This window comes from Adiantum capillus-veneris, chromosome 9, assembly GCF_014529385.1.
Source record: "Adiantum capillus-veneris isolate H3 chromosome 9, ASM1452938v2, whole genome shotgun sequence".
Taxonomy (NCBI): domain Eukaryota; kingdom Viridiplantae; phylum Streptophyta; class Polypodiopsida; order Polypodiales; family Pteridaceae; genus Adiantum; species Adiantum capillus-veneris.
In genome coordinates this window covers 138,637,715-138,781,893 of record NC_140939.1, presented here as the reverse complement: position 1 = coordinate 138,781,893, position 144,179 = coordinate 138,637,715, and the positions used below count along the sequence as shown (strand labels likewise).

The 144,179-nt window shown below is 41.3% G+C and overlaps 1 protein-coding gene across 3 annotated transcripts; it reads left to right on the top strand.

The window, feature by feature from the left end:
* Positions 1-5,647: 5,647 nt before the first annotated feature.
* LOC147451251 (uncharacterized) lies at positions 5,648-8,412 on the top strand. Of its 3 annotated transcripts, XM_086520891.1 has the most exons (3): positions 5,648-5,752; positions 7,565-7,755; positions 7,898-8,412. In XM_086520891.1, exons 1-3 carry the CDS (start codon positions 5,648-5,650, stop codon positions 7,929-7,931), a joined length of 330 nt encoding a protein of 109 aa, XP_086377017.1. In that variant the 3' UTR covers positions 7,932-8,412. The 3 variants fall into 3 exon arrangements, 1 of the variants encoding a protein (XP_086377017.1); XR_015189319.1 differs by lacking the exon at positions 5,648-5,752 and having other exon boundaries at positions 7,442-7,809; XR_015189320.1 differs by lacking the exon at positions 5,648-5,752 and having other exon boundaries at positions 7,442-7,817.
* Positions 8,413-144,179: the final 135,767 nt, after the last annotated feature.

Sequence of the window (144,179 nt, the reverse complement as noted above, 5' to 3'; positions counted from 1 at the left end):
AGGAAAAGAAAATTTTTATGTTATGTTGTGACTATGTGAGGCCTAGCGCCTTATTGGCACTTGGCAGGCGAGGGGAATCACCTTGGCTTGCTTGGTCAAGGCCTTAAACCAATGCCTTGGACTGAAAGGGATTAGCCATCACCTTGGTAGGCTAGTAGATTCTTGGAACGCCTCCTTGAGGGTTCAAAGGAGCCGAGAGTCGTAGCTAGACTTGGCCTAGGGTGGTAGCCTTGTGATGTGCTTTACTTTTTTCTATGAATGTTAAAAACCAAAATTCCATGAGCTTAAAAAGCTGTGACAATGTACTAATAGATTAGGATCTTTTTTATAGCCCGTAGACATGATAGGTTTGGATGCTTTATTAAGGTTGGTCACATAGTTTTTAAGCTAGTAGGTTATGAACTTGCATTAGCCTAGGGTCATAATTGATTGCTTTTGTTTCTTGCATAAAACTAAAATTTCAAGTAAATAGTGCTACAGGGAATAAAGTATGAATTGAAACTAGATTACTTGCAACTAGAGTAACATTGATAGAGCTTTAATGTATGTTTTTGAGTGTGTTGATTGTCCATAAATATAGGCTTGAGTGACAGCTTAAATATATTTAGACAGCCAGTAAGCCTTGAAGAATTCAACGAATGATGGCTTCCTCTCCATCAAGCAAGGTGAGCCTTTTCTTGAATAAAATGATGTTAGTATTCAAATGCAATCTCTTGGGAAACTTATGTTGTAGGAAGTGGATGATCTGTTGTACATTCCGGCTACAAACCTTGCTGAAACAAAGATGCAAGTTGGCTTGTTGAGGAGGGAAACAAGGAAACGTTGAGCTTGTACAATGCATGTGTGCCTGATCTATCAAACACTTTGCTACAAAGTGTGAAGATGCTTGCTTTTGTTGAAGGTAGATATCAAGGAGCTGGACCTTCTACAAAAAAAACTAGCTCTTCAGGCACAATAAGGCCAAGCACCAGTCCCACCTATATTTGCTAAAGAGATTGATGATGGAGTAGGAGGTACACCACTCTATCAACAATTGACAATGGAGGGACATAATATTTTAGTTTCGAGGAAGTGAAAACAGGCTGGGATAGTAAGCTATGAGGAGGAGAATGCATCACATTGACTTGCGTATCTCACACAGAACATCCCGCGAAATTGTGGAGGTGTACAATCAACTGCCTGAGTGGCCGGTCAAGTAGTCAAAGAGCACGACGGTGGGCTACTGGTTGAGGAAACAAACATTCATAAGACAATGTGGGCAATCCGCGGTATACCAAAGGGGAGCAGGGTTCAATGTCAAGGGTGATTGGGATCTAGAGTGGAAAAATGCAAGAACAAATCTAAATAACATAGGCATAGGTGTTGCTGCACCATCCTTTTGGGGTATCCGGACATGGGAAAGAGGGGATGATAGTGCACGTGGTACAGGTTCAAAGACACAAGTCATGTGGTTTTGTAGTGACAATGTGGATCACACCTAGTAGATCTGTAACACAATCACACAAAGCCCTACAAAAGTTCCCAGTATATGGCTAGTGGAAAAGGGAACAACCATGATTGCTATAGAGTTGTTGGCAATAGAGTCAGGAGGCTTCACACAATGAAGAAGACTACAATTACGAAAACAAGCAATGTGCATTATCGGCCAGGAGTATCAATTCAAGCATCCAAGAGAATTGAATAGGCAGTAACTATGGAAGCCCGGATTGTGCAGCACATTGTCGTGAAAACATGCATGCATGAAAAATTCATGGTGGAGACATCTTCTTCACAAGTCAGGGGGGAGAGGTATGAAGTTCATATTGCAAGTAGCCCGATGTGTATATATGGAGACTTTGCAGAACGAGTGGCACAAAGCAAACCATATATAACTTGCAAGCATATTTACTCCATCTTCCTTTGCTACTTTGGCCTAGATTTAAACCACAATATTGTTAGGTTTAATGGCCATGTGGCCGACCACCCATCACTAACTGCCACTATCCCTAAGTGTAGAACTATACACTTGTGTGAGCCACTAACACTAAGTACAATGTGTATTGTGCCTTAGTGCATAAGATAAGAGAAGAAAGAAAGGGGGCACACACTACGTTGGCTCTCCCCGTTCAACCTGTGTGTGTGTGTGTGTGTGTGTGTGTGTGTGTGTGTGTGTGTGTGTGTGTGTGTGTGTGTGTGTGTGGCTATGGTGGTGTGTGTGTGAGTGTGTGCATGCGTATTCTTCTTTCGTTGTGCTCCCAGCTCCTCCCCTTCATCTGGTATCAGAGCGGTTTTATTCCCGAAATCGTTTTCGCGCACGCGCCCTTTCAAGAGTGCAAACAGGATTCCGATTTCGCCATTGGCAAGTTCAGCTTCCCGAGAGTGTTTCCAGCAAGTTTTACCCCCCTTTCGGAGCCATTCGAGCCATCAGAAACCCCATTCGAGTTACGGTTAAGGAGCTGAAATTTTTAGCCCCCTTCTGGTAGTTTGTGCTACAGTGCTTCCATAGCCAGTTGTAGCCTCTTCCATCTACGAGAGCCCAAGGCTCATTCGGGAGTGTATAGCCTCTTTCGGAGTGGCCTCATACACACACATAGAGTGGGAGCTTGACAGCATTGTCTTCTTCGACTACAAGTACAAATATAGGTACATGTACATAGAGCGGCTTGGTTAGCTTTCTTTGTGCTTCTCGACCTCATTTTCGGCTTTGGGCTTACGACATTGGCATCGACTCACAGGCTACAGGTTTCAGTGCTTGCGATATTATGGTTCCAGTGGGAGAAGTTTTTTATGCGTACATGCATATGTTGACACTTTTGATAGTGTTTGAGCTCTTTTGAGAGCGGATTGACTCCCCGCAGGGATGTTTAGTTGCAGGCACATGCTTTTGATGCCTGTTTGAGCGTCTTGATAGACTTGTACGTCTTTGTGGATACTGCCATTGTACGCTTTTGTGGAGCCATCTTTTGGCTAGTACAGCAGTGCCGGCCATTTCTGAGACTTGGTCCGGAAGATAGCCATTTCTGAGGCTTGGCTATACGTTTTTGCTGCATAACCTAACAAATATGTTTATCCATCAGAGCAAGGTGGCAAATGAAGATTTTCTTCGTATCGTCGTAAGACATAAAAAAAATGTACTCAAATTGTTTCGATCACATCTCCTAGTGCAAAAATGTAATTGTAATTGCATATTTAATGGAGAAATTCTTTTTGAGGGAATTCATGATTGGCAAAGGTGGCTTATGCAAAGCATATTTTCTAGTTATTGCATGTGAGCTACTGAATTGATATTGTAATTCTATTTGGAGAATTTTATGATATAATACGGTGCCTTCTTCTCCTTCCACCGTGTTCAAAAAATTATTTTTGTTGGTGTACATGTTAGTTTCAAGGTTCAATTGGAATGGGAAATAACAGAAATGGATCCCTCCAAAAAGCTCTCTCCATACAAGGCGTGGAAAGCTTTATCCATGCAAACACTTGCAAATTAAAAAACTTAGAAGAAGCTCCCTTGAAATCTCCCTCCAAAAGCTCTCTCATTTCCCATCCCCGATCAAAGAGATCAATGGTAAAAGTATTTATGCGTACAATAACACTATCCATACTTCTACAAGGGAAACTGATTGAAGGAAGCTCCAGCCTCCTATTGATTGCGAGTAATGAGTATATTAGAGACCTTGAATAATTTTTTGACAAGATTAAGGAAACTATATCCATCAAGCAACAAAATCAAAAAGCAGTTGCTGATAAGCATAGAAGAACCTTGACCTTCAAAGAGAATGATTGGGTATTGCTTAAGTTTTCCAAAGCATGCATAAGCCATACAATGGGCAAGGGGACACAAGGACAATCAACAAGTCATAAAAAATATTATGCTAAGAGAACAAAGAGATATTATGGCCCATTTCAAATCCTTAAGCCCATCAATGAATTAGCTTAGAAGTTAAGGTTACCAAGTACTTGGCTCATAAATAATGACTTTCATGTGAGCATTTTGAAACCTTATAAGGGAGAGCCACCCAAAGAACTGGTAACTGAAGAACCGTCCGAGTTTGAAGGTGAAGAAGAGATCCTGTAGTAGCTGGAGAGCATTCTACAACATAAAGACAAGGTTTTAAGAAGTGGTAAGACTATCTGACAATATCTTATCAAATTTAAGAACTATCCTCGAGTTAATTGTATAAAGTAACTATGTCCACCCTCGTGTGACATGCAAGCTGCGCAAACAACACTTTTTGGGATTGTCTAGGTGCTTGCGTGTGACAGGGGCCTAACTACTGTTAGCGCACATGCAGAGCTAACAATCAATGAACATTCCAAAGTGCTTATTATTGTTGACCTCTGAGTTGAGAAAAGCTACAAAAAGGTTTTTGCAACCTCTATCAACGCACGACACTAAAGGGCACGAGGTCTTTAATGAAGCCCCCATGATGGGATTGACGATGGAGAAGCGAGCGCACAATTTTCAAGGAGAGTGTGACAAAAAAAAAAATTGATGTGGTTGGTCTCTCAAGGAACTCGAACCCAGAACCTGTGTTGTGGCAGCCAAATGCTCTAACCACCCACATGTATGCCTTTTTATTTCTATTTTTAATAGAGAGTCAAGAACTTTGAAACACACACACACACACCCTATGTACAACGGCCTCACAAGTAGGGAGAGAGGCATCCCATCACACACACACACACACACACACACACACACACACACACACACACACACACACACACACACACACCCGCATATGCCTCTCTTCCTACCTGTGAGGCCGTTGTACATAGGGTGTGTGCGTGTGTTTCAAAGTTCTTGCATCCCAACACACACACACACACACACACACACACACACACACACACACACACACACACACACACACACACACACACACACACACACACACACACACACACACCCACAATGCACACCATGGACATGAAGCTTTTTGTCACCTATGAAGTGGGTCCAGTAGCCAGTCCATTTGTTCGTACTTGGCATGGTCAGAACTGGTCGAGGCTTACGAAAAACTAAGCCTCGCGTGACCATGCCCGGTGTTGGCTGCTTTGCGTGGGCAAAGCGGATGTGGTCACTGAGCCCCGTGATTAATTGACACCCCCTCTGTCAGGTGGGATCTACGGTCCCTATTGATTGGAGACAACGTGATTGATTTTGCGCCATCCATTGGTGGATTAATCCCCAAGTGATTACTATGTAATCACAATTAAAGTGAACTCCATGTAAACTTGATGTGAACATCAAGTGATCGCAAGTGAACCCCGTGTGAATCCCAATCAGGATGTGATCACCCTGTGAACCCACTTATTTCAAAGTGATCATGGTGTGACCTCGAGCATCTCAAAGTGATCGCCGAGTGAACACCATGTGATTCTCACCCAATCATTTTTAATATATGACCGAACTTTCTCACCTCCATTTCAAGTAGCGCGTGATAGCTTAATGGTAGAGCCTTAGGTGGTAGGTTTAAGTCGCGGAGGTTCAACCAATTGAAATCTTTTTATTCCTAAGAATAAATGAACAGTGAGGATCGTCTGAAGATCTGGATCGTTGATCCCACCTGACAAAGGGGGTGTCAGAGAGTCCCGAGGGTCACTGAGGTGGTTAAAATGAGGGATTGTAGCCACGTCATGTACTGGTGCAACAGCAACAGTAGATATGGCGAACACTCGTCAAGGAGACACAGCTCAAAGAGCTCAAAGGCCGTGGCCCTGTGTGTCTTTAAGCTCCAGCCTGAAAGCTAAGATTGGTGGTGGAAAGAGCGTAAGCCTCCTCTTCCTAAATCTCCCCTCTCTCCACATCGTTTTAGTGCTCCTCAATTGCATGTACTGTCAGTGCATGCTTCCCTTGCCCCTTCAGTCTGCAAAATAATGTATACCCTCCGCTCCCACATGACATCGCAAAGTATTGGAGAAGCCCTCGCTCGAAGTGTTGTTAATGTTCTTTTGTATTGTGGTGGGATGATTCATTATATGATCACCAGTATCACAAGGGTGAAGATTGATTGTTCTAGGATTCTTTTTTTTATAAAATTTGTGTCATGGTGGGATGATTTCTTACTTCATGCAAGTTCGACGAGGATGTCGTCACTTGGGAGTGTCTACATTATTTCTAGTGACTACAACTTTTGTCATGTATTCAGATTTCTGTCTTTCAGCATAAGTATGGTTTTCTGTGGCATTAGTCACTTAAACAATTGCATCAAAACTACTAGCTACAAGGTTTGGACCTATCATGCTTGCACACTCAGAGTATCTTTTTAAATGGGTTCATGTTGAGTATCTTCAAATGGAGTCTCGTGTTGCTAGGACAAAATGATCCTCGCCTTTACTGCAAAAGAGAACTACCCTTATTTTTCAAACAGAACTGAAGCAGTTGAGATATATATTCAATCAACGGAAGGATAACTTTTATGATAATGCATATATTAGCAACCACTATTGGGCACTGGTGACACTAGTGGAGATGTTGTAGTATTTAGTCAATACTATGGATGATGGAGCTGATGGTTAGTTATATTGTCTTGTGGATGACTACCATGAGTCTATACCTTGCACTTGCCTTTAAAGGTGAATTTAAGCTTATCTTGGTATTTATATTTATGATAATGCATAGACTTACCTTTAAAAGGTACTAGTACGGCCGGCCGCCTTCGGCGGCCTCTCTCTCCTCCTCCTCCTCTCTCTCTCTCTCTCTCTCTCTCTTTATCGCGTGCAAAGGGGCTTGTTTTTGTTTTGGACTTTAGCCTTCAGTCGCAGATTGCGACCCGTGTAAAGGGCTCCCCCTTCCGCCATATTATGTTAGTAGATTATGTTTAAAGTAAGACAAATTGGATTTGTATTTTCAATTGGTCCATTTCAACATTAAAACTTAGCCTACACTTAGGCTCACTATGTCACCTTTAAAACTTACTTTCCCTTATAGTTTGCAACAAGGTAGTCTCCATTTTCAACCGGCTCAAGGCTAAGCTGAGGCAATCCTTTCCTGAACACCGATTCTACTTAAACTCAACCTAATGATTTTATCACAGTTTAATTATTTTAGAAAGCCACCGTGATTCTTTCAATTGTTTAAAGAGAGTACAAGAACTTTGAAACACACGCACACACCCTATGTACAATGGTCTCACAGGTAGGGAGAGAGGCATATGTGTGTGTGTGTGTGTGTGAGTCACACACACACACACACACACACACACACACACACACACCCGATATGCCTCTCTCTCTATCTGTGAAGCCGTTGTACATAGCTTGCATCCCATCACACACACACACCCACCCACAATGCCTGAGTGCACACCATGGACATGCCGAGTGAACACCATGTGATCCTCCTCACCCAATCATTTTTAATATATGACCGAACGTTCTCACCTCCATTTCAAGTAGCACGCGATAGCTTAATGATAGAGCCTTAGGTGGTAAATTTAAGTCACGGGTGTTCAACCAATCGGAATCTTTTCATTCCTAAGAATAAACAGACGGCCAGAATCGTTGGAAGATCCTGGACCGTTGATCCCACCTGACAAAGGGATCTTAACATAAGGTTTTCTTAAGTTCGTTGATCTGACAGTCTTCTTGCAAAGTTCAAAGGTATCTATCACTTCGAGAGTCACCTAGCGAAAGTCTCAAGGACTATGCCTGGATCTGGAGCTCAAATGAGACGAAGGGAGAAGGTCCTCATACTACAAGTCATCAGCTAGACAAAGGGAGAAGGCCGCTACGGTTCTATTACAAGTCATCAGCTTACATGGCTTACTGCAGGTCAGCGTTGCAGAGTTTCACTGGCTTTTATTACAGGTCATCGGCTATGTGGAGGTGATGGAGTAACGTTTTCCCTCGACTTGTGCAAGACTGTCTGTTGTTGTTTTGTTTCTCGTGATTATCAATGCACATGTTTTTGCAGCTTGGAGGAATTCGGTGAGGAGAATGATTCTTGAGACAAAGTGACATTTGCAGTGGTCTTCGTTAAAACAAAGCAAGGTAGCAGAGTGTATATGCTGAGGCTGGTGTCCGAATCAACATTTTGAGTTTCATGGAGTCCTGAATTCACTTTGTAATTCCATCTACCTGTTTAGGGGCATGCTTTCACACACGAGAGGAGTGCTAGTTCCAAGGGGGTTTATGTAGAGAGGTTGCATAATCTTACTGTAGGTCTGTTTTTGCTCTCGAAAAAATGGGTTTATGCCGACATTCATGTGCTCTTTATCCTCATTTTTGCTGGTGTCCAGCACTAAAGAGAAGAAGGAAGCCGCCAAAGGGAGATTTAGCAAGAGTCATGGAATGATGTTAAAGAGCAACAACTCAGCTTTGTTGAATGATGGCCAATCTTATACAAAATCCCTGTAAACAGTGGAAGCTGTGGCTGCATTTGTACAAATTTCCATCGTCCACAAGTTAATGTTTACAATGCATTAGTGGCCTTAGTTGCAGCTTCTTCTTGTTTGTACTTATGGTATGTTGTACATTTTCTCTTAGCTTTAATCTTGCTTTTTCTGCCAAGGCACGTGTGAAGTGTTAAATCTGGGTAGACATTCTGGTCTCTCTCTCTCTCTCTCTCTCTCTCTCTCTCTTTAAGTCTCAGGTAGGTATACTTCCTGGCGCACTTCATCATTTGACCGGCTTTACAGCTTCCTTACTACTTCCTTCAATAATGGTGCAGCAAGAAACCTTTTTAGGGACTTGCAACACCTTCACGCTATGCCACCCTTTACAAGCTTGGCCCATGAACACAGTGAGTTGCGTATCGCATACATAGACCAATAAAACTGAGAGCTCGAGAAAGTACAGGTCCTCTTTCAGAATCAACCAACTTATGGGCATGGTTGCATTTACACTCGGCCCCAAATCCGTGTCCATGCCCTAAGTGCGTTTCTTTAGCCTTTTAAGGCTTGAGGGTTTCTTTAATAATGATATTCTCGGCCCAGTACAAATTTATGCAGGGCATGTTCTTTGGAGTGGCCATGTGCGTTCCAGGCTGTAGGCTTGGAGTTTCGCTCGCCCCTGCAACTGTACGGCTTTTGCCCCAGAAAATTCCTCAACTCATTGGTCGTTGGATCACGTATCCAGTAAGACTCCTGCCTTTCTTTGTATAAATCACCTATCGTCTCTAGGTTTGATTTTTTGCACAGGAGGCATGGCTTGGGTCCCTTTGAATCTACTGAGTGCTTGGCAGGTACAAATCATCCTTTTAGGGCTCCGTTGATGTCAATCTCGTGTTTCCCTTGACGAGACAATCAATGGGTTAGCAAACGCAATGGGATTTTAAGATGGTCTGAAAATGTGAGGTTGAGGGTTTAGCAATGTCATCCTGGCCTTGCCTGGAATTTATGCCATGTTTATGAGTGACAAGTCTGACATTTGAGTATAAGATATAGCCCATCATGCCATTCTCCATAGTTTCTTGTTGATGCCATGCTTCTCGGCACTTAATTTTTCGCCTGTATAATGGAAAGCATTATATCGGACGCACGGTGAACGTGGCCGCACATTTGGTTGGCACATCAAATCTTAGCATGACATCGGACGAAGCAAGTTGAGAAAGTGGTGGTGTAATTGGTTGGCACCACTCCCATAGTGAGAGGCACAGGTGGTTGTCTTTCTACAGAGAGTTTGGAGACTTGCTGCTGCATTGCAAGAAGAGGTAACTCGTGCCCATTTGGTTGTGGATGCCCATTTTGACCGTTTACATGTCATTTGCATATGATATGTACCGTAGTGCGTACGGGACTTAGTGGGAATGCCCAGGTGGGCTTACTTTCTGATGATTACAACGTAAAAGTTTGGATCGCAATAGCTTAAATGGTACCGTGCAGAATACACCTTTGAGCACCTAAAATTTAGTGCTTGCTATGACTCCCATCAGACTATTGTCGTCATTGTCAGGGTGTCAACTGCAACTAAATGGCTGAGGTGGTCTACATGATGCGTAACTCTCCTCTCAAACCGAGTGAGTGTAACGAGAAAAAGGCCAGAGCACATACTGGTTATTATGCGATCTTGAGGGGGTTAGATGAGACTCAGCTGATCAATCGCTACTCAAACCATGTGGTAGAGCAGCAAGCAGGGGCAGTCTTTTGGAAATAGAGGTCGGTTAGTAAACTGAGACAATTTTGCGAAATTGCAAAGTAGTGGTGCTGGTGCTATGGCTTGGTTGTTGTGAAGCTCCCATGGCTCTTTTTTCTTTTCTTGCAGAGGCTTGGTTAATGTGGAAGAAAGGTCTCAGAACAGACGATCTAACTCTGTAAAGTTTAAATTCTCCCTCTCGTTTTGCGTGGATGGGCCTGTCAATGTCTAAGACGGGAAGGTGGGAGAGAGCGAAGTTTTTCTACAATGCCAAATATGTTGGATCTGTGCAATGGGGAAATAGGATGTGACACATAGGTTTAAAGTGTTTTTGACCTTGCGTATGAGTGGAGATTCAATGGTCAAACTCAAGGTGTTTTTCTTTGTTTGCCTTCTTGAATAAGTAGTATTTGTGATTGAATAAGCCATGAGCTCTAACGGCTAGAGGAATGACGCCTTCCTAGCCATATCACGAGCATGTAGGTGAAATTCTTGGCATAGCCGAGTTTGAGTTCCATGAGAAAATTAGAAATATCATAAGAAGGAAGAGGTGAATTCTTGTACGAAAGAGAACCTTGCCTATAGGTTTCAATCTAATATCGAAGTTGCCACAAATATGAAGAAGGTTGCCATACCCAGAGAAACAAAGGTCTTAGATGATGGTTTTGCTCACGTGATTGGAAAGGGAGCTATCCAGTTCTTGTGTGCGTGCTTATGGCTCCGGAGGCAGCCATGGCAACCCCACACTTGCTCTCTCTTGCTTGCTAGCTCTCTCCTACTTGAAGCCAGCCAGGCAGCGACAGCCACCATCAGATAGACATTGTTAGACTCTAATCAAGTACCTTGTAAAGTTTCATAGACCACCAGTGGAGTAGACATTGAACACATCATATCGTATAATTCAGATTTAATCTCGCTAGCATAACAAATCATATGCTTATTTATGTATTTAATCTCAACCCTGATGCCAGAGTTATTTGAAAAACATATCTTGAAGATATATTGGTATGCAAGATAACCAAGCACAACTTAGGAAGATGGCAAGGATATCAATCGATTGTAGTAATGATAAGATTGCCTTTGGCTAGCAAGTCTACAGTCAAGGCAAAAGGACATCTAATGAGAGATGTTAGTCATTGATAACAACTGCAAGACAATAAAGTGCCCGTCTTCCCACACAAAAATATAGAATGTTCTACCTGTCGTGTTTTGGATGGTGAAAAGTACCCTCTCTGTTGCATTCAATAACTCTGCGTGTAACCTCTAAATTGTTTTTGTAATGAAGGTACTGAACGTATTTGTTTTTCTGTAAAGAGTGTGTTCTTAAGTCTCTGATTTCAGTTATCAAATTCGTATTTGTAATATGTTTCTAATTTGGTTTCTATTAGAATGGTAGCTACGAAGGATATTCCAGTAGCATATTCTAGTTGTATAAAAGCTCTCTTTTTCATTCGAAAAGTTTTTAGGTCTTGAACCTTATTCTTTTTCCCTGAGGTTAGCAATTATTTGATCTTGTGACAAGGAAAATGGATCCCTTCCCTGGTTTAACGAGAATCTTTTAGCTTTAATAACATTGTGTGTGTTGTCATGTTTTGAAGGTGGCGACATTCATTAGAGAAGCCTCTACCAACAATCCAATTTTTTTTGTTTTTAACACCACCTCAGTCAATGATTGGATCTCTCTACTAGTCGAAGCTCCCAGATCTCAACTCACTTTATTGGCACTGCCGTTAAGGCAGGGTCTAAGGGGAGGAAATTTGTCCCCATAGCCCGTAGGGGCTTTGACCAATGAAAAATTGACGTGTGAGGGTGTTTTTTTTTTTTGTGCGGCTTGCATGCAAGGAATTAAGTAATTCTAGGGTCAACGAGGTAGAATTTGGGTGTGTGAAGTATAATCGACCAGCAACGGTGACTTCTCGCGTTCTGTAGCTCTTCTCCTTCGTCAGACCGTCTTGTCACCAAGCTCCTCAGTCTTGCGCAGGATTTTAATTTTAATTTTGCCACTATGGGCAGTGCCCTCGTCTACTTTAGACGACCTTGTTTGATTGGTCGCCAAGGTAAGTTTGACCTCGATTTTACTTCTCTTCACCACCTACTATTGTTAGCGAACTATTTTGAATTACCTCACTATTATTCCTCTGAAATTGAAGTAGCTCAGTAAGCTCATTAATCCCATTTTGGATCTTTGGATTAGTTACCTCACTATTCTTCCTCTAGAATTTAAGCAGCCTGGAAAGATCATTAATCCTTTTTTGGATTAATTACGTCAGTATTTAAGCAGCTTGGTAAGGTCATTGATCCCTCTTTGGATTTTGATATACTTGATCAATAGAAAAGAGATGCCTTAGCTTCTTTGATGGGTGTGACTCTTATAGGAAAGCATAGAAATTTAATTTGAAGATTTTTTCGGACTCATCCTTCCTTACCACCTAGACAAATAGAACTGAATTCTATCCGACTGTAAAATAGGCTTTGCGATTTTGAGTTAGTATAACCATTTTGCTTGCTGGCCGACAGAAGGAGTTGCCTCTGAATTTGTATGTAATTTGGGAATCATTAAACTTTTTGACATTGATCATAATAGGGCACTCTATAATGATATGATAGTAAGGACCAAAGTCTTCTTGTTGATTGAAAAGTTAAGGACCCCAAGCAGTTCCTTAAAAATCGATGGAATATGTCAGTAAGTGCCAATGCATAGTCTTCAGCTTCTAGCTAGCGGCCATGCCAATTTTGAGGATATGAGGACTTCAAAGATACAACCAAAATTCTTCGGGCCAAAGAAAAAGCCTTTCATTCACTTACTAATTGGTCTATAGATTGTATGAACACGACCAGTTTCCTGCTTGACTTATCTAAACACGACCAACTTTTCTATGACTTATTAGCACATTTTAATATTATAAAAACTTTGAATGCATTAAATATAGGGTATGGATGGAAATAAGAAAAGGGTCTTAACAATATCCTATATAAATCTTACGTAGTTTCTGAGAATGACATTGACAGGGAATGCATATGTTCTCAATCAAATAGATTTGCATCTTTCTTGGCCAATCATAAACAATTTGGCCTACATATGTAGGCATCCACTCCTTCAAGAGTTGGTATAGAGCTAACCAAAAGACTCATTTAAGGACGTAGACCTTATCAACGAGATACAATACTTACTTGACTACTCGTTCATCTATGGACTAGTCGAGATAGTTTCTAACAGATAAGTAGAGGGGTTAAAAACTATCTGTCAACAAGGGAAAGAATTCTCTCACCAGAACTTAAACAATGTTCCCAAGCCATAGAAGACATAGAATCATCAAGCATTGGGTTCATGCATAACAATGGGATGGATACTCCTTGCAAACTAACCTACCTTACCTTATGGGCAACTATTATTAAATCCACAAAAATGAGTTTAGGTGGATACAAAAGGCAGATATTGCAGTTTCCCCTTATAACTTTGGCAATTATGAAAATATTAAAAGCCACACGTGTAGAATTTCATTAATTGATGGAAGGGTGTCACATAAAGTTGGTAAATTTTGTGCTATATATGAATCCACCACTGCATATTGGAGGAAACAATATGACTTATTGGTGAACCTCCCTCATGATGTCGACGGCAATTCAAGCATATGACATCAAGGCTTGTCTTGAAGTCATCCCACACAGTAGCACTCATAATTTGATGGATTGTATTGAAAATATTATAAGAGCTATTATAAAATTAGGTCTCCCCAATCTCAAAAGAATAATTTTTTTTTCAAAACATATTAAGTGCATAAGTGAAGGGTGAGTTTAGGAAATGAAAAGACAGATGAAGGTGGAAAGTCAAAAGACATATGAAAGATGGAGAGTCAAAGGACCTTTTGTGTCCATATAACGAGGTGTTTCTTTTCTCCTTTATTGTTTCTTAAGCGTTTTCTTCTCTTTAAAGGGTCCTCTCTCTCTCTCTCTCTCTCTCTCAATGTTGTATCCGTCCTTCCTAGCTAATGCTATTGCCATTTTTGTGCTTCGTCATTGCCCGTAGCTATGTGCTATAGACTAGCGCATCTTTTTTGTTGTTGTTAAGAGAATCTTTGAATTACGAATCCCTTTAATTTTTTTTGAAGCCATTAGGATCACCTTTCAATATATTTTTACAAGTAGGTTTACAAGGCTTTCAACCCTCGAAAAACAAGATGACTTCGGTTAATAACCTAAATATGTCGCTACTTCATAGTTTTCTTGCATTCATATAGATACATGGATGACCTGCTTTGTATCCCTTTTTAATAAATATTATGCTTTTGGAAAAATGCTTACTTCATAACACACCAATGTCCTATGAGGACCCCTTCTCCGTATATCTCCTTGACATATTACACATGAAAAAGGCCTCACAACCTCACTCCATAGTGGTTTTTATTATGCGCATTTAGTTCAATAGACCTTTCATTGGTGGGTACCATACATCCATTGCATGGAAAAAGGAAATCTCACAATCTCACTGAAATGTGCTTTTTATTATGCACATTCAATTTGATAGACCTTTCATTGGTTGGTGCCATACATCTATTGCATGTAAAAAGAAAAACTCCCATGTAATAATGTAACATTTAATGGTCTAGTAACTTGTGTGTAGCGGAAAAAAGCATGAACATAGTGAGAATTTCATTAGAATAGCTTCCTAATGTGAATAACAAGAGTGCTTGGGTGGAGAGAGCACCAAAAAGCATAACACCTAGTTAGATAGCATGAACAATACTTCAAAAGAGAGAGAAATTAAGCAATTGACAACAGTGAGGACCGGATTTGCATGGAGCCAGTCCCCCCTCCAAAAGGCTTTGTATTATGGTTTCTCCCATCAAGAGAGACATTTTACAATACAATTCTTTGTGTTCCTTCAATACTAGCTAGTGCAATGAAGATGGAAAATTCATGCACTAAGCAAAACACTTATCAAACACAACATTAATTCCCTCACGATCTCAGACCCAAGACCTCACACACCTTTGAAGATGGTGAGAGCTAGCGGGGTATGAGAGTAGATTGAGAGGAAGAAGGAGTATTCTTACGAGAAAGATGTACATCTCCTCACATTATCACTCATATTAGCATAGCTTAGCTTAGTCATTAGCATGGTAGAGGAGATGAGCATGCATTAAAGCTTGGCTCTTGGTTAGATTTGCATCACAAAGCCAAGAGTTGTTGTAGGCATCCCTTCTCACAAGCTTGGAGTAGGTGGTAAGCTTTCCATTAAAGCTTGAGAAGGAGAGAGAGTCTTCTTTGCTTCACACATGAGATTGTGTGAATGTGTGTGTGATAATGCCTTGCAAAAATCCACCCCCTCTCTCTCTTGGTTGACCCCCCTTGCTAATTACTCATGCTACAGCCCTATTGGACCTCCCCAGGCCTAGCCAATGGAAAATAAGCAGCATAAGTGATAGCCTTCTGACATGTGTCCCCCTTTCCCCTTTTGTGAGAGCTTTAGGTAATTAATAAATGCAACTAAACTCTCATTGGACCCCTTTGCCTCCTGGCCAATAGGAATCAGGCAAGCCATTGGGCTGCTGAATGCTCATTGGTCCCCTTGGGAGACTGTCCAATAGTCTTATAGAGAAATTAATTCTTATTGGTTCTTTTATTAAGTGTTTTTAAATTAATTAAACTAGATTTACTCTAGCCTGATTCTCATTGGTCCACCTCCATGGCCATCCAATAGGATTTGAGTACACCTTGTGGGCATCCAATAGGATTTGAGTACACCTTGTGGGCATCTGGCCTAGGGAGCTGACATGTGTCCCTCTTTCTCCTTGTGTACAAATGAAGCTTGTGAGTGTGTGTGGGTGTTTCTCTCTCATCCCCTACTTCTTAGGCTCTCTCCCTCCTATGTAGGGCTTGACAAAGACTTTTTGGAACACACACAAAATATCCAATTCCCCTAATGTTTGACCTTTGGACACAACCTTTGAATTTTAAAACCTTATCATTTTGGAAGTCTTAATGGGCTGAACCTTAGGGTCTTTTGAGCCCATTGTTGCACATAGCTCTTTTGCAAATGGCCCCCCCTTTGGATCCCTATTTTCCCTCCTTTGGATCCCTATGGTGCCGGTCTCCTAGTTTAACCAATATTCTAGCCTTTTCTCCCCTGGCACTTCCACATATTAAATGATCAGTTTAACATGAGAAAATTGTTTAGGAGAATTAGATATTGATTATTATGACATTACTCTTGAAATCATAGTCGTCCTCGACTATGGGGTAGAGAAGATAAAGCATATTCATTAGTCCTTTTTCCTAGCGGGTAGAGGATCCGTATTACGACATCAGTCCAGAATGGATGACTAGTCCATCTGGCGCTTGAGAGCCTAAGTTGCCGCAAGCATGTCTGCACATTAGTCCTATCAGGCATCCATAGTAGAGTGACATGCTCTACTTGGTGTTTGGGAGACATTATCTCCGCAAACTTGATCTAAGCATGCATACTACTTCATTTTTGTGCACAATAAAGAAAAAGAGTCTTATAAGACAAAAACTTTGTTCATTTTAAATATTTTTACATTTGCTTACTCTAGGGAAGCATTGTAAGCATTGACAAGGTTTAGGTTATCCTTTAATTGTATGCCTTGCATCCATCTAGCATCTTCAAAAGGATAATTCTTAAATTTAATAAGATATCGTTGGATAGTCTTACCGCCTCTTAGTACCTTGTCTTCATGTCGGAGAATGGACTTTGGCTGCAGCACCTCTTCTTGGTCCTCGATCTCGGGTGGGTCTTCAATAGTTGGTTCTTGAGGTGGCTCTCTTTTGTAAGGCTTCAATAGGCTCACGTGGAAAGCATTGTGTATGAGCCAATGGCTGGGCAACTTGAGTTGATAGGCCATTTCATTGATTGGCCTAAGAATCTGGAAGGGACCATAGTACCTTTTTGCTAACATAGCATAGTACTTTTGGTGTCCCGTAGGATTCTTGCCCGTCGTGTGTCTTAATCGAGCCTTGGGAAATTTGAGTAAGACCCAATCATTTTCTTTAAAGGCTTGGGCTCTTCTGTGCTTGTTAGGAGTAGCCTTTTGCCTTTGCTTTGAGATAGAGATAGCATCCTTAATCTTTTGGAAATATTCTCGTAGGTCTCGGCTATACTCATCTGCAGCGAAGATCTTCCCGTGTACCTTAAGTAGCAAGGGAATTTTTCATCTTCCCTCAATTACCTCAAAAGGTGCTTTTCCTGTGGAAGTATGTACAATGTTATTGTAGGCATACCCCACTAAGGGTAAGTACTTCTCCCATTGGGATCTTTGATCTGCTTCCGTTACATAGGCTTTTAGTAGATCGAGGATTGTTAGGTTAACTATTTCACTTTGGCCATCTGTTGCGGGTGATAGGCCGAAGAGAAGTTTAGCCTTGTTCCTAAATTCTCAAAGAGACCCTTCGAGAAATTACTGGTCATTCTAGGATCTCTATCCGACACTATGGACATTGGCAAGCCATGGTACTCAAAGATTTGTGAAATGAAGAGGGTTGCCATTTGATTGGCTTTGATTACTGAACCTGTCTACTATCATCCATATTTTCGTATTCCCATGAGACTTAGGCAATCCAAAGATAAAATCCATGGATATGCTCTCCCATGGTGAATTAGGGATTGGCAAAGTTTGAAGCAATCCAAGTTGCTTCCCTCTATCAAACTTTGTCTTTTGGCATACCACACATTTAGAACCATACTCTTGTATGTTTGCTTTCATGGTAGGCCAATAGAAATATATTTCAATCCCCTTTAGGGTAGACTGAATCCCTCTATGCCCTGCGTAAGGAGGAGCATGAGATTCATACATTACTTTCTCGCGTAGTGACCTAGTAACACATAGTCTATTGCCGTAGAGAAGATAACCATCTTGTAAAGTAAATGGTTCCTCTTTCTTCCCTAGTGCAAGGGCTGGAATCACATCTCTAAAATCGGGATCAATAGCATACGCATCTATCATAGAAGATAGATCATTGTGAGTTGCTATGGAAACCGCATTCACTCTCGGCCATCTTGAGAGTGCATCGGCTACTTGATTATGATGGCCAACAATGTGAACAATATGAAAATGAAATTGCAAAAGAGAGTTTACCCACCTCATTTGTTTGTCGGAGAGCTTGGTCTACGTCATGAAGTACTTAAGACTTTGGTGATCCGTTCGCAGAATGGAAGGAGTCCCCAATAAATAGTGCTTCCATGAGTCTAAGGCATGTAGAACTGCGAGGAGTTCCTTTTCATATATGCCTAGAGCTTGCTCAACAGAGTCGAGCCTTTGACTTTCATAGCCTATGGCGTGCCCTTCTTGGAGAAAAAAAGCTCCAAGACAATCACCACAAGCATCACATTGGACCTCAAATGACTTTGAGAGATCTGGTAATGTAAGCATAGGTTGAGAGATAAGCTTTTCGAAAGTATTGTTCTCCTTTGCAAACCATGTGTACCTAACATTTTTCTTTGTTAGGTTATGTAATGGTTCTGCTATTAGTGAGAACTTTTCTATGAAGCATCTAGAGTATGCACACACACCTATAAAGCTTCTTAACTCATGAAGATTCCTTGGTTTAGGCCATCCTTTTACTACCTCTAACTTTGATGGATCCATTTGGATGCCATCTTGAGAGATAATGTGACCTAAATACTGAATCTCTTGCAAGAAAAAATCACTTTTCTTTCGATTAACATAAAGTTTATTCTCTCTTATAACTTGAAATATTACCTGGAGGTGTTGCTTGTGTTCCTCTAATGAATTAGATTAGATGATGATATCATCAAAGAACACTCCAATAAAAATTCGGTGAGGCTTGAATAGCTTCTCCATCAAGCGGTTGAGTGTGGCTGGTGCATTGGTCAAGCCAAAAGGCATGACAATGTATTCGTAAAGACCAAACGTAGTGCAAAATGCGGTCTTTACAGTGTCTTGATCAACTATCCTTATTTGATGATAGCCACTTTTTAGGTCAATCCTACTGAAGTAGGTGGACCCTTGTAGCTTATCAAATAGGTCTTCTACCCGTGGAACGGGAAACCTATTTTTGATAGTGATCCTATTTAGTGCTCTATAGTCGACACACATACAATATGTGCCGTCTTTCTTTTACACTAGTAGCACAGGAGAACAAAATGGAGATGAGCTAGGCCTAACCATGCACTTCTCAACTAACTCATGCACTTGCCACATAATCTCCTCTTGTGTTGAGCTTGCGAAATTCTATAAGGAGGTTTGTTAGGCGGTGAACTTCCTGGAAGAAGTTCAATTGCATGGTCATCATTACCTCGTTTAGGAGGTAGCTCACAAGGGATGTCGTTAATAAAGACATCCTGAAACCCCTTGAGAAAATTGGATAACTCTAATTCCTTTTGATTGTGTATATTTTGTTTTGCTAAAACATTAGGTTCATTTTAAGATTCTTTAACAAAAATCATGTACACGGAAATAGAGCTCTTTATTGACTTGTTGAAAGCTTGTGTATGTACAATGGGTATAGTGTTACCCATTTCCTTAGCATCTATATACATATCTTTTTCCTTGAACTTAAAAGAGATTCTCCTTTCAGGGAATTTAACATTGGTAGCCATGCGATCAAACCATGGTGCCCCTAGGATTACATCCTCATGCTTGAGAGGAGAGATAAAGAAGTCCTCTTTGACCACATAGCTTTGGACACGGAGCTTCAATTTCCCGATTAAAGGAGTGACTGAAGCTTCTTGCCCCTTGAAAGCACCATCTGGGGGGGTAGGAAATCTCCCATCTCGTAGGCTTGTATGCCTACTTGGTGGCCAACTCTATAGATATCAAATTGTGAGTAGAACCAGGGTAAAAGAGAATAAAAGCATCATGTTCTCTTACCTTTCCCCAAGCATGGCATAGAGGAGATCCTTTGTGGTGAATTTCCTCCTCTTGGATTTTGACCAAGGTAGCTCTAGGAGGTTCATGGCGGGTGTTCTTTTGGGGACAAGTGGGGTACGCATACCCTTGCTGGCCACACTTGAAACAACGGTTATCATTGCGATAACGCTCAAGCTCTTAAGGAGAGAGTCTATTTTTGCCTTTATAAACTCCCTTCTCTTTAGCTTTGTTGGAGTTGCCCTTAGGAAACTTTTGGACATTGTCCTTCCCCTTAGGCTCATTGGAACCCTTGTTTTTTGTGGGCTTAGAATTTCTTTTAGCCCCTTTTTGGAAATTGATTCAAGAGGCCACCATAGTATGGTGCATAACCGCCGATATGGTGCGTGGCCTTTGGGAGTTAACATACTCCGCCATTTCTTCAGTTAAGCCCGCACAAAATTGTTGCTTTTGCTCTCCAAAATCCAACTTCTTGAAGACAGTGGATTTGAGTTATAAATCCCAAAACTTGTCTACATATTTGTGAATGGATTCATAGGGAGAGAGCTTCAAGCTTCGCCATTCAGTGAGTACTTTGTCTTTGGCATTAGTGGCCAAAAACTGCTTCATAATGGAAGCTCTTAAAGGTTTCCATGTTCGTGGAGCTTCACCGTTGGCCCGTAGGCTAGACCACCATTGTCTGGCAGAATTTTGAAAGTGCATAGCTACATGGCGTAGCTTAGAGGACTTCTTGAAGCCCTCATATCCAAACACCGCATCCAACTGTTGGATAAAGGCCAAGACTTTGTCCATAGCACCAAAAGTGCCATTGTAGGTAAGTAAAGAGATACTCTTCCCTCTCTCTTTGAATTTCTTGAGCTTGGACGACCTCTTCCACGCGGCATAGGATTTCCTATGGCCTCTTATTTTTGATGGTTCAAAGGTTGCACCATCACTTTCTTCAAAAGATGAAGAATTTGAGGAAGATGGAGAAGAGGGTGACCTCTTTCTTGCCTTTTTCTTGCCTTGATCTTCATTGTCTTCACCATCACCTTCAAAAGAGGAAGAGGATGAAGAAGGCAGAGAAGAGGGTGTCCTCTTTCTCGACTTTTTCTTCTCTTGCTTTTTGTCATCTCTCTTTGAAGTATGGTGTGGAGAAGTATGCGACGGTCTTCTCCATTTTGGAGGTGATGGCGTTTAGCCCGCCGTCTTCGTGGAGCCATCTCCGTTGAGGTGGCAGGAGAGTCACTTCTTTCTCGTTCCTTCAGTGGAGATGATGGTGTTTAGCCCGCCGTCTTCGTGGAACCATCTCCGTTGAGGTGGCGGGAGACTCACTTCTTTCTCGTTCCTTCGGTGGAGGCTCTTGTATTCTCCTATGAGAAGGAGATGCGTCATTAAGGAGAAAATTTTTGAGCCTTTCATATGGATCCTCTTCTTCTTCCCGAATCAGAGAGAGACCTCTTTTGGAAGTCTCACGAGGAGGCTTCCTAGGTGTTCTCTTGTCATGGTGGGGAGCTTGGAGAATCCCATGAGCACCAAGCTGTCGTTGCACTTCACTTTGGAGGGATGGATTGCCCATAGCTTGTTGAAGCCTAGAAACAAGATAGTTAACAAGCATCGGGGCATCATTAGTAGCTTGCTCATTAGCAAAATCAAATTTATCAACATTAATTTCACTCTCTTTACTATTGTCAGCCATTTTAACAACTTTTAGGTGTAAACTTTTTAGGTGTGCTTTGGCACTTCAAGCCCTAGTTGCTACTCCTCTTTACCCCAAGCACTCAAGCTACTGTACCCGTGGTTCAAATACCATTAATTGCAAGGAATAGAAGGGAGGGTCGTTCAACACCAAAACAACATTGGGTCCTGTCAAGCTTCTAATAGCTCGATAGTGGTTAAGCCGTAGGCAAGCCACGTAGGACTCCACTATTAAGACCATAGCTCTCGACGGTGATGCCCCGTTAACTGCACAAAGGCAGGCGCACTGCAAGGCTGAAAAATCCCTATTCTACTTAGTCACATGCAGTTAATAGTACCAACCATTTATAGCTAGCTTGAGGACCTCCCTTCTTGACCACGAAAAGAGAAACCTTGTGCTCTAATACCAATGTAACATTCAATGGTCTAGTGACTTGTGTGTAGCGAAAAATAGCATGAACATAGTGAGCATTTCATTAGAATAGCTTCCTAATGAGAATAACAAGAGTGCTTGGGTGGAGAGATCAACAAAAAGCATAACACCTAGTTAGATAGCATAAACAATACTTCAAAACAGAGAGGAATTAAGCAATGGACAACAGTGAGGACCGGATTTTCATGGAGCCAGTCCCCCCTCGAAAAGGCTTTGTATTATGGTTTCTCCCATCAAGAGAGACATTTCACAATACAATTATTTGTGTTCCTTCAATACTAGCTAGTGCAATGAATATGGAAACTTCATGCACTAAGCAAAACACTTATCAAACACAACATTAATTCCCTCACGGTCTCAGACCCAAGACCTCACACACCTTCGAAGATGGTGAGAGCTAGCGGGGTATGAGAGTAGATTGAGAGGAAGAAGGAGTATTCTTACGAGAAAGATGTACATCTCCTCACATTATCACTCATATTAGCATAGCTTAGCTTAGTCATTAGCATGGTAGAGGAGATGAGCATGCATTAAAGCTTGGCTCTTGGTTAGATTTGCATCACAAAGCCAAGAGTTGTTGTAGGCATCCCTTCTCACAAGCTTGGAGTAGGTGGTAAGCTTTCCATTAAAGCTTGAGAAGGAGAGAGAGTCTTCTTTGCTTCACACATGAGATTGTGTGAGTGTGTGTGTGATAATGCCTTGCAAAAATCCACCCCCTCTCTCTCTTGGTTGACCCCCCTTGCTAATTACTCATGCTACAGCCCTATTGGACCTCCCCAGGCCTAGCCAATGGAAAATAAGCAGCATAAGTGATAGCCTTCTGACATGTGTCTCCCTTTCCCCTTTTGTGAGAGATTTAGGTAATTAATAAATGCAACTAAACTCTCATTGGACCCCTTTGCCTCCTGGCCAATAGGAATCAGGCAAGCCATTAGGCTGCTGAATGCTCATTGGTCCCTTTGGGAGACTGTCCAATAGTCTTATAGAGAGATTAATTCTTATTGGTTCTTTTATTAAGTGTTTTTAAATTAATTAAACTAGATTTACTCGAGCCTCATTCTCATCGGTCCACCTCCATGGCCATCCAATATGATTTGAGTACACCTTGTGGGCATCTGGCCCAGGGAGCTGACATGTGTCCCTCTTTGCCCTTGTGTACAAATGAAGCTTGTGAGTGTGTGTGGGTGTTTCTCTCTCATCCCCTACTTCTTGGGCTCGCCCCCTCCTATGTAGGGCTTGACAAAGACTTTTTGGGACACACACAAAGCATCCAATTCCCCTAATGTTTGGCCTTTGGACACAACCTTTGAATTTTGGAACCTTAGCATTTTGGAAATTCTTAATGGGCTGAACCTTAGGGTCTTTTGAGCCCATTTTTGCACATATCTCTTTTGCAGATGGCCCCCTCTTTGGATCCCTACTATGGCCGGTCTACTAGTTTAACCAATATTCTAGCTTTTTCTCCCCTGGCACTTCCCCATATTAAATGATCAGTTTAACATGAAAAAATCATTTAGGAGAATTAGATATTGATTATTATGACAAATAACGCAAGTCTTATCCAAGTCCATAGCAATAGAGCTTTGAAAATGGCTACAAAAGTATGCAGTATGGGAAAGAGTAAGAGGCACAAACAATGAAAGCATGGATGGGATAGGGTAAGAGGCACAAAAGTATGCACTATGGGAAAGGGTAAGAGGCACAAGCAATGAAGGCATGGATAAGCAATGAAAAGATCTACTTAGATCAACTTCCTTTGGAGGTAGACGTGCAATCTTTATATGGGGATTGAGGAACGGAACCGTCAGATATATCCAAAGAAAATATTTTTGAGAACCCTACCCTCATATTTAGGAGAGTATGAAGGAAATTAATGGTCTGCAAGACTACAAGACTACACACACTAAAAAACACCTTGGATGTAAACAACGTTTCATTCTATTTTGTCCACACCCATTAAATGTATGATAAAAATGGAGCAATCGCTTAGGTTTAATCCACATCTATGGATTGATCTAGAGAACAAATGGGAGTAAAAGGGCTTACCAATGAACATGTTTAACAATTATAATAAAAAGACCCAAGAAAAATAGTCTAAATTGTACCTCTAAAACAAAGTGGGGGATTATTGCCAAGGTGAATAAGGTAATACTAAATTGCCTTTCAAGTATGTTGGAGTCAAATCTCTTGCCATATTGGACAGTGGAGCGGGGATTGTCATTGCGACTAAATAGATTTGAGAATCCTCGGGAAAATCGGCAATAAAAAAGACTAGAATAAAACTACAACTTGTAAATCGGCAGAAGGAAAGACCTCTGGGATAGCTAGAAGGAGTGATAGTCACATCTTGTGGTATTGACTACAAACGCGTTTTTCCATCATGGATTTTGGAAAACTATGAAATCAAATTGGGAAGACCATTCATGAAAAAACTCTACATAATTCACGATTTGGGTTATAATGCTATATATCTCAGGCAATTTGTGATTAAAGGGGAGGATATTGCTAGCCTAGTGTAAGAGCATTGTCACACAGCTCACTTACATCCAAGTTGAAGTACCAGAAGATGACAAAGTGGCTATACTTTTAAGTGCACTTCCACCTTCGTATGACCACTTAGTCACAATTCTTGAAGAAAAAGAACCAGCACCACCATTTCAAGATGTAATCAACTCAGTCCAAGCAGAAGAAAGAAAGCAAAGAGGTTCACTTACCCCATCAGGAGGAGTTTTCATCGCAACATCTTCAAGGGGAAGATATTCTCCATCAACATCGACAAACGGACGAAAGTGTTATGAATGTGGAAGAATGGGACATGTAGTGAAAGATTTCTACACAAACAAACCTTGCAACAAATGTGGTACGAAGGGACACCCTCCTTCTTGGTGCTACTCACGTGGAGGCAATAGCAGTGGAGAAAGCAGCAGTAGTAGAAGCAACAACAGAAGGAACGAAGGCAAGAGACCTGACAGAGGATCAACTCACATAGTAGAAGACAAAAAGGACGAAGACGAAGGTAGCGTTTGGGAAGACCCATTTTGAAGATGCACTCTCTACTTGTAGGGGAGGATTTTTTCCTGTGTGGATACCAGCTTATCATCCTTTGTGGATCTTTCTTGTGTGGATTTTACCATCCTGTGTGGATATCACTATCCTTTGTGGACTTTATTTTCCTGTGTGGATACCACCATCCTATGTGGATTTTGTTAGCATGTTGTGGATCATGCATCTTCAGTATCTTGTCTTAGTCCAAACCTCAAGGGGAGGATTGTAAAGTGTGAGCTTTGTCCTAAGGTGTGAGTCAAGGAGAGGAGAGTGGATTTATCCCACATACTGTGGAGCAAGGCTACAGAGCTACTTAAAGCTCATTTCTTGAATCAATAAACAACAACTTCATTTTGCACTACATGCTTGTCTATGGTGAGCTTGTGCTAAGCTAAGTCAATACTCAAGATTGTGTTTATGAGTCCAAGCTAATCCTATCTTGGAACCTAATTCACTTGAGTGATAACCTTGCTTGCACACACTCACACACTTGCACCATGTTTCTCTTTCATCCACCATAGCTAGCAGGATCCAATTCCTAACAAAGAGATGGAAGAATTAGGGGAACTTCTCACAAAGTTATCAGATGCCTGTAAAAGCAAGGACCAACAGCTGATTGAAGTGATAAATGAACTTATGAGCACTAATCAGTCAATACAAAAGCTCCAAGTACAATTGAATGTAGAAAATGCTTCTTTGCAATACTCAGAGCAGAGAAAAAATGGCCAAGCGGCATATTTGAAGCAAATAAGGGAAAACAATAGTAGATTCACTCAAGGGGACTAATGAACTTTACAAAACTTTAGAAAATAAAAATAAAGAATTGGAACTTGATTTGAAGCTGGAACAAGAACAAAGAAGGGACCTAGCCGTAATGCACATGCAAAGGGAAGAGCAGTTGCTTAAAGAGAGAGAAGAATTGAAAAAAGCCAATCATCTGCTAAGAGAAGGGAATGTGGAAACTCAGGAAGAGATCGAATCTAGAGATGCCATCAATCTCCTTTGTAGAAAAGACACACAACCAACTGAAGGGTAGACATAAAGTTTTCAATTCCAGGTACCAATCACATACGAGGAACAAGTGCCAATGGTCCAACTCTGTAAAGCTGAAGAAGATGCACTTAAAGAGAATATTGTTCAAGAAGTGGATGCTGAATGGAAAGCGGCTATGGATTGGGAGTTGAGAGTCCTTCACTTTGTCAATGTAACTCAACTCACTCCCAATCAAATCAATTCTTAGGGGCATCAATAGTCGTTGTCTTATCCTTTGATAAAGGTGGAGCTATTGCAAGTGAAAGAAAGACTCCACAAGGATATGCAAGAATAGGAGTCAGATTCTCCCCACCCCACATGGAGGAAAAATTGGCTCAACAAAAACTCAAGGTATCTCATATTGTTTACAAGGGCACCTGTATCCATTCAGAAGGACCCAACATTCTGTCCTGTACGAAGGGTAAAGACATGGCAAGCACATGATGCAGTAAGAAAGAAAAGGCCGACTTGGATTAACTACCCAAAACTGCCAACACCAAATCAAGGAAAGGCAACCAAAGAAGACATGGTAAAAACCCTAACGGGCGCCATGAACATCTTCAAGAGCCTCCCTGACCTCTCATGTGCAATGCTATTTAAAATCTGCAAAATGCTGCTCACATGTATCCAAGTTTTTCATGAGCCTGAAAAGCAGGAGACCCATGGATGTCCTTTTTAGAAGTTAACCAAGGTTTATGCTATGATTTAAGTGGGAAAACTTCAGAAGAAGTCCTTTACGGCTTCTATGCTAGATGCATGTTCTTGCCATCGAGCAATATGTTGGCATTCAAAGAAGCTTTTTACACTGGGTTCTTCACATGGCGTACAAAGATTACGGACAAATGATCAACAATTTAACTGCAAGGTTCATCAAATATTCAACCATAGAACTAAAGAATGAAGTTACTATTTAGTTTTTGCAAGTCCTTGAGAAAGAACGGCACATCCGATATCAAAAAGCACTTCAAGCACTTAAAGACTGCCTCGCCAGCTGTCAACCCAAAGACTACTTCAATCCATGAAACTGTGTCAAGGGACGACAAAGTCAAGGAAGAGGGGAATGTTAGCAGCAAGCTAACCCATGCAGCATTTTTGGGAGCTTCATTGTAAAAACACTTATTCTTTTGATAAATCGGGAATATTGTAACTCCTATTTGACGAGTGAATATTGTAATCTATGAGCCGGAGCTATAAGCTTCCAAATTGTATCAGTTAATCCTTGGTTAGAGCTTCCAGATGATTAGTTTTTACCTAAGAAACCTTGGCTAATGTATAAAAACCAATTTTGTAAAGTTATTATTAAGTTTTTGGATTAAAAATACATAGCATGAGCTTACGACACTCACTTCTCTCCTTCTCCTGCTTCTATCTCCCTTGTCGATTGTCACATCGCAGTGCCGTCTGTTGCGATGCAACCACAGGTAAGAGCTCTATGCACTGATGTAAACATATCATGATAAATCGTAGCATCTGACGTCGCCGACCCGCGGCCTAATTTTATCATAACTAGGAATTTAAGTTAGGAAATCACAAAGTAAGTATAGGTGGGGTATTGGGGCATCATTGCTAAGCATTTAGATGCATTCGGGGTAAAAAATGACTAGTCAAGATCTTACTACTGTTAATAATCACATTTTTTGCAACTCATTGAAAGTGAGATTTGAGACCCTAAGCATGTGTGCTTAGGTCTTATATACTTCTACACCGGGTTCATCACATGGCGTACAAAGATTTTCGGAACTGCAAGGTTTGTCAAATATTCAGCCATAGAACTAAAGAATAAAGTTACTATTCAATTTTTGCAAGTCCTTGAGAAAGAACGGTGCATCCGATATCAAAAAGCACTTCAAGCACTTAAAGACCGCCTTGCCAGCCGTCAACCTGAAGACTACTTCAGTCCATGAAACTGTGTCAAGGGAGAACACAGTCGAGGAGGGGGAGAATGTTAGCAACAAGCTAACCTATGTAAAATTTTTGGAAGCTTCTTTTAAAAAACACTTATTCTTTTGATATATCAAGAATATGGTAACTCCTGTTTGAAGAGTGAATATTGTAATCTATGAGCCGGAGCTATAAGTTTTGAGATTGTATCAGTTAATTCTGGGTTAGAGCTCCCAGATAATTAGTTTTTGACCTAAGAAACCTTGCATAAGGTATAAAATCCAGCTTTGTAAAGTTATTATTAAATTTTTGAATAAGAAATACATAGCGTGAGCTTATGGTGCTCACTTCTCTCCTTTTGCTGCTTTTACCTCCCTTGTCGATTGTCACATTGCAGTACCGTTTGTTGCGTTGCAACCACAGGTAAGAGCTCTACGCATGAACATAAACATATCCTGATAAATTAAAGCATTTGACTTTGCTGACCCACGGCCTAATTTTATCTTAAGTAGGAATTTAAGCTAGGAAATCACAAAGTAAGTATAGGCGTGGTATTGGGGCATCATTGCTAAGCATTTAGATGCATTGGGGTCAAAAATTACTAGGTCAAAGTCTTACTACTGTTAATAATCCCATTTTTTGCAACTCATTGAAAATGAGATTTGAGACCCTAAGCATGTGTGCTTAGGTCTTATATACTTGTCCTAGACATTTCATAGCATTCAGATGTCATTTGATGCCGAAACGATCATGGTTTTCTTGCCAATTAGCGACTAGCTTTTGAGGACTTAGGTCATTTGAGTATAACTTGAGCTAGATGCGAGTTGTCTGTTGTTTTCCAAGAGATTCACACCCTCTTGTAGCCTCCATGCACTAGTCGAGTCAGCTTTGTCCCATGGGTTGACAATTATGTTCGTGGTTCTCGCTATGTCTGCAATAAGATAAGAGTGAGGTTAGGAAACCCATCCACGAGCGCCATGAATTTCTTCAAGAGCCTCCTTGACTTCTCGTGTGCAATGCTATTTAAAATCTGTAGAATGTTGCTCACATCTATCCAAGTTTTTCATGAGCCTGAAAAAGCAGGAGCCCCATGGATGTCCTTTTTAGAAGGTAACCAAGGCTTATGCTATGATTTAAGTGGACAACCTTCAGAAGAAGTCCTTTATGGCTTATATGCTAGATGCATGTTCTTGCCATTGAGCAATATGTTGGCATTCAAAGAATCTTTTTACACTGGGTTCTTCACATGGTGTACAACGAAATTTGGACCAGTGATCAACAATTTAACTGCAAGGTTCATCAAATATTCAGCCATAGAAAACTAAAGAATAAAGTTACTATTCAGTTTTTGCAAGTCCCTGAGAAGGAACGGTGCATCCGATATCAAAAATCACTTCAAGCACTTAAAGAACGCCTCGCCAGCCATCAACCCGAAGACTACTTCAGTCCATGAAACTGTGTCAAGGGACAACACAGTCAAGGAGGGGAGGAATGTTAGCAGCAAGCTAACCCATGTAGAATTTTTGAGAGCTTCATTTTAAAAACACATATTGTAACTCCTGTTTGAAGAGTGAATATTGTAATCTATGAGCCAGAGCTATAAGCTTTGAGATTGTACAGTTAATCCTTGGTTAAAGCTCCCAGATGATTAATTTTTGACCTAAGAAACCTTGGCTAAGGTATAAAAACCAATTTTATAAAGTTATTATTAAGTTTCTTGGATAAGAAATACACAGCATGAGCTTACGGTGCTCACATCTCTCCTTCTCCTGCTTTTCTCTCCCTTGTCGGTTGTCACATTGCAGTGTCGTCCATTGCATTGCAACCATAGGTAAGAGCTCTACGAATTGATGTAAACATATCATGATAAATCGCAGCATTTGACGTCGCCAATCTGCAGCCTAATCTGCAGCCTAATTTCATCATAAGTAAGCATTTAAGCTAAGAAATCACAAAGTAAGTATAGGTGGGGTATTGGGGCATCATTGCTAAGCATTTAGATGCATTCAAGGTAAAAAATGACTATGTCAAAATCTCACTACTAATGTTAATAATCACATGTTTTGCAACTCATTGAAAGTGAGATTCGAGACCCTAAACATGTGTGCTTAGATATTATATCCTTGTCCTAGAAGTTTCATAGCATTCGGATGTCGTTTGATGGTGAAAGGATCATGGTTTGCTTGCCGATTAGCAACTAGTTTTTGATGACTTAGGTCATTTGAGTGTAACTTGAGTTAGATGTGAGTTCTCTATTGTTTTCCAAGAGATTGACACCCTCTTGTAGCCTCCATGTACTAGTCGAGTCAGCTTTGTCCCATGGATTGACAACTATGTTCGTGCTTCTTGCTATGTCTGCAATAAGATAAGAGTGAGGTTAGGAAACCCATCCACAATGCCTCATTGTTTTGCAATTTTTCCAATTTCATTTGAGATGCTCCCTTTAATCCCATCTTTTCCATGGTAGTTTGAAAATTTCTCCCCATAGGTGTGGTCTTAACTTTAGTAGCTCACCCAATGTGATTGTGCACTGAATTGGACATAATGGATTGCAAATTAGCCACATCCTGGATTTGTTTTGGCCGTAGTTGGCCGTAGACCATCAATTTATCTTCCTTCTCTCCTAGGTGCGAAGCTAGTGTCCACAACATTCTAGCTTCTATAGAGCCTGACTGCTCAGATCCCCGATCTCCATACAAGGACTGTTTGTTTTGGCTGCACACTATGGATTTCTCTTCATTCTCTCCTAGGTACAAAGGTAGTGTCCGAAACGTTTTAGCTCTTGTAGATCATGACTGCTCCGATCTCCAATCTCCATACAATGACTGTTCATCTGATTCCATGGGTGGTCTATCTAGCCATACTTATTTAATTGGAGTCGATTTTAGAGTCAAACTCCCATCTTTTGTTTCCCTAATTCGTTCCTATAGGTGGTTTGACCAATCTTCTTTGACTATTGGCACTGCGTTCCATCCCTCCTCACTATCAAGAACTATCAGTTTAGGTGTTTGTGTGTCATTGTTATTTGAAATTTCCAACCCTCCCAATTCTTGAGCCTTCTCTCTCATGGTCTTGGTCTCGAGTTCTGTTGGTTTCCCTATGATTTTCAACAGAGGTTTCTATTTTTCCAGCATGTTTTGTGCGATTTGCACTAAGTTTTTGTATGCTTTTAATTTAGTTGCTTCCATATCAGGTGATGGATAGTTTTTCCATTTGGTTTCCAATGTTTGATCGTCTTTTAATCCAACTTGGAAAGCTTCCAAGGCAGTGTTGATTGGTTCGTAAATTTTATCGACGAGTACCAATCCAACCGATTTTGGTTTAGGTTCCTTAAAGTATGTTAAAAGAGTGGGAATCTTTTCCTCTACCTCCTTCCATATCTTCCCTTCAACCTACTTCTATAGTTTTTGTCTCTTGAGTTTGTATTGTTTGCGTCTTTCTTTTCTGGAGTTTTTGGAGGAATTGCTGGATTTGTTTGAACCACTTGTATTTTTTTGTTTATTCCCTTGGCTTATGCTCTAGTCACTACTCGAACAAGAATTGTAGGTTCCCCTTATGACGAACTACTTGGCATGACCTAAACTACATTTATGGCGGTCTTCCCTTTGTTCACTGGATTCCTATGATAGTCTTCAGGAAAGTGTCCACCCTTGCATCTACGCGCACAATATGCCTCTATAAGTCTCGCGTTCTTATCTGGTTCAGTACGGTCGTTTTTCCAATGTCATCCACTCCACAATGATGGCAATTTCTGGTTTTTGGTTTGGGCATTGGTTTGATCATATGTAGTCTAGCTCCCTGGTTTACAATGAAGTAAACCAATACTGTATCCACACGTGCTTGATACATTGGTTCTATAGGGACTCGAGTTGGTTGATTATACCACTCTTCTTCTATCCCCATTGTTACTGAACTCGTTTGAGTAACGAGTACTAGCTCCCTGGTTTGCAATGAAGTAAACCGATGCTGTATCCGCAGGTGCTTGATACATTGGTTCTATAGGGACTGGAGTCTATTGCTTATACCACTCTTATTTTATCCCCATTGTTACCGAGCTCGTTTCAGGGTATGGAGTAACGAGTACTAGAGCATGTTCATCAACTTGTCCCTCAAGAAACATATACTTGACTGGTATAGCATTATTCCCTAGGAGTGATGACTGTTGGCCTAATACTGGTTATGGTCTCTCCATATTCATGGGTGATCTTTGCATTGCTGCCACATTTGACGGGTATCTATACATGGTTTGTTCTTGTGGCCTCATTGGTACATACTAGACATTTACATCATATTTGGGCTTGTAGTAGCACTAATTTGTCTCATGATTTGTCCATTTTTCTTCAATGATACACCATTTAAATTGTCTTTGTTGTCCCATAGGTTGTCCCTGATTTGGTCCCTATCCCAGGCCTCTCATATGCATCTTTTGCATGTTGGTGATCATATTTTTCATGAGTTTAAGCATGTCTATAGCATTGGTAGGAACTGCAACATCTGGTTCTACTTGTGTTGGCATAGTGGTGGATGTAGTTCACTCACTCTAAGTATATTTAGCAATGCTCACTCAAGTCAATCAAGTCAACACTATATGCTTCCCAAATCATCTGTTTTTTGCTGTACAAAATAGCATGCAAATCTTTGTTTAATAGTCCCCCTAAAAATAGTGAGACAAGTCTTTCCTCGATTGGAATCTCCAACTCCAGACATCTGTCTATAAATTGTCTCATTCAACTCACACTATCTCTGAAAATTTTTCCTTGTTCTCTCCTTATCCTAGTCTCACCCATTCTTTCCCTGTTGTAGGTGGTTTCTACATTTCTACCCCTGGTTCCATCATTGAGGTGGTTGCCCCTGGCCATGCTTCCTCTTTGATTGAACATGCTATCATAGGCTCTATCATTTGGGCCTACATTCTGTTCAGTTTCATGTACTATTTCCATTATCACTTCTTGGATCGGATGTCCCTGGTATTTAGTTTGGTCAATCTCTTCAGAGTCATCATAACAAAATCTTTGTTATAACAAGCCCTAAAGAGATGGACCAGTAGTTTGGCTAAGCCCTTCTCCTTGATCTTTAAAATATATACTATCTTCAAGGGTGTCAATTGTCCTAGTTTGGCATGGGTAGTTCTGATAAGATCCGTGACATTGTTGGCTTCCCAACAATAGACTCCAAGCCTAGGGTTTTTCGTGGGTATGCATTTCTAAGGTTTGGTATCTATTGATTCATATCCTTCTAATTCAAGCACATGAGACCCTTCTTTCACAATGTTATTAGGAATTAGGGTATCAACCTCCAATCCCTATTTGTCTAAAGAGATGGACCGATAGTTCGGCTAAGCCCTTCTCCTTGATCTTGAAAATATAGACTATCTTCAAGGGTGCCAATTGTCCTGGTTTGGCATGGGTAGTCCATATCAGATCCATGACATTGTTGGTTTCCCAACAATAGACTCCAAGCCTAGGGTTGTTTATGGGTATGCATTTCAAAGGTTTGGTATCTATCAAGTCATATCCTTCTAGTTCAAGCAAAGGAGGTCCTTCTTTTGCAACCTTATTAGGAATTAGGGCATCAACCTCCAATCCCCATTTTTCTACCGAATCAGGATCCTGTATCTTGAGATAATGCACCCCATTTTGGTCTATATAGAAGTTGTCTTGTTTGTTTGCCCTAATCTCCTCTTCAAACTCGACGGTATGGTCATCTATCCTCTATACAACCTCCTCGTTGGGATCCAATTAAATCTGGGCTCCGTACTGGTTGGTTTTGAAGAAGGTCAGGATATGCTTGAACTTGAGAGAGGTTTGACCTCCTGATTGAGTTGGAAAAGAAAACATCTTGGAGCTTGAGTAGGAATAAGTGTCTAGCACTTCTTCCGCAATAGTTTCTAATGGTCTCCCTTGGTTTACACTCTCTTCTGTGGACGCTCTACTCCTTGTTAACCTTCACAGACACCCTATCACCTTCGACGAACGGATATTATTTATTTGATTGAGTCATGGACTGGGCTTGTTGGTCCAATAGGTGTGTAGGTGATCGCCAATGAGAGGCGCACCACTTATCTTATTTTTACGGTAGTTTTGCAATGATCGGCCACTTTGGGTGCCCATGTTTGAATGGGCCAAACTCTTATAAAAGGTCCATTTGACCTAAAAATCCTCATTCTATGAGGTGTAAGTTAAGAAGTGCTCTTGCTCTATCTCTGTCTCCCTTCTCCTTCGTGTATGTGTGTGTGTATGCTAAAGAGAGAGAGAGAGACAGAGAGAGAGAGAGAGAGAGAGAGAGAGAGAGAGAGAGAGAGAGAGAGAGAGAGAGAGAGAGAGAGAGAGAGAGAGCATTTTGGCAACATCGGCAGTGGTGAGATGGTAGAGTGAGGCATTGGCGACATCTCCTTCTTCTTCGCAACGCATGATCCTTCACGAGGAAGAATTGAGAGTTGAGTGACACACATTGTTCTTTGAGCTTGCTAGGACTCTCTAGATGTGTGTTTACAGCCTTTAGAGGCTCGCAAACAGTGCACATGCAAGTTCCCAACCTTCAACACGTAGGACAAAGTGTACATTTTTGGCACCGTTGCCGGGGACAACGTTGCATTAAGCTTGAGGAGCACTCAGTGCTACCTCTGGAAGCCTTTCTTCCATATGTTTTTATGCTTTTTGTTGAGTTTTGTGAGAACTGTTAAGTGGCTGTAATGGGCAGATGAGCAGGTTTTCTGTTAACTACTGTTAAGTGACTGTAATGTGTAGTTTAAGTAGGTGTTTGTCATATTCTGTTAGTGGTGGCTGTAAGCTCTGTTAGTGCTGCATTGTACTTGTTTTTGTTAGTTTTGCATGATTTGTATTGTGCAGGTGCTAGTAGAGCTGTTAGTGAGCATAGATAGTGAGAAGTAGAGTAGACAGTGAGCATCAGAGTTGACTGTGTGTGAGTGTGCAATTCTGTGTTAGACAGCTAATTAGTTGCAAGGAGGTTAGATCGAGCTCCTAGGAGCTACTGTGTGCGCGTGGAAGCTCGACATCCACACGACCACATTATCCTCAAGAAAAACTTTTTTTTGAAAAAAAAAGTAAAAAAATATAAATATCTTTTAAATAAATTAAAGTTTTTTTTTTGAAAAAAAACACTCGTTAATATTGAGACCAAAAAGAATTTCAAAAATTAAATTAACAAAACCTTATCCTAAAAGAAAGGAATCGGGATCATTCCCCCAATTTCTGAGCCCTGGCCCAGGTCTCAGTCCTCAGTCGTATAATATACGACTCACACTACTTATATATAAAGACCAGGATCTCAAGTGAAGGGAGGGCATGTGGGAAAAGTTCCTCAAGTCCTCCACCATCCCCTTCACACTCACCCTTTGGACTTACTAATTCTAGCCCTCCTCACCTAGGAAAAAACTAGTTTTAGGATTCCGAGGGCTGTATGTAACCAAAATGGGGGCTATAAAGCAAAACACTTCTCCCTAGCCAAGACGCTTGTTTTGAGCTATCGCACGCCATATTTCGTGGCTCAGTTAAAAAAAGGGACCAAAAATACAATTTTTTTTTTGGGTTGTAAACACCTAAAAAACTAGGTGAGCGGCCTTTACAGGCACTCACCAACACTTCTAGTTGAGGTCACATGCACCTACGCTCTGGTCATGTGCTAGAGGATGAGCACATCAAGAGTGTCTCCATTTACACGGGCACTCATTATTCCTCTACCTTAGGCTCTAGGCCCTCAGCGGGAACCCAAGGCAGTACCACTCAGGACTCTCATATTGCGTCTAGTGACTCTTCCTCTGACTATGACATCATGGAGGGTTACCCAATGCCTAATCCCAATAGCTCAAGCCAAGACATGCATGCCATGGGCCCACGATTCGGGTGGAGCATGCTTAGCTGCTTGAAGGAAACCTTTAGTAGAGCCACTTGCTCCGAACATAGAGCTAATGATGTAAATGAGGGGGTGGGGAAGTAGCTTCGCCATTCATGACCAACGTAGACCCCATGCTCCTGGAGAATAAGCACGTGAATACTCTATTCCACTGCACCCCTTGACTCTTCAGAGCTATTTCCCTCAAAGGTTATATTACTTGATGGTAGAAGCCTTGCCAAAGTGCAAGAGTTTGAGCGGTATATCATTGCGGCTAGGAAAAAGGAAATTGAGAGCTTGCGTAGGGCAAAGCAAAGGAGAGGGTTAAAAGAGAAAGCCCCTATGTCAACATCCATGCCAGGCAAGCAATTGAGTGCTCCTAAATTAGCGACCACTAAGGGTCAACCCATAGAGAGCCACGTTGCATCTAGTTCAAAGAACACCCCTAGCACCTCAATCCTAGACGGAGCGTTCCTAAATGAGAATTGGGAGTACAAACTACAAACAGAAACTCTAGCCGACCTATACCCAAGTCACACCTATCACGTGGGTTGGTTAAATGTCCTACAATCCACAACGGGTGCTACTAGTGTAGAGGATCAACAAGAAAGAGTTTGTGAGGTCATCCATAGGATTATTGAGCGAAAAGTCCTTCCAAAATTTTAACAAGCCTTGACATCAACACCAATATTGAAGACTCCAGACTGGAACAAAGTTTTTCATGTACATGTTGATGCTTCACATTTTGCTATTGGTTGTATACTAGCTCAACTAGGAGAGGGACAATGGGTTTTCCTATCTCTTATGCTAGCGTACAACTACACCTAGAAGAAGAGAACTACACCACCACTGAAAGGAAAGGCCTTGGAATCGTGTATGCAGTTAAGAAATTAGCCACTAGTAAGTTTGTCTTTCTTTAGACCACCAAGCCTTACTCTACTTGGTGAGAAATCCATGCAACACGGGATGGATAGTAAAACCGCCCGCTATTTTGGAATTTAACATGGTTTTTATATTTCTTTTAAGAAAGATTAATGTGTTCAAGATAATTTGAAATGTGCTTAAGATAATTTTTTTGCTCTTATGTTTAAGGTGTACTTGTCTTTACCGGATGCTTTCCACTAATTATTGAATTCCATCTTTCACTGATTTTGGGGCAATGATTAGTTTGTCTTATGTATTAATCTTTTGTTCATTGAGATCCTTATATCATCTATATTTTTGTAGATATGAAAGATGGACAAGATGACGAATAGCATGAGTCAGCTAGAAAGGCGTACGAGAAACTACAAGCTCTTGCACAATGTTTGATTGCCCGCCAAGCAACTAGAATGTCCTGTAGATTGTCCAAATGGGTAGATCCCAATCATTCCCAATGGCATGATATAAATAGACAGGTCACAAAGGAAATGATCAAAGAAATATGTCCGTGCCCAGAAGGTGAGATTAAGAAGGAAAGATGGAAGGTATTGAGGTGCCAAAATAATGACATCAAACTTAACGCCAATAGAATCTTCCTGGAGATGTACGTCCATCCTATCCATAATGCAGATGCACCGGTCTACTTTGTTGAAGTTCTTTATATGCATTTTATCATGGTTAGGCCAGTGGACTTCGCGTCCAGAGATGTCACCGTCAACACCCATGATATACATGAGGAGACGGTGAAATTCACAGGACAAGAGCTTGCTCTTATGGTGGAAGGGGTTGTAATGGAGTTGAGCAAGGTCAAGGAAATCTTGGGGGCAAAGCTCATAGAGAAAGATCAAGAAGAAGTGAGACTATAGCAAGGATTGAAGTGAAACTTAACAAACTTAGTCAAGATGTGCAGGGCTTGTCTCAACGTTTAAACTCTATACGCCAAGGCAATCATGTATCCCAGTTGTGGGAGTCTCAAATGTGGCTAGCAGTTCCTCCACCAAACCAATGTCCCCTATGCTACAAAGTCTTTGATAGTTGGAGTGACCATCATATGTTGCCATGTGGAACACTATTACCATCTTATATGCTTGGTGAGACAAATGCAAAATATGTCAACATGCACATTGTGTGGTGTAGAATTTAATGAAGGCCTATATACCATGCTTGGCATGGCCAATGAATACAAACCATTGGGGTCGCAAGAGGAAACTCCTAGTGTACTTCAAAATCTATTCCAAGACAAAAACTAATTGTAATCTTTTACTAATATGACACTCTTTTACAAATTTAATCGGAAACAATTGCTTAATCTTCATTGTTATCATTTTTCAAGATTTTGTCATCTATGTCCACTTTGTTACATGCTTAATTGACCTCGCCATGAGTCAATATCAAGATTTTCCTCTAGCTAAAAGCTTGTGTACAACACAGGTCCAACGTCAAAGTTTTCATCTTCTATATCATCCCCAATCGTACATCCATATGGGCATATCTTCTTCATATTCTTCACTTTCAATGGGCCACATAATTTTTCATTGCAATACACATTAGGAAAAATCTGGACTCTCAAATGGGCCCTATAAGGACTTTGACTTTCTCCCTCTTGTCCAAAACGGGTACACAATAATTTTTTACATATGAGATCAAAACTTGTCAAACCTTTTGGATTTAGAATGTACTCATTGAGATCTATCCAACATGCCATCAGATTCCTTATATTCTAGAAGATTCTATTTTTTGATGTGACAACTCCATCTTATAAATGGAATCTCTCCCCACATTTCAGCTTCAGTGGGAAGACTATAACTTCTACAAATCAACTCCAAATTTGTCGGAGTTTGGGAGCCTACTTTCTAAGATATTTCCAATGATATGTTGGTTGATAGGGTTTTGACAAAGCGTTTATGTACTTCAGCGGGTTTCCCACTTTGGACAAGAGAGGCAAAGTCAAACCTCCTTATAGGGCCCCTCGAGAGTCCAAATTTTCCCTAATGTGTAAACAAGTTTATCTGCTTGCTCTACAAGAATTCGATTGCGAGTAGTGCTGTGAATATATTTGTACATGCTCCAATTTCTTTCTGAGCTTGAATTCAAAGAACGTCGGCTTAAAACCTTCACTGCAAGGTGACGCAACAAAGCATAGTGTTCTCCACCATTCACCATCCACCATTTCCATGTAGGCTTCTCTTTTGCCATTTTTTGAGCAAGGGAGTTTGAAAACAAACCTTCTTTCAATTGAAAGGAGGACATTTCTTTTATGCATCTTACACGATCATCAACATTGGCATAGAAAGTGTTTACACCACTGTGTAAAAATCATGAACCCCTTCAACATTGACATCAAATCCATATTCCACTATTCAGGATCTAGCATGTAAGTAGAACTGTGTAATGGTGTATGCACTCCAATCCATCTAGCATGAAAGTACTTCAAAAGAACTTTCCTTTGTCAACGAGAGAATGGAATACGCCAATGCTTTTCCACCACTAAATGCTCTAATTTTTCAAGACACTCCAAACTCCTTTGGGGGCCCGTTAGTCAAGATTGCATATGGCATATATAACATGCATCATTACATGATAAGCATGTATCACACTATTCCACCAAGTTTTTTTCGTAAGCGCTACCCTCAAGAATTTGATTTTCTCTCACTTTTGTGTTTTGTTCGCTCTCCCAGACATGAAATGCCATACATGTATATGTACTTATGAATGCATCTTTGTTTTGAAGAAGAGACTCAAAAGTATAGAAGTGAGTACAAAATCTAGTCTCTGCAGGTAGTTTTAACATAACTGACATGCGAGGTTGAAAATATCTAATACTTTTTGTCTTTTGAGAATAAATATCACAAGTTGGCGAGAAGTATTGACAATAGAGACAAACCACTTGGTATCGTCAGTTTTGTACCAATATTTTAATACAAGATTCAAACCATGTATATTGCACCCAAAGGAAAAACATGCGGGTATCGTCGCTTCAAGATTTTTACCGACATTCTTGCAATTCTTTGCATTGTCCATCACAATTTGGACTACATGTTTAGCACCCACTTCCTCTATCATAGAGACAATTACATCAGCAATATAGATCCCATACTTAATGAACCATGTGAATCCACGAATGAACAAATATTTTGCCTCTAGGTGAAACAATCATTAAATTAATTAGTGGTTTTCTTTGTACATTGGACCAGCCATCACTGATTATAGTACATCTAGAAAGCTCTTTATTGTTAAGAATTACCCTTCGCACACGTTCTTTTGCTTGAGCATAGCATTTCTCCATAGATCATTTTGCATAATATGGTACATGGGCGGTAAAAAACCTGATCCAAACTCATGAATTTTCTTTCATGTTCTCCTCCAATGCTAATTGTCCACCATCATCATAGCACTCCTTGAAACATTAGGAAATTTTGGAGGTCATTTGGAGGGCCTTATTGGAGAGAGAGAAAAGAAGGTGCAACCAATGAGTAGCAACCTTTGTAACGTAGAAATGCACAAAAAATATCACAAAAATGAAAGAAATCATTTTAAAATATTGAGATTTGTCCCATTTTCATAAGGTAACTTCCTCGTCTCACAAAGTAGGGCCTGCTGCCAGTAGCCGTCCAGTTACTGAGACCTGACTCTACTGATTGATAGCTAACTCTCTCCCTTTATGAAAAGATATTCACTCCCTTTATGAAAGGCTTTTAAAACTCATTCTCCATCCATTATAGTTATGGCTTCGTCTTCTTCCCGCCCAAGAAGTTCTAGAGGTTGCTCTACACTCTCCCCAACTAACCTCACCATTAGTGTGCCAAGAAGACCATGTAGTAGCATTAGCACTATCTCAATCTCAAACTCTCTCTCTACAGATAATAGGTGGTAAGAGCAAAGGATAAGCAAAGGTTCTTGGGTTCTTATGCAGCCAAGAAGGAGAAAAAGCTCGAAGGCAACAAATATGTTTCATTTTGCATGGAAAGCAAGAGTTCTGGATTTCAAAGTCAAGGTTGGTAAGAAGACTGTGAAAGAGGTCTTGGTTCAACATGTTTTCACTCACTCTAATGTGATTGCTAACGGCGGTGATGTCTCCATGGTGCATAATCCACGATCCAACTGTGAGTTAATTATTTAGCACTCCTCTATAAATGTTATCTTACATTTCAAATGTGAATATGTTTTTTTCTTCTCTTATTACAAATATTTAATTAGGTTATACAGATTTTTGTATTTATTTCTATTCTTTTACATTCACAGATGTTTATCCTTCCACATACGAGGAATGAGAGCCATTGGAGTGCATTATAGGTCTCATCTCTGTGACCCATGCTCATATTGGGGTCTTGCAGTATGCGGGCAGAACTAGCAAAAGCCTTGTAGGCGAGGGTAGTTTCTTCTATGATCATTTCTACCAACTCAATCAGAGGAATCAGAGAGGAGTGTTGGTGAAGGTTTCACTACCAACCAACTGGAACTCCATGGATTGGCCCGTTTCCGACACAACAATGAGGGAGAAGCATTTTTTGTGTGGAGATCTTTCTTGCCGTATTCAAATCGTTCCCATGTAATCTAGCCTGAATGGCTTCAACGAAATGTATCTTTTTTGACTAGTTCAATCTTAATATCAAGTGTTTGCTCACAACTCTCTCTCTCTCTCTCTCTCTCTCTCTCTCTCTCTCTCTCTCTCTCTCTCTCTCTCTCAAAACAGGTACATCAAATCATTATGAAGTGTATTTACAAATACAAATTGTGGGCTATGCAAGCGGCTTAAATACAGTTGCAGCAAATATGGGAGCCTACTATTAATTGTGTATTAAGAGCTCTCTCTCTCTCTCTCTCTCTCTAAGTATTTGAAACACATAGACAGGTAGACATTATTAATTTAATGTATAAATCATGAATTACTAAGTACATTTGTAAGTACAAATTTTGATGTTCTCAATGGGCTTTAGTACAATCCTTACAGGTATGGGACCAAAATGTCCTCTAGGTAAAAATCGTGAAGATGCCCTTCAAATGAAGGTGGGGAAATAGTAGTGCCAGGTGGATTAGGTAAACTCTTATGTGGTGTGCCATCAATCAACAAAGTATTGAGAGCATCATAAGGCACATTGATCTGTTCAAAGGGCTTGTAGAAAAGTTGTACATGAGGTGTAGTTGGGTGGAAATGTCCTGCAATGGTAATACAATTTCTTTGACTATACACAAAATAAAAATCCAATCTTTGAATTTCAGCGAAATTGTTCACTCTGTTCAGCTATAAACACATCAAGACTAAATGGAGCATTAAAAAATACAGGAGACCAAGTCAAACTTATCACCAGCCCCAAAAGAAACTGCAAAATTTAAAAGCCTTTCATCAATCACTGTAGAATCTTCATAAATAATTGCCTCTTTTGTTTTGGATTGTTGCAACACATTGGGCACTCTACAAAGTAGGTGCTGAAAAATCCACCTCTCTCTTAAGTGAGTTCAATAAAGTAAATTTTGGAGTAGAAGGGGTCTCCATTTCGACAGATGGATCACTATCAGGCTCCTCCAAACTCATGGCAGGCTCTGCACCAGATATATCAATGGGTTCTATGAAGTCTATATTCCTCTTCATAGAAGTTTTATATAGCTTTGAAAGTCTTCTCGGAGCGTTTCCTTGGCCAACGATGCGCTCGGGATCTTTATTCTTCCTCTTCCTCCTATGAGATCTTAATCCTGCCATTTATTTCATACTGAGAAATATAACTTTCTTCAAACATAAACGAAAAGAAGAGCACCACATGTTCATATAAGTGTTCAACAAACAATAGCTGGTATCTCACAATTATTTTCACTGATAATATAGACATAAAACATCATTTTAATGAACTTTAAGAGAAAAATTCTCCTCATCTTGTGTATGCAAGACAATAGCTGGATATCTTAAAACTAGATCCTACCTTAGCCTCAAGCCAATTTAAAGATTATGCAAATAGCCCTATAATGTATCACAAATTGTGGACGACGACGCGCGAATACACATATCTTATGAGAACTCCACGCGCACTATGATCTATATCCTCTAAACTCTAAGAAATATAATTATCTAGATCTTGAAAGGTGCCACCCTCCCCATCCTTCCTTTGGGATTTACCCCTCCGCTTGCATGGCAACACTATAACATGCAATTGGTTGTAAATACGTGGGGGGTGTGAGTAAGACATTAGCTCCATTACTGTTGAACTTATGAAGGCCACATTACTCTTCTAATACTAGTCTTGATAATGGAAAAAATTTCAACTATTATCTTAATGTCCATCACCTCTATATCCATCGACATTTGACAATGCATTCTTGCATAGCCATATACATGGCTTCTAATTGAGGTCGGATATGTTGAGGTGATCAGACTAGTTGGTCCTCTAGTTGGTCCTGTTGTAGGCTCTGTATTCCAAGTTTTTGATCTTTGAGAGTGTAGTCTTGGGGCAACATACAAAAATTCTCATAATTCATGCAAACAATAACACAAGATGATTAGCATATGTGCATCTTTTGATGATTTGTGTGAAGGGTCACTAAACTTCTGCCCTGTATAATGATTGATCAAATGCAAAATTACTCTATAGTTGTGAAGAGCAATAGCAAATCATTCCGGCAAGGTAAAGCCTCCTGCAATTTTCATGCATGATCTAGAAACGGCAATCGATGGAAAGCACCAAAAGCAAGCAGTAATTAATAATCATATACATATTTATAATACAATACCTGCTTTTTATACAGTAATTAATAATCATATACATATTTATAATACAATACCTGCTTTTTATACAGTAAAAGCTATCAAAACATCAAAGAATTATATACTCTATAAAAAAAACCTTGTACACTTTAAAAAGTGGATCACGGTGCATGGAGTACATAAACAAAACTCCACAAAACTACTGGCACACTGTGATCCACTTTCAATACTTTCTATGAATTTTGTTGGGTTCAATGTTAAATTGCCTTTCACATTTTGTAGCACAATTCCTAGACACAACTAAACTATTGACCAAATACGCGTGAAGAGATTTCCTTTACCTTTCCCAGGACTAGACATTGCTCTTGGAATAGAGATTCAGGGCTGGGAACGTTGCTCTTGGTCTTCACGCTTCTGATTCCTGCACCTTGTGTTAGGAAATAAGACATAGCTAAATAGATAATTGAGTAGATTACTTAATGGAGAGAGACAAATTTATATACACGAGATTATAGAGTAGAGAGAGAGAGAGAGAGAGTACACACGATATACGTGGTTCACCCAATGTGGGCTACGTCCACGGGAAAGCAGCCACTCAGTGGCTTTAGTACTTCAAAACAAGAAGTAGTTTACAAAGGGATTATACCCTTAATGGAGCTCCCGCCTTGCTTCACTCTCACCACCTCACACTCACCTTGTTGCATCAACTTCACACTATGAAATGTGTGTAGAAATGGCCTCCTTTTATAGCCCAACAGGGCTACCCTCTCTTATGAGAGACAGCCATGTGTAGCCGCCCTTGTGAGAATAAGTCCAAATCGGACCCTCCAATCCACCCATGTGTGGCCGCCCTTGAGAAGACAAGTCCGCTTTTGAATTCGGCCACCGGCCACCGGCCATTGACTTCCGACCACCGGCCACCGGCCAACCGACCGGTTGTTTTCCGACCACTTTTCGGCCGCCGTCCGGCCATAATATTCCGGCAAAAAAGAATATTCCCTGATTCTTGTCCGTGAAAATTTTGGTTTCCGGTGAGTGATTTTCCTTCACGCACGATGGCTTCTCCTCATAATGGGGGCCTTACAAATGTGCGCTTTTACCACAGAAAATTACAAGGGTAAATCAGGCTCCATACTTTTTATCTCCCACTTGGAGACTGATCTCCAAACCAAACCTGTGACTGCTTTCCATTTTGGCTTCTTATCCTTGAATGCCGATTGAAGATGAGCAAAAGCTCAACTTCTCCTTGTTGACTACCTTTGTAAACATGTCTACAGGATTTTCACTTGTATGCACCTTCCTAGCTTTAGTTGTCCCTCTTCCAAAAGAGTGCGTATGAAGTGATATCTCACCTCAATGTGATTTGTCCTTGAATGAAAGGCTGAGTTCTTCGCAAGATGGATAGCGCTTTGGCTATCACTATACAAGACACAATTGTCTTGTTTGAATCCAAGCTCTTCTAAGAATCTGTGAAGCCACAAAATTTCTTTGCTTGCCTCCGTCATTGCTACATACTCTGCTTCCGTGGTAGAAAGTGAAACCACTTTCTGCAGCTTTGAAGCCCAGCTTACTACTGTGCCTCCAACCGTGAACACATAGCCAGTAGTGCTCCTTCGAGTATCTTTGTCACCTGCCATATCTGCATCAGCATACCCTTCTAGAAAAATATCAGTTTCACCAAAATACAAAGCATTTGTTGTTGTCCCTTTTAGATACCTAAGTATCCACTTCACAGCTTGCCACACTACAAGAGGCTCTTCATATTAGCGACGCTCACACAGCGACGCTCAAAAAAAAAAAATCCCGGCGTCGCTATGAGCGTCGCTATAAGCGTTGCTATGAGCGTCGCAAATTTACAAAGAAATTTGCGACGCACATAGCGACGCTTATAGCGACGCTCATAGCGACGCCAGCTGGGGTAAAAAAAATAACCGAGCGCGCCCAAAAACTCAGATCTCAGATCTGAGTTTTTCGGCGCCCTCAAGCAAAGAGCAGGTAACGCTCTCCCTCACTCTCTCTCTCTCTCTCTCTCTCTTTTTCTTTTACACACACACACACACACACACACACACACACACACACACACACGAGGAGAGGAAGGAGAGCCAGGTATGCTCCTTCCCTCTCCTCATTCTCATGTTCCCTTCCCCTCTTTCTCTCTCCCTCTCTCTCTCTCTCACACACACACATACACACACACACATAGTGTTTTTGAGAGAGAGAGAGAGAGAGAGAGAGAGAGAGAGCGAGAGAGAGTGCAAAAACGCACACACATACATAAACAAAGAATGCACACACACATTGAGAGAGAAAAAGAGAGAGAGAGCATGCATAAACAAAAAACGCACGCATTGAGAGAGGAAAAGAGAGAGAGAACATGCATAAACAAAAAACGCACACATTGAGAGAGGAAAAGAGAAAGAAAACATGCATACGATCCAAAAAAACGCACACACATTGAGAGAGAAAGAAAGAGAAACTAAGGGAGCGTCGTAGGAAACTAATTAAAATTAAAAGACCTAAAGATCTAGCCGACGAGGAGTTGAACTGAAGACCTATTATTCAAGAGAGAAATGGCATAATCAATCTATCATACTTGGCATGGGTGATAGAAAGGTTATACCATTTATCTCTTTTTATTGGCACACACATCCACACACGCGCACACACACAGGAAGAAGAGAGTTATAACGTCGTAGGAAACTATCTTAAAAGACGTTAAAGATTAGGTTATATGTAGACTTACATTAAATTAGATTTAGGTTTATTTTTAACTAGATTTACGTTTATTTAAGCTAGATTTAGATTTACGTTATATTAGATTAGATGCGGGTGTCCATAGACTGCGATGCCTGCATGAAGCGGGTGAAGACAGCCCTCAATGGAATATAGGGTATTGCTGCCTTCACTCATGGTGGGCTCCGTCGATCCAAAAGTACTGGTGAAATGTCTTCAGAAGATAGGGAAGAAGGCGGATCATCAGGGCGGCAAGAGTCACTACATCCCCGACACAATGACCATCTAGACAACCTCTAGTCATTAGACTTACGTTAAATTAGATTTAGCTTTATTTTTAGTTAGATTTACGTTTATTTAGATTTACGCTTATTTACGTTAGATCGAGTCCACGCAAGAATTACTTACGGTTTAGGGTTTAGAGTTAGACGAACAGTGAAAAGATCTACTGTGAAAAGATGTTAAGATGAAGTGAAGTGCTACAGCTAGAGAAGAGGCAAAGGGATTTTGTCCACTACATGCAGTATCATGTAGACGTGGGTGTCTAGATTTCTTGTACCCACAAATATAGGTATTGACCAATAAAGACGAGATTATAACCCGGTGGTTCTGATCTCCGTGCACCTCTAGACCGAGGTGTGCGGGGATTGGACATGACTAGAGAATGTGAGGTAGAGAGAGAGAGAGAGAGAGAGAGAGAGAGAGAGAGAGAGAGAGAGAGAGAGAGAGAGAGAGAGAGAGAGAGAGAGAGAGAGAGAGATAGAGAGAGAGATAAGACGAAGAATGCCAATAGAATATTAAATTTGTTGTCCAGGTTATAAGTTTTTTATCCTCATTATGAGTAGCGACGAGGATGTGAGACCGTCCAACCGAAACACCTATCTCTCAACGAGGGTCTTATGTCCTTGTAATCAATGCAAGCATGCTGTGCGACGGACAAGACGTGTTTCTTTGCAGCACGTTCGCGAATTTGGCGAGTTCGATCCATCTATTATAGATCGAGTTGTTGCCAATTATAACTCGTCGGACTCTGACGCTGGCCAACAAGCAGCAATCTTGCAACCCAATAGACGTATTCGCAGGCGCTTTGGTCAAGCAGCATATGTGAGGCCACAAGATGTAGCCTCTGACAGCTCGGGGGATGATCATGCAGAGCACATTCCCAACGAGGCAATGTTTGAGCCCGAGATTGATGAAATGATCGAGACGATCATGGATTCAGAAAGGCTTATCTATGATGATATGAAAAGTGAAGCCGATACATCATTGTATAATGGAGCACGTATGTCTAGATTGAAAGCACTCCTGGTTCTTCTCAACATGCAGGCAAAGTTTGGATGGAGTGACACTAGCGTCACAACGCTTTTCAGGTGATCTATTACAATTAGTTTACTTTAATAGAACTCTAAATGTATAATGATCTGATAGATTTTTACACGGCTGTATCATATTTTTATGTTGTGTAGATTGCTGAAAGAGCACATTCTACCAGCTGACAATGTGATGCCAGATTCCCGAGATGAAGCAAGAAAGATTTTGCGAAACTTGGGGATGGATTACAATTCTATCCACGCTTGTCCTAATGACTGCATTCTTTTCAGAGGGGAATACACAGACATGGAGAAGTGTCCGAAATGTGATTCCGAAAGATATCGAGTAGATCTCCACGGGACAAAAATTCCACAAAAGGTTTTGCGACATTTTCCTTTGCTTCCTCGCATCAAGCATTTCTTCGAATGTAAGTCCATGGCCGCCCTAGCATCATGGCATGAGGAGAATAAATCTTCGGATGGTGTGCTACGAATTCCTGCAGATTGCGCAGCCTGGAAACATATAGATGGAACATGGTCGGATTTTGCCAGGGAAGCTCGAAATTTGCGCTTAGGCCTGGCTATGGATGGCGTAAATCCATTTGGTCAAAGATCAACATCTTACAGTGTATGGCCCGTTGTCATCGTCAACTACAACATTCCCCCGTGGTTGACTACAAAGAAGGGGCACCTATGGCTAAGCTTGATTGTGCCAGGGCGATATAAAGTGGGGAATATGGATGTGTATCTTCGTCCACTATTGGAAGAGCTACAACAATTGTGGATTGGCATAGAGGTGGTGGATATGAGCCGACACACAGGACGACGGAATGCTTTGATAAGAGGTATTCTAATGTGGACCATGCATGACTATCCCGGGCTAACAGAATGCTCAGGTGATCTATTGACACTCCTCTCTCAGACACTGTAAATCTTGTTTTTCCCCATAGTTGATCTATTATCATGTGTATACATGCAGGGCTTCAAACAAGCGGATACAGAGCATGTGTCACATGTGGACCTAGACTGAATGCACGTAGGGCACCCTCACTGAAGAAGCAAATCTACGAAGGTCATCAAGCGTATCTTCCGGAGAATCATGTGTTACGCGACGGCTTTTTGGGAAGAGAGCCACCAAGGATGTCTGCACAAGCATGGTTAGAGCAGGAGGAGATGTGCGATGACGGATTGCCTCCAGGGATGAAGAGACTATCTCTATGGTACGAGTTACCATACTGGCCCCGACTCGTGATCAATCACTTGCTCGATCCAATGCACATATTCAAGAATGTGGGTAATCTACTATGGGACCATTTGACCGGCAAGAAAGATACTTTGGGAGCCAGAGTTGACCTTAGAAATGTGGATCGTATGGAGCAATATTGGCCGCAAACAGCGTCTGATGGATTGATAAAACTTCCTAAAGCACCATGGATTTTCACAGGAGCCCAAGAACGCAAAGTAAAAGAGGCCATTCGATCTTTGCGGACCCCCACTGGCGTAATGCACTCGCTCCGAACGTGTTTTACTAAAGAAGGAAAGCTTACCGGTTTGAAGTCACACGATTGGCATAAAATGTGTCAGGTACGTTCATAGTGGACTTTAATATCATTGCATAAAATGTGGACTTTAATATCATTGCTGCACATACTTTACAGTTTATTTTACCGGTTGCCATTGAGGGATGTTTGTCTCTCGACATCCGTAACACAATCTACAAACTTGCAAAGCTGGTGCAATGGATCTCACAAAAGGAGATCAACGTAGACTCCATACCATTCGCCAAACTAAATGCTGCGGAGCTTGTGTGCATGTTTGAGAAACATTTTCCTACTACAATGCTAACCATTTAGGTGCATCTTCTTATTCACATAGTTGATGAGGTGGAAATAGCTGGCACAGTTCATTCCAGATGGATGTTCTTCTTAGAGCGTTTCATGAAAACGCTTAAGGGATATGTGCGTCAAAAGGCACGTCCGGAGGGTAGCATGGCAGAAGGTTGGTTGGTATCAGAGTCCCTAGTGTACATTGGAGAGTGGCTAGACGGATTTGATAAATCCCGGGATACGCTATGGCGAACCATAGATGATGAGCGCATATCTGGGATTGTCATGTGCAATCTCGGTGTTGAGAAGAAGATGACGGAAGATCTAGAGGCTAAAATCAACCGATTTTGCATGCTTCACAATCCAGTGATGCAAAAGTGGATTTCACAATATGAGGATGCAAAGCAAGAGCGACAAAGGGCACGAATCGAGTGGAGACGGGGAAGACGACCACCGATGCACTATCCAGCGGTTCTGGAGAGCCTACCAACCTTCATGAGCTTAAGATGGTTGCACAACCAATTGAAAAGCGCACAACAATGCGGTGACGAAGTGACTGAAGAAGAGTGGGAGTACTCTCGGGGTTGCGCGACCAAGGTAAGTTTGCAATGTACGACTAGCAAGTGACTTTATTTATAAACGTTTGAACGGCCACTCATAATCTTTGTTCGTTGTAGTATAAGTCATACACAGCAGCATGGTGTAAAGGTCGACATTTTAGGGTGGAACGAATCGACAAAAAGCGTTTTACTCAAGATTGTGGAATCATGGCAAAATTTGAACAGTCTAGTCGACGACGTTCCTCTGATGCAGATCCCGTGGTGGCAGAACTCACTTACTTCGGCACGCTGCAAGAGATTTTGAGGATCGATTACAGAGGATTTTTTGTCGACTTGTTCGACGTGCAATGGTTCAAGATAATCATGGAGGGTCGAAACGCTACTGTGCGTAGAGGAGAGTCTGGTTTTCTTGAGGTGGATTCTACTAAGAAATGGACTGACCTAAGAGACACTTTCGTACTACCCGAGCATTGTGAACAAGTAAGTATATAAATAGTTAACATCCCCCTTTTACAAGTTATGTGCTTGAAAGCTCTCATGTAAGTTATGTGGCTCTGGCAGGTAGTATTTCATCCTACAAAGTCTACATCAAACTGGTGGTACGTCATAGAGGTAGCCCCTCGTAGTGCAAGGACGTATGAAGGCTACCATGTGCCAATCACAACGACATCAATGGAGGAGATCAGAGAAGATGCTCAATCAGAAGCCGCTGCGGTGGTGCCAGACGAGCATCAAGATGCTACTACTCTATATGGGGTGCATGCAGAGGAGCTACAAAATGAAACAGAGGATATGTGTTTAAACGGAGAGCTCTATATAGATATAGGAAGTTATGCTGAGTTATGCAAGGATGAGAGAGAGATCTCTTAAAGCCACAAATATTGTATTTGAACAATTTTGCTCCGTGCTGTAAAAGCTCTAGCTCTCTAAGTAGCTTCCATGGTGTGTAACGCTCTTTTCTACTCGCGCTCACATCTTTTGATTGAAAATTCTGAGTTTTCGACTTGCCTCTTCTATCACTCGATTCATTGCGTCATTGTATTTATATGCGTCATTACGTCATTGTATTTAATGGTCTTTGCGTCATTGTCTACTCTATTCATTCAATATTAAGTTTAAATATTCGTGTGTTTAATGCAGGTATGGATGATGAGGAGTTTCTTTCTTCTTTGTCACCGCAGCAGAGACAGTGGTACGTGGAGCGTCATCGCTCTGGCGCATCATCGCGCGTTCCTACACCATCTGCATCTCCCTCTCTTTCGGAGCATTCGGCGCGCTCCGAAGCTTCGGCGTCGACGAGACGAGCGTCACAGTCGTCTAGACACCGGCGCTCTAGTGGTGGCGGTGGCGGTTGTTGTGGGGATTCCGCCACCGATGCCTCCACACCGCCTCGTGTTCGATGAGGCTCTTTACCCTCCCCTTCTTTGCCCGCCCCCACACCAGCCACAGCATCGCCGTCTACGCCAGGTTTTGCACGGCTGACTGTTCCTAGAAGCTACACACCTCTACCTACTCCGCCAAGAGCCACCCCACTCGACACTCCTCGCTTCGGCGCCCAGACGCCGATGGAGACACCTGACGTCCGTACCCCCATCGACACGCCGCTAGAGACCCCTGCCGGGACACCCAGGTTCACGCGTCACCGGCCAGAGGGCTTGCCTTACTCCGTCGACATCAGCGGCGGCATCATCATGGATGATGATGGCAAGAAGGTGATCTCGCGCATGCGTGGTCTTTGCTCTCAGCTGTTTAGACACTATATACTAAACAAATGGAGTGAAGTACCAAGTGATTTAAAAAACAGAGTCATCAGCATACTTCATGATGAGTTTCCCGTTCCAACACGGGATCAGCGCTTCAATGAAGACCTGATGAAGATTCGAATGCGCGAATACTGCAAACACAAGCGTTCCGAAGTGCAAAAAGCAATCAAGAATGGGTGGAATAGGCCAGATTGGCTGGCCAAAGAAGATTGGAAGAATGCGAAGAAAGCAGCGCGCGAGAATCCCGACAAGTGGAAGCAACAAAAGGATGCAGCCAGAGCGCGAGTAGAGGCAGGGAGCTCGCACCACTTGGGGAGCGGTGGATGGGCATCATTTGAGGCCGATTTTGTAAGTCTTTTCACATTGCTCTTTATGCATGTTCGATAGTTTAGGGTTTATGAGTTTTTTTTGACTAACATAATGAAATCTTTGTATGTTTTGACAGTGGTCGATGACAGGACGTGATCCCACACCGTACGAGCGCGAGTACGCAGGCAGGAAGGGCTTAAACGCCCCGATGGACATTCTCAGTTCTCGCGGCGGCATGGTTAGTATTAGGGTTTACTCTTTTTTATTTTTTGTATTGTTTTATAAATGTCGTTATATGTTTATATTTACTGAAAACTGTCTTATTGTCTTTTTTTGCAGAATCCGACAGATACGCCGCTTGGACGCGATGAGACGTCTGATTAGACGACGTCAGTTTAGCCGTAGCTAGATAGCATTAGTTTAGGGTTTCTCATAGCTTATGTATCATGAGACGGATTTTATACGTCTTTTTGAACCATGTATATTATTACATTTGTCACCGCAATTCCTTTTGCCAATCAATTCTTTATGCCTACGATGTTGTACAATTGTCATTATTACATTTGCCAATCAATTCAGTTTGTCTATGATGTGTACAATTGTCAATTTTGCAAACAATGCGTCTTGTGGGTGACTATTTTGGGTCTATTATTTACCTTTGCACTTTTTTTAAAAAGTGAATCAAGTACAATATGGTTGATGGGTGGCAGGGCATTCAATGCCCTGCCACCAAAAAAATATTCTCTCAGGCGTCGCTATAAGCGTTGCTATTTATGGCTCTGTAGCGTCGCTATGTGCGTCGCTATACTCTTCTGTGAGAGCGTCGCTATCTGCGTCGCTAAAGGCGTCGCTATGAGCGTCGCTATATAGCGACGCCTATAGCGACGGCTATAGCGACGCCTATAGCAACGCAGATAGCAACGCTCTCGTAGCGATGCTTTTAGCGACGGTTATAGCGACGCCGGGGGTTATAAAAACCCAGTGTATTTCCGTCGCTAAGAGCGTCACAAGAGCACACAACCTCTTGTAGTGCCAATGCTCTTTACTTGGGTTGTCCATGAACCTACTCACAACTCCCACTGCATGTGCAATGTCTGGCCTTGTCCAGACCATAGCATACATTAGAGAACCTACCACTGTAGCATATGGAACTTTAGACATATAGGCTATCTCCTCTTGTGTCTTTGGACACATATCCTTCGTAAGTTTAAAATGACCAGCCAAAGGTGTAGAAACTGGTTTTTTATTTTGCATTGCAAACCTTTCTAGTACCTTCTTGATGTAATCTTCTTGAGATAGATTTATTGTCTTCTTCGTCCTGTCCCTTGATATTTTCATACCAAGTATCCTCTTTGCAGCACCTAAATCTTTCATTGAAAAAGATTTGGACAGCTCCTCTTTTAGGTCTTTGATGTCCTGCATGTTAGCACTTGCAATCAACATGTCATCAACATACAACATTAGGATGATGAATTTCCCATCTCCCAAACTCTCCGTGTAGACGCAGTGATCCGAGTTGCATCTTGTGAATCCATGATCCAACATCCATCGATCAAACTTCAAGTACCATTGTCTTGATGCTTGCTTTAAACCATACAAGCTCTTCTTTAATCTGCAAACCATTTTCTCCTTACCTTTTACTTTATACCCCTTTGGTTGAAGCATGTAGATTTCCTCCTCTAAGTCACCGTGAGGGAATGTCGTATTTACATCCATTTGCTCGAGATTTAGATCATGAGCAGCCACAAGGCTTAAGACAACCCTAATTGAGTTCATTTTTACAACAGGAGAAAATATTTCATTGAAGTCAATACCTTTCTTTTGAGAAAAACCTTTTACCACAAGCCTAAACTTGTACCTTTTCTTCCCACCTTCTTCTTCCTTTAGCTTGTACACCCATTTGTTTTGAAGTGCCCGCTTACCTTTAGGCAACTCAACCAACTCCCATGTTTGGTTGCAATGTAGTGATTCCATCTCCATTGGCATGCTCTTCGTCCATTCTTCTTTGGATTCATGTTGCATAGCTTCTTCATATGATTCCGGCTCTCTAGAATCTGAGATCAAGAGATGGTTGAAGGAAGGAACAAACCTTTCTGGAGGTCTACTTGCTCCTGTAGATCTTCGGGGAATAGGTTGAGGCTCCTCATTTGGTTGACGTTGTTGCACATTGTCACTGTTTGCAGTCCTTGAGTCTTCACCGTCCTCAAGCTCCATGTACTCATCATTTGTTTCTTTTGTTTGTTTTCTTTCCAAGTAATCTTTGTACATATTTTGTTCGTTAAAAATTACATCCCTACTCCTTAAGATTTTACCATCTTCAGGATTCCATAGGCGATACCCAAAGTCTCCTTCTCCATAGCCAATGAAGAAACACTTTTTGGACTTTGCATCTAACTTTGATCTTAGGCTTCTATCTATGTGCATGAAAGCCTCACACCCAAACACTTTGAGAAATGCATAATTCACCGGTTTACCTGTCCATGCCTCTTCTGGAACTCCCCCATCCAATGCCGTTGAGGGTGACCGATTGATTAAGTACACAGACGTACTTACTGCTTCCGCCCAAAGCTCAAGCGGTAGGCCTGCATGTAGCCGCATGCTTCGTGCTCGTTCCATGATTTTCCTGTTCATCCTTTCCAAAATCCCATTTTGTTGAGGTGTCCTCGGGGTTTTCCTTTGCCTCCGAATGCCATTGCTAGCACAAAAGCTTTCAAAAGCTTGGCTGCAATATTCGCCTCCATTGTCGGATCTGAGGCATTTAACCTTGGTACCTGTTTCATTCTCCACAAAGGCTTTCCACCTTTGAAATATGGAAAATACATTGGATTTATTCTTCATGACATAAACCCATGTTTTTCTAGTCGCATCGTCTATGAATGTTACATAGTACAATGAGCCACCAAGTGATGGTGTACTTGCAGGACCCCAAACATCAGAGTGAACCAACTCAAGTTTTTTATTTTTTCTTTCATTTCCTGATTTTTGAAATTTTACCCTCTTTTGTTTACCATAAACACAATCTTCACAGAACTCTAAGTCCACTTCTTTCAAACCTGGTAGAAGCTTCTTTGTTTGAAGGATTTGCATTCCTTTGGCACTCATATGCCCAAGTCGGTAGTGCCACACCGCACTGTCAACTTCTGTAGTTGCTGCACAAGCTGAAGGTTGCGTGCTAACAGTACACAAGTAAAGTGTACCGACTTTTTCACCCTTGGCAACCACCAAAGATCCCTTTGAGATCTTCCACCTTTTGTTTCCGAATGCAATGTTGTGACCTTCATCGTCCAATTGTCCTGTAGAGATCAAATTTTTGCGAAGAGAAGGAACATGCCTAACATCTTTAAGCTTCCATTCATTTCTGTTAGCAGTTTTGACAGAAAGTGTACCTTTGCCGACAATCTCACAAGCTTCATCATCTCCCAAGTATACATATCCAAAATTACCTTTGGTGTAGTCTTGAAAATGTTGCTTGTGTGGTGTCGCATGGAATGAAGCCCCGGAATCTACTATCCAGGAATTAGACACATTGTCTAATGAGAGAATTAGAGCATCTTGCTCTACTTTACTTGCCACATTGGCCTCCGATGTTGGCTTGTTTTCTTGAGACTCTGTCTCCTTCTTCTTCTTGGACCAGCAATCCTACTTGACGTGGCCCTTCTTGCCGCAGTTCCAACATTCAAGAACTGACTTTGTGCGTGACTTGCTCCGCCTTGAGCGATCACGACCCTTTTGGTTTTTGAACCTCTCCTTAAGCCTTCCTCTTGTTTCCACTGATAGTGCAGCACTTGATGATTCTCCTGTGCTTCTCCTTCGCATTTCCTCGCTTAGGAGAACACCCACAACATCATCAAACATAAGAGTATTTGTGCCAGAGATAGAATTACTTACAGCCATCACAAGGCTGTCCCAACTATCCAGTAGAGATGATAGTATAAGGAGAGCTTGCACTTCGTCATCGAAATATTTTCACTGATCGAAGTTGACTTATGTTTGTGTTAAAGTCATTTAGGTGTTCTGCAACTGAACCATTCTCTGCCATCTTTAGATTGAACAAGCGCTTCATAAGAAATACCTTATTGGATGCCGATGGTTTCTCGTAGAAGTCGTCAAGTGACTTCATCAAGTCCTCCGTGGTCTTCATCTCCGAAACATTGAAGGCCACCGTTGACGCCAAGCTTAACCGGATTGTTCCCAGTGCCTTTCGATCAAGGACAATCCATGCTTCATCTGCCATTGTTGCGGGCTTCTTCGCAAGACCGCCTAGTGGCAAATAGAGGTCCTTCTGGTAGAGATAGTCTTCAATCTGCATCTTCCAATGTTGGTAGTTTTTGCCGTTGAACTTCTCAATCTTGAGCTTCCCTTCCTCCGCCATAACTCCCACTCAATTCAAGGAATCCTTTCCTTGAGATAATTTAGCTACGAGCAAACCTTGCTCTGATACCAGTTGTTAGGAAATAAGACGTAGCTAAATAGATAATTGAGTAGATTACTTAATGGAGAGAGACAAATTTATATACAAGAGATTATAGAGTAGAGAGAGAGAGAGAGAGTACACACGATATACGTGGTTCACCCAATGTGGGTTACGTCCACGGGAAAGCAGCCACTCAATGGATTTAGTACTTCAAAACAAGAAGTAGTTTACAAAGGGATTATACCCTTAATGGAGCTCCCGCCTTGCTTCACTCTCACCACCTCACACTCACCTTGTTGCATCAACTTCACACTATGAAATGTGTGTAGAAATGGCCTCCTTTTATAGGCCAAAAGGGCTACCCTCTCTTATGAGAGACAGCCATGTGTAGCCGCCCTTGTGCGAATAAGTCCAAATTGGACCCTCCAATCCGCCCATGTGTGGCCGCCCTTGAGAAGACAAGTCCGCTTTTGAATTCGGCCACCGGCCATCGGCCATTGACTTCCGACCACCGGCCACCGGCCATTGACTTCCGACCACCGGCCATCGGCCATTGACTACCGGCCAGTGGCCAACCGATCGGTTGTTTTCCGACCACTTTTCGGCCGCTGTCCGGCCATAATATTCCGGCGAAAAAGAATATTCCGCCGAAAAAAAAGTCTCGGGGGCCTCCGCCCCCGAGGCCTTTAAAGTTTCCCCTGATTCTTGTCCGTGAAAATTTTGGTTTCCGGTGAGTGATTTTCCTTTACGCACGATGGCTTCTCCTCATAATGGGGGCCTTACAAATGTGCGCTTTTACCATAGAAAATTACAAGGGTAAATCAGGCTCCATACTTAACACATACTACAGAGTTTTTTTGCTTTGAATCCATTTATGTCTAAGGTATTTCCATGCTATGGTTTGGACCAACTTGGTGCTATTATTAATTGAAGTATTTACCACAAGTTAACCTAATTTTGCAGAATGCTGTGGAAAATTATACCTTGTAATATTTTCAAAGGTACCGCGCATCAATTATTCAACATCTACTATCTATTTCAACTCCTAGAGTTTTAGATGCAGAAGACAGTTTTGTTGACGACCATATAATAACTTCAACAATGATCGATGATGAGGAAGTCATGCCAGTTTCCACCACTGGAAACCAAATCCCTAAAACTGACCCAATATTAGAGGAACAGACACCGGTTTGCTTTGCAATTGGAGCAAGTGAAACGGAAGTTGGAGTTGATCAACGTGAAGTAGAACGAGCTCTTGAAAATTCTGATGTAAAATGCTCTTCAGAGCCGAGGAATGCAACAGAGGGTCTAGGCCAAGTAGAGGAGGATAGGGGAGTGCCTATTATTGTGGCACAGGATGAGGCACATGATCAATATGAGGGAGTCCAAGCTCCAGTAATTGGTGATGTGAAGAGCTCCTCAGAGCTGAGAGAAGATACAGAATGTCACGCCATGTAGAGGAGGAGGCCAACGTTACAAATCAAAGCCAGGAATAGACAACATAACAATTTAACCATTCGACCATGGAAACACAAGAGTCCTGTGTACTGCACAACCACAAGAGGTGGATACCTTTGGCAATACAGAAGGGAACATTGACACTCAACAACAGAATGTCAACATTAGACATGACCAGTATGGACTTTTGTTTCAAGTAGATATGGTTGTTCCGGTAATATCCATTGTACTTAAACAATATACTCTTTTTTGCTTCTAACTACTTATATATATGCACACAATGATTGTAGAGTAATTATTTTGGATCTCAATGGATTGTTGCTGCTATGAGAGCCGTACAATGGACCTATAGAGATCTCCGGTTTACGTAGTTTTCGCTTGGGAAATCTCAGAGTAGTAATTCGACCTGGCACAAAGGAATTTTTGAATTTTTTGATTCCACGGTTTAGGGTTGCTATCTGATCTTGAGTGCAGCCCCAAAACTTGAATCCCCTTGATACCATAGTTTGCACTTGAAGCTGGAACGAGAGAATTTGAGCTTCATACTCAAAAGGGTAGGTTTAATGTTGGTGAAATGGTGGTAGTTCATTTAAAAGACTGTGATCCTAAAAGACAGTCCTACAAGAAGTACAATCATCTGCATCTTATGTACATACCCCATTGGTGCAGCTTACATGAATGGGAGTGCAAGCTGGTTCAACAATCCTTTGGATTTCTAATATTTTTAAATGGATTATTTACAAGTCTTATGAAATATCCTAAGGAGATCATGCAGGAACACGATATACCAGCAAATGAAAAAGAGAATAAGGATGAGAAAAACATTGAAGTGGCGGAGATAGAGGAGTCCATTGATCTTGAAGAAGAAGCAACAGAGGTGGAACAAAGAAAACTTCTTTGAGTGAAAACCTCAAAAATCAAGCTACTGAGGCGGTCCGGGGCGGGCAACAAGAAGAGCGGCCTCTAAACACCCTTCGAGGCTCCCATGCTGCTCAATTGGGACTGGGGCAAGCACAATCAGAGACAACAACAACCCACAGCCAGAAACCACACAAGAAAAGGGGCACCACCTAGTTGTAGATGCGAACTAGGACGCATGTGATATCTCCTTGTACTCAAACACACAAAGAGAGGGGAATGCAAGATAGACACACACACCAAACACAAACATTCACCACGCCAGAGAGAGGTAAAGCGCACCAATCAACTTGAGCAACTCAGTCTTAGCCTTAAAGACTAGATGCACACAAAGCTTGATGAGAAATAGAGAGACAACACAAAACTTGACCTTGTTGCCAATACAAAAATTGTCTTAGGGTCACGGGAGACCTCTCACCGAGCACCCTCTTACAATTGAAAGTTTTGGCAAACAATTCAACAAGCCCTCAAACCACCAAACATGAAATGGCACAACAAACTTCAAGGACAATATACCTTCAACCACCTGATGAGCCAACTTATCAAGTCAATTTGGAGAGAAGAGTCGTAGTTGCAACATACAATTACACCCAAAACTATGAATCTTATTTATGGACAAGAGTAGTCTACAAGTGTGATTGCAGAGTATAGTATCACTCCACTCCTCTAGATGGCATAACTAACTTCAAGCTTCTCCATGCACCTATGTGTAGTGATGGAATAGAGCACTCACGATGCACACACTCTACACAACTAGGCTTGAAGAGTGGTGTGTTATGTGTTGAGAATGGTGTGGTGTAGTGTGATCATGTGATGATTTACAAGGGAGATAAGGGCTCTATTTATAGGTTTTAGAATCCCCGATTAGGATTAGGCCTAATCGAGTTTATTTGAAGAAATAAAAGATTATGCATATATATATATATATATATTAATGAGGGTGGGTCTCTCTTGTCCTTTGAGTCACATGGATGTGGGCTCAAGGGACGAGAATTATTGAGGATGATAGGAGAGAGGATTGAGTGAATAATTTGGGAGTGCCTACTCTAGTAGAGGGTGCATTTTACAATAAGATTAGTGGTTAGAAGTTAGTAATTATCACTAAAAAATATTTACAAAATCATTCACCAAATGGTGAGATATATGATGAGAAAAGTTAGAGAAGGGATGAGCTTGTAAAGAGAGGTTGAAGCTTTGGAGAAGTTGACATTCACCTCTTTACAGCACCGGAAGAAGAAGCAGTCAGCATGGCGAAGCAGCGCGTGTCGATGAAGCTATGTTATTTCAAACCTTGGAAAATTCATGATAAAAGCCTTCATTTGCAGAGGTTATGCTTGGTTTTTTGCTGATTTTTTGAAGTTCTTTACAAAGCTGAAGAGAGTATGGTAATATGGACATATATGTAGAGAGAAAGGGGGACACATAGGGTGTAGAAATGGAGAATGAAGGCTATGGAGATGTGAGAGATGTGGCAATGGTGAAGAGGGTGAATTAGGACATGGGAGTTGCAGGTTTGGGAGTGGGAAGGAGAGGGAGGAGTGTGTGTGAAAGAGGAAAATGATAAAGTGGAAGAGGGAGTGTGGCTGCATAGCATAGGCAAACTGGGGTCCACCAATAAAATCATAGCTCACAGCTCATAGCTCAAAAAAATATGAAAACATTTGAGGTGAAAGTTCAGCTCACAAGCTACAACTTTTGTTTCTATCACCTTTTCAAATTCGGGGAGCATGTGATCTTTAAAAATTCAGCAAAACCGACTGTTTTTTCCACTGCACAAGGTCCTTGTGAGGTCCTTCTTTGGATGATTCTTTTGAATACCTCCAAGAGTGAGCTCCCCATGGTGCATGCATGCATGCCACATACCCTTGACCTTATTTGGTAGGTCTATAATTGAAGATATTGTTGAGATCATGATATAAGTGAATAGTACAACTAAGAAAATCAAATATTGAGGGGTCTAAAAAAATATGTACATGTCAAATATAAATAATATAGGTGGAAAAAATATAAAGGGGTCAAAATAAATCTCTCTCATTATAAGTCTACCATAAAAAGATGAATATTTTTGGTGTTTTAATTTATGAGAGTAAAAGAGAATAGATGTAGGAAGGAAAAATCACAATAGTGAAAAAATATACGCATAAATAAAAGTAGTTTTTTTGGATTTTTGTTGGGATGGAGTTACACCAAAAATAAGAGAAGCTTGCATGAAATTATTTTTATATGGAATAAAGAGTATGAAAAATGGTAAGAAAAAATATGGTAATGGTGAGTCAATGTACATAGCATAAATAGCACACCATAGGTAGAAATATTTAAATAAATACCAAAATAATTATGAAAAATCCTTTTATTTAGGCCCTATATACAATGAAATATTTACACACAAATGGGCCATAATATACTTATATTTTTTATATTTTTATATTTTTTTGGCTCAACTAGCCCAGTGACTAGCTAGCTGAGGGTTTTTAAGAAGATATGGGAAAAGTCCCCTAACTCACACACACCTATATACAGTGAAATGGTAGGGATAGCCACAGTGTTTGGATGATTTTGGTAGGGTGGGTTAACTCACTATGGCAATTACTGAGAGCCGAAAAACGGCTATCATTAGCCCTCCCCCAGGATGATGGTATATTCATGTACCATCATAGAGCATCTTTTCCAAAGAGAGTGCTTTAGAGTCCTTGACGAGGTCTTCATTGTTTGGCCCCTCAGAATTTTGGTTTGAGTTACACTCATGCTTCACGGAACAATACTTACATGAGACATTTGCCCTTTGACAGATCTTTGGTAGATCCTTTGGTAGAAGGCGACTCAAATAAGGCTTCAAGTGATACCCGTTTACCTTCCTAGAGTGCTCTTTCCCATTCAAGTCCATAAGTTGATAGTAATTTGAATTGAAAGCCTTCTTAACTATGTATGGCCCATGCCATCTAGTTTCAAATTTGGCATCAAAACGATTATCGAGTCGATTGTCATACCTTAGCACAAGATCTCCTTCATTGATGCCTTTGTCCTTTAGTTTCTTGTCAAGCTTCTCCTTCGCCTGCGTAGCTTTCCTCTTGTAGCACTCGTATGCTGCTTCTCTTTTCCACTCAAGCTCAGCTAAGGTAAGAAGTCGATCCATCCATGCTTCTTGATCATCTTGTGCTGCTTTGCCATGAAGTTGTATTGTTGGGATGTTGAGCTCAATTGGTTGTAAAGCCTCTTGACCATAGACCAATTGAAATGGTGTAAACTCCGTGGCTTCCCTATATGTGGTTCGATACGCCCACAAGGCACCATCCAAGAAGTCATCCCACAAATTTGTCTTGTTTCTCACCATCTTTCTAATGATGCTTGCAATGACACCATTAGCTTTTTCTACCAGACCATTGGATTGGGGATCGTAGGGTGTACTATGACGATGTAGAATGTGAAGTTCTTCACAGACTTCTGTGAGCAAGTCCTTTCTAAACCCTGGACCATTATCATAAACAATCTCCAAAGGTGTGCCAAATCTGCAACAAATGTGAGTGTAGAAAAATTTTCTCACTGTCCTCTCATTTACTCTTGCCACACTTTGAGCTTCTACCCATCTCGTCATGTAGTCTATGGCCACAAAGATATACGATTTCCCATTTTTAGTCCTAGGCAATGGACCCATAGCATCAATGCCCCATTTTTCAAATGGACCATTTGCAAGGACTAACTGACGTGGACCATGTAACAGACGCTTGTTTCCATTAATCTGACAATTGTGACAACTTTTACACCAATGTTGAACATCAATGTGCAAGCTTGGCCAAACATATCTGGCAAGAAAAATCTTTTTTGCAGTGAGTTCCTGTGAAAAATGACCAACACACGCTTCCTCATGCAAACCTTTTAGAATGGCTGGGATTTCCTCAATAGTTGGTACTCTTATGCACACTTGATCCTTCCCTCTTTGATAAAGGGATCCTTCTAGAAAGAGATACGCGCTTGCCTTTTTCATGAGTCTCCTCTTCTTAACCTTCGTGAAGTCTTGTGGAAACTCACCCTCCAAAATGTAGCTAATAATGGGAGTCAATGACTCCAATCCCTGGTATCTCGGTTGCTTGACAGTTGTTGCCACCATGATGACCTGCACTTCTTTCTCAACACATGTAACTGCTTGTTGTGCAAGTAAATCGGCATCTTCATTCTGTTTCCTAGGAATATGATATAGTTGGACTTCTTCAAATTGATTAAACAATCTACGAATGGCATGAACTTTTGTCCTTAGGCTTTCATTCTTGCATGCCCAAATGCCTAAAATTTTCTTCACAATGAGAAGTGCATCCCCTTTTACCATGAGAGGTTGTATACCTTGGCCAATGCGACAAGACATCTTGAAATTTGCTAAAAATAATTCTGCATCCTCTCCAGGCTCTCCAAAGAAAAGAGGTTATCCGGAGATTTGGCGTTGGGCCTCCATTGAATCGGTTTCAAAGTGACAACACGTTTTTGTTTTTCTTTCTTAAAAAATTTACACAGTAATGTTTTCTAAATTGCAATCTATTCTACAACAAAATAAAAATATTCACATCAAATGACCTATGATAATCAATAAGAGGCAGGATGACAGGGTTTGGTGATGCGAGAATTTCTCCTACTCTTTGGGCACCAAACATGAACACCATATGTTGTTGAAAATGGATTTTTCTACTAATTGCAATGTTTATTCTAATGTGTGGAGTGAAATGAAAGGGGAAAACCTCTATTCTTGGGCCATTATCCATGGTCTATGCATGACCTAATTCTTAAAACAAAACAAAAATATAGACGTCCAAACTAAGGTCGTACCTCATGAGAGGCAAAATAAAAGGATTTACTGATGCGTTTATCTCTACCAACCTAAGAGGACCTAAAATTCTACGAATTACACGTTGAAATTGCAACTTAGTACTAACAATTATGTGTACCTTTTGCCTTGCAATGCGAATGAAGGGATCATACAAATTCACGTGATTCATGCAAGCTACTTGATTATGCTAAAGGTTGAGCCTTCACAAAAATACACAAGCCGTCCTCCATGGGAGCACCAATTTGAGGTGGTCCGGGGCGGGCAACAAGAAGAGCGGCCTCTAAACACCCTTCGAAGCTCCCGTGCTGCTCAATTGGGGCTGGGGCAAGCACAATCAGAGACAACAACAACCCACAGCCAAAAACCAAACAAGAAAAGGGGCACCACCTAGTTGTAGATGCGAACTAGGATGCACACGATATCTCCTTGTACTCAAATGCACAAAGAGACGGGAATGCAAGATAGCCACACACACCAAACACAAACATTCACTACGCCAGAGAGAGGTAAAGTGCACCAATCAACTTGAGCAACTCAGTCTTAGCCTTAAAGACTAGATGCACACAAAGCTTGATGAGAAATAGAGAGACAACACAAAACTTGACCTTGTTGCTAATACACAAATTGTCTTAGGGTCACGGGAGCCCTCTCACCGAGCACCCTGTTACAATTGAAAGTTTTGGCAAACAATTCAACAAGTCCTCAAACCACCAAGCATGAAATGGCACAACAAACTTCAAGGACAATATACCTTCAACCACCTGATGAGCCAACTTATCAAGTCAATTTGGAGAGAAGCGTCGTAGTTGCAGCATACAATTACACCCAAAACTATGAATCTTATTTATGGACAAGAGTAGGCTACAAGTCTGATTGCAAAGTATAGTATCACTCCACTCCTCTAGAGGCATAACTAACTTCAAGCTTCTCCATGCACCTATGTGTAGTGATGGAATAGAGCACACACGATGAACACACTCTACACAACTAGGCTTGAAGAGTGGTGTGTTATGTGTTGAGAAGGGTGTGGTGTAGTGTGATCATGTGATGATTTACAAGGGAGAGAAGGGCTCTATTTATAGGTTTTAGAAGCCCCGATTAGGATTAGGCCTAATCGAGTTTATTTGAAGGAAAAAAAGATTAGGGTGGGTCTCTCTTGTCCTTTGAGTCACATGGATGTGGGCTCAAGGGAAGAGAATTATTGAGGATAATAGGAGAGAGGATTGAGTGAATAATTTGGGAGTGCCTACTCTAGTAGAGGGTGCATTTTACAATAAGGTTAGTGGTTAGTAGTTAGTAATTATCACTAAAAAATATTTACAAAATCATTCACCAAATGGTGAGATATATGATGAGAAAAGTTAGAGAAGGGATGAGCTTGTAAAGAGAGGTTGAAGCTTTGGAGAAGTTGACATTCACCTCTTTACAGCACCGGAAGAAGAAGCAGTCAGCATGGCGAAGCAGCGCGTGTCGATGAAGCTATGTTATTTCAAATCTTGGAAAATTCATGATAAAAGCCTTCATTTGCAGAGATTATGCTTGGTTTTTTGCTGATTTTTTGAAGTTCTTTACAAAGCTGAAGAGAGTATGGTAATATGGACATATATGTAGAGAGAAAGGCGGACACATAGGGTGTAGAAATGGAGAATGAAGGCTATGGAGATGTGAGAGATGTGGCAATGGTGAAGAGGGTGAATTAGGACATGGGAGTTGCAGGTTTGGGAGTGGGAAGGAGAGGGAGGAGTGTGTGTGAAAGAGGAAAATGATAAAGTGGAAGAGGGAGTGTGGCTGCATAGCATGGGCAAACTGGGGTCCACCAATAAAATCATAGCTCACAGCTCATAGCTCAAAAAAATATGAAAACATTTGAGGTGAAAGTTCAGCTCACGAGCTACAACTTTTGTTTCTATCACCTTTTCAAATTCGGGGAGCATGTGATCTTTAAAAATTCAGCAAAACCGACTGTTTTTTCCACTGCACAAGGTTCTTGTGAGGTCCTTCTTTTGATGATTCTTTTGAATATCTCCAAGAGTGAGCTCCCCATGGTGCATGCATGCATGCCACATACCCTTGACCTTATTTGGTAGGTCTATAATTGAAGATATTGTTGAGATCATGATATAAGTGAATAGTACAACTAAGAAAATCAAATATTGAGGGGTCTAAAAAAATATGTACATGTCAAATATAAATAATATAGGTGGAAAAAATATAAAGGGGTCAAAATAAATCTCTCTCATTATAAGTCTACCATAAAAAGATGAATATTTTTGGTGTTTTAATTTATGAGAGTAAAAGAGAATAGATGTAGGAAGGAAAAATCACAATAGTGAAAAAATATACACATAAATAAAAGTAGTTTTTTTTGATTTTTGTTGGGATGGAGTTACACCAAAAATAAGAGAAGCTTGCATGAAATTATTTTTATATGGAATAAAGAGTATGCAAAATGGTAAGAAAAAATATGGTAATGGTGAGTCAATGTACAGAGCATAAATAACATACCATAGGTAGAAATATTTAAATAAATACCACAATAATTATGAAAAATCCTTTTATTTAGGCCCTATATACAATGAAATATTTACACACAAATGGGCCATAATATACTTATATTTTTATATTTTTATATTTTTTTGGCTCAACTAGCCCAGTGACTAGCTAGCTGAGGGTTTTTAAGAAGATATGGGAAAAGTCGCCTAACTCACATACACCTATATACAGTGAAATGGTAGGGATAGCCACAATGTTTGGATGATTTTGGTAGGGTGGGTTAACTCACTATGGCAATTACGGAGAGCCGAAAAACGGCTATCAGTACCTCTAAATGTGTCAGGTTTCAATGAGTGGCGAGCCACCTTAATGCTACCAAGAGTGCCAGAGTTTAGATTTGGAGATAGGTCTTTTTCTTCATGATATACATGGTATTTTTTGTTTGCGGGAGGACTTTTCACTGGCCACTATCTCCAAGTATCAAGAAGAGAGGAATGGATTTGTTTTAGATGATAGTAGTGATGACGAGGCAATGGAGATCTCCAGTGACCCACTCTACTACCTTAAACTACGCTTTGAAAAGGCAAAAAAGTATAAAGAAATCCTTTTTGATGAAGCCACATTTCAAACTATTCGAAATAATCTCAAGCCATCAACTAGTAATCAGGATATGGAGGATTGGTTTAAGCAACCAACAGAGGAGTCAACACAATCAATCAACCTATGGAACAATGAGCTCTTTTTGCAAGATGAGAGTTTCATGGTATAACATCCTGCACCCCCCCCCCCCCCCCCCCCCCTCCCCGATCTCTCTCTCTCTCTCTCTCTCTCTCTCACACACACACACACACACACACACACACACACACACACACACACACACACACACACACACACTTCTTTTGTTCGCAGTCATGGATTGTTGAAAAGGGCAACTTTCTTCATCGTCGAAGAAGATAGTTCCGAGGTAGGGATGAAGCTCTAGGACAATATCTTCCTAGTCTATGTGAGGCACCCATCCTAATCTTCCACAATGGAATGTCACAAGAGGGGAATACTACAACCTATGCTTTTCAAGACATTATCTTTCTTCTTAGGTGGTCCAATGCTGCCACAAAATGCAGACAAAGTTATCCTTGTCGACAAGGTTTTAGGAAGAGAATGTTTTGGTTACTCGCCAGGATATAATGGGGCCCGTGTAGCATATTACTACACACACAACAATGGCATTATCTTTAGGGAAATAAAACCCTACTGAACTCTTAGAGGATGGCAAACATTTAATGATCAGATACAAGGATGAGGTTCTAAACGATATTTTCAAATCATCAAATGTTTGAAATAGTTGTGGTACCTATTGAATTTAATTCTACAGGTATTTGTGGTACATCCGATCATCTAAACTATAATTCTCTTGTTCCACCGGTGATTGGCATATTGCATTGTCTCCCTCCATCTCATTTGACTTTCAAGAGCACTTGAGTTGTTGAATGTGTCTGCTCGTTTTCTTTTTTGAAATTGTAAATGTTTGATTGCCTGTACGGTTGCTGAAGAGGCCAATACTTGCTTTTGTTGCATGCGGTGAATGATTCCGTGATAAAACCACTAAAATAACTCCTTCACATTGTTTGCCTTATTTCGAGAGACTTCATGCTGTGTGTGTCTGAAGTAGGCATTTCTAGCCATGTAATGAGACTTCTCCAAGCCCTGGGTGTTCCATATACCTGGATTCCCATACTTTTGGATGAAGTATGGTAAATGATTAAAAATAATGTGCTGCAAAACAAGCAATTTATTTAGAAATTTAAACACAAACATAGTACTTTGACTATCTGAGGTGTTTTGAATTTACCATGTAATGAGTAATTTGAGTGTCAGCCCATGCTATCTTGAAGGATTTTTTCAGGTTCTATTTAAACTTGCTGAGATCATCATTCTCACACATTTGAAATAACGTGTCAATGGAGTGCCACACATCACCCTTTGCATTGTGAGTTGTTGGCTCTTGGTCTTTCACTGCTAAATGAAGTTTTTCAAGTGCATATACTCAACTTTGCTAATGTAGGTAGAGTGATATACTCTCCCTCGATTTGTTAGCTTCACATCTTTCATACCTTGAGGTTTATATAGAAAACGCCGTGCCTTGACCCCACCTATGTATGGTTTGCAGGGTACATCTTTCTCATTGGTTGACCTTTTTTTGTCCTGCTGGACTTTCACATTGCCCTCAGGTAGCCCAATATCTTACAAAACTAGTTCCAAAGCCTCTAGAGCGACCTGTCGTTCAACTTTTTGATTTTCCACGCAAACCCAATGTATAGATATACCAACTTCTCTACAATTCGGCAAAGACCATGCATTTTACAAATATGGACATTAGCAAGTGGTATATCCAGAACTGGTCGGAAATTAGAGTCTTGATTGTGATGAGTAGGAGCCTTTCTCCACCACTTTGGGTCCATCACCTTTGCAGGCTCCATGCAATACAAGCATGGAGACTTTGCCATGGCACCCGTTCCACAATTATACATACACTTCAGTGTTTTGAGGTCACCTGCAAGATGCCATTGAACTTGAAAGTCTTCTCTCCCATCTACAACTTGTACCTCTCCTCTTCATTTTCTTATCAATGATATATGGAATAGGGGTGTGATGGAACACCCAAAATAAAATTTCAGGGTCTTCTTTATTTACCTGCAAGATTAATCCTTATGAGATACAAAAAATAAATCTAAAATTTAGATACAATAGAGGGCTTGCTAGAGCTGCAAAATTGGAAATAACTGGATAACCTGAAATGCACCAAGCCACATTTGTTTGTTTTTGATTGAACACTGAAGTATGAAGGATCATCAGTAAGACATTTGGAAAGATTCCTATTCATTAATGTGATTGTAACTCGCTCTAGCTTCTTCTCTTTAAGTCTCAAACTCATCTAGCTTCGAAAAAAATGTAGAACACCATGTGTCTCTTTGAATGTGATATTGTAGAACTCTACCATTCTAGTTTGCAACAAAGTCAAGTCCATAAAAATATTGTTGTACTCATCATAAGTGACAGTAGTTCCCTGTGAGCTATAAATATCTTGAATATGAAATGGACATCCAATGAAGTCGGTCTGCTCATTATTGAGCTGGAGTCTTTTCCTCCAAACACTTGCAGCTGTTGGTAAAAGCTTAGACTTTATTCCCTTCTTCACAAACATGGAAGAGATAGACTGTTGAATAGATGAGTAACCTCTTTTACTAACGCCAAGGGAGTCCAATGTACCCTGTACTTGCTTGGCAGGCACTCCATTCTTTAAAATGAATCTGTCAATGACATCCAAATAAAAAACCTTAAACTTTCTGTCATGCATTATATCCTTTGCAAGACCACTAGTTATCAATGGCCTTAACTGCTTTCCTACATTGGTCTTTGGGTCTTTGGGTCTATGTTTCCTTTTTCTGGATAGATAGAATCTCTACAAAGAAAGCATAACTAACATAAGCAAAAACTTAGATTAGTTTAAATTAATTAGACAGTTTACAATGCTCACCTTAATGCTTGGATTCTTTTCTTAAGGCCGCCAGAGCCTATCTTCAACGTTTCAAGATTCCGTAGTTTCTTCTTTCGCACACGAGCGCCTAACATTGTCTCTTTGTTTTGTAATGTCGGTACCTTTGTTCGTAAGACCTATGATTCTTGTGTGTGCTATATTACAGTCTTTTGGTCCTCATAATGCAAGTTAGAAAGCCTTTGAATCACATCTGCTTGATGCTTCACCATGTATTTTTAAGTTTTTGATTGGCTATTTAGAGCTTTATAGTAGCCAAGCAATCCATTCTCTCCATTACTTGCAAAGGTCAATAAGTTAGTGGGATTTGCAAATACAGGGAAAGCATTGGTCATGGGATTCAATGGATAGAGTGAGTTTTTTGTCCAAATATCTAAGTGTTTTTCTCTCTCTTCTCTGAGTCTCTCTGTCATGATCAGTGTCACTTTGATGTTAGTTTTGCCTCACTTACATAGTGGCGTATATTGGGGATCCACGTCAATGTGTAGATGATAGAGTGGTCTTTTAAGGAGGACATTTGTGGGGGTAGAAGAAGAAGCCATGTATGCAACAGTGCAAGAAAGGGAGGATTTCTTTGAGGTCAGCGCACAAATAGTGAGAGAGTAAGGAGCGAGCAGGTTTGGAGGGATACATATTTTTTCCTTTAGTCATACATTCCACGTACAGGAAACTCCCTCCAATTCTATGACATTCATTAAATGCAACTGAAAACGATTTATTCTTCAATCATCACGACCGGCTGTTATGGCGCTGTGGCAAGAATCTACTTGTAAGTACACATTTTGTATGGTTATTCCAAGTTTGCAATTGCTTTTACCACACCTATTTTCTAGAGAGAGAAAGTCAAAATTGTGTTCTTCTTAGAAGGCCCTCCAAATGACCTTCGAAATGAGTAAATCGCTTCTGCAAGAGCGAGTTGTGCATCATTGAGTAGACTGTTATGTTATATTTACTACAATGAAGTTTGATGCATAGACACCTTTCCCAGGTAAAAATGATGCTTTGATTAAGATGCACTGGGTAGATTTCTTTCTGCCTACACATTGGGATTCGAAGTGCAAGTTGGTGATGCTTCCGGAGTTTGTTGATTGGAACCAATACGTTATGGTATCCTTGACATTAGTATAGATGTGTAATGTTTCTTTCATTATTTCTTCTCTCAAGCGTTTGACCACTGTAGTTGCACTAGGGTGGGTACATGTGCGACCCCATTTCTTGGGTCCACCTAGAAAATGTTCCTTTGTAACATTTAATGGCCTAGTACCTTGTGTGTAGCGGAAAATAGCATAAACATAGTGAGCATTTCATTAGAATAGATTCCTAATGAGCATAGCAAGAGTGCTTGGGTGGAGAGAGAAACAAAAAGCATAACACCTAGTTAGACAGACATGAACAATACTTCAAAAGAGAGACAAATTAAGCTATTGACAAAAATTGAGGACCGGATTTATATGGAGACGGTCCCCCCTGCAAAAGGCTTTGTATTATAGGTTTCCCCCATCAAGGGAGACATTTTACAATACAATTCTTCGTGTTCCTTCAATAACTAGCTAGTGCAAAGAAGATGGAAGCTTCAAGCACTAGCAAACACTTTACAACACAACATTAATTCCTCACGGTCTTAGACCCAAGACCTCACACACCTGCGAAGATGGTGAAAGCTAGCGGGGTATGAGAGTAGATTGAGAGGAAGAAGGAGTAGTCTTACGAGAAAGATGTACATCTCCTCACATAATCACTCATATTAGCATAGCATAGCTTAGTAATTAGCATGGTAGAGGAGATGAGCATGCATTGAAGCTTGGCTCTTGGTTGGATTTGCATCACAAAGCCAAGAGTTGTTGGTGTAGGCCTCCCTTCTCACAAGCTTGGAGTAGGTGATAAGCTTTCCATTAAAGCTTGAGAAGGAGAGAGAGAGAGTCTTCTTGCTTCACACATGAGCTAGTGTGAGTGATTGTGTGTGTGGAATAATGCCTTGAGAAATTCAGCCCCCTCTCTCTCTTGGTCGACCCCCCTTGCTAAATGCTCTTGCTGGCATCTGATTGGACCTCCACAGGCTTAGCCAATGGAATTTAAGAAGCATAAGTGATAGCCTTCTGACATGTGCCCCCCTTTCTCCTTTTGGGAGAGCTTTAGGTAATTAATTAATGCAACTAAATTCTCATTTGATCCCTTTGTCTCCTGGCCAATAAGAATCAGGCAAGCCATTGGGCTGTTGAATGCTCATTGGACCCCTTGGGGAGACTGTCCAATAGTCTTCTAGAGAGCTTAATTCTTATTGGTTCTTTTATTAAGTGTTCTCAAATTAATTAAACTAGATTTACTCTAGCATAATTCTCATTGGTCCACCTCCATGACCATCCAATAGGATTTGAGTGCACCTTGTGGGCATCTGGTCTAGGGTGGGAGCTGACATGTGTCCCTCTTTCTCTTTGTGTAAAGGAAGCTTGTGAGTGTGTGTGTGTGTGTGTGTTTTTTTTTTTTCTCTCTCATCCCCTTCTTCCAAGGCTCGCCCCCTCCTATGTAGGAAATTTTGAAGACTTTTTGTACACACACAAAACATCCAATTTAGCTAAGCTTTGACCATTGGAAACAACCTTTGAATTTTGGAACCTTAGCATTTTGGAAGTCTTAATGGGTTGAACCTTAGGGTCTTTAAAGCCTATTGTTGCACATTGCTCTTTTGAAGATGGCCGCCCCCTTTGGATCCCTATTTTCCCTCCTTTGGATCCCTATTGTGGCCGGTCTGCCAGCTTAACCAATATTCTAGCTTTTTCTCCCCTAGCAATTCCCCATATTAAATGATCACTTTAACCTGAGAAAATCATTTAGGAGAATTAGATATTAGTTATTATGACATTACCTCTCTCTTGAAATCATAGTCGTTCTCGACTATTGGGTAGAGAAGATAAAGCCTATTCATTATTCCTTTTTCCAGCGGGTAGAGGATCCCTATCTTACCCTACGACATCATTCCAGAATGGATGACTAGTCCATTTGGTGCTTGAGAGCCTAAGATTCCACAAGCATGTCTGCACATTAGTCTTATCAATCTTACATAGTAGAGTGACAAGCTCTACTTGGTGTTTGGGAGACGTCGTCTCCGCAAACTTGATATAAGAATGCATACTACTTCACATTAGTGCACAATAAAGAAAAAGAGAGTCTTATAAGACAAAAAGCTTGTTCATTTATACATTTGCTTACTCTAGGGAAGCATTGTAGGCATTGACAAGGTTTAGGTTATCCTTTAATTGTATGCCTTGCATCCATCTAGCATCTTCAAAATGATAATTCTTAAACTTAATAAGACATCGTTGGATAGTCTTACCGCCTCTTAGTACCTTATCTTCATGTCGGAGAATGGACTCTGGCTGCAGCAGCTCTTCTTGGTCCTAGATCTCCGATGGGTCTTCAATAGTTGGTTCTTGAGGTGGCTCTCTTTTGTAAGGCTTTAATAGGCTCACGTGGAAAGCATTGTGTATGAGCAAATGGCTGGGCAACTTGAGGTTATAGGCCATCTCATTGATTGGCCTAAGAATCTGGAAGGGACCATAGTACCTTTTTGCTAACTTAGCATAGTAATTTTGGTGTCCTGTAGGATTCTTGCCTGTGATGTGCCTTAATCGAGCCTTGGGAAATTGAAGCAAGACCCAATCCTTTTCTTTAAAGACTTGGGCTCTTCTGTGCTTATCAGTAGCAGCCTTTTGCCTTTGTTGTGAGATAGAGATAACATCCTTAATATTTTAGAAAGATTCTTGTAGGTCTCGGCTATACTCATCTACAATGAAGATCTTCCCGTGTACCTTAAGGAGAAGGGGAATTTTTTATCTTCCCTCAATCACCTCGAAAGGTGCTTTCCCGTGGAAGTATGTACAGTGTTATTGTAGGCATACTCCACTAAGGGTAAGTACTTCTCCCATTGGGACCTTTGATCTAGTTATGTTACATAGGCTTTTAGTAGATCAAGAATTGTTAGGTTAGCTATTTCACTTTGGCCATCCGTTTGTGGGTGATAGGATGTAGAGAAGTTTAGCCTTGTCCCTAAATTCTCAAAGAGATTCTTCCAAAAATTACTGGTCATTCTAGGATCTCTATCCGACACTATGGACATTTGCAAGCCATGGTACTTGAAGATTTGTGAAATGAAGAGAGTTGCCATTTGATGGGCTTTGATAGTCTTTTTGGTAGGTATAAAATGAGCTTGTTTGCTGAACCTGTCTACTATCGTCCATATTCCCGTATTCCCATGGATAGACTTAGGCAATCCAAAGATAAAATCCATGGATATGCTCTCCCACAGTGAATTAGGGATTGGCAAAGGTTGAAGCAATCCAGGTTGCTTCCCTCTATCAAACTTTGTCTTTTCGCATACCACACATTTAGAAACATACTCTTGTATGTTTGCTTTGATGGTAGGCCAATAGAAATATGTTTCAATCCCTTTTAGGGTAGACTGAATCCCTCTATGCCCCGCATAAGGAGGAGCATGAGATTCATACATTACTTTCTCACGTAGTGAGTTAGTAGCACATAGTCTATTGCCATAGAGAAGATAACCATCTTGTAAGGTAAATGGTTCCTCTTTCTTCCCTAGTGCAAGGGCTGAAACCACATTTCTAAAATCGGGATCACTAGCATACTCATCTTCCATAGAAGATAGACCATTGTGAGTTGCTATGGAAACTGCAGTCACTCTTGGCCGTCTTGAGAGTGCATCGGCTACTTGATTATGCTTGCCAGCAATGTGAGCACTATGAAAATTAAATTGCGAAAGAAAAGTTGCCCACCTCATTTGTTTGTCGGAGAGCTTGGTCTGCGTCATGAAGTACTTAAGGCTTTGGTGATCCGTACGCAGAATGAAAGGAGTCCCCAATAGATAGTGCTTCCATGAGTCTAAGGCATGTAGAACTGCAAGGAGTTCCTTTTCATATATGCCTAGAGCTTGTTTAACAGGGTCGAGCCTTTGACTTTCATAGGCTATGGCATGTCCTTCTTGGAGCAAAACAACTCCAAGGCAATCACCACAAGCGTCACATTGGGCCTCAAATGGCTTTGAGAGATCCGGCAATGTAAGCACAGGTTGAGAGATGAGCTTTTCTTTAAGCTTTTCAAAAGCATTGTTCTCCTTGGCAGACCATGTATAGCTAGCGCTTTTCTTTGTTAGGTCATGTAATGCTCCCACGATTTGTGAGAAATTTTTTATGAAGCCTCTATAGTATGCACACATACCTATAAAGCTTCTTAGTTCATGAAGATTCCTTGGTTTAGGCCATCCTTTTATTACCTTTAGTTTTGATGGATCCATTTGGATGCCATCTTGAGAAATAATGTGACCTAAATACTGAATCCCTTGTAAGAAAAACTCACTTTTCTTTCGATTAACATAAAGTTTATTCTCTCTTAGGACTTGAAATATTACCTGGAGGTGTTGCTTATGTTCGTCTAGTGAGTTAGAGTAGATGATAATATCTGTTAAGTATGGAGCCTGATTTACCCTTGTAATTTTCTGTGGTAAAAGCGCACATTTGTAAGGCCCCCATTATGAGGAGAAGCCATCGTGCGTGAAGGAAAATCACTCACCGGAAACCAAAATTTTCATGGCCAAAAATCAGGGGCAACTTTAGGGGCTTCCGCCCCCGAGACTTTTTTCCCCTCGCCGCAATATTCCTTTTCGCCGGAATATTATGGCCGGACGGCGGCCGGAAAGTGGTCGGAAAACAACCGTCGATTGGCCGGTGGCAGGTAGTCAATGGTCGGTGGCCGAATTCAAAAGCGGACTTGTTTTCTCAAGGGCGGCCACACATGGGCGGATTGAAGGGTCCGATTTGGACTTATTCACACAAGGGCGTCTACACATGGCTGCCTCTCATAAGAGAGGGCAGACCTTTTGGCCTATAAAAGGAGGCCATTTCTACACACATTATATAGTGTGAAGTTGATGCAACAAGGTGAGTGTGAGGTGGTGAGAGTGAAGCAAGGCGGGAGCTCCATTGAGTGGCTGCTTTCCCATGGACGTAGCCCACATTGGGTGAACCCCGTATATCGTGTGTACTCTCTCTCTCTCTCTCTACTCTATAATCTTGTGTATGTAAATTTGTCTCTCTCCATTAAGTAATCTACTCAATTATCTATTTAGCTACGTCTTATTTTCTAACAACTGGTATCAAGCAAGGTTTGCTCGTAGCTAAATTATCTCAAGGAAATGATTCCTTGAATTGAGTGGGAGTTATGGTGAAGGAAGGGAAGCTCAAGATTGAGAAGTTCAACGGCAAAAACTACCAACATTGGAAGATGCAGATTGAAGACTATCTCTACCAGAAGGACCTCTATTTGCCACTAGGCGGTCTTGCAAAGAAGCCCGCAACGATGGCAGATTAAGCATAAATTGTCCTTGATCGAAAGGCACTAGGAACAATCCGATTAAGCTTGGCATCAATGGTGGCCTTCAATGTTTTGGAGATGAAGACCACGGAGGACTTGATGAAGTCACTTGACGACTTCTACGAGAAACCATCGACATCCAATAAGATATTTCTTATGAAGCGCTTGTTCAATCTAAAGATGGCAGAGAATGGTTTAGTTGTAGAACACCTAAATGACTTTAACACAAACATAAGTCAACTTCGATCGGTGAAAATCAATTTCGATGATGAAGTGCGAGCTCTCCTTAATACTATCATCTCTACCGGATAGTTGGGACAGCCTTGTGATGACTGTAAGTAATTCTATTTCTGGCACAAATACTCTTATGTTTGATGATGTTGTGGGTGTTCTCCTAAGCGAGGAAATACGAAGGAGAAGCACAGGGAAATCATCAAGTACTGCGCTGTCAGTAGAAACAAGAGGAAGGCCTAAGGAGAGGTTCAAAAACCAAAAGGGTCGTGATCGCTCAAGGCGGAGCAAGTAACGCACAAAGTCAGTTCTTGAATGTTGGAACTGCGGCAAGAAGGGCCACGTCAAGAAGGATTGCTGGTCCAAGAAGAAGAAGGAATCAGAGTCTCAAGACAACAAGCCAACATCGGAGGCCAATGTGGCAGGTAAAGTGGAGCAAGATGCTCTAATTATGTCATTAGACAATGTGTCTAATTCCTGTATAGTAGATTCTGGGGATTCATTCCATGCGACACCACACAAGAAACATTTCCAAGACTACACCAAAGGTAATTTTGGGTATGTATACTTAGGAGATGATGAAGCTTGTGAGATTGTCGACAAAGGTACAGTTTCTATCAAAACTGCTAATGGAAATGAATGGAAGCTTAAAGATGTTAGGCATGTTCCTTCTCTTCGCAAAAAATTGATCTCTACAGGACAATTGGACGATGAAGGTCACAACATTGCATTCGGAAACAAACGGTGGAAGATCTCAAAGGGATCTTTGGTGGTTGCCAAGGGAGAAAAAGTCGGTACACTTTACTTGTGTATTGTTAGCATGCAACCTTCAGCTTGTGCAGCAACTACAGAAGTTGACAGTGCGGTGTGGCACTATAGACTTGGGCACATGAGTGCCAAAGGAATGCAAATCCTTCAAACAAAGAAGCTTCTACCAGGTTTGAAAGAAGTGGACTTAGAGTTCTGTGAAGATTGTGTTTATGGTAAACAAAAGAGGGTAAAATTTCAAAAATTAGGAAATGAAAGAAAAAATAAAAAACTTGAGTTGGTTCATTCTGATGTTTGGGGTCCTGCAAGTACACCATCACTTGGTGGCTCATTGTATTATGTAACATTCATAGACTTTGCGACTAGAAAAACATGGGTTTATTTCATGAAGAATAAATCCGATGTATTTCCATATTTCAAAGGTGGAAAGCCTTTGTGGAGAATGAAACAGGTACCAAGGTTAAATGCCTTAGATCCGACAATGGAGGCGAATATTGCAGCCAAGATTTTGAAATATTTTGTGCTAGCAATGGCATTCGAAGGCAAAGGACAACCCCAAGGACACCTCAACAAAATGGGATTTTGGAAAGGATGAACAGGACAATAATGGAGCGAGCACGAAGCATGCGGCTACATACAGGCCTACCGCTTGTGCTTTGGGCGGAAGCTGTAAGTATGTCAGTGTACTTAATCAATCGGTCACCCTCAACGGCATTGGATGAGGGAGTTCCAGAAGAGGCATGGATTGGTAAACCGGTGAATTATGCATTTCTCAAAGTGTTTGGGTGTGAGGCTTTCATGCACATACATAGAAGCCTAAGATCAAAGCTAGATGCAAAGTCCAAAAAGTGTTTCTTCATTGGCTATGGAGAAGGTGACTTTGGGTATCGCCTATGGAATCCTGAAGATGGTAAAATCTTAAGGAGTAGGGATGTAATTTTTAACGAACAAAATATGTACAAAGATTACTTGGAAAGAAAACAAACAAAAGAAATAGGTGATGAGTACATGGAGCTTGAGGACGGTGAAGACTCAAGGACTGAAAACGGTGACAATGTGCAACAACGTCAACCAAATGAGGAGCCTCAACCTATTCCCCGAAGATCTACAAGAGCAAGTAGACCTCCAGAAAGGTTTGTTACTTCCTTCAATCATCTCTTGATCTCAGATTCTGGAGATCCGGAATCGTATGAAGAAGCTATGCAACATGAATCCAAAGAAGAATGGACGAAGAGAATGCAAGTGGAGATGGACTCACTACATCGCAACCAAACATGGGAGTTGGTTGATTTGCCTAAAGGTAAGCAGGCACTTCAAAACAAATGGGTGTACAAGAAGAAGGAAGAAGAAGGTGGGAAGAAAAGATACAAGTCTAGGCTTGTGGTAAAAGGGTTTTCTCAAAAGAAAGGTATTTACTTCAATGAAATATTTTCTCCTGTTGTAAAAATGAACTCTATTAGGCTTGTCTTAAGCCTTGTGGCTTCTCATGATCTAAATCTCGAGCAAATGGATGTAAATACGACATTCCCTCATGGTGACTTAGAGGAGGAAATCTACATGCTTCAACCAAAGGGGTATGAAGTAAAAGGTAAGGAGAAAATGGTTTACAGATTAAAGAAGAGCTTGTATGGTTTAAAGCCCCGGGGGATTCACCATGGAAAACTTACCACACCACGTAAGTGCAGGGGAGGGGGTTTTATTTACAAGTTACATAAGCATATAAGTTAGGGGCAGGTCCCCAATAATTTATCCCCCAAGCTTAAAATTAAGGGAGGGGGTATTAGAAGTGAGAAAAGGGAAAAATGAGAGGAGGGTTTTGTGTTTCAAAATCATGGCTTCCCAAAAGAGTCTTCCCTCGAACTTGTGAGTCGATATCTACAAAGAGACATACAAGTGCTAACACTACTTTGTATAAATTGCTTTTTTTGTGGCTATAGTTAATTGGTTGAGAGATGAAAGCTATAAAGAGTTTTTAAAGATGCAAATTTACATGGAGAACCTAACAAAACTTTATAACCATGTTTTTTGAGTAATTTAGATGGGTCAGAATTAGACGAGTATCTAGAGTGCAGGCTGAATGGGCATATTGTTTGAAAGTCAAACTAAGACACATTGAGAGTAAATCTAGTTATCAATAGAAGTGGTTCCTTAGTACATTGCTAGTCACTATGTTGCACGCTCTTTGACGAGTTTTACTCAGCTAGATCATATGAGCTAAATTTTATATGTAAGATAGGGGTATGATAGTTTTCTACATTAATTGTCATATAAGTGTAAAAAGGGGGGTCATATTCCCTGATATGAGTCGTATATAGGGGTTTTATCAAAGTTGTCCGCTCGCAGGTGGTGTCCCATTTTGTACATAGAGTGAATCCCCCGAGTTTAAAGCAAGCATCAAGACAATGGTACTTGAAGTTTGATCGATGGATGTTGGATCATGGATTCACAAGATGCAACTCAGACTAATGCGTCTACACGAAGAATTTGGGAGATGGAAAATTCATCATCCTAATGTTGTATGTTGATGACATGTTGATTGCAAGTGCTAACATGTAGGACATCAAAGACCTAAAAGAGGAGATGTTTAAATATTTTTCAATGAAAGATTTAGGTGCTACAAAGAGGATACTTGGCATGAAAATATCAAGGGACAGGACGAAGAAGACAATAAAGCTATCTCAAGAAGATTACATCAAGAAGGTACTAGAAAGGTTTGCGATGCAAAATGCAAAACCAGTTTCTACACCTTTCGCTGGTCACTTTAAGCTAACAAAGGATATGTGTCCAAAGACACAAGAGGAGATAGCCTATATGTCTAAAGTTCCATATGCTGCAGCGGTAGGTTCTCTAATGTATGCTATGGTTTGGACAAGGCCAGACATTGCACATGCAGTGGGAGTTGTGAGTAGGTTCATGGACAACCCAAGTAAAGAGCATTGGCAAGCTGTGAAGTGGATACTTAGGTATCTAAAAGGGACAACAACAAATTCTTTGTGTTTTGGAGGAACTGATATTTTTCTAGAAGGGTATGCTAACGCAGATATGGCAGGTGACAAAGATACTCGAAGGAGCACTACTGGCTATGTGTTCATGTTTGGAGGCACAACAATAAAGGATGGGCTTCAAAGCTGCAGAAAGTGGTTTCACTTTCTACCACGGAAGCAGAGTATGTAGCAATGACGGAGGCAAGCAAAGAAATTCTGTGGCTTCACAGATTCTTAGAAGAGCTTGGATTCAAACAAGACAATTGTGTCTTGTATAGTGATAGCCAAAGCGCTATCCATCTTGCGAACAACTCAGCCTTTCATTCAAGGAAAAAGCACATTGAGGTGAGATATCACTTCATACGCACTCTTTTGGAAGAGGGACAACTAAAGCTAGGAAAGGTGCATACAAGTGAAAATCGTGCAGACATGTTTACAAAGGTGGTCAACAAGGAGAAGTTGAGCTTTTGCTCATCTTCAATCGGCATTCAAGGATAAGAAGCCAGAATGGAAAGCAGTCACAGGTTTGGTTTGGAGATCAGTCTCCAAGTGGGAGATTGTTAAGTATGGAGCCTGATTTACCCTTGTAATTTTCTGTGGTAAAAGCGCACATTTGTAAGGCCCCCATTATGAGGAGAAGCCATCGTGCGTGAAGGAAAATCACTCACCAGAAACCAAAATTTTCACGGCCAAAAATCAGGGGCAACTTTAGGGGCCTCGGGGACGGAAGCCCTCGAGACTTTTTTTTTCTATTGCCAGAATATTCCTTTTTGCGGGAATATTATGGCCGGACGGCGGCCGGAAAGTGGTCGGAAAACAACCGTCGATTGGTCGGTGGCCGGTAGTCAATGGTCGGTGGCCGGTGGTCGGAAGTCAATGGCCGGTGGCCGAATTCAAAAGCGGACTTGTTTTCTCAAGGGCGGCCACACATGGGCGGATTGAAGGGTCCGATTTGGACTTATTCACACAAGGGCGGCTACACATGGCTGCCTCTCATAAGAGAGGGCAGCCCTTTTGGCCTATAAAAGGAGGCCATTTCTATACACATTATATAGTGTGAAGTGAGGATGCATTGGCTACTTGTGTACCTTGTGATTCTGGGTGTGAGTGTGAGGTCGAGGTTATTGATGATGAGCACGTATCTTTGGATACTAGTTCCTTGGAAATTAGGGAAGAGGGCAAGGTTGAGAGTCATTTTGTGGATTTGTTGGATGTGGAGCCTGTTTTGAAGCCATATTTTGACGTATGTGCAGTGATTGAACCAATTTATGAGCATGATTGTGGTTTAGAGCAAGGATCTGTATTCTTGGAGACTGATGAACCCATGCTAGAAGCTATGGATAGTGGTGCTAGCCATGATTATGATGTGGATAAAGTTATGTGTGATGATGAGTATGCTTATGATGATGAGACGGGGTTTGACATATATGAGTCCAATCTCAACTATGTGGATGCCTATGCTAGGGATATGTGTGCTGCAGGGATACTTTGTGCTTTGGATATCAACAACTTTACCTTCACACAATGCTTTTAGCTACTTGGGTGCATGATTTGCAGGTTGTTGCTATGGCTGGTGAAGCCAAGATACCAGGTGATGAGTCACTTGAGTTGTCTCTATCGGTTGGCTTGAATGTGGCATGTAATATTTATGATTTTGGAACTCCAAACAGGGCGGATGTGTTACTTGGATATGCCTATGGTGCATTTTGGTTGATTGTTGACAAATGTAGGTGTGGTGTTATGATGCTTCTTGTGAATCAGGCGATATGCGTTTGGCCTTTTGATCCAGGTGGAATGAGCATCTACTAGTGCTGCTGCTGAGCATGAATGCTCTAGCAGGCTAGGGGGTGGGCAAATTATGTCAGGAGTTTTTTGGAGCAAGGTATTACGCATATGTACATACACATGCATGGTGCATCAAATAAAGGATTGTCCATTTTGCAGAGCCAGGTGGTTACGTGGGGCCCACTTGTGTACAGGTAGGACAGGATGTACATACTGCATCGATTTTCACTATCACCAATACCAGTGTGTTTTTTCTACAATAAGGAGGAGTTGGTAGCGTGTAAAACTTCTCGAGAAAGCTATCCGTGGGCCGACAACATGAGGTAAGCAGGTGCGTCAGATGGCATCTAGTGGTGTCAGGACGTTGAATGGGGTCAATACTTGCATGCGGAGAAGTACGGACACGACGTGGGTGTTTTCTTATGATACTTATGCAGAAAGGTGATCATGAGGACCAATTTTTGGGGCCACTTCACGTGGTTGCGGGATGCATTATTGGGAAAAGCTGAGTGCCAGGTGTGCGGATGATGCAAAAAGGTGACAACTATGCACTACAAGGTCAGTTTTTGGCCTGTTCGGGGTCCGTTTGAAGTCATCTAAAAGGCCAAGGGTGCCCAACTAATAAATCTAAGTGTGCAAACTGAAAAAAATGAGAGAAGACAAAAAAGAACGTGGAGAACAGAGGAGGAACAGCCGCAAGTGTGTTTTTGCTATTTTTGAAGCATTTTTTGGCCCTAAACTGCTCATCCGAGGTCGGATTTGAGCACTGTGACATTGTTGGGTGGGGTTTTTGGGCGTTCCGGACGCAATGGCGCTGTCCAATTTACCAAATTCCTCACATATTTTCTGCTATTTTTCTGTGTAATCTTCTCCGGTGAGTGAAGCCTCTGCGTAACTTTGTAGTTGTATCTGATGTATTTCCTCAATACTGTGTAACCTGTTTGCCCCATTGGTGTTGGGATGAGCTTCATTGAGTCTAAAAAATAGAAATTTTCCTCCTTTAAGCTGAATTGAGAGTGTGTGTGTGAGTGTGTATGTGTGAGTGTTGAGTGGGTAAGTGGGAAATCTCTCTCTTCTCACTCCGTCTGTGTGTTTCCTGTCTCGGCCATGCTGGTTGTGTAAGCCGAGTGGTGCCCCATAATGTGTGTGCGTATCATTCCAAGAGTGTGTGTCGGGTCGCTATAGAGGCGCTGTGTGTGTTTTCATCCCGCTACCAACGTGTAGGACATCTCCCATCTCGTAAGCTTGTATGCCTAGCTTGGTGTCCAACTCTGTGGATTTGAACTTGTGAGTAGAACCAGGGTCAAAGAGAATAAAAGCATCATGTTCTCTTACCTTTCCCCAAGCATGGCATAGAGGAGATCCTTTGTGGTGAGCTTCCTCTTCTTGGATTTCGACCAAGGTAGATCTAGGAGGCTCATGGCGGGTGTTCTTTTGGGGACAAGCGCAGTACGTATTCCCTTGCTCGCCGCATTTGAAACAACAGTTATCCTTGCGATAACGCTCAAGCTCTTCAGGAGAGTGTTTGTTTTTGCCTTTGTAAACTCCCTTCTCCTTAGCTTTGTGGTTATTGGAATTGCCCTTAGGAGACTTTTGGACATTGTCCTTCCCCTTAGACTCATTAGAACCCTTGTTTTCCATGGGCTTAGGATTTCTCTTAGCCCCTGTTTGGAAATTGATTCGTGAAGCCACCATAGTATGGTGTATGACCGCAGATATAGTGTGTGGCCTTTGGGAGTTGACATATACTCTGCCATTTATTCAGTTAAACATGCACAAAATTGTTGTTTTTGCTCTCCAAAATCCATCTTTTTGAAGACAGTGTCTTTGAGATGTAAGTCTCAAAACTTGTCTACATAATCGTGAATGGATTCGTAGGGAGAGAGGTTCAAGCTTCGCCATTCGGTGAGGACTTTGTCTTTGGTATCGGTGGCCAAAGACTGCTTTATAATGGAAGCTCTTAAAGCTTTCCATGTTTGTGGAGCTTCATCGTTGGCCCGTAGGCTAGACCACCATTGTCTGGCGGACTTTTGAAAGTGCATAGCTACATGGCGTAGCTTAGAGGACTTTGTGAAGCCCTCATCTCCAAACGCCACATCAAATTGTTGGATGAAAACCAAGACTTTGTCCGTACCACCAAATGTGCCATCGTAGGTAAGGAAAGAGATGCTCTTTCCACCCTCTTTGAACTTCTTGAGCTTGGATGATCTCTTCCACGTGGCATAGGATTTCCTATGGTCTCTTCTTTTTGATGGTTCAAACATTGCACCATCGCTTTCTTTAGAAGATGAAGAATTTGAGGAAGATGGAGAAGAGAGTGACCTCTTTCTCGCCTTTTTCTTGCCTTGGTCTTCCTTGTCGGAACCATCACTTTCTTCATAAGAGGAAGAGGATGAAGAATAGGGTGACCTCTTTCTCGCCTTTTTCTTCTCTTGCTTTTTGTCATCCCTATTTGAATTATGGTGTGGAGAAGTGTGCGATGGTCTTCTCCGTTTAGGAGGTGATGGAGAGCGTTTGGCCCGCCATCTTTGTGGAGCCATCTCCGTCGAGGTGGCAGGAGACTCACTTCTTTCTTGTTCCTTTGGTGGGAGCTCTTGAGTTCTCCTTTGGGAAGGAGATGCGTCTTCAAGGAGCAAATTTTTGAGCCCTGATATGGATCCTCTTCTTCTTCTGAAATCGGAGAGAGGCCTCTATTGGAAGTCTCACAAGGAGGATTCCTAGGTACTCTCTCCTCATGGTGGGGAGCTTGGAGAATCCCATGAGCACGAACCTGCCGTTTCAATTCACTTTGGAGGTATGGATTGCCCATGGCTTATTGAAGCCTAGAAACAAGGTAGTTAACAAGCATAGGGTCAGAATTAGTAGCCTGATCATTAGCAAAATCAAAGCTATCAACATTAATTTCACTCTCTACTATTGTCAGCCATTCTAACAACTTTTAGGTGTAAACTTTTTTAGGTGTACTTTGGCACTTCAACCCCTTTAGAAAAAGCACTCAAGATACTATACCCTTGGCTCGAATACCATTAATTGCAAGGAATAGAAGAGAGCGTTTTTCAACACCAAAACAACACAGGCTCCTGTCAAGCTTCTAATAGATCAATAGTGGTTAAGCTGTAGGCAAGTCCCGTAGGACTCCACTATTAAGACCATAGCTCTCAACGGTGATGCCCCGTTATCTACACAAAGGCAGGCGCACTGCAAGGCTAAAAGATCCCTATTCTACTTACTTAATTGCAATTAATAATACCAACCATTTATAGCTAGCTTGAGGACCTCCCTTCTTGAGTAAGAAGAGAGAAACCTTGTGCTCTAGTACCAATGTAACATTTAATGGCCTAGTAACTTGTGTGTAGTGGAAAAAAGCATACACAAACTGAGCATTTCATTTGAATAGATTCATAATGAGCATAGCAAGAGTGCTTGGGTGGAGAGAGAAACAAAAAGCATAACACCTAGTTAGACAGACATGAACAATACTTCAAAAGAGAGAGAAATTAAGCTATTGACAACAATTGAGGACCGGATTTATATGGAGACGGTCCCCCCTGCAAAAGGCTTTGTATTATAGGTTTCCCCCATCAAGGGAGACATTTTACAATACAATTCTTCGTGTTCCTTCAATAACTAGCTAGTGCAAAGAAGATGGAAGCTTCAAGCACTAGCAAACACTTTACAACACAACATTAATTCCTCATGGTCTTAGACCCAAGACCTCACACACCTTCGAAGATGGTGAAAGCTAGCGGGGTATGAGAGTAGATTGAGAGGAAGAAGGAGTAGTCTTACGAGAAAGATGTACATCTCCTCACATAATCACTCACATTAGCATAGCATAGCTTAGTAATTAGCATGGTAGAGGAGATTAGCATGCATTGAAGCTTGGCTCTTGGTTGGATTTTCATCACAAAGCCAAGAGTTGCTGGTGTAGGCCTCCCTTCTCACAAGCTTGGAGTAGGTGATAAGCTTTCCATTAAAGCTCGAGAAGGAGAGAGAGAGAGTCTTCTCGCTTCACACATGAGCTAGTGCGAGTGATTGTGTGTGTGGAATAATGCCTTGAGAAATTCATCCCCCTCTCTCTCTTGGTCGACCCCCCTTGCTAAATGCTCTTGCTGGCACCGCATTGAACCTCCCAAGGCTTAGCCAATGGAATTTAAGAAGCATAAGTGATGGCCTTTTGACATGTGTCCCCCTTTCTCCTTTTGTGAGAGCTTTAGGTAATTAATTAATGCAACTAAACTTTCATTGGATCCCTTTGTCTCCTGGCCAATAAGAATCAGGCAAGCCATTGGGCTGTTGAATGCTCATTGGACCCCTTGGGAGATTGTCCAATAGCCTTCTAGAGAGCTTAATTGTTATTGGTTCTTTTATTAAGTGTTTTCAAATTAATTAAATTAGATTTACTCTAGCCTAATTCTCATTGGTCCACCTCCATGGCTATCCAATAGGATTTGAGTGCACCTCATCTGGGCTAGGGAGCTGACATGTGTCCCTCTTTCTCTTTGTGTAAAGGAAGCTTGTGTGTGTGTGTGTGTGTGTGTGTGTGTGTGTTTCTCTCTCATCCCCTACTTCCAGGGCTCCCCCCCTCCTATGTAGGAACTTTTGAAGACTTTTTGTACACACACAAAGCATCCAATTTAACTAAGCTTTGACCATTGGACACAACCTTTGAATTTTGGAACCTTAGCATTTTGGAAGTCTTAATGGGTTGAACCTTAGGGTCTTTAAAGGCTATTGTTGCACATTGCTCTTTTGTAGATGGCCGCCTCCTTTGGATCCCTATTTCTCTCCTTTGGATCCCTACTGTGGCCGGTCTTCCAGCTTAACCAATATTCTAGCTTTTTCTCCCCTGGCACTTCCCCATATTAAATGATCAGTTTAACATGAGAAAACCATTTAGGAGAATTAGATATTAGTTATTATGACAGCTTAGTCGAGATGCCCCACTAGATTTTGTTGTATATGGCACATCTTACACTCCCAATCGATTAATGGCATATGGACACTCTATCCCAAGTGCCTTTTTTTTCTTGCTATTTTGAATTTTGGTTCTATCACTAGGTACAACTTTTTCTTCCATCTCGAATAACCTATTCAAGAAAGCATGGAACAATAAATACATAGCTAAAGTAACAACAAAGATATTCACGTATTACAAAAACGTACATCTCTACACAATCATACACGGATTATTATAAGAAAATGTAGCCACACACAAATTTTAAATATTTTAAAAATTCAAGTATTGTGTTTATTATTCAACTATTTTAAAAACTTACTTTACATGCATAGTCAAATATATAGACTTACTTAATCAATAATTTTGATGTTCTCTAAAATGTCCACAGATATTAATCTTTGTAGATGTACATGTATCAATTTTTATTAAACCTCAAGCATCATAGTATGATAAATGCAAGTAATCTTTAAACAATATAAATGTGTGTTTTCAAATTAAGAAAATGCAATTGATAGCATACATACAATGCACATTGCACAGCCAATGAAGGATGTCTTTCGTACCCAATTAAGGATACTTTACACCAATCAAACCAAGCATCTATGTTTGCCCAATACTCTATAGACCCTTGCTTAACGTGGATCATATCAAATATCAAGAACCAATACTATCCCCTAAGCAGACATTGGAGACAATTGCACTCTGTACAGCAGCCGCCTCCACTAAAGATTGATCATGGATTGCTCGAACAAGTGGCAGTTGAGCAACAAGATTCCAAATTTTCCACTTTGCTTTTGTACTAAACCCTTTAGTCCTACTTTTGAAAGCTCTCACAATCCCGGAGGAGATTTTCTTTTTCTCTTCCTCGTTGACAACATGATGTCCTTGTTGTTGAGCTTTCATCTGTTTGCTCCCAGCTCCACCTATTTACTCTTTCTTTCTCTCTTATATTTCTTGATAATAGAAAGAGCCGGATCTTCGGAGTTGTAATTCATTGCTTGTAATGACTCCCTTGTTCTTTCACTTGAGGACTATAAATGTGCATAACATATTACTTACTTGAAATCACTTAAATAAATAACTGTCAACAGTTGATGTAATTCCAAACATGCCAGCTCCAAAAGTGCAATGATATGACCAGCTAACCAATGAACTCATTTGAAGTGAGTGGGCTACCCACAAGGTTTGCTTACCATCATATTACATCACGCCTCCATTTCCAGCATTGGAGCTAGTGGCAGTAGTGTTGTATGTTGGTTCTCCACTTATGTAGGTCTTAGCCAGAGCGAGGAAGAAAGCTTAGCTTTGACAATTCAAGTCTGAAGCAAGATGTCTGGCGCAAGGAATAAATGCGCGACACACACACACACACAGACTCCATTACCCCACGTCGTCTTTAGTAAATGAAAAACCAGGCCACACCCTAAAAGGGAGTGAATGAATAATATTTTTTATGGGCATTTTAAATTCAAATTGCACTTGATGTTTGGTTTTCATCGTATGCTAACAAGCACAAGTAACTAGCATTGTTTGGGACAACATTTTTAGTGACACGTTAACATGCTTATACCTTATTAGATTCTCTCACAGTCTTATCACCTCGAACAAGAAAATAAAAAGTCTCTTGTGTTATTAGTACCATCGTAGTTGCCCAAAATAGACAGAGACCATGAGCTCCAAATAGGAAACTCTTCTTTAAAGTTGTAAAAATTGTTACCGGCAAGATGCGCCTTCACAATAGTAGGTCTTCTTTGAGTGAGATTCCATCTCCGCTCTTGATAAACACGAGATAAGCTTACCTCAACTCCATTCAATAAATTTTCTCCTCTTTTCCTCATAAACCCAAATACGCCTAGAACAAAAAAAAATATTTTTATTTTGAATAGAAAACCACACTTGATATATATAAGGAGCTACAATCCAAAAGCCCACATCCATGCACTGTATAATGTACAAAATTGCTGGTAGATGCTATAGAAGAGGGTAAAGTACTTATTAGAGGTAAAAATTATGGTATCGATCACCGTATATGAAGCGACAAACACAAATCTAAACCTAAATCGTAAACTCTAAACTCTAAACCTAAATCGTAACTTTAAACTACACTTAAACTTTACACTCCGAACTTAAATTTAAACATAAACCTAAACTTTAAAATTGAACCATAAACCTTAAAATAAACCTAAATCTAAATCTACGAAAACTCTATAATAAACCTTTTTTTTGTTTCTTTTCAAAACTCACAATTGTGAGTGAATGCATTATAAAGTCACCAATATATATACGTTTACAAAACTCACAACTGTGAGTGATTGTATTAGAATGCCACCAAGAAATATATAAATCAGCCTCAAACTCATGCCGAGCCTTGAAGGTCAAATGGTTACACCAAAGCCTAATTAGAAGTACCTAGCAAAGTACTATTACCAAAAGCCCAGTCCTTTACATAGCAAGGCTCGACTGGGATGATGAAAGTCGCCCTAAACCAATCATCCGAGTTTTGCCTTTTACGTATGAGAAATATTAACTCCTTAATTTCTTCTACAATCTGTAAGAAGTTAGCCACAGAGAGGTCCCTATCGAGGACACGGTAGTTCCTGGCTTTCCATATATTGTCAAAGAAACAATACTGACAATTTGAGTATAGATTAGAAGTGCAAGACTTTGAATTTGTTTCCCTCCAAGGCACAAACCATTCTTGAAAAACCCTATCTTCAATGTGCTTTTATCCATTTGGACACCTTCCCTCCCAAGACTCTAATTATCGGGCATTCCATGAAGAGTCTTTGTTAGCCAATTTTCACCCTCAACACCTATCGGACCCGATACGACGGGCATGAATCTTGACACCTATCGGCAAAGCCCCCCACATCGCCTTCCAAAGAAATACCTTCAGAAAATGAGGCCACTGTCGATCCTAGATGTTCTTCGTGACCTCGACCCATCAAGCTTCCGACCATTGTTTCTTCCATTAAAGGGGCGAACCAATGAGCCTCGTGTATTAATGCTTGGTAAATGCCCTTGGTATGAGGTTTAAAGAATTGGCTACTCACGGGCCATTTCCAAGCTTTCCACTCAAAAGTGGATTCCTAAAGCGGCATCAGAATGTTGTCCAGGCCTTCAATAGCTATGTTGACAAGTAGCTTCTCAGTGCCATTGAGTTGAAACTGGGCAGCCAACAGGGGTGCACACCACCTTTGATTCCATGCTTCTCCCATGATATCCCTACCTAGCTGCCTCAACAGGAGGCATGGCGCGTTTGTCTCGATGTAGCTTCATCGCTAACCTCCATCACCCTGTATGGAGCAACATTGGCATTTGTTGCACCTCCCATTCTTGCTAAAAAGAAACACCAACTTTCTGGTTCCATTGCATGTTTGGCTGAAGAACGGTATCGGCCTTGCCACTTTGAAAACTTGTGCTCCAAGTTTAGGAGTGTAGCACTACCTGTTAGGCCTTAGTTGTTTTCGGGGCTCCCGGGTGATGAGTTACCTACTTTAAGTCTTGCCCTCAAGTTTGCAAGACTTAGATCCAAACATTTCAATTCAACCAAGTCCTAAAGTATGTCAAAGCTTCAAGGGATCAACAGGGTTGTCTCTCCAGTAATCTTAGGAAAGCCTTGGCCTTTATGCCAAAGAAGAAATAAGAAAGGATTATCTATTTGGTCTATAGGGACGGACCGGTGCTCAATAAGCCAAGAAGGTAACTTCCGTTACATACCTTACTTCAACGTGCAGGTAAGGCTTAGATCAAGACTTCCAGGTCTATGAGAGCACTTGAGTAAGTGCTTCAAAAAGGAAAATCTAGGGGCCAAATCTTCAAAGTAGTTGGCGGCTCGACAAATAAGCCCAAGGTCGAATTTGGAAGAGTACCTACTCTCCATGGAATGTGAAGCGGGTAAATCTATTTGGTGCACACTACTCCCACACCCATGCAATCAACCAAGCTTCACGTGAAGTGGACCTTCGTCACCATTTAGGAAGGAACTAGGATGAGGACATCAAAATGAGCTTACAAGAAGCAAGTGGGAATCAACGTGACTTGGTTCTCACACTTGTGAGTGCTGCATCATCAAGGCCACTCACATATGATTCTGGAATAGGAAAGCTCCTCGGCATGGATCAATGCAGCAAGTGGTCTATGCCCGCCTTTGTAAATTCTTACCCATCGGCCCCATCAAAAAGTGCCAAGCAGACTTGGTACTCACAAATTTCTGCCTTGGAACAACATTGCTGCTATGAGATAGACACTACCATTCTCGATGAGACCGCTCAAAAGCAGACTAACTTTTTGCAATAAGTAGGTGCACGATGTTCTACACCCTCCAAGGCGTTATTCGAGGATATTCCGGCCCCAACAATGCCACTCTTAAGGAGAAGAGTTTTTTAAGGGGGGGTGAATGTTAGGCCTTGGTTGGTTTTGGGGAAAATGCCCAATCTTGGAAAACCATGCACGGGCTCCGTAGGACACACAATGGACCTGACTAGGGACGACGGACGATGGGGCGTAGTCTTGACCTATATTTTCTCCTCAACTCACCGCCTTGGATACTACGAATGCGTGATTAAGTTTGAGAGCGCTCGACAACACGAGTGTTACCCTCCACTTCTCAACATGGAGGTATACGGAGAGTATGCCTTGCACAAGGACTCCAGACCCAGTTTTGGGGCCGTCGGCTCTTCGTTGGTGGGTCACATTGGTGCTACATGCGGACCAATTGTCTGATTTTCATGTTTAGGTACTCTGCATGGAGCATTTTCGCGGCACCGATTGTTTGATTTTCACGTTTAGGTACTCCACGTGGAGATCTCTCCTTCCTCTTCAAGATCATCCATGCACATTCATGAACGTGCACCCGACTCGCTCCTCGTTTGTGACCGATGATAGTCGGTAGCTTTGGCAGCGGTCTAGGGCATTTTCATTGATTTTTCAAGTTTGCCCAAAGTGATCTGAGAGGCTTCTAGAGGGACCTCTTAGACATGCGCTCAAGGCCCAATAGCCTCATTTGCTCAACATGATCCTAAAGTTGCTTTCGCACTCAACTTCAACTTTCAACATGCGGTGTTGAGACGGGTCCCGTGTGCATCAAGCTATATGTGACCACATGCTGTTTTTGGACCCTCCATGACCCACCAAAGGTGAAGCCGTGAGTTCTAAGGCACCCGGATGGGACGAGGCCGCTCATCCTTCCAAGTATCTCTGGATTGGAAGGGGACAGTTTTGAGATGCGATGACTTGAAGTAAGACAACACCAGAGAGCCAACCACGAGCCAATGTATATCCTAAGATGGCCAAGGCCTGCTTCAAAGCAGTACAAGGCACAAGAGTGAGAGCCAAGGCTTGTTCATCATAAGGGGACAATGAGATGTCACCCAACATGTGGGACTCATCAAGGTTAGGCTAGAGACAGTCCCCTACAGTAGCAACAACATCAATGAGGTAGGTGTCAAAGAGTTGGCCCTCCTCCATATATCGACAATCAGAAGATGACAAGGGAAAGCGCTGCTCTAGATCAACGTGAGGTTGCAAGTACCTCTTAAGGAGAATTCAAACGATAGGTGAAGGAAAGGAGTCCAAATCCTAGCCCCAATGATAAGCAAGTGAGCCAAGCAAGGCAACATCCCCCAACTCAACCAAGACACAAGCAGCAACCAAAGCCCCAGACTTCAAAAGTAGGACCGAGTGCCTGTCGATTATCAAGCTACATCTAAATCCCCTAAAAGTAGCAAGACAAGATCTTCATAAGCAGGTCAGTGTGCTTGTAGACCATCAAGCTACCAAGAGTCAAGACTAGCATTGACGAATTAGGGGACTTAAAATGACTTGGGTGGACCATGCAAGAGACACTAAAGCCGGGGACCCAAAATGACTCGGGTGGACCGTTCACCAAACAGCAGCGCAACCGTGGATCCAAAACAACTTGGGTGGACCGTGCAAAAGACATCTAAGCCAGGTACTTGAGAGCGGGTGGATTGTGCAAACCCTCCAAGTCGGATGACCTAGATGTGATGGACTGATTACCCATCAAACTTGGAGGCCTGCGAGTGGGCGGGCCGTGCACAAAGCTAAGCCGAGTACTTTAGAGGAAGGTACCATGCAAAACAGTGAAGCTGGAGGCTTGCGAGCGGGTTGTCCATGCATCTCTTTCAGCACAAGATTTGGGGATAGCCCCCTATAAAGACGGCTCAATGTAAGGGCCACATGAGGAAGGCCCCCTCACAAGAAGGCCGGAGGTGCTGCCTCCTGCTCACGAACCAAAACCAATATGAGACTAAGCAGAGTGGGCTCATCTTCAATGCTATATCAACTCAACGGTGACATAGATCCATCAAGAAAAGATACCTACATCGGGGCTCAGACATGAGCCACTTTAAGGTAAAGACAACATATATGCCTACATTTGGCTCACACAAGAGCCATTACAAGTACAAAAGGCATGTGGTGAATCCACGTTGGGCTCAAGAGAGGTGCCCCCAGCTACATCCTTTTCTTCAACCGCACACAAATCCTTCATCAAGATCGCACCGAATTTAAGCAAGGGAAAACAGGAAGTCCCGAGATGAGTGATTCTCAAGTTTGCCTTTGGTGGCCAATGAAGACAAGTTTGTGAGGAACAAGGCAAAGTTCTTCAAGAGAAAAACATCTAGACTTGAGCACTCAGGCTCAACTCAAGACAAGATTCAAAGCGGTCTAGCAAGGATGGAAGCGGATTGGCCATCTTCTTCTCTACCAATTATCTACTTCAACTTGCCCTCAAATGCGCAAGACTCAGATCCGAACATTTTAGTTCAACAAGTCCTAAAGTATGTCAAAGCTTCAAGGGATCAACGGGATTGTCTCTCCCAACAATTTCAGGAAAACCTTGGCATGTATGCCAAAGAAGGATTAAGAAAGGCTTTATCTATTTGGTCTAAAGGGACGGACCAGTGCTCAATAAGCCAAGATGGTAACTTTCTCTACATACCTTAGTTCAACGAGCATGTAAGGCTCAGATCAAGACTTCCAGGTCTACCAGAGCACTCGAGTAAGTGCTTCAAGAAGGAAAATCCAAAGGCCAAATCTTCAGGAGCAGTCGCCAGCTCGGCAACTAAGCCTAAGGATCAAATTTGGCAAAGTATCTACTCTTCATGGAATGTGAATCAGGAAAATCTATTTGATGCACACCACTCCGGCACCCATGCAATCAACGAAGATTCACGCAAAGTGGACCTTCGTCTCGCCATTCAAGAAAGAACCAGGATGAAGACGTCCAAATGAGCTTACAAGAAGCAAGTGGGAATCAATGCACCGTGGTTCTCACACTCGAAGATGAGTGTTGCATCGTCAAGGCAACTCAGGTATGCTTCTAGAATAGACAAGTTCCTCGGCATGAATCAACGCAGCAAGTGGTCTATGCCTGCCTTTGTAAATTCTTACCCATCGGCCCCATCAAAAAGTGCCAAGTAGACTTGGTACTCACAACTTTTTGCCTTTGAACCAACACTGCTGCTATGAGATAGACACTATAAGACCACTCAAAATTAGACTAATTTTTTGCAATAAGCAGATGCATGATGTTCTACATCCTCCAAGGCGTTACATGGGGAATTTTGGCCCCAACAATGCCACTCTTGAGGACGAGAGTTTTCTAAAGGGGAGTGTATGTTAGGTCTCGGTTGGTTTTGAGACTCCGGGGTGATGGAGATAGGAAACACCCGATCTTGGCAAACCATGGCACGGGCTCCGTGGAGCACACAATGGACCCAACTAGTGATGATGAACGATGGGACATAGTCCTGACCTATATTTTCTCTCAACTGACCGCCTTGGTTACTAAGGACACTTGATTGGGTTTGAGAGCACCCGACAATGGGAGTGTCCCCCTCCATTTCTCAACATGGAGGTATATAGGGAGTACACCTCACACAAGGGCTCTATACCCACTTTCGAGGCGGTCGGCTCTGTGTCGGCGGTCTCTTCGGCGAGCGTCGGCTGGATGCTACAGGGGGACCGGTTGTCCGATTTTGATGTTTAGGTACTCCAATGATATTTCTGGACTTCCTCTTTGAGATCATCCATGCACATTCATGAACGCGCGCCCGAGGCACTCCTCGTTTGTGATTGATGGCTATCAACAGATTCGGCCCGGTCCAGGGCATTTTCGATGATTTTTCAAGTTTGCCGAAAGTGGCCTGAGAGGCTTCTAGAGGGACCTCTTAGACGTGCACTCAAGGCCCAAATACCCCCGTTCACTCAACATGATCCTAAAGACGCTTTGACACTCAACTTCAACTTTCAATGCGCGATGCCAAAATGATTGCCACGTGCATCGAGCTATATGCGACCACGGGCCGTTTTTTGGACAAGCCCTCCATGAGCCGCCAAAGGGGACTCAAGTTGGCTAGACGGGAGCCTCCCTGCCTACGAGCTTAAAGTTGCGGGCCCTTGGCCTCTTGGTGAAGATGTCACCTTGTGTGTCCTGGGCACACCCATAACACCACCAAGAGCTCAACACCCGTCAATATGCAAGAACTTGCTTCGGCTTTGGCTAAACAGTTTTCTTTGGGAAGACCTCTTTCGATTTGGTATTTGCAGTAACCTAAACCTATTATTTTCACCATAATTGTAGTTTGGAGCTCACTTCTTCATCTATCATGGTGAGCTTGGTGCAGTGTCCTTTCTTCCCTGTGATAACATGTGTAATTTGCTTTCCTTTTCCTATGGTCACTCTATTCGACTCATGAATTTGTAACTTCAAGATTATTTTTGGCAGGAGAAGGAGAGAGAGAGTGAGCGAGAGAGAGAGAGAGAGAGAGAGAGAGAGAGAGAGAGAGAGAGAGAGAGAGAGAGAGAGAGAGAGAGAGAGAGAGAGAGAGAGAGAGAGAGAGAGGTTGTTTGTATTTCTCTGTAGGTGCTTTATTCTAGAAAGTTTCTTGTGGTGTTGCATACCAAGAATCAAGTGGAAATAGTAAAGAGTTATCTTGTTCTGCTATTGGTAAGTATAGTTGCGATATCCCCCACCCCCCTTTGTTACGTAGATACTTCCTAGTCATAGGGAGAATGAAGGAGATGTGAAGACTTCCACATTCAAGTCGTTGACCTTCACTCTTGCAATTGGAAGACTAGGTAAAGGTCCTATTGGTGGGGATGTCATTTACAGGGTTTCACATTAGCATGCAGGTGGAATCGATGGTGCCATGTATGGTCAAGTAATGTGTTCTAACCTAATGTATAAGCATAGAAAGATGTAGCTTACATGAGACTGTGTAGTTTATGTATGTTTGTTTGTGAAAATATAAATGTACTCAAAAGCGTCAGTAGACAAGGGTTCAAACAAAATCAAGCTTCAAACCAAGCACTAGACAATGGGCATCCCCCTCATCATGATCATGATCATCATCATGGACATGAAAAATTTGCCTTTATCTTTTAAAAATTCAAAAAAATCAACATACTATTTGTTACTGTTTTTTAATTTGTGTGAGTCTCATAACGAGTCTTATCGTGTGGCGAGCGAGATTTTTCGAGCGAAGGAAAATCCGAGCAAATGAATAAAGAAACCAAATGGGCTTTGATAAGAAAGATGAATGAAGATCCTACTTTAATAATAGTAGGATCTTGGATCCCTAAGTAATCGTAGCAATATGTTTGTTCAAAATTAGAGTCTAGATTCTTTTGCACAGTTGATACTTGATGTTGAGCAATGAAAAACCCAAGCTAGTAGCAAAGCTATTACAAACCATGCAATGATCCACAACTACATTCAGCACCATAATTTTTATTTTAACTTTAAATTTTACAGAGCAATCTAATGCAAGTCAACAATGCTCATACATCTACAAAGTTTCTAAAACTGTACTAAGAGAGAATTGCCAAATCTTATACAAAAAAAAGAGAGATTTCTTTAGATTTGTAAGATAACAAGTGGAATATAGAGAACAACATGTGGTGCCTCTGCACTCTAATGACAACAAGAAATGCTATGGTTCTATCTTGTGACTATGAAGAGTCACACTCGTCATCAATAAAGACATTGCGTCTCTGACACTTCTTGTGGGTGTCAAAATCGTATCGTATATCAGCAGCCATGGTTTTTGCAATCCCCTCATCATAAACTGGCAACACACTTCCATAAAAAAAGAAAAATATAAGTCTCACAATCCACATGCAAGCAATACAAAATCTACATCCTAAAAGCACAAAAAATCTCAAATTGTTGTTTGAATCATTATCCATAATTTTCAAATACTAAACAATGATACAAAAAAGTGACAAAATAGCATAAACGTATGATGGAAACATAGAATAGGTGGGGGAAATGAAGTGTAAGGTGGACTCTCACTAGTCATCAAAGGGGTTGACACGGGAAGGCATGTCACCCACATCATCAACATCAAGAGAGGTGGAGGCTCCCTCTCTGCTTCGCTTTTTAGGGCAAAATAATGGTTGCACATAATCTGAAATCAAAGTTTCATCAATGTCGACTGCTGCACACTCCCGCCTTGTGCCTAAGCATGCTGCCAATATGGGCGCTGTACCACATCCCAACTCCAAACAAAGACCTCCAGGCCTACAAAGAAGCTCCACAAAACATGCAATAAAAGAGTGACTTCGTTGCAAGCCACTACGCCATGGCTCCCCTGATGATGATCTGGCTAGAGAAGACTCTAGAAGATGGTGCATCATGTAAGAATCCAAAGGCTGCATGCCAAGCCGATTGAATAGTGGAGTGCTCTCAACCACAAAGCAAGGTGGTTGCATGCCAACCCTATGCACCATAAGTAAGAGAGAACAATGACACTACACCACCACATAGACGATTAGAGGGCAATCACAATAATAATAACAAACAAGTTCATATGTAGAAGAGCATTACCTCAATCCGACCACCAAAGCTATTACCGTAACCATACCACAATGCGACGATGAATAGACATCTCTGATGCACGACAAAATCTCTCAACCCAGCCAATGGTATCTCCTGCAAGAGGTTTCAAAAGTCACAATAAAAAATACACAACAAAACTCGACAAGTATTGTATAAAATTATGAATTAAGCAAAAACCTGCCATAGAGACCATGATCAACAACCACCCTGAGTCTGACAAACTCGAATATGCAAGCTGCATGCCTGCACGAACATGATCCTCGCTACAAACATCCCAAAGGGGTACAATAGGGGAGGCTAATGGGGAACCACCAAAGGGAAGATCCAAAAAAATAAAATCAGCAGCCCATGCGACTGTTCTCCCACCACGTATGCACAAGGTTCCATCAAGGCGTGCACATCCCATGTGCTCATGAACACGAATCCATGCCGGATGTCGAACACCGGCCCTAAAATCAGCAACAATGGCTATGTAGTCCCCAGAAATGGCCATGCATCGTGAGTCAGGCAATGAGGACAGAGAAGACAAGGGAGTATCAACGATGTAGACAAAAGAAATGGTTTTCTTTGCAACAATCTCCCCAAGAGGTACTGCGATACAAGAGGCAGTACAAAGTGACTTAACTCCAATAAATGAACGAAACAAACAATTGCATCACAAGTGAAAGCTCACCATGCTCTCCCTCCATGTTTGCATCCACCCTAGTCTCAACAATCACCTCCTTTCCCTTGCGAGAAGTATTTGTAGCTTGAAAAAAGAAAAGAAACACATTATTACCGGTATGTATAACAAATAACTTTAGGAAAAAGAGAATTTAAAGCTCTTAGAAAAATTATGTTTGAGGCTATTTTGAGTAACCATTTACCGGATATCACTTCGTCCACTCTAAGAGGGAGAGGCACATCGACTGATGTGCCACCAACTCTCATAGTATAGTGAAGCTCTCTCTCTCTCGCCAATACATGCCCAGAAGCCATGTCTATCCACCATGGACATGCCTCCATCTCCCAAGTAGTGAGCTTATGCATGGAAGGGGAGTACATGCATCCTTCCCCAGCAGATAGTTGTGCCCACTGCTTAGCTAGGAATGGAATCCCTGGTAGAAATCCTTTTCCAACCAAGAATAATAGAAATCTAAAACAAAATAACAAAATAACATGACTACACACTTCGTAATTATGAAAAGCTTGAAATAAAATTATGATGAGCTTAACCTGTATGCTAGCCGTTGAGATGCCATGCGTACTGTGTCCACTTTCTTCATAGCTTGCTTGTCAACATCTTTTGTCTTAGCTTCAAGAGAGGTCTCCAAAGGATAAAGATGGGGTCGTGCTTCAAACTTGAGCTCCTCAAAGTAAGAGGCAAGAGAGCAATCATGAGGCAACAAAATACCACCAGCAATGTTTCTCAAGTCCTCCACAAACTTTGTGGCCCTATCAAAAATCCTTTGTAGAAGGCCCTCTCTACGAATCCAACTACATAACAAGGAAGTTGAGAAAAAACTAAAATAATCACAAAAACTAGCAACTCTACATCAATCAAAGATTCTTGAAAGTCAATAGAAACTTTACTCACATGTGATACACATGATCTCCTTTCTTTAAACCATAAGAGGATCTAGTAATCTTATCTGCCTCAAGCAAGGAAACCCATAACAGTTTGCTCAGGACAGGAGCATCATGCATAGCAATCAAGTTCAGTTTCTCAAGAGTAGCCCAACTATCAGGACCCCATTTGAGTGCAAGAACTCGAACCATCCAATCCGGCCCAAGATTCGGATCAACAATATTTAGCAACTGCAATTTTTGAGGAACGAATAGAAAACCAAGTTTAAACGGCTATTACACTATGTGCAAAACACCCAAAACAAAAATAATTCAACCACCTTCCCAACACGCTCTCCATATTTGAGTGCTAAATCATTCAATATTTTCTCCTCCTCTTTTATTAGTTCTTCATTTGTCATTGTGTGCCTAGCTTGGCCTATTCTTTGGCTCAATTCCTTGGACATTTGAACCTTCAACACATACTTAAAAATAAATAATTTGCAAAAAACAAGCACATACTCTTTGGCTCAATTACTTGGATATTTTATCCTTCAATACACAATTGAACATATGTAATTTTCTCAAAAAGCAAATATAAGATCGTTCCAAAAAAGCAATCCAAAGACACTCACATCATATAAGAGCTTTCCCAAGTATCGACGAGTAAGTGGATACCAAGGCTCCACACCCTTCGAGTATTTCTTACGGACTGCAGCAATCAACTTTTGATCTTTTTTTGGAAGCCCTGTTACATAGGCTTCATGATCTGCTGCACAAATATGGGAGCAGTTGACAAGCTCATCCCTAAGATGCGTGACTACAAGGGCATGTGTATTCATGCTATTCGAAGGTCATATACAATATATACAAAGTCAGAATCATCATCTACTCCAATTCTCTCAAGGAGCATACGAAACATCTCCAAGTAATCTTTCAAGCTTTGAGGGAGAATAAACTTTTCATTTACCAAAAGAAGACTGATTTTTTCCTTCAAGAGATTTAGTACTTAGGTCACATTATCTCTCAAGATGGTATCCATATGGATCCATCAATGTTAGAGGTAATAAAAGGATGGCCTAACCCAAGGAATCTACATGAGCTACGAAGATTTATTTGTATGTGCGCATACTATAGATGCTTAATAGAAAAATTCTCTCAAATAGCAAGACCACTATATGACTTAACCAATAGAAATACTAAGTACATAAAGATTACCTCTCAACCCGTGCTTACACTACCGGATCTCTCAAAACCATTTGAGGTCTAATGTGATGCTTGTGGAGATTGACTTGGAGCAGTTTTGCTTCAAGGGCATGCCATAGCTTATGAGAGTTGAAGACTCAATTCCAACGAGCGAGTGTATTGGGAATCTATGAAAAGGAGATACTAGCTGCCGTACATTCCCTCAACACATGGAAACACTATCTACTGGGGACTCCATTCATCCTACAAACACATCAACAAAGTCTTAAGTACTTCATGACGCAAACCAAGATCTCTGACAAACAAATGAGGTGGGAAATTTTTCTTTTGCAATCAAATTTTCATATTTCTCACATTGCTCGCAAGCACAATCAAGTAGTTGATGCACTATCACAACAACCAAGGAAAAATGTGGTGTCCATAGAAACTCACAATGATCTATCTTTCATGATAGATGATGAGTATGCTACTGACCCCTATTTTAAGGATGTAATTTCAGCCCTTGTATTAGCGAAGAAAGAAGAACCATTCACCTTACAGGATGGTTATCTTGTCCATGGCAATTGGCTATGGGTTATTCACTCTATTCGTGAGAAAGTGATGTATGAATCCCATTCTCTTCCCTATGCAGGGCATAGAGTGATTCAACCTACTCTTCAAGGAGTAGAGGCATATTTCTCTTGGCTTACCATCAAAATGGACATACAAGACTATGTGTCAAAATGTGTGGTATGCCAAAATACAAAGTATGATGGGGGAAGCAACCTGGATTGCTCCAACCTTTGCCAATTCATAATTCACCATGGGAGAGCATATCCATGGATTTTATCTTTGGACTGCCCAAGTCCATCCATGGGAATATGAGAATATGGACAATAGTAGACATGTTTAGCAAACAAGCACATTTTATACCTATCAAAAAGACTATTAAGGCACACCAAATGGAAACCCTCCTCATATTCCATATTTTTAAACAGCATGGCTTGCCAACATCAATAGTGTCGACAAATAGAGATCCTTCAGTGACCAATAATTTTTGGAAGGGTCTCTTTGAGAATCTAGGTACTAGGCTCAATTTCTCTTCGGCCTATTGCCCACAAACGGATGGCCAAAGTGAAATAGCCAGCCTTACGGTTCTAGATCTACTTAAGACCTATTCTACCAAAGTAGATCAACATTCACAATGGGAAAAGTACCTACCTTTTGTAGAGTATAAACACAATAACACTGTCCATACTACTACGGGGAAGGCACCTTTCAAAATCATTGAAGGAATACCTAAAAGTCCCTTGCTACTTAAGGTACATGGGAAGATCTTTGTTGTTGACAATGAGTATAGTTAAGACCTTCAAAAATATTTCCTCACAACAAAGGCAAAAGTTTGATGCTAACAAGTATAGAAGGGCCTTAACTTTTAAGGAAATGATTGGGTCATATTCAAATTTTCCAAGGCTTGATTGAGGAAAACTAGGGGAAAAAATCCTACGGGCCACAAAACGTATTATGCTAAACTAGCAAAAAGATACTATGGTCCTTCTCAAATCCTAAAACCAATCAATGAGATGGCCTATCAACTCAAGTTGCCCAACCATTGGCTCATTCAAAATGATTTTCATGTGAGCCTACTTAAGCCTTACAAAGGAGAGCCACCACAAGAACCAATCATTGAGGACCCTCCCGAGATCAAAGATCAAGAAGAGTGCTTCAAACCAAATTGATTCTTTGACATGTATAAGACTAGTTCTCTTTTTATGTGCACAAATTTAAATAGTATGCATGCTCAGAATCATGTTTGTGATGACGACGTCTCTCAAACACCAAGTAGAATTTGTCACTCTACTTTGGAAGTATGATATGGACTCAAGAGCAGACATGCTTGCGGCATCTAAGTCTCCCAAGCCCCAAATATATTAGCCATCCATTTTGGAATGATGTTGTAGGGTAAAAAGGGATCCTCTACCCGCTAACAAACATAGACTAATGACTAAGGCTTTATTTTTTCTACCCCATAGTCGAGGACGACTATGATCTCAAGAGAGAGGTAATTTCATAAAATCTAATATCTAACTAACCCAAATGATTTAATCATATTGAATTGATTATTTAATGTTGGAGAATAAACAAGAACAAGACTTAGAATCTAGAAATGTGCTTTTAGATTTATCTTAGCACGGGACCAAAGGCAATGGGTCCAAATGGGAGATGGTCTAGCAAAGAGCAATGCTAGCTAATGGAGCTTTAAAGACCTTAGGGTTAGCTTCAATAAAGGCCTCCAAAGGTTAATGTTAAAAGTCCTTAGACCTAGGACCTTAGGCAAGCTAGGGCTGAGCTTGAGGTGGGAACTCGGCCAAAGCTTGAGGTGCTTGTCTTCTTGATGACTAAGGTGCTTTAGGTGCTTGTTGTGCTTGTCGTGCTTGCTGAATAAAGTGCTTGAGGTGTTTGTTGTGCTTGTTGACTAAGGTGCTTGAGGTACTTGCCATGCTTATGGGAATAGGGGCTTGAGGAGTTTGAAGTCAACAAGGTCCTACAATGAGGGGGACAAGCCTACAAGCTAGGGTCATGAGAGCACGTGCGCGCACACACACACACTCAAGCCAAGCCCAAACCACAAGAGGAAACAAGGACACATGTCAAGTTCCTCCCCATGTTTCCGTCATGGAGTGTTTGAATCCTATTTGCTAAGCTTTAAAAGGGGTGCAATGAGCATTTAGTTTAATTAAACAATTCTAGGTATTATCAAGTCATATCTCTCAAAGGGGTGAGGACGACACTTGTCCAAAGACTACCCATGTTGCTTGAAATGCATTGTGCATGTGATTGGTTAGGCTTAGAGGCGTCCAATGAGCTTCAAGCTTGAGCTACAAGGAGGGGTCGCCCAAAGCAAGCAAGGGGGGTGCTTGGGGGGTATAATCCCTCTCACACACACTCACTTTCTCTCATTCTCACTTTGTGAAAGTGCAAGAGTTTATCTCCTTCTCCAAGCTTGAGAAGTTGAGAGACTACACCAACACTCTTGGCTAAGGAATGCAAATCCAACCAAGAGTCATTCTTCAAGTGTATGCTATCCATCTTCTTCATCTCCATTACTATGCTACTATGCTATGCTAAGCTCTATGAGTAATGGTATGAGATGACACTACTTCTTTCTTGCATGTTACTTCTCCTTCCTCTTCCCTACCCTCATTTTGTGCTAGCTCTCTCCACCTTCGAAGGTGTTTGAGGTCTTGGGACTGAGTCCGGGGACAAGTTAATTTTTTGGTAAGATAGTTAAGGGCATAATATTGGTGCATGAAGCTTACCATCTTCATTGCACTAACGAGGTCACAAGGAACACAAATCTTGGATTGTACCAAGTCTCTCTTCATGGGAGAACCTATGATACAAAAGCCTTCTGGAGGATGGACCGGCTCCAAGTAAATCTGGTCCTCAAATGTTGTCAATTTCTCTAATCCTTTCTCTCTCTCTTTTACAAGTATTTTTCATGCCAAGCTAATTAGGTGTAATGTTCATTTTGCTACTTCTAATCAAGTACTCTTCTTATGATCTTTAAGAATGTTCTTAAAGGAAATGCTCACTATTGTTATTTCAATTTCGCTACAATTTAAGTTATAGCCATATTCCATTACAACCAATGTTATTGAAGCCATGGACACCGGTCCTTCCATCTTGCTGTCTATACAAATGATGCAAAGGGAAATAAAGAGAAAGATGACATGTGGTAATTTTGGTTCTATTTTGTCCTTAATGAAGATAATACTATCTAAAGTTCAATCCAGCTCATTGTTGCTTCTTCCTTGTAGATGAGGCTGCTAGAAAGCCTACAGAGAATGAGGCTACTAGAAAGTCTACATAGAATGTAGAAGAGCCAACAAATACATCAAAGGACGTGGCAAAGAAAGATGGAAGAGAAAAGATATTGGAAGAAAAGATGATACCTCAACCAAAGTCAAAAAAAGACTCCAAACTTAGTCTCTGTATTTTTGCTTTGCAGCCTATCCCCTTTTTTTGCATTTTTCCTAAAGATTGGCTTTGTTTCATATTTATCAAGAAAGATTTTTAATGTCTTATCTATCATTGTTTTCTATCTTATTGTTGTTTTTCATGCTCAAGTGCTACTAGTAGCCTCATTGAGGATCTCATCACATAATAGATGTGGTGGTAACTTCTATAGTAAAATCCCTTCTGATGTAAATACTTCATTTAGGGTTGAGGGAAAAGTTCCAGAGTGCTACCACTCTTGATGTGGTGGTAACATCTATAGTGAAAGACCCTTCTAATGTAAATACTTATTTTAGGGTTGAGGGAAAAGTTCCAGGTGCTACCACTCTAGATGAGCAAGAGGACAAGGACACATGTTTTGGTCTAAGTTGGCATTGTTGAAATCTGGCAGGATTGTCTTCACTACATGAGGCACTCAATGAGTTGGGTTATGAGCTAAATGTCATCAATATAAGTGAGTTACTGAAGCCAATCAAAGCTTTCACTACTGGAAAGTCTGAAGCTGCTAAGAAAAATGATGATGCATTTGTGGATATTGGTGATAAACTAGATGGTGATGTATTTGGGAGTGATGGTGATGCATGTGGTGATGCCTCTAGGGATGATGCAATTGGTGATGCATCTAGGAATGTTGCAAATAGTGACATAGGCGGTGATGCATCTAGGGCTAGTGGAAAGGATGAGATGATGTTTTGGCCATGGTAGGATCCAAAGAATACACCATTTGAATCAAAGCTAGATGTGATCCTTGATATTAAATGGTTTCCTACTAAATTCAATAGATAGAAAGCACCGTAAAGATGCACATTCCTATTGGGATCGGCTCCCAAATATGGATATTTTAGTAGGGGAGTCTGTTGGGCTCAAAAGTGATGCACCTGCCATCTTAGATTAGTGCCTTTAGCACTTTGATGTGTTTGTGTGGATATGCTATATGAGTAAGAAAGCGAAAAAACTGTTGAGAAGCTGCTTCCCTTTGGACTTTCCCAGGTTCAAGGTAGTGTTTGCATAGGATAATTGCACAGAGATCAAAACTGGATGGTGGCAAGCCTATATTTTACAAGAAACTATTTGAATTCTGGTAGACAAGCTACTAGTATACTCCTGTGTCCATAATTGTAGTTGATGACTCAAAGTACAAGTTGTTGTGGAATCCTAAGGGTACTTTCTACACAGTGAAGAATATGGAAGATCGGAATCCCACTGAGATTCAAGAATATCTTATAGAGATCTTACAACAAGTGTCAGATCTTCGCTCATATCTTGGCTTTATGCCAAAGTTAACCTTCAATTTGTCATCCAGTCACTGTTGTTGCGACCAATCATACAAAGTCCCTCTTTTACCTCCTATTTTTTAACCCAATTTCTATTCAATTTCCATTTTTGGCACCCTCTAAACATCAAACCAAAGTGGTGTCAAGGACAACACTTTTTGCATGACCAAACCATGCTTTCAACCTAATATTGAGTTGTGTTCCCAACCATTTAGATATAGCCCTCCAAAAATGACTGTGAAATGTGGGTTCATGATTACTCAAAATATTGTTTGTTTTTTTTATAATTGATTTAGTTGATCAACAACCAACTTGATCAACTTTAGAGATTGAATAGTGTATTGGGTTGGAATAAACTTACAAAGTTTAGAAAACCTATCTATGAGCACCCATACCAAGCCATCACCTTGTATGTTGGTTGATAGACCAACAATATAGATATTGCACTTCTAAAGAGACTCATAAGCTGCCAAATACATGAATTTGCATGTCGCTACAAATACACCTTTTCTAAACACTAGGGCCCACAACACTTAGCGTGCATTCATTTAGCAAAAATGTATTCAAGCCTACATTTCCATGATGGATGAGTCATAGTTGCCGATGTTTATGGAAAATGTTATGCTCATAGTATACATGAAAGATGAGGGAATAAATGTGTGTATAGATTTACAAAAGAAACTAAATACTTCTTATTTCAATCACTCAATAGCCTTGTTAAAACATTTGGACCATAAGAGAATGTGAAGATAAATCACATATAGGTACAAGAAATGAAATATTTTCATTAACATGACATCGCCTTGATGCCACAACCCCTTACCACCCGTGGGGGAGATGGGAATGGATAGCAAGACCTAAGAAGCATGGTGGTATCGGGATTAGTGACCCTAGGATACATGCAGAAGCTTTGAGTGCCAAACTCGTTTTTTCTTTGACGAAACAGAAACAGGACTGGGCTATTATGACCTGGGATATGATGGAAAATGCAAAGCTTGCCTCAAGAGGGGGCATATGGAAGATGGCCACGGTGCCGGGCAAGATTCTTGCACCTTGTTGGACATCCCTCAAGCTTGGTGGCTGCACTAGCATGGAAGTGTAACAAAGCAGCCTCAACTTTAGAATGGGGAGAGAATTTTAGGTACTTCAAGGATTTATCCCGAAATTGGTCCCCATGGCTCTCCAAACTTGGAAGGGGATCCTTGGACCCTTTTTTGAGAGAAGTTGCATGGAAAGTGAGCAATAAAGGTGTTATGTTTAATGGCCATGTGGGCGGGCTGCCCATCACTGAATGCTACTAACCCTAAGTGTATAACTATACACTTGTGTGAGCCACTAACAATAAGTCTAGAGTGTATTGTGCTTTAGTGCATATCATATAGAGAAAGAGATAGGGGGCATTGTGTGTTGGCTCTCTCCCTCCAAGCTGTGAGTATGTGGCACTATGGTGGTGGGAGTGTGTGTGCATATTTCTCTTCCCCCTTCCGCTATGCTCCCAGCTCCTCTCCTTCATTTGGTATCAGAGCTTGGGATATTAGCAGGAGACTTTGCATAGTGAAGCAACCGGCAACTCTTGCACAGAGGTCCCTCGTGGCCCTTTGAGCTGTTGTATTTCCTTTGGGCCTCCACTCTCAATGCACATATGCACCCCAACCCTCACTGCCCTTTACGGACCTGTCTACTACTACCACCCCTTGTGGGCCATGATCTAGCAGCCCTTGTGGGCTTGCCTTCCCTTTTGCACAGTAGACACTACCATACACCCTCTTGGTCCTATGTACAACTAGCACCCCCTCTTGGGGTGGATCGTCTCACCTACAGGCTCATCTCCATTAGGGAACAATGATATCAACAGCTCCATGACCCACACAGGGCTTTTACCCAGGAGCCCATGTGCACCACACAGATTCAACATTCTTGATCGTTCAACCAAGAACCAATGCAGTAGTTGTCAGCACCTCAACTTCATCTCATCAACACATCAAACTTTTGGCTAGCCTTCTCTATCAGCCTTCGGGAATTCACAGCAAGATGCATTGGTCACGTCCCTCCAGCCGCTTGATCAGCTCCAGTACAAGTAGTGCTCACCCTAACCAGGGCCCCATACTTCAACACCTCAATTCAGCCCCTCTAGTGGGCCTTTCTCCTCAGCATCTTTGATAGGATATTGGCCCACTTAGACCCCTTTTGATTCAGTCCTCATGTATATGCAGTTTTGACCTCGAGTGGTGCTTGGACATTGGATTATGTGTGCACAGGCCTTGAGTCCTATTGGTACATGTTATTGATATCATGACTTTGTTACGTGTCACTTATGATGTGATTTAGCTTGAGAGATCTTGTGCATGCACTATTGGGAGTTTCCTTCAAACTAGGTGATAGGTACTTCAATGCAGGTGACAATTCACATACACTGGTTCTTTCAGTATCAGAGATTTGACATGGGATTCCATCCCGGTTGATGTTATCCCGGATTTGACATTTTTTATGCGTGCGTAAACTCTTGAGAGAGTGATTTGTTGGCAACGGGAGTCAATTTTGGTTGTATGCATATTCTTTTGGCGCCTATTTGAGCGCATTGTCAGATCTTGTACGTTATTTGTGGATATTGCCATTGTACGCCCTTTGTGGAGCCACTTTTGGCTTATATGGAAGTCTCGGCCATTCCTAAGACTTGGTCCGGAAGATAGCCATTCCTGAGATTTGGCTATACGTTTATTGAATATCCTACGTTGAGAGGGTCGTGGTGAGGTTTTCTTGAGCTGAGGTATTCTCAAATGTGGAAAAACCTTTGGTGATATAGGTAGCTAGCATTAGGCTTATGTGACCTCGCCATAGGACATGTATAGAGTGGGATATGTGCTCTTGACGCCAAGTTGGTGGTCTATTGTCAATGTGACAATTTATGCGCCTCAATTACTCTCTATACTATATGCCTTGTGAGTGGCATTGCCCTCTTTATGCACTTTGATTGACATATTGGTCATTTTGTCTCTCATATTTTTGATATAGTCCCAAATACAAAGGAGGCTCTGCCAAAATTTTTGCAGAATCTTTTGGATTTGTTATCATGTCTACTATCAAGGAGAGTGATATCTATGACATAAAGAAGTTCGATGGCACTAATTTTCAGCTTTGGAAAAACCAAATGCAAGATGTGCTTGTCCAAAAGAAACAAAAATTGCCTATTAACTATGCGGCACGAACTGAAGACATGAACTTGACGCAGTTTTAGTGGGAAGAGCTTGATGACCTATGCAGAATTACCATTAGACTGCACCTTGCCAAGTCGGTATACTTTTCAGTGTTAGAATGTGATACTACCTATGCTTTATGGCAAAATTTATGCAACACTTATGAAAAAGTTATGACTAGTAATAACGTTTTCATGATGAGGAAACTTTGTAACCTTTGCATGAAGGAGTCAGCCAGTGTCGCTAGTCATATCAATGACTTTGACTCTTTGTTTGCCCAAATTCGTGCATAGTGGTGAAGTGTCCCACATATGGGTTCTTGATTTGGGTGCTTCGTTGCATGTCACACCTCATAGAAACTAGTTTACTACATACGAAGAAACCAATGGCTCTGCTACACTTGGTGACAGTTACTCTTGTGACATTGTGGGCATAGGTGATGTTGCCATGGTGATGCCAAATGGCATGAAGTTCATCATCCATAATGTGCGTCATGTTCTAGACTTGACACGCAATTTGATTTCGGTTGGATTTCTTGATGACTTGGGTTACAAAGTCACTTTTCACCAACAAACTTGGCGCATTGCTAAAGGTCATATTTTTATAGCCCATGGTTCAAAAGTTGGTTCATTATATCCTCTTTATGTATCTGACAAAAACAGTGTTCTTTCTGTGACCGAACTGCCAACCGTTGCTTTGTGGCATAGCCAATTAGGTCATATGTCAAAGAAGGGAATGTAAACGCTTTCTCATTTGGGATACTTAATATTTTCCTTTTTGTGAGCACTATCAATATGGAAAACAAACATGGGGACACATCGTACACATTCTTTTGAAGAGAGAGAGAGAGAGAGAGAGAGAGTAGAATCTTTTACCTTGGATGTGTCGATGTTGCCTTCCTAGCATGTGTAGTGAAATATGGCTATAACATTGACTGTAGCAGAAATGGAATAACAATAGTGAGCATTTCCTTTAAGAGGATTCTTAAAGAGCATAAGAAGAGTAGTTGATTGAAGGTAGTGATAGCTGTTTTTCAGTTCTCCATAATTGCCATAGTAAGTTACTCCACCCTACCAAATTCACCCAAACGCTATGGCTATCCCTACCATTTCACTGTACATAGGCGTGTGTGAGTAGGGGACTTTTCCCATATCTCCTTACTGAAATAAAAAACCCTCAATTAGCTAGTCATTGGGCTAGTTGAGCCAAAAAAATAAAAAAAATATAAGTATATTATGGCCCATGCGTATGTAAATATTTCTTTGTATATAGGGCCTAAATAAAATATTTTTTCATAATTATTTTGGTATTTATTTAAATATTTCTACCTAGGTGTGTGTTATTTATGCTTTGTACATTGACTCACCATTACCATATTTTTTCTTACCATTTTGCATACTCTTTATTCCATATAAAAATAATCTCATGCAAGCTTCTCTTATTTTTGGTGTAACTCCATCCCAACAAAAAACCAAAAAAACTAGTTCTATTTATGTGTATATTTTTTCACTATTGTGATTTTTTTCCTTCCTACATCTATTCTCTATTACTCTCATAAACTAGACCATCAAAAATATTCATTTTTTTATGGTAGACTTATGATGAGAGAGATTTATTTTGACCCCTTTATATTTTTTCCACCTATATTATTTATATTTGACATGTACATATATTTTTAGACCCCTCAATATTTGATTTTCTTAGTTGTACTATTCACTTATATCATGATCTCAACAATATCTTCAATTATAGAACTACCAAATAAGGTCAAGGGTAGGTGGCATGCATACATGCACTATGGAGGACCCACTCTTGGAGGTATTCAAAAGAATCATCCAAAGAAGGACCCCACAAGGACTTTGTGTAGTGGAAAAAAACAGTCGGTTTTGCTGAATTTTTAAACTTCACTTGCTCTCCGAATTTGAAAAGGTGATACAAACAAAAGTTGTAGCTCTTGGGCTGAACTTTTGCCTCAAATGTTTTCATATTTTTTTGAGCTACGAGCTGTGAGCTATGATTTTATTAGTGGACCCCAGTTTTCCCATGCTATGCAGCCACACTCTCTCTTCCACTTTATCATTTTCCTCTTTCACACACACTTCTCCACTCATCATCCCCACCTCTCTCACCACTCCTCTCTGAACCCTACTCACCTTCTCCTCAACCTTGAAGAATAAGAGAAACCATGGTGAACTCATACCTCCCACACACAATTCCATTCCAAAATTGACCACCTAGTCTCATTTTTCCTCCTCCAAATTATCCATATCTATCAAAAAAACCAAAAAATTCAGCCTCTTCTCTTAAAAGATAGCATCATGGTGGTTGATTACTCAGCTTCAATTACCTTGTCTCTCAAGGAAGGTCAAGAGTGGAGAAAAAATGTACCGTCAAAGCTAGTGGACCGTCAACAAGCGTCAAAATTGGCCCTACTCAAGACACTTGGAGCATCAACCTTGTAAGAAATCCACCTTTTCTTACCTCTTAAGAGTTTTTCTTCCTTATTTGTATCCTACATGGATACTCCCATTGTAAATATCCAATTCCATTTGTAAATTAATACTAACTCTACTAACACTAACCCACTATGAAAAGTCCTATCACCTCCATTTCTCTCCTCTCTCTTTCCCCACCAACTTCTTGATAATTCCAAGAAAAAGAAATTAGATAAATTGCTGAAAATCTAACCCAACCATGGTTAGAGGAGTAACCCTAGCCTTCAAAATTGCTATAAAAGGAGGGTGTAGCTAGCACAAAAGGGGGGAGAAGAAAGAGCACTATGCTATAGCTTGAGAAGCCAAGCTCAACCTCTTGAGAAGGAGCTCTTGAGTGGAATCTCATTGGCATTAGGCATATGTATGTGTTGTATTAGGGGTGATTAGCAAGGGAACTCTATGCCATTGTAAGAGAGAGTGATCATTAAATTGAGAGTAGGAAATCTATCATTTCTCCTACTAGAGTAAGCCCAACATTTGCTGAATCAAGGAGGGTGAATTTGGACTAAGCATGGATACCTTGTCTCCCTTCTAACGTGAAGTCATGGACAATAATGATGTGTAAGTGTCTTGGTGTTTTATTTAAGTTCTTGATAGCTTGTCTCCGGGTATTGTTATCAATTTAGCCATAAATCCCACATGCTGTAAGAGGGCGACAGGGTGGAGAGGACTCCCCTGGCCTTAAGACAGTGATTGGGGTGGCTTTTTTCTTGTGATGTGTTGTGGTGTAATTTACTCAGGCTATGTTGAACAAATACTAATCTCACTTTGATTGGTCATGACAGATTTGTAAGGAGGCATTAGTGCAACAAGCACCCCCTTCCCCCTTCTCTCTCTTTCTTACATATATATATTTATGTTTGCTTGATCATTAACGATACACTTCAAAGCAGCCCGAGCACCATCTCTCTCTCTCTCTCTATCTCTCTCTCTCTCTCTCTCTCTCTCTCTCTCTCTCTCTCTCTCTCTCTCTCTCTCTCTCTCTCTCTCTCTCTCTCTCGTGTTTTAGTGTGTGAGAGTGTTCCATTGGTGTTAGGGTTAGTGTAAATTCCTTGCTTGTTTGTGGGTTGCTCTAACGATTCTCCTCTTTTGCGTCCTAGTTCGCTCTTAAACTAGGTGGTGCCCCTTGTGTAGCTGGGATTTGGCTGGGGGTTTGTTGTTTTGGTTTGTGTTGTGTTGTGCCCCAGCCCCATTGAGCAGCACGGGAGCCTTGAAGGGTGTCTAGAGGTTGCTCTTCTTGTTGCCCGCCCCGGACCGCTTCAGTAGCAAAATGAACATTAAACCTAATTAGCTTGGCATGAAAAATACCTGTAAAAGAGAGAGATAAAGGATAGAGAAATTGATAACAGTTGAGGACCGAATTTATGTGGAGCTAGTCCCCCCTCCATAAGGCTTTTGTATTATAGATTCCCCCATAAAGAGAGTCTTGGTACAATACAATCTTGTGTTCCTTAAATCCTCTTTGGTGTATTGAAGATGATAGACTTCATACAGCAAGATTATGCCCTTAATTAATTTGTAAAAGCATTAACATATCCCCGGCCTCAATCCGAACACCTCCAACCCCTTCAAACGTGGAGAGAGCTAGCAAGGAGTGAGGGCAGGGAAGAGGAAGAAGAAGTAACATACAAGAAATAAGTAGTGTCCTCTCATACCATTACTCATAGAGCTTAGCATAGCATAATAGCATAGTAATGGAGATGAAGAAGATGGCTAGCATAGCATTGAAGCATGGCTCTTATTTGGATTTTCATTCCATAGCCAAGAGTTGTTGGTGTAGGCTCTCAACATCTCAAGCTTGGAGAAGGAGATGGAGTTCTTGCACCCTATGAGAGTGTGTGTGAGTGTGAGAGAGAGGGTATATGGTCAAGCTACCCCCCTCCTTGCTTTGGTCAACCCCCTCTTCTAGCTCTAGCTTGCAAAATGATTGGAACTCCTCAGGCCTGGCCACTCACAAGCTTTGTGCATAACAAGCACAAGGGTAGCATTAGGACAAGTGACCTCCTTACCTCTTTGATATAGAAGACTTGAATAATGCTTGAAAAATTAATTGAATAAACTAAATTCTCATTGGACCCCTTTAGAGGTCAACCAATAGGCTTTGGGAACCTTATGAGGGAAACATGGGGAGGAGCTTGACATGTGTCCTTGTTGCCTCTTTGGACTTGGCTTGTCTTGAGTGAGTGAGTGTGTGTTCTCTCTCTTGCCCCTACTTGTAGGGCTCGACCCTCTTTTGTAGGGATCCATGTTGACTTTGGAACACCTCACCCCTTAAGTACCTTAGTCATGAAGCCCCTCAAGTACCTCAAGCACCTTGGTCATCAAGCAGGACAAGAACCTCAAGAACCTTAGTCATCAAGCACAATAACAAGCACCTCAAGCACCTTAGTCAGCTCAAGCACGACAAGCACCTCAAGCACATGCTTAGCTTGTCTAAGGTCTAACATACTCTAAGGTATAAACTACCTTAAGGTCTTAGGTCTAAGGACTTTTGACACTAACCTTTAAGAGGTCTTTAATGAAGCTAACCCTAAAGTCTTTTAAGCTCCATTAGCCGGTCTCTTTGCTAGACAATCTCCCATTTGGACCTCTTGCCTTTGGTCCAGTGCTGAGATAAATCTAAAAGCACATGTCTATATTCTAACACTTTTTCCCATTTATTCTCCCACATTAAATGATCAGTTCAATATGAGAAAATTATTGGGGTTAGTTAGGTATTAGATTTTATGACATTACCTCTCTCTTCAAATCATAGTCATCCTCAAGTATGAGGTAGAGAAGATAAAGTCTCAGTCATTAGTATGTGTTTCTTAGCGGGTAGACGATCCCTTTTTAACCTATGACATCATTCCAAAAATGATGACTAATCCCTTTGGGTCTTGGGAGAGTTAGCTACCGCAAGCATGTATGCTCCCTGGGGGATTCACCATGGAAAACTTACCGCACCACGTAAGCGCAGGGGAGGGGGGTTCTTTTCCAAGCTATATAAGTGTATAAGTTAGGGGCAGACCCCCAATAATTTATCTCCCAAGATTAAAATAAGGGAGGGGATATCATTTTGTTTTTTTGGGGGGGGGGGGGGGGGGGGGAATGAGAGGAAATTTTGTGGCTTTTGTAGATGTTTTTGCAGGCTTTCACTGTTTTTGTTTTGGAATTGGATCCTGTGATTTTTCATCAGTGATCTTTGTCTTCTTGATCCATACCTGTTTTTGGTCAATCAAGCTCTTTGGTATCTAGATTTGCCAAACTTTTTGGTTCTGAGTCATTCTTTTCTTTTGGCCTTCCTTGGTTGTCACGGAAGCTGCTAGTGATGGTTCGATTTGCGCAATAGCTTCGAGGTCTTTCTCTTAGACATGATGATCCCTCTCTTCTTTGTAGATGGCCTGTGCTTAAGTGTGGTTAAGTTCTTCTTCCATATTTTTCAATCAAGCAAACACGTCATCATTAGAAAGATTTATTGTAAAGTTAACAGGTTATCACTTTCAAATCTTCAAAGAAATAGACAAGATAACTTAATCATGTTGCAAGAAAGAGACATAATATTCATCACCGTGTCGTTGGAAAGAGACAAGGGGGGGAGTAAGGGGACAGCTTCACAAAAGTGATGTCTGTGTTTCTTGAACATAAAATTCCCATCGCTTCCATGGAAATGCCCCATGGATGCAAGTGATGCAAAGAAAACGTATCGGATTTGTTTATGAGGGGGTTAACTTGAAACTTATGTCGAGACATAACCTTAAACTTCCAAGAGACTCGTTTTTTCTTAAGGTCTTATTTGAATAGACACTAAAAGGAAATAGGAACTAAGGGATTATAACTCAAGGATCTTACTCTAAATTTCAACTAGGATTAAAACTTTATCGAGAATATTTGACATGGATAGCCCTAGTATAACATAAAAGATTTAAGTGTGAACTTTGTCTTACATCTTTGGAAAAAGGCCGGTGCAGGTGTTTACATGTGGGATGCAACGGGGAATGGTCCTTTTTGGCTAGGACTGATAATCATTGATCTATGTTTTGAGCTTGGATTCATTCATTGCCCTACAAATCGGATTGAATGGAGCGAGTCTTAGTCGGGTGATAGGGACCAGCGGATGCGTATGGAAATTGGCCTAGTCAGAGTAGGCCTGATGCGATGGGAAAAGGAGGAAGGGAAAATGGATCCATGAAGGGATCATGATAAGGGAGGAGTATGTGATTTAATTAAGTAACTCTTCTAATTGCTTGGTTAAAAGGAACCTTGAGTAGGCTAGTAAATTATATGGTCTATTCCACAATTGTCCTCATCAGCTGGACCTTTGCTCTACTTCTCAAATTATTGATTTAAAAGAATCTAGAGTAGATTATTTTTTTGTAAACCTTTCCCACACAAGATAAAGAAAAATAAGAATTGGAAATTGTGTCACGGGTACCGCCTCCACACGTGGCGGAGGAGACCGGATACCCATGTCTTGGGACGAGGATAGGGATATGCCTGGAGGAGTATATGTGATTTCTTAAAAGATAACTATATATTTTATTAATACTAAAGGAAAAAGGAAGTAATATATTCAAAAAAATAAAAAGGTGGGAACGACCTGATAAATGCACACTTGCAAGGGTATGCAATAATTTACATGCTGCTTTCAAATGGTTGAAATGTATTCTTGGTTTGACATGATTGGAATATTGTTTTCTAGTATCATAGTGGGAAGGTGCATTTATCAAACGGTTCGGTGGGTGGCAGATTCTGGAGGGTTAATTTTTGGCCGAAAAATTGAACCCAATTTTATGTTGTCCAGTCAAAAAGGGGGAAAGGAATTCCGATCCATGGAGCAGGAATCAAACTTGGGAATGAGTAATTTCTGTAGTTAATAAATACACTCATCATAGCGAACACTCAAACGGCTATGCTCGGACATAACCAAGAAAAAAGCATCAGTGACCTGGAGCCAAGGGTGAACTAGAGAACACCCACCAGTTGACCTTGGAAGGTTGAGTTTACAGTTAGTCTAATGACTTTGATTGGAAAATTTGAAGTAATAAGGAAAGATATTTTGGGGCTAAGGGATCTTTATGAGAGAAAGTGAATGTTATCATCCCCTTGAGTTGGCATCAAAGAACGGAGGAGTCTAGTCTTTGGTGTCAGTCTCAAGCGGGAGGGATGTCGGAGATCACGGTGTATCCATTTGGAGATGGTACAACCGGTGGTCCACATTTGGACACCCCCGGTGGACGTTACACACAAGGAAAGGTTCCAATGGGTCCTGGAGAAGATCCAAAAAAAATGAGAAAATGGGAGTATACACATTGCTTCGCTTCCAGATTTGGGTCAGAGTGATCATCTCCTTTATGCTTTCCTACATTGCCTTCACCAGCCCGCTCCTCAAAATATACAAATGTAATTGGAAGGATTTTTCAAAACCTATAAGGATTCTTATGGAGAAACAACAATAAAGCCTCGTCACCCGTGGGCAATGGGAAAAGTGGGAACTCGGAAGGTAGCGCTCGTCCGTTGGTCCAAGGTGGCCTTGGAATTCTTAACTCTGCGGTTCATGTTGAGGCTCTCTGCGCCAATTTTGTGGTCTGAATTACAAAACAAGACCACACTTGGGTTGTCATGACCAAAGATATGATAGACAAGGCAAAACTTAGCTCTGCTGGTGGTCATCGGAAAGGGCTTGAGGTACACGATAAACTATTAGCCTCGACGTGGTCTAGCCTAGGATTGTGTGGCATCATAGGAGAGCTAATGCGAAAGTGCAATAGAGCATCAAAGGTACTGGAGTGGGGCAAATTAACTAGATACTTCCAGAACTCCATACGTCATTGGTCTTCTTGGCTATCTAAAGTTGTTGGTGTAATCTTGAACCATTATTGAAGAGAAATTACGAGGATCAACACTAAAGGACTCTAGTGGTTGAGCCACTTTTGGGATAGAAATAGCAAGTGTTGGAAATCCGTTGACCAGGTGGCAACCCAGTTTCAACTCAATGGAATTGAGAGGCTGCTTGTTTACAGAGTAGTAGAAGCCTGGTCAATATTCAGATGCCAATTTGTGAATCTGCTTTTGAGTGCAAAGCTTGGAAATGGCCTTTTAGTATCCATTTTTTGAAACCTCAGACCAAGGGCATCTACTAAGTTCTAATACACGAGGTTGATTAGTTTGCTCCATTGAACAAGCAATGGACGGAGGCTAGATGAGTTGAGGTCACAAAGAACATTTGGAATCCAGAGTGGCCTAGTTTTATGATGATATTTATATGAAAGGTACTTTTGGAGGCCTTGCCGATAGGCGTCAAGATACAAGCACGCATTATCTGGTCTGATAGATGTTCAGAGTGCAGATCGGCTAGTGAAGACCTCGCCCACCTGTTCATAGAATTTTCAGCTATTAGAGGCCTAGCAAGAAAAGTGTGAAAATGGATACAAAGAACGTGGAAGATAAGGTTTTTCAAGTAGAATATGCGCCTTGGTGGGAAATAGTTTCGAAGTTCTGCATTGCTTATCTGTACTCAAATTGTCAGATATTGTTTCTTCATCAATATTTGAAGGCCATGAATTGTTGCGTACTCCATAGAGACCTCTCTGTGGATAGATTTTCAGTGATTGTACAAGAAAGTAAGGAGATAATATGTGTGGTAAGTAAAGCATTTAATTCAGATGCATTGATTAGGGCGACTCTCACCATCTGGTCGGGTATGTTTGACTAAGTTCTGTAGTAACCTCAAGGCTCGGCATGATCTTGAGACCGCTTTTTAATTTTATTTATGTCATGTTAATACAACAACCACTCACACTGTGAGTTTTGCAAAAAACAAAACATAGCGCTTAGTATCTACATTCATTAGGCGTTTTTGTTTCTTTTGATACTCCCAGCATTCAGCTATGGCAAGGTTTACTATCTTAGCTCTATTGCAACTTAGGGCCTTGTCTCACCAACTCTTGCAAAGGCTTGTCTGGTCATGGAGGACATGCCCAAACCCTTGTATGGAGAGGTAGTGGTGGGGTGCCAAGGACCGGAAAAGCGCCCTATGCCCGGCCAGGCAAAAAAAATATTGAAAGTCGTCATGGCCTAGCATATCGAGCGCCGCCAAGACAACATTTCTAGTTTGAATAAGGACAAACTAAGAGGGTGCAAGGTGATTGAGAAGGAGCTTGTTGAGATCCTTAGCGCACTATCCTTAAACAAAACAACACTATAGGAAGCAAAAGCAACTACCCGCTCTCAGGACACTACCAAGTGTGACAAAGCCTTCCAAGCTCTCAGGAAAGCTTTCCCACAAAGAGTTGAAGTTGAAGATGCACTCACTGTGATTGTCCCTCCGGCTCTAATAAAGAAAAAACTCGCCAAGTTGGCCAACACAACACTTGTCTTCATATTTATGGATACGGTACCTGCTAGAGCTGAATTGATAAATTTGTTGTATAGCTCTAATGCCCTTAATTAGAATGGATCATTTTTTAGTGCCAATATCTTGCAAAAGGCTTCTTCTTAGTAAAATTCATTGATGAGGTGATTGTGTCAAATATCTTAGCCAAGAGTCTCTAGAAAAATATCTTAGCCAAGAGTCTCCAACAAAATATTGTGACGCATGACTCATAAGCGATAGTCAAAATGTGATGGCTGAATAAAGAGACTGAGAGTCTCAGAGTATGAGAGAGGGAGTGGATGGTTACTTGATTGCAAGAAAGGACCCTTCTGTCATTGTGGATGTAGTAATACCCAGTACACACAACCTCTCTCTCTCTCTCTCTCTCTCTCTCTCTCTCTCTCTCTCTCTCTCTCTCTCTCTCTGTGCACAACCCACATAGCCACTCCACTACAACCTCCCCTCAGTTGTCTCTCCCAGTCTCAAGAAGCCCCCTCCCTTCCCCCCCTCCCCCACACCCTATATCCATAATCCACCTCTCCCTACCAACTTGTAAGAGATTTTCAATGAGCTTATACAGTTTCATTATAAAAGTCAATAAATATTTATTTATTTAATTAGCCTTAGACATATTAAAATGTGATGAGTATTTTTTATCCTTTTCATCTTTAGAATGCCTTTGCTGAGACTCTGCTCTCTTCCTTCTTTTAATCTTTTGGTGTGCCTTGGAAACTACAAGTGCTGACAAGCTCACGCTTCTTGCTTCCGGCCGTTATTATTGACAAGAGAGATAGAAAAGGTGGGAATGTGTGTGTGTGTGTGTGTGTGTGTGTGTGTGTGAGAGAGAGAGAGAGAGAGAGAGAGAGAGAGAAAGAGAGACTTTGTGTGTGTGAGGGGAGGGATGGGCATCGATGATCGATAATGAAGACCCACCCCTCTCCCTCTTTTGGAGTCTCGCACATGGCCGGTAACAAGGTCGTTATGAGGAGGAATCCCAAAATCCGAGCCAATAAAAGCGAGCAAACCATAACCTGAGCAAAACTAACAATATTTTTTGATATCCTTGTGCAATATATTAGTTGCAATGCAAAATTACGCAAACCATAAACTTTTCTTTGATATCTTTGCAATACAAATTTTTTGATATCCTTGTGCAATATATTAGTTGTAATACAAAATTACGCAAACCATAATTTTTTTTTGATATCCTTGTAATACAAAATTACGCGTGGGCAGACATATTATGGTTGTAGCTGCTTGATAGTAATATAAGGAGGTGCTGGATGAGAGAGAGGCACACTTGGTTTGGTCGTCAAGGCAGAGTAGACAACACACCACAGTATCTTGGATTTTTGTCGGTTAGAGATATTCCCTACCCAGTTTCTTAACGTATAAAAATAATTTTAAATTGTTCTATCTCTAACACATGCCAAAAACCTTCCATCAACATTGAAATCAACCAAAAAGGTGTATTGCATCTACATATCAAAATGGAGTGTGCAACAAAAAAGGTGTATTGCATCTACATATCAAAATGGAGTGTGCAACAAAAAAAATATTGCCTCACTGGAATATTTGGGGCAAAAGTTAATAGCCATAAGCACATATCACCGAAAAAACTACTGTTATAAAGCCACAGCAAGGTCCACAAGCCTTTAAGTCTGCATCAGCAATCGTGACCCTCCAAGTACTTGGACTAACTCCAATTTCGTTAAAGCCGCCTAATGCATGAACTCATGAGCATAAGGTTCAAGGCCAAGTACTTGCAGAAATATAAAGTAAATGTGCTTACATGGCATATACACAAGGCGCTTGCTTTCCCGGTTTTGAAAATCCTCGCAAGTACATCTAGGAAAATCTGACATTGTCACAGAGTACGTCACTCCCTTTGCACTTGACCCCACAGTATTAACATAGAAAACATGTGTTTCATTGCAAACCACAATGACCTCTCGCACCAACTCTGCTGCCATGGTTCTACCCACTTCAATCTTGCCATGAAACTCCTTTGTTAATCGTGATCTCCATTTCACAATCTTTCCATCTCTAAATTTGGGACGGATGCTGCTAGCAACTCTTTGGTTCAATGGAAATGTTTCATGCATTCTTGATGCTGATGTAACTCCTGCTTGCAAAACAAAACCATTGGCTTGCAGTTGCGTTACCTCTTGAGGTTGCAAATTTGTGCCCTCTGCGACCACCCAAACACCGGGAGCTGAACCTGGTGGCCCTTCGACTATGCTGTGAACCTTCCAAGTGTGCATGTTATTGGAATTACAAAACCAAATGAACCCTTCCACAAGGCCTCCCAATTGTGAACCAGATGGAGGATATTTCCTGCGACCCCAAAAACAAGGAGCTGGCACCCCTATTTTGGCATCCGTTGAACATGCATTAATGGACCGCCCACATCGATCTCCATCTTTTGACACTACACCAAAACAAGTCATCTTTCGCCCAGGTTCTGTTCTCCTTATTGCCCAAACTGACTTTGCTACATTTACTTCGGGATATGGGACATCCTTTAAAGCTTTTTATTTGTGTTGAAGCCCACCAATTGAAGTTGTCATTGTAACATACTCTGGCCTGTGGCTATCCTCCTCCAAGACAATATTTGCATCAGCAAAAATTAGCCTCTTTTTTCTAATACTCTTCTCTTGGAGTATATTTCTATTCATTTCTGGACTATTGACACCCATTTCATGCATTGATGAATGTGTGAGGTCAACTAGTTTCTTTCCAGCTACCGCGGAAGCAGATGAAGGTCGGTTCATGAAGCGATCTGCCAAATCTTTAATGCCAGGACCGGTGGAGCTCCCAACACCTTTCAAATAGGCATTATATTTCACACTTTGAAGCACAGCTAAAGCCATATCTGCACATGCTGCCTCATACAAACTTATGTGATCCTTGTAACCAACCGAGGCATGCATACTAGCATGTTTTGACTCAGACAAGTTTGTGTTAGGAACAAAGATACCTGCAGCATCTTGTGATACAAATATTTCCCCCCAATGAGGCACTCGTACATCCCACCAATCCAACCATGTCTCCAATGAAGAAATATCCCCTTCAATGGCCATTCCTGTTTTCCAAAATCTTCTAAGGTCTCCCTTACAATGCTCAGCCGCATTCTCTGTAGGTGCAGTTCTCCACTTGCGACACAAAATCTTGTGCTCCTCTTGAAATGCTGGACGGATGCATTTGACAGTATGTTGAACCATACTTTGCTCCCAATGAAACAAACATGATCTCTCTTTGTCTGGAGTAGACTTCCTTGCTCCCCCAAAATAAACAGTACGCACAGCAATCCAATTGGCATTGGCTTCATCTGCCATAAATCCCCTAAACTCTGGCTTATCAAAACCCTGTTGCTTAACCACATTGTTCATTATCTTCCAAAATTCAATCTGAGCATATTTATTTTCCACGCTAAACTCAGTAGTTGCAATGGTGAGCAGCTCTCGCACATAAGGGTCGTAGAAATGCGCTGACATAGTTGGCCATCCTTGAACACAGTGAACATGATCAAAGTGCACCCACATTTTCTCCAAATTCCCTCCAGGACGCATGCGATTCACCAAATCAACTCCACTGCCCGGTCCCTTAATTGACATTTTAAATACATGAGGTTGTACTTTATCACCCAATTGGCCTGGGAAAAGGATACTACGGATAAAGGGATATCTGCACTTGCTTTTCAAGTCAAGCACTGCCTCAAGACCTTTTGAAGTGATATTCTTTGATCTCTTTGCAGACTCCAAACTTTGTTCGACCCTCCTTTTATTTGACAGGGGAGTCATACTGTCAAGGAATTCAGCAAATTCCAAATCTTCAATCATAGCACTTGCAGTTGAACCTGCTCCAATAAGCTTTTCCATGATAAGATCATTAGTGGTGGCCCGCTCCAATTGTTTTGCAGTCACCAAAGGGTCCCGAATTGCTTGCTCAAGCAACATTTCATCTATGTGACTTTTGACCATCCGACTCCTCCCTTCTGCACATGGATGATTATGTTCTCCAAGATGCAAAGCACACCTAGTACAATTATGATTATCTCTACGCAAACAATAGTAAATTACTGCAAGACATGTAGATACACATTCGGGAATTTGTCCACGATGAGTGCATACTAGTGTGCCATATTGAGAAGACATCAATCCTTTACGACTGGATTTAACAAGCCGACCTCGCCATTGAGACTCATTGAACATATTTGAGCACAAATAAAATGGACAATCAATGTTGATGCAGCGCAAATGCCCAGAGCATCTACTAAATCTGACAATGCCATTAAAACTATCACTGCTACAAGTGACATACTCTGTCCACATGTGACTATCATGTCTTTGCTCCATACCACTCATACCTGAAGAATTACCAGATGGCGGTAATTCAAAAGCAATATACCCATCATAATGAGCTGGTAGCTCATCAGTATAGACCACTTTCTTGGCTTGATGAAGGGCAATATATAAATTTCTTTGCAATGGCATGCACTTAATCATGTCAATAACACTCACATTGATCTCAGAGAGAGGTACTTTCTTGTCTTTCGTGTCTTGAGAAACTCTCAGAGCCAATGCCAGCATCAATCTGATCCTCACTTCTCATATCCACCTTGTAGAACTGGTGTTGTTCATGATCAAGCATAAAAGTTTGCTCACCATCTGATGATATAGTAGCTTCTACCTTGACTTGCGGGCCAGATAATGTTAGTGGACGAAGACAAAAATTAGCATCACGAAGCTCAAAATGTTCTTGCAAAGAAGCAACTATCAAAGAATAAATTCTGGTATCAAACATAAGCACTAGCTTCTGTCCACGCCCTGGACCAAAAACTGTAATGCATCTCCCCATGGGTAAATGGTGTGTTTAGCAGAAGGTAAGAATAGCACAGTTGCGATTGATACAACGGGTGTAAATAGAATAGATTGATATCCTTAAAATTCTATCCATAAGCACAAGCCGCCAGGAGTATTGCACATTTGTGTTCCCATGAACAACAATTATTGTTTTATAAAATATATATTAGAAATAATAATTCTCTATAAATATAGTCAAAACATGAAATATAATGTGCTCAAAAAACGAGCCTGCTTTTAGTGTTAAAACACTAAGGAAGAACCTGTTTTAGTTTTAAAAACACTAAAAAAAAACGAACCTGCTTTTAATTTTTAAAACACTAAAAAACGACCCTGTTTTTAGTTCTTTGAGTTTTACGATTTTCAGTCAATTGAGCTTATTAATGACAACCGAACTTCACCTACTCAGTTAAATACCCCAGCACAATATCTCATGTCGAAGTTAAGGGCGTTTACACTACTGGGTGTTTTTGGTGTATTAAATTCTAAGACACTCAAATTTCAAAAATTCCCAAAAAGCCCTAATATTTTGTCACAAATTCCTAAAATGCCCTTTAAGTTTTTCAAAATTCCCAAAGTACCCCTTGTCGTGAGATCAAATTTCTTGAAAGGCATAAAAAATTGTAGCTTTTCATAAGAAGACTGATCATGTCTATCAGTACGAGTAATTGCTTCTTTATTTTTAGTTATAATTACCCTTTTTGCATGGTAAGTTGTGACAAATTACATGCTAAGTAATTAAAATCGGAGTCATGGTTTCATACTTAAACAAGCTCGAAAAAAACCTAGATATAGTATAATCCCACCTACAAATTTTGAAGTTTACCTTTAAATTTTATATTTGAAGGTGAAAAAACCTTTCAAATTTTGAAAAAACTAGTGTAATTTGGTGATTGCACCTTCAAATTTTATCAGTTTACCTCCGTTGTTTCACATATGTAGGTTTGCCATGTTTTTGAAAAAAAAAATCGAGCACTGATTCACAAGCAACTCCACGCCATCATTAACTATGATCATTAGCTATAGGCGGGCAACACGCGGGCAACTCCATGCAATATAATTATTACCTCTTGAGAGAGAGAGAGAGAGAGAGAGAGAGAGAGAGAGAGAGAGAGAGAGAGAGAGAGAGAGGGAGAGAGAGAGAGAGATAACGATCTAATTTGCAAGGGGCCATGTAGGCTCCTAGTGTATTTTTTTAATGCTATTCATAGTGCTAAGCGTTAAAGGTCTGTCTCTAATATCTAGCGCTATCTCTCATCTGTATCTGCGCTATCTCAGAAACCTGCAACTGCTGCGTTTTTTCAGCCCTTCACGCCTCTTTGCTTTCACCTTCCTCGCCTCACATCTCTTCCCAATAAGCCGTTATGCAACTCTGCTGCGACCTTGCTCGCAACCAAGGGCCTTCCTTGCGCCCATAGGAGGCTTTCTTCCCTGCGATAATTCCCTGCTGAAAATCGAATCAGTTAATCTCTCAAGCCGGTTTAGAGAAGCCGCCTTCACAACTCGAATCAAGCTCGGAGCTCGGAGAAGGATGAAGGAGTCTAACTCGACCATGGGGAGAAGGGAGTCTACCTCGGCCCGAAAACCTCCTGCCAGGTAGATTTGAAAACTACCTGTAGCCATCCACGCCAGCGTGGATGGCTACAGGTAGTTTTTTTTTTCAATGTTTTAAGGTTATGTTTGTAAGGCTTATGCTTTAATTAAAATGAGAAGCCTTCTGTAACTGTAACTCTTGAAACCTTTCTGTAACTGTAACGCTCTCTGTAAAGCCCAAGAGAGATGTTGGAGGGGTAGTGTACCCACTGCACAGAGAGAGAGAGAGAGAGAGAGAGAGAGAGAGAGAGAGAGAGAGAGAGAGAGAGAGAGAGAGAGAGAGAGAGAGAGAGAGAGAGAGAGAGAGAGAGAGAGAGACCTTCTCGCCAGTGTATTGGACTCGAATCATGGAGGAAACTCAAACCCAAGTGCTTGTGTTGGGCTAAGTTGCCATGGCTCTGCCTGGACTTCTGTGTAGCTTTGTTAAGGCGGTTACGCCGCGAGCGGAAGCTAAATAGCGAGAACTCAACCAACAACAGAATTTGTCAGACGAGGACGAAGCTTGACCCGCAGGTGCATGGAAACAACTAGGTGGGTGTCAAATCACCTACTCGACCTTCTAATGACAATCACTACTAAGGAAATCAAATCTAAGTTCTAAAATACGCAAGTGACTGAAATCCGTACTACGAACGAATGCTATACGAAACAGGATCTAGAATCATTGAATCGATCTCAAACTCAAGGGGAAGTCTATGCACTAGGTAAGAACAACACCCTAAAGACTTGAACTGCAAAATCAACCTATAATCACTACGTGCGGTAAACGCGTATGAAGACAGGCCAAAAAATACAGGTGACCGAAACTTGACCCTGATGGTACTAATGTGTAGCTCTACTCGTTGTGGTTCTATAGATATGCTGCACGCTCTATTCCGACACACGAGTTGGAAGAAAACTCACACCGAAGCTCGTAGGAACTTACCACACATAGAAGCCGATAGCGCGCACTCTTGGTATCAGTGCGTAGCTCTCGTCGTTGCTAACACAATGGCGGTGTCGCTTCTCCAATGGCGGCTCCGTAGCTCGCGTAGCAAGTAGATAAGAGTCTCTCTCTCTCACTCTCTCTCCGACACAGTCACGGCGCTCAAAAACTCACTTTGATTAATAATCTAAATCCCCTTAGGTTACAATACTTTGGCTTATATACCTCAGCCTTGGAGGTGAGAACATCTCTAACTAATTACATCAGCAAGTGAAATTACTTCGGGATTACAAGCTGGACACTCAATTGAGTCCTGTTACTTAATGAATGGCTCAATTCAAAATCAATGTCGGAAAGACATTTATTACAATCAATGGTTACAAAAATGATGAGTGTGAGCAAAAATGTGGGTGTGATCCTCTGCTGGTTCAACACTCCCCCCCTCCGCGTTCATGTCGTCCCTGACATGACCTTTATGCTTGGTCAATAAAGTCCTGTCATCTTGAGCATCTGCAAATGTGATTCGTATCGCAGGTTGCCGATGGTCAAGGTTGGGCCGAATATTTTGCTTTCGTGGGTGAAAAAGCCGGTGTAGAAAGCTTCTTCGATTGTTTGCATGTGGAAGCTAGGCAAAAACATAATCCTCTGGTATAGGAGGTGCAACACTTTTGGAGAAGGCTGCAATGAAAGGTCATATATCATATCAGTAACTGTGTCAGCCGTCGATAGTAGACTCGAGGTCGTGGCTTTATCTGGCGCGAACACTTCAATGCAAGCTAAGAGAGTCCTGCAAATTTTCTTGAGCATCTGACACGAAAGGTCAGGAGAGCCAGTAAAGAGCTTGATGGTGCCCGTTAGGGTTTTCACCATGGAGGCTTTACCAATTCTCTCTCCTGCCTTTGGTCCTGGCTTCTTTTCTGCAATCCTGTCATGCTCTTTCTAGCTTCTGACTCTTGGCACCGGGCAGAAGGTTGCATCCTCCCGAATCTCCTTTGGTGCCTCTACCAAGTAGATGAGGTAGGCTGGGTATTTGTTCAGCCAACCTTTCCTCCATCTAGGCTGCGAATCTACAATCTTCTTTGATTGTTCCTCTTTTGTGATGTCGCCTTCATAAAGAGCAACATACTGCCTAAGCTCTTTTTCGTTTTTATCACTTCAAACTTCATCAAAGGGAAAGGCAGGCTGGGTTTCATCCACTCTTCATGGAGCACTTTTGTGTCTAATCCCTGAAGTCTAATGGAGATTAGGAGTCTCCTCTCCCATTCCATTTCCGCCTTGGCACTCTCCTCTGCTGACTTTTCTATTTGGTCATGGAGCCTTTGTTCTTCTTCTTCAGAGATTCCTGAAGTTGAGGTCACCTCGTGAACTGGGGCTGGATCTTCAATTGTGGTTGCCTCTCCAGTTTCTGGTAGTTCTATGGCTGCTCCACCTGATTCTTCTTGTGGTGTCTCTGTCTCTCTTCTTTGTTGCTCTTGTAGATCTTGGAGCTGTTTGCGGAGGGTCTCATTCTCTGTTCTTAGTGTTTGATTTTCTAAAGTGAGCCTCTCCTCTGCTGCCAATGATCCCTCCGCAATGTGCAACCTTTGCACTTGCTCTAATCTTAGCTCTCTTTGTAAGCTTCGGACCTGGTCTTCCAGAGCTGGTACAAGAGCTCCCTCTTGTTCGGTTCCTGCTCTGCTAGCTCTAGGGGTAGTCCTGAGTCTAGTGATTGTTCTTTCTTGGAGCTCGACTCTTTCCCTTAGCTCAATGAGCTCATCTTTAGCCGCCTCCAAGTCGTCTTCCATCCGCTCCCTTGCTTCCTGTGCACTTGTTACTTCTCTTGAGGCCTCAGCTAGCTGGAGTATCAAGCCATCTCTCTCGTTTTCCGCATCGTAGAGTGATGCTTTATGACTTTCAGATTCAGTCATAGCATCCTCTAATTTCCTTTGCAACTCGGATTCCCTTTGTTTGGCTGTCTCAATCTCCACTTCCTTTGCCTTGGATCTTTCTTTGATCTTGTTGAGCAGTTCATGCACCATGTGCATGTCTTTTTCATCTTCATCTATCAACTCTAAAGCTTTTTTGGCCACCACCTCCACTGGCTTTGGCTCTTCTAGTACGTTCTGCTCGTCCAGTTTTTCATCACTTTCTTTTGTACTCTTTGTATTTTCCTCTGTCCCTCTCCAATCATCTCGTTTTTGTAGGGTGATCCCATAAACCGCCTCAAGGGCCTCTTCTTCAGTGTACCCTATCGCTACCAGATCCTCATAATCGTTTTTCTTTTGGTGAATTGGATCTATCTCCTTTTCCTTGGTCCCGGCCTCCGGCTTTTCCATACCAGCCGTGTCCATCTCTACTGTGGTCTCTTCCACAATGATTTCCGTCTTCTTCGGGCTGGGTACATCAGTAAAGGAGGGCTGATTGTCCTCAGTCATCTTGTCTTTCCCTTTGTTTGCTTGCCCGTCTTTCTCTTGAGGTTCAGTAGACTCATCTACTTTCTTCTTCCCCTTGTCGTCCTTTTGCAGCTCAGCTTTTAAAAGCTGTACTTCCTCTTCAGTGTATGGCTCGACAGGTTGCTGCTCCAGTATTGCCTCTGACTCCTCATAAGCTCTAATATATTGATCATATTGATCAACATGTGGCCTGGCTGAGCTAGTTCCGACTTTAGTGGGGTCTGGCACCCACTTTTCTTCAAAGTCCCCCTTTAGAGCTCTTTCCGCTATAAACTGTTCCACTAGTCTTTCCATTCGTGCCGCTTTCTGACTTTTGGTTTGCTTGGGAGCAACCTTCTTCTTTGCTTTCTTCATAATCGGCTCATCCACATTCTCTTCAGGTTCTGAAACTATTTCTAGTTTCCTGCGTGCTCTTGTGGACGCCCTCTTGGATACTTCAGGCTGTTCTTCCTCCTCATCGGCTTCTCTAAGCCACTCATTCTAGGAGGGAACCTTTGGCCATTGATCTCTGGCTCCAATAGCTTCATAAGCTATTCTTGTCAGAACTTCAGCTCCTCCTATATACTTTGGCTTCTCGTTGTGCATGGAAATTACTTGCTCGTGGATGTGTTGAGCGTAATTCACCTCTTTTGGCATATTGCTCTTCAATGCCCATGTGATGGTAGTTGCAATGGCATGGGGCGGTGTCGTATACTTTTGCGGTCTTTTGCTGCAAATATGGAGAAATTGGTTGTACAGTCGGCAAAGGGTTGCCGCTCTTTGGTCTGCCATATCTCCATAAGTTGCATTCTGTTTCTTGGACCCATAAACCTCTATAGCCTCCCTTCTTTCCCTGACAGAGCTCCCTTTGTTGTTCAGCTTCAATGCATCTGCAATGAGCTGTGGAGTGATCTGTACCTCTACTTTCTCTCCATCTATTGCTGTCAATGTGGCTTTCCCATCCTTCTGAATGGAGGTTGCCAACTCATACACTCTTCTTGTATCTACACTTGATGGTCTCGAGGTGAAGAATCTGTGCAAGTCTGCCCTTTCCAGGTACCTGCTGATGTTCTCTAACCTGCTATAATCCACCAACTCTTGTGGGATCATCGGTATATCCACCGCTTGCCCTTGAGGATCTCTGAAAGTCCCCTGGTAGATCTTTATTCCCTCTTGTTCCAGTACTGCTTCCTCCACCCAAGTTTTGGTTGGCTTGAGGGTTTCTGCTGGAATGTCAAAGGGTTCCGCTTCTGCAAGAGCATCTTTGATTGTCGGTCTTTTTCTCTTTGTTGCTGATAACTTGGCGGAATCCATGGATCCTGTAACTCCAATTTCAGAAGTTAGCGTCTTTTTAGTACTGAAAGCCGAAATGAAGCTTTTAACTATTCAAATGACTTGAAAATTGAAACATGAGCTATTCAGGGCCTAAGGATGCAGGGTAGGTGAAAAAATATGCAAACTGGGCTCAAAATCATGCTGGAGACATCATACGCGTATGATGTCTTTTGTGTCAAAATGACTTCATATTGGTTGTGCTTGTAGCTGATAGTGTATACATGAGTATCATATGCTTGGATTTGAGTTTGGATCCCATTTGGTCAAGTTTTGGCCAGTTTAGTCCAGTTCAGGCTCTTGGCAAAATTTTGAAAGGGAAATGGATTTTATGATCCAAATTGGATAAAACTTGGTGGTTCACCTTCAAATGGCATGTAGATCACTTCTGTTTGGTGGTTGAAGCCCTGAGGTGCCAAAATCACATAGTGAGACATCATACGCGTATGATGTCTTTTAGTGTATTTTTGGACCAAATTTCTCTATAAGCTTGGATATGGCTTTAGATAGGCTTATTCAGTGGATTTATGAATTTTGGATAGATTTTGGGCTAAAAATGGCTCTAAAGACATCATACGCGTATGATGTCTTTTTCATCAATTTTTCATGGGATTGATTCTGTGGACTCCCCATGTACTAGTGAAGGACTGTCTCTACTCAAATCTTGGTTTGGACTTGAGTATGTTGGATTTGGGCCAAAAATAGGCTTTGGATGAAGGATTTTCCCTCAATTGGGCTAATGGGGTGATCCACTTGACCAAATGGTTCCAAACTTCATATGTAGCATGTATTAGATATATATAATGGATGTATGATGACAAATGAGCAATTTTGGCTCTGTAAGTGCAAATAGACATCATACGCGTATAATGTCTTTTGTGTCAAAATGGTGCTTTTTGGTTCCAGATAGCTTGTAGATGTGTTAATCAACAATCCTACAAAGTTTCAATGAGTTTGGAGTTATTTTGACAAAATTAGGACCAAAAATCAATTTTATGGCCTACTTTGCGTCTTTTTGGTTTTCCTTGGGTTTTCTAACTCCAATTCTCATGATACTTGGTTCATAGGATGTGATTAACATGTGGAATGAGGCTATGCACTCAAATGTTGAAATGGATGTGAAAATCATGCTGTGAGACATCATACGCGTATGATGTCTTTTCTTGAAATGTTGGTCTTTTTGTGCAAAGAATGCTTTGTGCTAGTGCCCTAAGCCCTGCTAACTAGTTTTCAACTTAAAAAGTCATTAGTTTAGCTAAAAAGCCCCCTTTAGGCATTTCAGTCTCCGAAGTCGTCTTTTTGCCTTGGAGTTGAATTTCTTCAACTTTTCTTCTCGAGAGTTGCATTTCCAGCTCATTGGATATGTTGTGAAGCCACCTATTTGGTTGAACTTGACTTTGGCTCCCTGTTCTCCATCTTTCTCCATTTGGTTGCCCGAAAGCGTCTTTTTCACCATCGGTAAGTGAATCAGCTTTCTTTTGGGTTTTGCTTGCAAACATAAATCATCCATGTATATTTGAAGCTGCTTGTGAAGTTTCATGTCATTTGGTCGTCAATTTTAGCCGTTATGCCAAAATGACGCTTTGTGTGTCCGCCACCGAATCGGTTGTTCCGACCTACTTTTGGTGATCCAAACCCGGAGATACTCCATGGTTGCATTGCCCTCGATGTTGTTAAGCTTCCTGAGAAGTTTTGTGTCGTTTCGACAACTTTTTTTCTGTTTGCCTCTTGCAGGCTCTGTTGACCTAGGGTTTTTCAAGTCGTTCTTTCTCGAGCTTTGAGTGTTAGAAACCCATCTTGTATGTTAGAGTAACCCACCTCTAAGTTCTTGCAAGGTTTGGTTAGGCGGTTGTGCCCCTACCTAGCGTTCCTCCCCATTCCCCGTCTGCTCTTGTTTCTTGGTTTTGGTCAGTTTTCGCGACAAAAGTTAACGATAAGCATCAAAAGCTTATGGCAACGAGTCTACCTCTCATGTCTGGTGTCCTCTGAGCTCTCGTAGCAGTCGTAGAAGGCGGTAGAAGGTCGGATGCTCCTGTGTGCTCTTTGCTCTCTCCAAGAAGGTAATAGTGGAAATGAGCTTGAAAGTGATGTGAAAAATACTTAACTTCGGACTTCCCGGATCACTTGTTACCAAATTTGACATGTGCTCCTATCTCGTCGTGAAATGCACTTTAGGATTTGAAATTTCTCAATTTGGACTCCGTTTGACCTGTTTCTGAGAAATCTGTCCACTTTGCCAAAATTCTGTCATTTCGGGCTTTCCGCAACTTTTTCAAATTGTACCCAATTTTTACCATGGGTTGCCCTTGTCATTAGGACCATCACCGTCTATTCTTTTCTTTTTTCCGATCTCATTTCACTTGCTTTTTTATTTTTCTTTTACTTTTATTAAGAAAATCATAAAAAATAAAGGAAAATAGCAAATTGAAGCCAAAAAATTCCAAACATACACAATAAATAGCTGGTAACCCTGTGTATATGAATATACACTTATTTGTGATTTCTGGACATGGATTACCACTTTTTAGCTCCAAAAACACTCTTATTTAGTGATATTTATACGTCTAGAGACCCAAATTCATCATTTGATCTCTTCTTGTTGCAAAACAAGGTATATAAGGGCATAAATATTATCAATATCCGCAATCAAACATAAAAATTGCAAAATCATGTAAGACACTGCCCTTGTAATATAATTTTTGTTTTTCTTTGTTTTCGGCGCTTGTAGCTGCTTTGTAACTCCTGTATGCCTGATGCCTGTATACCTCCCCCCCTCCTAGTCTGAGTCCTCCTGGACGACTATGAAGTGTCTGTGGGCGAAGCATTGTAGTTGTTTTGGTCATAAATTCCCAATGCAATTGCAAAGCGATGATACAACAGTCTTTCCAATAAAGCTGCTCTTTGTTTGATTGAAGGATTGGTGGTCGGGTTTTGGGTTGGTGATACTTCGGTAGTAGAATCAGTAGATGGATTCATCTTTACCCTGTTGTTCTTTTGCACTATCCAAATCTGCTTCCGCTTCGCTTGTGCTTGCCACAAACTCTTTGCGACCCAAACCTGCTTTGTCCTTTGTGTTGATTTCCTCGCCTTGAAATACCTAGGAGTGTCCGTTGATTGTACTGAAGGGAGTTCCTGTTTACAAATCTTTGGGATCCAAATTTGCTTGCTATAGCTTTGTGCCGTCATGAACTTCTTTGGAATCCAGATCTGTTTCACTGTCCTTGATTGTCTGGAATCACTCTGTTGTCTGGTATTGAAGACTCTGCTTTCCACCTTTGTGTTCTCTGGCACAACCTTTTTTGGTCTCCATACCAACTTTGACTCGTTTTTTCCCAAGGTTGAGCTGTTATATTATTGCTTGTCTTCCTTATCCACTGTTGAGAATTCCTCGTCGAAGAGTAATCCGGTTGTATAGAAACTTTTGGTTGCCATTGCTTCTTCTTTTTCTCTGGTTGTTATTTACCTTTGTTCTTGGATTCTTCCTTTGGAGTTGTCTCTGATCCTTTGGTGAACTTAACTGATTGACTTTCACCTTCGTATTTGATAAGCACTGATTTAGAACTCCAGTCAATCATTGCATTGTATTGCTTCTGCCATGGTTGTCCTAGCAATAATGGATGTTGTGTAGCTTGGTCTTCAACCACGTAAAACATATGAGGATACACATAATGGTTAATCTGTATATGTAAAACTGTGCATCCGACAGTTTTGATTGAATTCTCAGAGTAACTCTTTAACTCTTGCTTGGCAGTTTGTAGTTTAGTGTCATTTGTCAATTGTCTATACAAATTGAGTGACAGTAGGTTAGCTTGAGCTCCTGAATCCAATAGTGCTCTGGCTTTGATTTGGTTGGTTCCTACTTTGCATTCAATGATGGGTTCTTCTTTGTCATTATCCATTTCTGTTATACTGACTGCGTTTATTCGTATTGCTCCTTCATTGCGCTGTTTCTGACGCAGTAGTCTTCTTTTCTCCATTCTTTCCTTCGCCTCGGCTTGCGCTTCCTCCTCAATCTTTTTCTTTTTCTGAACACGCAGCTTTTCTTGATGTATTTTGAGAAGCATGTCTTGGGTTAGCGGCAAAAGATACTTTTTCACTGTGCATCCACTAATCCAATTGGGCATTTCTTCTCCGTCTAATGTAGCAAGCTTGACGGCTCCACTTGGTGATAGATCTTTAATCACCAGAGGTCCCATCCTTCGCTTTTTAAGCTTCTTAGCATGCTGTTTCAGAGTGTAAACGAAGACATAGTCCCCAACCTTAAACTCTTTAGTCCGCACATGCTTATCAAAAAATTCTTTTTGTCGCCTTTTTTGAGCGTAGATAGAAGCTACTGCTTTTAGGCGAAGCTCATCTAGCTTTTCCAGGTCATCTATTCTATCAAAAATCTCGTGCCCTGTCCATTCTAGATCCTTAGCCACCCTTAAGGTTGAAATCAAGAATTCTATTGGTAAGATAGCATTTAGCCCAAAAACCATGTTATATGGGGTCGTTCCTATTGATGTTTTATATGCTACCCTATATGCCCATAATGTTGAATGCAACTTTTGGTCCCAGTCAGTTCTCGACTCAGATACAATCTTCGCGAGGACCGTGAATATGGTTTTGTTTGTTGCTTCAGCTTGTCCGTTTGCTTGTGGATGATACGGGGATGATTTCCTATGGATTACCATGAATTCATCTAGAAGTATCTTTATCACTTCATTTATAAAATGTGTGCCTCGATCACTCACAATTTCTATTGGCAATCCATATCATACAAAGACGTATTCATACAAAAATTGTGCCGTGGTCCTGGCATCTGCCTTTTGAGTTGCCTTTGCTTCGACCCACTTTGTTAGATAGTCTGTAGCCACAATGATGTATTGTGCATGAGTTTTATATGCCGGAGGTGAAATGGGTCCGACATAATCAATCCCCCATTTTGCAAAAGCTCTTGCCCCCATCATTGGTCTAAGCGGCATATCATCTCTTTGAAGTGGTACTTTGGTCTTCTGACAATCATCACACCGTTTAACGTATTCCTCAGCGTCCATATGTAATGTTGGCCACCATATTCCTGCGGCTAAGACAAGTTTTGCTGTCTTATCACCTGAGAAATGGCCTCCACCTACTCCTCCATGAGCTTGCTCCAGGATTATCACATACTCAGACTCTGATGCGCAAATCCTAAGCTAGTTGTCTTTACCTCTCTTATAGAGTTGATCTCCTATTAAAGCGTAATCTCTAGCTTCTGTCTCTACAGATTTCTGACGAGCTTTTGACGTTCCTTCTGGGAAAGTTCTATTTGTGAGATATTCAACAATATACTGACTCCATTCTGGAGCGATCATTATCTGATATAATGTCGAATACTCTGCTGGCGGTTTTGATGAACATACAATACATACAGTGACATATTCATGTACGCTTTCTTTCATTCCTGGCCAATAGACTCCCAATTGTAACAAATTCATATATGTGTTCCTTCTTGAACAATGAAATGCACATTCCTGAACATGTGCTTCGCGCAGATATATATTATATTCCTCAGGATTGATGCATAGTCGTAAAACATGATCATTTCCCAATTGATACAACCTTCCTGCAACCAATTGAAGATTCTTGGATTGCTGAATAGCAATATGTTTCTGGTTGTATTCTCTTCTATCGAACTCTCCTCCATAGGTTAATAGGTTAACGACATTTTGAGACCACTTCGGTATCATTTCTATGTTGAACAAGTACGCGTCTGGCATGTCGTCATCTACTCCTATAGGGTCTTCTCCATTCGTCAATCGCGAAAGATGATCAGCTCTAAGATGTGTTTTTCCTTTCTTTACTACTACCGTGAAGTCGAATTCCAGTAAGATAATGAACCATCTCACTATTCTCCCGGTATTGCATGGTTTATTCACTAGGTAGAGCAAGGCTTGGTGATCCGTAAAAAACACAAACTTGTTGGCTAGAAGATAATGCCGAAATTTCTTCACAGCATATATCATTCCTAATCCCTCTCGCTCTGTTGTGGTGTAATTCTTCTCTGCATTGTTGAGCTGTCGACTGGCGTAACAGATAGGAAAATCCATGTTTCCTTCTTCTGGCTGAGCCAGAATGCATCCTATTGCATATGCCGAAGCATCTATATGCACATGGAATATCTTCTCCCAATCTGGTGAGTTCAAGACTGGAGCAGTAATGAGTGCATCTTTCAATTTCTTGAACGATTCCTCACACTCATCTGTCCATTCAAAGTTCACTATTAGCCTGTAAAGTGGTTGGCCTATTATAGCCTACATGTAAATGAATCGTCTATAATATCCGCAATGTCCCATAAAGCTCTGCACTTGTTTCGCATTGGTTGGTCTAGGCATATCCACTATAACCTTTATCTTCTCTAAATCCGTGGATATTTCGTTTTGTGAGACAATATGTCCCAGAATTCTACCCTGTCGGACCATAAACACACATTTCTCAGGATTGAGACAAATGCGATATGTCCTACATTTCTCAAATACTTTTCTTAGGTGTTCTAGATGCTCATCTCTCAGAAGAGAATGTACACACAAGTCATCCATGTATATTTCTAGAAACAACCTTAAGTATTCTTTGAAAGCATGCGTCATCAGCCTCTGGAAGGTTGCGGGAGCATTGGTTAGACCAAAAGGCATAACCCGATAAGCATAAATTTCCCACTCCGTTGCAAAAGCTGTTTTATGTTGATCTTCCAGTGCTATGGCTAGCTGGTTATATCCTGAAAAACCATCAAGAAAAGAGTATGTTGTTTTTCCTGATACACGCTATAGAACATGATCAGTTATCGGCAGGGGATAATTGTCCCTGATTGTTGCAACATTCACTTTCTTTAAGTTGACACACACTCGAGTTTTCCATTCTTCTTGGGTACTACCACAATTGGAGATACCCAATCGGTGTGTTCAATCTCGTATATGAATTCAGCTTCCATTAGCTTATCTATCTCTTCTTTGATTCGCTTAGCAAAAGTATCATTATATGTGTATGGTCTCTATGTGCTAGGCTTTGCGTCTTGTTTCAGTGGGATTGTGTGTTGGCATATCGATGGGTCAACTCCCTTTAAGTCCTTATAAGACCATGAAAACACATCCCTATACTCTTTGAGAAGACTCAAAAGTCTCTCTTCCTCGCCTGGAGACAAATCTATGGCTATGTACACCGGTCTAGGTGGCTCACCTGGAGCTGCTAAATCAACTTTTTTTGCATCCTCCGGTCCGTCATAAGATTCATTCTCCTTCCTCTCTCGAATAGGTGGGGTAAATATCACCTTCCTATCCTCTATTGTGAATTTCCTATAGTGAGAGGGAACATCCATGTTTTCCTTGATTTTGGCGTTTTTGTCCTCTCCACTCTCAATTTCTGTCGTCCAAACTTCTTTCAGAGTTTTCTTGAGCTCTCTGTACTTGTTTCTACGTTCTAGCTTGGACTCCATGTGTTCTCTGTTGCGCTTGTTCTTTTCTGATTTTTCTGTTTCTGTTTCCGTTCCATTCCTTTGAACTTGATTTCTTGAGCCTTTTTTGTCTTTTCGTAAGCTCTTTTGATCATTGCCTCTCATTCTTCCAGAAATCTTGTCCTTAACACAATCTTCCGCCTTTACTAGCATTAGGAATTGATTTTTTCCTCTTATTCTAGGCATCGGATTGGTTCTAACCCCCTTTGTTTTTCTCTTTGCTCTATAGCGTTTCTGGCGTTGTTTAGTTTGGTTCGGAAAATCATAAAATCGGACATCCGTTATAGTTTCTTCGTTTCCGCTTGAATTGTCCGTTGACTCGTTGTCTGCTTCATTTCCCCACTCAGGATGATCGGGAATGTCGTGAAATACCTCCTCTTCATCTTCCTTTTCCAGTGTATCGTTCTTTTCATTTTATTTTTCGAGTACAGTTCTCAACATGAAATACGGAACCACGTCGTACCCGTCCTTGTCGCAAAATTTTGTTGTGGGACCATCTGAAATTGCACAAACATCTAGGGTTTCTAGAATGTGTGTCCATTCTAATGGTTCAAGCGTGTCCTCTGGAAAGGGTTCTCCTATATAAGTTTCATCTTCGATAGCCCTTTCTAAAACACATTCTTCTCGTTTCAGACTTCCACATTTCGAAGCTCCACACATCCATAACTCCTTAGGTTTACCTAACCAAGCTGGAAATTCGGATCCCGCCAAAGTAGCTGAATCAAACTCCTCCACCGGTGTTCGGTTCACATCTTTGTAGCTATGGTCTTTCAGGTTCACACGTGTAGTGGTTTCCATATTTCTCAGGTATATGTGATCGTAGCCCCAATCCTGGACCATTTTCAACTGTCTCATGAATGGTCTTCCCAGTATGATATCATAGTTATTCTCCTTGCCAAAATCGACAATAGCAAAAGTATGTTCGTATTCAATGCCGCAAGAAGTCACTACAACTTTCTCTAATAACCCCATAGGTTTCTCCATGTGTCCATCTGCTAATTGGAGTTTCAACCTAGTCTTCCTTATTGCTAGTTTCCCCCATTTTTTCCAGATTTCTTTTGTAGCAATGGCTACCCCAGCTCCGCTGTCTAGTATTGCCATCGTGTTTACTCCTTGGAATTCAACTGGTAAGGTTGTATTCCCCTCTTCACCTTCGCAATATTCTCCGACCTTGTTTAAGGGTACAGGCTTAGCGTTCTTTTGTGGTTTACTCAGCTCTTTTATACCCTCTTTTAGTCTCGATGTTGGGTCTTTTATCCCGAATTTCTCCAAGCATTTTCCTACAGTGGTCCACATATGTGGTCTTAGCCTCAAAAGCTCAGCTAGAGTGATAGTGCATGTCACTGGTGTTGACAAGATCTCTATCAATCCTTGCGAGTCCATGACTTTTTCTGATGAGATTCTTCGTGAGGGAAGTGCTCTAATCTTGGATTTTGCTTCATACTCTCCTAAGTATGAAGGTAAGGTATTCAGTGAGTGAGGTTTGCTCTCCGTTGTTCTAGCAGAGCCCCCATCTCCCCAGTAAGATTGCAGATCCAAGTCCACTTGAGATCCTGCCTCAAATTCCACTATGGGAGGGTTCCTGATGTCCTTTTCCCAATTTGTTTAGCTCGTTTGCAACTTAGCTTGTTTGCAAAGTTTGCCTCTCTCACTTGTTTCCAAAATTCATTGTAATCCTCATCTCTTCCGTAAGACCTCTGTATGACTGGATGAAAACTCTCTATCTCCTGATCGGTTGTGTTCAACACTATGCGGTCATCCTTGTGTGTATTTTTAGGCTTTTGTGCACCAGGAGTCTTTTCAGCTACCCGTGAAACGATAGTCTCTTGCTGAATTGGGTTTTCCTTTCCACAATTCATTGTTTCTTTTGGTGGTTCTAATAAGGCTTGTGCAGTCTCGATCATTCTCTGGCACATTTCAAGTCTCTGCTTTTCCATTCCGTGTTTGGGTATGTCATCCACCTCTGTTCTTGTGTTTGGTTGTTCTTTAACCTAGCTTCGTAAGCTCTCATCAGTGCGTCCAATGGTTCGTGTACTTTGTCGACTAGCACTGATCCCCCTGAGCTTAAGCTCGTTGTTTCTTTGATACTCTTTTGTTTCGTTCTTTCCGGGCTCATCTCTCGTTTCCCGTTTTGACTCTCAAGTTTTTCTAATCTATCTTTAGTTCGCTTTAGTTCCTCAGCTAGAATAGCATCTTCACGTTCTTTTCTCAACTTCATGCGTTCTTTTCTAGCTTTCCATGTGTTTTTATGACTCCGCGGTCCTGGACTAACCATTTCAGTCGCTAACTTTCCATTCTCAGGTTCTCTAGTGGTTTTCTTAGCTTGAGCTCTAGTAACAACTTGCGTTGGTATCAGAGTTTCATTTTCAGACCCACTGCTGGTAGGAATAGTTTCTAGCATATTCAATGTCGTCTTTTGCACTTTGTTTGGATTCTTTGAACAATCCTCAATGAAGTGAGTAACCCCACACTCAGTGCAATAAGCGTTAATTCTAATGATTTCCGTATGTGGGCAAACATTCATCAGATGGTCACCTCCACACTTATAACAGGGTCCTAGTGCTGGTCTTGGTCCCATTTGATTCGTCCTTTGTGGATAGGATGGTCTTTGTCCTGTTAACCCTCCATGAGCTATGAACATCAATGTTCTTGTGTCCAAATTGTATCTCTCTTCATCAGAAGCACTTGTAATTGTTGGTATTCCAACATTCCCAATCATGCCCCATGGTTCTGGTTGTTTGGGTTCTTCTGGTGGGTAATACACAGTTGGAGACATGTGTGCACCAGATTCTTCATAATAGGCTTGAACAGGCACTAGGGCTTGTTCTTCCTGATTCTCTAAGGTTGGTGCATATCTAATGCCTACTGGTTTTGATCTTGGTAAAGGTGGTTGTTGTCCCAATACCGGTTGCGGTCTTTCTATCCCCATAGGTCCTGGCACATTTCCCGTTGGGTATCGAGGTACTGGATGTACTTGAGGTGGTGCTAATTGAGCAGGAGGTGCATAATGACTCTCCCTTACATACCCTTTGTTGTAATAGCACTCCTCTGTTGGATGGTTTGTCCATTTTTGTTCAATAGCACACCATTTCAGTGTTTTTGGCAATGGTTTTTGGTATGGTGCCATCCTTTTTAGAGCATCTTCTATCATTTGCTCTACATTTGGCATGGTTGTTGTTTGAACATTATTTTTAGTGGTAGTCTCGCTCGCTACGGAGGAGGAGCTACTGGATGCAAAATCTGTATCCGCTGACACCTCTCCATAAACCGTACAGTTATCCACTAAGTACAATGCCTCTCTCGTTACTTGCTCGAAACTTGTACAAGCTTTCAAGTGCAAGTCCTTCTTGAGAGTGTCGTTTCTCAGTCCCTCAATAAAGAGAACAGATAGTCTGTCATCTTGTGGTCGTTCACGTACTGGACATCTCTCAATGTATTGTTTGAAGCGAAGTGAAGCTTCCTTCACTTTTTCGTGTTCTCTCTGTTTAAAAGCATATATTTGTGAGACCGTATTGTGCTTAATCCCTCGTTTTGAGAATTCCTCAGCAAACTCTCTTAGCAAATGGTCAATATCATGGAATCCCCCTATGTTTAGTGGTTGAAACCATGTCAATGCCGTACCTTCTAGAGTAAGACCAAATCCCTCGTATTGTGTATGGAAATCTGTTATCTGCTCAGCTCTTAAGACTTGCTTAAAGAGTGACACATGTGCATACGGATCTCCTGAACCACCATACTTCTTTGGCATACACTTCGCTACTTGAGATGGTCTCATACGTCTATGGTCTGCTACCAATCTCATTGCTCCTGTGTCCTGGCTAAAGCTTTCTCTAGCATCATGGACTTCATGGGTTACCCTTGTCGGTTCCCCTGCCCTGAATCTACTACTAGGAGGTAAATGTGATGGTTCCGCTTCGAACCTTGGACCTGGAGTGGTATATGTGTGGATTGGAACTGCACTACCTCGATTCGTATCCATTGACTCTCTGGAATGTAATGATCCCATTGGTCCGGGCTTCGAGTACTGAGGTTGACTGAAAGAGTCAGCAGCCTGAGTTCTTTGTCCTCCTGTCGTCATTGGGTTTCGCCCCCCATTTGTTGGTGCTGGTCTTTGTGAGCTAGAAGTAACATAATACTGATGTAGTGGTCCCCCAAAGTATGTATATCCTTCTAATTCTTTCTTGCCTATTGTTGAGTATTGCCTCCCATACTTGTCGTAAGCGGCAATTTTCACTTCCGATCCCTCTGTGTAGGTAAAGACATAAAGTCTTTTTCGGTCTGTCAACTCTCCCGTGTAGGGTTCTTCACATCTATAATAGAGATCCTGCTCCCCATTATTATATTTGTATAGCCCCACATAGATGTTATCAGTGTTGATCCTTGTAGTTTCATTCTCTCTTCTTAACCTCGCATCAGGGAAGTTCATTATTGGTGCTTTCTCCTCAAGTTCTTCATCTACTTTGGCCTTGGTGCCCATCAATCCCCACTTGTCCACAATGTTAGGGTTTAGGACTACCAAGTACATGGTACCCTCGTCATCTAGATATCTATCTCCGCTATAGCTCACAGGCACTAAGTCCTTGAACTCACTAGGTCTCTCTTCTATCTTTACACAATAGCGGTCCATTCCATCTTTGTAGATCTTGGCACCTTGCTCATTGTCGTACTGGTATTTTATGAACAATAGCTTCATTGTGGCGGAAGGGTTTGATGATCCTGCTGCCATATTTTCTCTATTGTTCAGGTTGAAGTGTTCCAAGTGTTCGGTGAAAATCTCGTAAGATCTCTCCGAAGAAGTATCAGAAACACTTCCTTCAAATATCGGCTCTAATGGTTGCACCCAACTTTGGTTTACACTTCCCTCGGTTGATATGACACTTGCTGGTTCCCCTTGTTTTGGTTGGTTATTCTGGAGGTTCCTTCCCGATCTCAAATTCATCAATTCCCCTAAAGGACTTTAACTTTTCCGTCTCAGCAATTTGTTTTCCCCAAGTTTTTGTGGTCAGAATTGATCCAAACTGATTGATACTTGGTCAATTGTTTAATCTTGTCAGTTGGACAACTTCTGTTTCATCAAGTGAGAATTTTGTTGCAGTTATGCTGAAAAAGACATTATACGCGTATGATGTCTTTTTTCACAGATTTAGACTATTTTGGTTATGCTCACTCTCAGTAGCCCCCTTATGCTGTTTCCACTCACAAAATTCAGTTTGAACTCTGTTTGAGCAAGTTATGGCTAATTTAGGCTTTTCTTGGCAATTTTCCGCTTTTGACTTGTTTTTTGGGTCAATTGTGATCAAAATGGGATGAAACTTGAAATATAACCTCTAGAAAGCTATTACAATGGATCTGTGTTAGCAAAGTATCAAAATATGTCCAAAATTAGGTCAAAGACATCATACGCGTATGATGTCTTTTTCATCAATTTAGGTCAAAACTTGATATTTATGCTTCCTACAGTGCTTGTAACAATCTTGTCAGATCAGATATCAAAAATAAGCAGTGGATGTGCCAAAAGACATTATACGCGTATGATGTCTTTTGTCCCAGATTTTGACTGTTCTTGGTTTTAAGCCTTCTCCATTGTTTATAATTGAGTTTCAAGTGTTTTTGTCAGGTTTGTATGTAAAAACAAGATCTGAATCCAAAACTTCCTATTCTTTGCGTTTCTTGGACTCCGACTTGTCTTTTTGGGTTTCTTTGAGTGTTAATGCTCTTGTTTTAAGTTGAAATTAGGGTATAACCCCCTTTTTGAACACTCTGGTAAAGTCAAAATTTCTGTTTTGGTCTCTGTTTGGTCATTTAGACATCATACGCGTATGATGTCTAAAGTTGCAGATTTCCAGTTTTTTGGCACAGAATCCTTCCTAAAGCTTCCTCAAGTGCTCAGCAACTCCCAGATACACAGAAAATTTCTCTGACTTTTGTTTATTGCAATTTTCACTACTAACTCGACAGTTTAGTGATCTAACATGCAATCAACCATATCAAGCAATTACTCCAATGATTATTAGCTCTAGATCAGGATCAAATGAATTCCTACCTAAGCTATTCCTAATCATAAAATGGGTTTGGTAATTGTGATTTTAAAGAGATCCACTGCCACTCACGGACTAGCAAATTCTTCTTCTATCAACAACTACTCAACACCAACAAAACAACAAACAAATCTAAGCTAAACTAAAAATACTGTCAACACGGAAGACCCAGGAATACCCCACTTCCTAGTATCTCTCGAGATCTTCGGAGTCCACCACTCCTAGATCTTTTCTAACTAAAGTATACAAAGTAGTTTATACGACTCACCTCGTAGGATTAGTCTAAGGTCACCTACTTAGGGCTCTCGTCCCCGGCAGCGGCACCAAATGTTAAGGCGGTTACGCCGCTAGCGGAAGCTAAATAGCGAGAACTCAACCAACAACAGAATTTGTCAGACGAGGACGAAGCTTGACCCGCAGGCGCATGGAAACAACTAGGTGGGTGTCAAATCACCTACTCGACCTTCTAATGACAATCACTACTAAGGAAATCAAATCTAAGTTCTAAAATACGCAAGTGACTGAAATCCGTACTACGAACGAATGCTATACGAAACAGGATCTAGAATCATTGAATCGATCTCAAACTCAAGGGGAAGTCTATGCACTAGGTAAGAACAACACCCTAAAGACTTGAACTGCAAAATCAACCTATAATCACTCCGTGCAGTAAACGCGTATGAAGACAGGCCAAAAAATACAGGTGACCGAAACTTGACCCCCATGGTACTAATGTGTAGCTCTACTCGTTGTGGTTCTATAGATATGCTGCACGCTCTATTCCGACACACGAGTTGGAAGAAAACTCACACCGAAGCTTGTAGGAACTTACCACACATAGAAGCCGATAGCGCGCACTCTTGGTATCAGTGCGTAGCTCTCGCCGTTGCTAACACAATGGCGGTGTCGCTTC

Excerpts from the sequence above, each read along its gene's own strand:
- LOC147451251 (XM_086520891.1), top strand. The coding sequence starts at position 5,648 with ATGGCGAACACTCGTCAAGGAGACACAGCTCAAAGAGCTCAAAGGCCG. Across the intron at positions 5,753-7,564 it reads AGATTGGTGGTGGAAAGAGC|TCTTCTTGCAAAGTTCAAAG; the intron begins GTAAGCCTCCTC and ends TTGATCTGACAG. Across the intron at positions 7,756-7,897 it reads GCTTACATGGCTTACTGCAG|CTTGGAGGAATTCGGTGAGG; the intron begins GTCAGCGTTGCA and ends ATGTTTTTGCAG.